This window comes from Bufo gargarizans, chromosome 1, assembly GCF_014858855.1.
Source record: "Bufo gargarizans isolate SCDJY-AF-19 chromosome 1, ASM1485885v1, whole genome shotgun sequence".
Lineage (NCBI taxonomy): Eukaryota > Metazoa > Chordata > Amphibia > Anura > Bufonidae > Bufo > Bufo gargarizans.
In genome coordinates this window covers 569,285,943-569,430,121 of record NC_058080.1, presented here as the reverse complement: position 1 = coordinate 569,430,121, position 144,179 = coordinate 569,285,943, and the positions used below count along the sequence as shown (strand labels likewise).

The window sequence follows — 144,179 nt, the reverse complement described above, 5'->3', positions numbered from 1 at the left end:
TTTGCTGGGACTCATTCTTGACCGTACGTCAGGTCCCGGCTGTATGCTGCTTCGGTTAATTCTAAAAGCTGCTGCTGTAGCACTCAGGATGGCTCAGGATGGAAACGGGAGCCGGAGCTCAGATCAAGTGCGACCGCTCATGTCGGCCGTTAGCCACGCCCCCTCTCGATGATCTCTTCCTGAAATTTGAGGAAGGATCCAGTTCTCCCAGCCTTACTGTAGAGAACAAAACTATTGTACAGAGCCAATTGAATTAAATATACAGACACCTTCTTATACCAGCGTCTGGTGCGTCGGGAAACTAAATACGGAGACAACATCTGGTCATTGAAGTCCACCCCTCCCATGTGGAGGTTATAGTCGTGGACTGAGAGGGGCTTTTCAATGACACGGGTTGCTCGCTCAATTTGTATTGTCGTGTCTGCGTGAATGGAGGAGAGCATGTAAACATCACGCTTGTCTCTCCATTTCACCGCGAGCAGTTCTTCGTTACACAGTGCGGCCCTCTGCCCCCTTGCAAGACGGGTGGTAACGAGCCGTTGGGGGAAGCCCGCGCGGTACCACAGGCGCCAATCCGTTCCTTGTCACTAAAGTGCAGGAACCGCAGGATGGCCTCAAAACGTGCCCTGGACATGGCAGCAGAGAACATGGGCATGTGATGAATCGGGTTCGTGGACCAATATGACCGCAATTCATGCTTTTTTGTCAGGCCCATGTTGAGGAGGAGGCCCAGTAAAGTTTTAAGTTCGGAAACTTGGACTGGTTTCCACCGGAAAGGCTGGGCATAAAAGCTTCCCGGGTTAGCGGTGATAAATTGTGTGGCATACCTGTTTGTTTCGGCCACAACTATGTCTAAAAGCTCCGCAGTCAAGAACAGCTCAAAAAATCCCAGGGCCGAACCGATCTGAGCTGTCTCAACCCGAACTCCAGACTGGGCAGTGAAAGGGAAAACTACAGGTGCGGCTGAAGTTGGGGACTGCCAATCAGGGTTTGCCAGCACCTCTGGGATTCTAGGGGCTCTACGGGCACGTCTTTGCGGTGGCTGCGACGGGGTCACTACTGCACGTGCCACCGTACCAGCTTCAACTGCCCTTCTGGTGCTCGCTACTTCACCAGGTTGTACGGCAGTGCTGGTACTAGGTCCAGGGAGGGCTGGGCTGCTGGTGTATGCCTCACCACGTAATCCGACAGCACCAGCCCCACTCTGCTGCTCTTGAAGCGGATCCTGCGCAACCTGCGGTCTAGCGACACGGGGCCGGGTACGCCTGGTGGTATCAGGGACCTCAGCCTCCTCGTCCGAACTTTGGGTCAGAGAGCCACTGCTTTCTACAGGTTCGTATTCTGACCCGCTGGATTCATCAGATGAGGGTTCCCACTCCTCATCCGACTGGGTCAGAAGCCTGTAGGCCTCTTCAGAAGAATACCCCCTGTTAGACATGTGGGCAACTAAATTTAGGGGTATTCCCTGAGACTACCCAAGAAAAAAAAAGCAAGCCTGTCTTACAAAGGGGAGGCTAGCGAAGTACCGGAGGCCGCTGCGGTTGATAAAAAATATCAAAACTAATTTTTTTATCGCCGCAGTGCGTGTAAAGTGAATGTGCAGTGATCAAAAAAAACATTTTTTTTGTCACTGCGGTGGGGCGGGTGTGGGTGAACGCACGTGTGGGCGACCGATCAGGCCTGATCGGGCAAACACTGCGTTTTGGGTGGAGGGCGAACTAAAGTGACACTAGTACTATTATAGATCTGACCGTGATCAGTTTTGATCACTTCCAGATACTATAAAAGTACAAATGCTGATTAGCGATACGCTAATCAGCGAATAACGGACTGCGGTGCGGTGGGCTGGGCGCTAACTGATCGCTAACTACCTAACCAAGGGACCTAAACTATACCTAAAACCTAACAGTCAATAACAGTGAAAAAAAAAGTGACAGTTTGCACTGATCACTTTTTTCTTTTCACTTGTGATTGACAGGGGTGATCAAAGGGTTAATTGGGGTTCAGGGGGGTGATCAGGGGCTAAAGTGTAGTGTTTGGTGTACTCACTGTGAAGCCTGCTCCTCTGCTGGATCCAACCGACGAAAAGAACCAGCAGAGGAGCAGGCAGCCATATATCAGATCATATTTACTAATATGATCTGATATCTGGCACTTTGATTGGCTTTTTTAAAAATCAGCAACCTGCCAGCCACGATCATTGGCTGGCAGGTTGCTGACGAAATACTCCTGTGCGAAATGCCGGCGCGAACTGCGCATGCGCGCGCGCATATTTGCGTCATCTCGCGTCTCGCGAGATGACGCGTATATGCGTGACTGTGCGCAGCGCTGCCACCTCCGGACCGCACATCTGCGTTAGGCGGTCCGGAGGTGGTTAAATAGATCCTTCTGCCCTTCAGCTCTCTGGTTCGGCTGGAATCACTTTTGCTCTGCACTGTACTCTGTAGGAACTTAGTTTCTCTCAGGAGGCAACTCTTCCCCTGGTGGCAAACTAGAAGCCTGGGATATCTAGCTGCATGGCAGTAGTTGGCCTTCAGCTCCACTCAGGCTAAAGTACACACCAGGGGCGTAGCTATAGGGGGTGCAGAGGTAGCAGTCGCTACCGGGCCCAGGAGCCTGAGGGGGCCCAAAGACCCTTGTGCCACATAAGACACTGGCATTATAGAAAGTGCATACTGGTCAATTTACACCTCTGGCTGGAGGGAAGGGGTTAAGAATTTGGCATGAGGGGGTGCCCTTTCAATGTTTGCCTCAGGCAGTAGGAAGGCTATGTGCTCCCCTGCCCCTTGCCAACAAGCACTGAGGGACGGGGGCCCAAGCTGAACTCTTGCACCAGGGCCCATGAGCTTTTAGCTACGCCCCTGGTACACACTCTGAACTCCGAACTCTGCTGACTCTTAAATCCTCTCCCTGAGCTGAACCTGACTATAAATACTAGGGGTTCCCTAGCTCCCTCTACTGTCTAGGAGGAGGAACTACACCCTAACAGGCCTGATACACAGATAACAGGAAGAACACACATAAAAACATTATATAAAATACAGTGACTCTGTTCCACATTTACCTAGTGGGACACTACACCTGCCTCTTTAAGAGACTCGACGAGCAGTGGCTGTGAGTGAGCGTGCAGTGTCTGTCTAACGTTGCCACAGCTCTGCCCCCAGAGCAGAGAAGAAGAACCAGCGGCAGCCAGCCACAGCCCACAGACTCTGCCAGGGAAAGCCCGCGGCCCGCCGCCCACACACAGAAGACTTAAGGCCTGTGACAGGAGGCAGCCAAGTTCCAACAGTTACTGGTAGGTAGGTTAGTTAGTTATAACAACTTAGTTACTGGATCCCATTCCCACCATCTCGCCCGAAACCAACAAAAGAAAAGAGACCAATAACCCCATAGAAAAATGATAAAACACTCATATAAAATATATGTAGTTTATTAGGGCACAAAATAATAAATATACCATGACACGAAGGCACAAGGTAAAAAGGGGGATGGGACGCCCCGTGTAGCAGGACCGTGAACCCCCACCCTCACATATACCAGACTAACAAGGAAAGGTGTCATAAAACACTAAGTGTAGACCCGCACATTAATGGGAGAACTGTAGATTCGTCCAGAATAACATATAAGCATATGTATTGCACACATATGAAAGATCAATAAGGTCACACATAACAGACTTGCCAAACACTAGTAACTATTGTAGCCGTCACGTGTAATACAGGCATATTATACTAGACCCCAGTGTATTTTGTACACCTTATTAGAGTTTGTCTTATAGGTTGGTCTTACTGTAACTAGCCCGCCATGGTTCTGTTTTTTGGACTGGACTGGAGAAATGTGCATTGGATTGGGGAGGGGGGAGTCATGAGAGAGATGTCTGTGCATGTGCAGGCAATGGCACTGCTGGAGAAATGCGCCATGCGGCCGCGGCCACCCTGGTTCTGTTTGGACTGGACAAATGTGCATGGGGGGAGTCAGTGTCGGACTGGGGTACCTAGGGCCCACCAGTAAAATTTATTTTGGGGCCCACCGTATGGATACATTCAAATATAATAAATAATATAACACGTTTTTTATATGAACATAGGCTGGTTTAGGTGCTGTACATTGAATATATGTATGTAGTGCAGTAAATCTAATGTGTTATGTGCCACTTGTGCAGGGGTTTGGAGACTAGGGGCCCATCTTGCTGAGGGGCCCACCAGGGGATTCCCCTGTACCCCTGTGGGCCAGTCCGAGCCTGGGGGGAGTCATGAGAGAGATGTCTGTGCATGTGCTGGCACTGCTGGAGAAATGTGCCATGGGGCCGCCCTGGTTCTGTTTGAACTGGAGAAATGTGCATGGGGGGGGGGGGGGGGAATGACTCAGAGTCATGAGAGAGATGTGACAGAACCAGGGCGGCCCCATGGCACATTTCTCTAGCAGTGCCAGTGCCAGCACATGCACAGACATCTCTCTCATGATTCTGAGTAATCCAAACCCCCCCTTCCCAATGCACATTTCTCCAGTCCAAAAAGAACCACAGCGGCCCCATGGCACATTTCTCCAGTAGTGCCAGCACATGCACAGACATCTCAGATTCATGAGAGAGATATACAGAGAGAGATATAGTAATTACTATGTATAAATATATCAGGGGTCAGTACAGAGATCTCTCCCATCATCTATTTATCCCCAGGACTGTGACTGTGACGATGGGACATCCTGTGCGTCTGGAGGAAAGAAGGTTTGTACACAAACATAGAAGAGGATTCTTTACGGTAAGAGCAGTGAGACTATGGAACTCTCTGCCTGAGGAGGTGGTGATGGTGAGTACAATAAAGGAATTCAAGATGGGCCTGGATGTATTTTCTGGAGCGTAATAATATTACAGGCTATAGCTACTAGAGAGGGGTCGTTTATCCAGGGAGTTATTCTGATTGCCTGATTGGAGTCGGGAAGGAATTTTTTATTCCCCTAAAGTGGGGAAAATTGGCTTCTACCTCACAGGTTTTTTTTTTTTTGCCTTCCTCTGGATAAACTTGCAGGATGACAGGGCGAACTGGATGGACAAACGCTATTGGAAAAAATAATTTCTACTGGTGTGATATACCAGTTGCCCCCAATTTTTTTTTTATTGAAGCAGGGGTGTGATATACCAATAAATAGTTAAGGCTGCATGCAGCCTGTAATTGTGGGAGGGGCCAGGTCCCCTTCTTAAACCCCCTGCTCCCTGACCTCGATGCCGCGTTCGCTCCTCCGTTGTGTTGGTGACTCACGTCACTTCCGGTAGGTATCGCCGGCTGGTAAGCGCGCCGGCCGCCTCACGCCACGTGTCCCCGGTCGTCCGGCTCCCCCTCCTCCTCAGGCTTGCTGTCTCAGGGGCGCCCAGCCTCGCTCACCGCCCCGTCCTCGCGGGCTCCGTCCATCGTGCTCCCGCGAGAGGTCGGGTCCCGATCACAGCGGCCGGCTGCTGTTCCTGCGCCGGCTGCTGGGAGGTGGAGGGGGGGGGACGGGCGGAGGAGGAGCCCCGACCGCTGCCATGATCACTCGCACTGCGGCTGGCACGCCAGCCGCCCACGCCTCCCCCACGTGCCTGTGCCTTCTTGCCGGACGTCAGGCATGCTCCAGGTCAGACCAGGGCACCACGAGCCAGGTTCCCTGCGGCATGTCAGTGTCATTGCATAATGTTGGGGGCTAATTCTGGTTCTCCCTTGTATGCCACCCTGTGGGTTGCCATCACCTCCTGCATACATGTGGAGACTCCTACATGGACACGTGTACCATTTGCACGTGTCCATCTGGTCCTCCGTGTCCGAGCATGCTCGAACCCTGGACTCCCGGCGTTGTGCATGCTCGGCACCGGCAGAGTCTTCAAACATGGCACTTGCTGGCACGTGCGGTGGACAGCTTAGCCAGCGGACCCCGGCGGTGCACTGCAACCAGCAATACTGCTGGTTGCGGACACCCAAGGGTACTTGATGGATGCAGGCTGGCACTTCTACGTGCCGCTGCTCCGCCTGTCCACCCTGCCGTGCCTCCTGCACCTGCCAGGCAAGCTGCACACACCCACCGCCACGCCTCCCGGGTCCAGCCATGGACCCCCAGGCCTCCACGCCCTAGCCGGCCTCGCTCCTTCCCTTACAGCCGGGCCTTACGGGACCCCTCGTCATCACCACCCCCATCCTCACATCTCCATTTCTTTTTCAGGTGCAAGTAGCGTGCGTGGTTCCCGCCGTGTCTTGTCGCAGAAAGCCGACATCCGGTTTAGGTATTGGGCGGGGGTATTACGGTCTATATAAAAAAAATAAAATAAAAAATAAAAAAAAAGGAAAAGGTATTTGTCTTTCCCACAGGTTGCAGAAGGTTGCTACCAACCACTCGCGGGATTTCGTTAGTGCAAGGGTTTTTCTGGTAAGTTAATGCGACGTTGCCTCCGTTCGGCATCTCCTACTCAACCTGGAACGTTCAGGTGTCTTCTCTGTCCACCTTAGCCTGAAGCGTTCAGGTGTCTTCTCTGTCCACCTTAGCCTGAAGCGTTCAGGTGTCTTCTCTGTCCACCTTAGACTGAAGCGTTCAGGTGTCTTCTCTGTCCACCTTAGCCTGAAGCGTTCAGGTGTCTTCTCTGTCCACCTTAGCCTGAAGCGTTCAGGTGTCTTCTCTGTCCACCTTAGCCTGAAGCGTTCAGGTGTCTTCTCTGTCCACCTTAGCCTGAAGCGTTCAGGCGTCTTCTCTGTCCACCTTAGCCTGAAACGTTCAGGTGTCTTCCCTGTCCACCTCAGCCTGAAGCGTTCAGGTGTCTTCTCTGTCCTGTAGCCTGAGGCGTTCAGGCGTCTTCTCTGTCCACCTTAGCCTGAAACGTTCAGGTGTCTTCCCCGTCCACCTCAGCCTGAAGCGTTCAGGTGTCTTCTCTGTCCTGTAGCCTGAGGCGTTCAGGTGTCTTCTCTCTCCAGGTTCCGGCAGCTGCAGGTGTCTTCTCTGTCCATCCACCCTGAAACGATCAGGGGTCGCCGTCGGCCAGATACCCCGGGGCCCAAGGGTCCCCTCCGTCCCCCGTTGCCGACAGCATCGGGGTCTCGTCTTGGTTGCTTCTGCCTACTGCTCACAACCCCTGCGACGGTCGCAACCAAGACGTCAGGTATCATCCAGGTCCACATTCCTGGCAGCTCCCAGGCAACCCGGCTTGCGCTCCCGTCCCGGAACATCCAGGTCACTCCTCGCCACCAACCCCGGTACCTTCAGGCCGCCTCCTTTCCGCCGTCCTCAACTCCATCTCCGGGCTCACCCGATATTCCTCCGTTTCCTTCAGTGTTCTTTCTCACCCCGCTGTGTCCATCCTTGAGTTAGCACGGTGGCGGGTCCGTCCGCATATGCATTATTTTCGTGTCCACGCCGCTATTGTCTCACGTCGCTCTTAACCTTTCCAGTCCTCAGGGCCAGCCGGGTCGTTCTCGTCGTTCCTTAGACGGTAAGACAAGGGTCTCGAATCCCAAGCTTTCAGGTACGTCATCCATACGTTCACCCACGTCCACAGCAACCACGGTACACGGTCCCCATATCCGTCCCAGCGGCCATATTGTTGTCTCTAATTCCAGGTCTCGCTCGAAGTCTCGTCCGGCGGCGAAACCATGTCTCAAGTCTCAGACGTGGACGACGCGTTGTCCCTCCCGGGTACTTCGGTCTCTGGTCAAGGTGGGCCCGAGTCCCTCCGAAGATGGACCGTACCGAGGCTGGTGGCAGAGTTAAGCAGAAGGGGCATCAGGCACCCAGCCTCAGCCAGAAAGGCGGAGCTGTACAGGTTGTTGATGACGGAATCCGGTCCTCCTGAGAGAGAAGATCCGAACCCGTCCATCCAGCAAGCCTTGGTGCAATTGCAGGCCTCAATGGATTCTCTGGTCTCGTCCGTGGCCGACATCAGGTCCAGGGTGGTGGACTTGGAGGCCAGGGCGCCGGCTCCATCTCAGGCGGTGGTCCCTCTCAGCGATCCCCCGCTGTATCAGCTACCAGCTCCAGGTACGACCCCTGCCGCTACCGTGGTGGCTCCGGCACACTTCGTGCCGGACAACATCAGGAAGGACATTCTGGCGGGCAAGGACGTGAACCTCGCGTCCATCCTGATCGCGTCCCACGATGCGGCGGACAACAAGACCGTCGGCTGCGGGGAGATCTCGGTGGTCCTTCGGGCTAAAGATGGCCGCCTCAATCGCAAACTCACGGTGCCTGAGTTTGTCTTGGCCTTCAGCCTGTATAGGGATGTGATCTGCTCCGCGTACCCAGCTCGCCGGGATGAGCTGGACACATACCTATACAGGGTCACCGATCTGGGGCACAAGTACGGCGGCACGGCTTTCTACGATTATCATCGCTCCTTCTCAGCCAAAGCCGCCGCCGCGCAGACCCAGTTTCAGTTTACTGTCAGCTGGGCCACCTTGGACATGGAATTGTTCTGCCGGCACTTCGCCGGTCTCCGGGCCCCCGCATGCTCAACATGCCAGTCAATATTCCATGCCACCGAGTGGTGTCCCCAAACGGTCACGACCCAGCCAGACAGGGCCATCCCAGGCCCCTCCGGGGCTTCCCGCAGCCCCTCCGCCACCGATAAACTGGGCAGACCCATCGTATATCTTGGCAACAGTCATACGGGTCATGTCTGTTCAGCGGGTGCAGGGCCCTGCACATCTGCTCCATTTGCTTCAGGGCTCACCCCAGGTCCACTTGTCCCAAGAAGGCATCAAAGCGCCTATGACTGGCCGACTGCAACATCGACCTCCTGGCCCTCCTGTTACGGGAGCATCCGGTGCCTGGTTTTGCGGATTTCCTGATCGCGGGCCTCTGCTTTGGCTTCGACACAGGGTTGGTGGCGCTCCCCCATTCCAACTGGGAGTGCGACAATCTGCAGTCGGCCAGAGCAGATCCTGCCTCGGTTCAGGATCTCCTGAACTCGGAGGTAGAGAAGGGGTTCCTCCTGGGCCCTTTCAGCCAAATTCCCTTCTCTCGCTGGCGGATCAGCCCCATAGGCATTTTGTCCAAAAAGGACTCAAATAAAAAACGTTTGATTTATGACCTCTCCGCCCCCCATGGTTCTGTCATCCCCAGCATCAACTCGCTGATTCCTTCTGAGGAGTTTTCAATGTCTTATGCCTCCATTGACGAGGCCATCGCCCTCATCCTCAGCGCTGGGAGGGGCGCCTGGCTGTCCAAAGCTGACATAGCGGACGCTTTTAAACTGCTGCCTATCGCCCCACACCTATGGCAGTTTTATGGTATCCAGTGGGAGGGCAGGTTCTACTTCGCCAACCGGTTGACCTTTGGCTCCAAAAGCAGCCCGTGGCTTTTTGACCGCGCAGGCCTTACATTGGATCCTGCTTCACCACGGCAGCACCCCGGCGGTCATCCACTACCTGGACGACTTCCTCCTCATAGAACCTCCGCTATGTCAGCCAGCCGGGCTGCGCTCCCTCCTGGACCTGTTTTCCGGCCTTTGCATTCCCATCTCGCAGGGGAAAACCGCGGGGCCTGTCACGTCCATCACCTTCCTGGGCATCGTCCTGGACTCCGACCGGATGGAGGCCAGGCTGCCAGAGGCAAAGCTGTCCCAGATCCGGGAAGTCGTGGCAGGGGCCATCACCTCGTCCCAGGTAACCAAGGTCGAGCTCCAGTCCATCCTGGGCCGGCTGAACTTTGCCTTAAGGGTGATGCCCCAGGGCAGGGCCTTCATCTCCCGCCTGCTCTCTCTTCTTCCGGCGGCCTCCGAACCCAGCAGCATTATCCACCTGGACAGAGCTGCCATGGCAGATTTGCGCATGTGGGACAGCTTTCTCTCCACCTGGAACGGGGTCAGCCTGTTTGTGTCCCCGTGGTCCCAGTCGTCCACCAGGGTGTTCTCTGATGCCGCGGCGTCTCGGGGTTTCGCGGCCATCTGCGAATCCCGATGGTTGGCTGGGCCATGGCCGCCTCAGGTCAGTGCTGATCCTCAGTCCCTCAGGTCATCCCCGTTCCTGGAATGTTACCCCATCGTGGCAGCCGCATCGGTTTGGGGTCAGCTCTGGGCTAATACCAGCGTAATGTTTATCACCGACAGTCAGGACTTGGTGGACATCGTTTCCAAAGGCCGAGCCAAATCCGCCAGGGTCATGTCCTTGCTGCAAAAACTAGTCTGGCTGGCCATGGTCAATAATTTCCATTTTACTTGTGCCCATATTCCAGGTGTCAGCAACACGGCGGCCGATGCTTTGTCCAGGTTCAACTTTCAAACCTTCTTTCAGGTATGTCCCGATGCAGACCAGACCGGGGCCCGGATTCCCGTTTTCTACGACCTGATGTTGGATTGAGGTCCCTGCTGGCTACCGCCAAGGAACTCATGCACCGATCCCTCTCGGTCAACACGGCCCGGAATTACAACACGGGTTGGAACCTGTACCAAAAATTTTCAAAAGATCATCCGCAGCAAGATACCACCTTCGTGTCATATATCATGGCTTTCATGGCCCATTGCCATGTCAATCTCAAGCTGGCACCCAGCACCATCCGTTTGTATCTGGCCGGGGCTCAACATTTCTTGGTTCTACGGAATCCTGAAGTTCGCACAGCTTTCACTTCCCAAGCCGTCAAGGCCACTCTCAGGGGTATCGAAAAAAGCAGCAAGGAATCAGGTCCTTCCCGTCGACCGGTCTCAGGCGAAACTTTTCAGGCAACTATCCGCATCCCTAGATGGTAACCCTTTTGGCCCTTCCGTTAGCCTTGTCATCAAGGCCGCGATGTACCTGAGCTTCTACGGATTCCTGCGCCCAGGTGAATTCTCAGTCTCTTCCCAGAAGTCGAACCAGGACCATCTGGTGTTAAGTCTTCCATCCACCAAGACGTCGCAAACTGGTCCTCCCATACGGATCCGCTTCTTCAAATCCGGAAACGCCTGGTGCCCTGTGGTAGTACTCCAAGGTCTCATCGATTCCACGCCTTCTCCAAACCCCGAGGCTCCGTTGCTCCCGTGCCAAGGGAAACCCCTATCCACGCCACAGTTTGTGTCTTACATCCGGTCCCTGGTCGCTGGGTTAGGGGTGGACCCCAAAACCATATCAGGTCATTCCTTCCGCATTGGGGCGGCCTCCGCAGCCTCCAAGCACGGGACACCTCCGCACGTCATTCGCCACATGGGTAGGTGGAGATCTGCCTGTTTTTCCCGGTACATTCCGGATCCGCTGACTGAAACCCGCCAGGCATTCCGTTCCTTGGTTTTGTAATCTGTGTTGCACGCATTAAACAGCACCTTCCCTACCCTGTGTCTTTTGGCCCTCTTTTAGGCAGGCCCACGTCCCGTGGCTCCAGGCACACACCAGCCACCGTTAGGACCCCCTCCTGTCACACCTCTGACCGTGGCCGCGGCCACAAATAGTTAAGGCTGCATGCAGCCTGTAATTGTGGGAGTGGCCAGGTCCCCTTCTTAAACCCCCTGCTCCCTGACCTCAATGCCGCGTTCGCTCCTCCGTTGTTCCCCCCCTTGTTCCCACCCTTTTTCTTCTACTCTCCCTAGGGTTGGCCCTCTTTTAGGCAGGCCCACGTCCCGTGGCTCCAGGCACACACCAGCCACCGTTAGGACCCCCTCCTGTCACACCTCTGACCGTGGCCGCGGCCACAATATACTTTATATATAGTGCATTTGGGTAATGCAGCATTTGTTTGCTGTTTTGCTGCGTTACCACAGCTACACAGAGTGACAAACGCTATTGGAGCAAATAATTTCTACTGGTGTGATATACCAGTTGCCCCCCCCAAAAAACTAATTGAGGCAGGGGTGTGATATACCTTCTTCCATAAATACTGCTCTTCTATTGGGACTTTTGTCACAGGGTCATTTAGAAAATAACAAAATTATTTTCCCATCCATTCCAAGACCTTACCAATGTGCAGCCATTCCTGTCATCGGATCAGGAAGAGGAAGTATGAACCGTCGCCACCCAGCAGTCTGACGACAGTACCCAGATCAGCCCAAGGAGGGTGGTCCCCGCTGTTGCTGCCTACTGCGAGATCTCTAATGTCAGTGGTGGTGAAGAGGACGATGATGACGTCTCTATGGACGTCACGTGGGTGCCCACAAGAGAGGAAGAGGAGGGGAGTGCAGAGGGAGAGACAGAGCAGCAGATAGTGAGGAGAGGGAGGAGAAGCAGGCAGAACTTACAGTGCATAGGAGGCAAAAAGCAGACTGCTAATGTATCTGGAACAAGCCATCCACCATGCACGGTCACATCTGGCGCTCCCAGGACGCCGGCACATGGTACCTCAGTGTGGGATTTATTTAACGTGTCCGCTGCTGACAATGGTGTTGCCATCTACAGCCAGTGCAGTCAAGGCATACGTCGTGTTAAGCCCAACACACCGCCCGGCACACGGCGTGATCGGAAATACACAGGGCGTACAGGTACGCCCTGTGTCCTTAAGTACCGGGACATCAGGGCGTACCTGTACGCCCTATGTCCCCAAAAGGGTAAATGTATGAATCTTCAGCCTATTGTTATGGCTAGAGATGAGCGAATTTTTCTAAGATTTTAATCGCTGGTTCACCGAATTGTTTTGGAAACGTTTGGTTCGATCCGAATATTTTCATTTAAAAAACATCTATTTCCTGGCTGCAGAGAGCCTTTATAGTGGTGTAGGACACTGTGCCTTTCAGTAACACGCATAGGAAGTCTGCTTTGGTAGTGAAAGATTACTGTGAGTCCGTATGACATGCAGATGACAGGCGTTGCTCTTAGAATCACTTAGAAAACTGATCAAATAACTCAAGTATGAACTCAACCTTCCAGGTGGATGGAGAGGGCAAGCTGCCACCCTCTTCTCCCGATGATGGTAAAGCCCCTTCGTCACCCGGCTCCCAAGTGCGATCAGCTACATCATCGAGTACTGTCTGCACGTCACTGATGTCCTCCTTACAGGTCTGCACGCCACTGATGTCCTCCTTACAGGTGGATGGATGTTAGCGCCAAGAAGAAGCACACTCCTTTTACACCGTCATCATCTGATTCCAAATACAGGTCCTTCTAAAAAAATTAGCATATTGTGATAAAGTTCATTATTTTCTGTAATGTACTGATAAACATTAGACTTTCATATATTTTAGATTCATTACACACCAACTGAAGTAGTTCAAGCCTTTTATTGTTTTAATATTGATGATTTTGGCATACAGCTCATGAAAACCCCAAATTCCTATCTAAAAAAATTAGCATATCATGAAAAGGTTCTCTAAACGAGCTATTAACCTAATCATCTGAATCAACTAATTAACTCTAAACACCTGCAAAAGATTCCTGAGGCTTTTAAAAACTCCCAGCCTGGTTCATTACTCAAAACCGAAATCATGGGTAAGACTGCCGACCTGACTGCTGTCCAGAAGGCCATCATTGACACCCTCAAGCAAGAGGGTAAGACACAGAAAGAAATTTCTGAACGAATAGGCTGTTCCCAGAGTGCTGTATCAAGGCACCTCAGTGGGAAGTCTGTGGGAAGGAAAAGGTGTGGCAGAAAACGCTGCACAACGAGAAGAGGTGACCGGACCCTGAGGAAGATTGGGGGACCTGCGGAAGCAGTGGACTGAGTCTGGAGTAGAAACATCCAGAGCCACCGTGTGCAGGAAATGGGCTACAGGTGCCGCATTCCCCAGGTCAAGCCACTTTTGAACCAGAAACAGCGGCAGAAGCGCCTGACCTGGGCTACAGAGAAGCAGCACTGGACTGTTGCTCAGTGGTCCAAAGTACTTTTTTCGGATGAAAGCAAATTTTGCATGCCATTCGGAAATCAAGGTGCCAGAGTCTGGAGGAAGACTGGGGAGAGGGAAATGCCAAAATGCCTGAAGTCCAGTGTCAAGTCCCCACAGTCAGTGATGGTCTGGGGTGCCATGTCAGCTGCTGGTGTTGGTCCACTGTGTTTTATCAAGGGCAGGGTCAATGCAGCTAGCTATCAGGAGATTTTGGAGCACTTCATGCTTCCATCTGCTGAAAAGCTTTATGGAGATGAAGATTTCATTTTTCAGCACGACGTGGCACCTGCTCACAGTGCCAAAACCACTGGTAAATGGTTTACTGACCATGGTATTACTGTGCTCAATTGGCCTGCCAACTCTCCTGACCTGAACCCCATAGAGAATCTGTGGGATATTGGGAAGAGAAAGTTGAGAGACGCAAGACCCAACACTCTGGATGAGCTTAAGGCCGCTATCGAAGCATCCTGGGCCTCCATAACACCTCAGCAGTGCCACAGGCTGATTGCCTCCATGCCACGCCGCATTGAAGCAGTCATTTCTGCAAAAGGATTCCCGACCAAGTATTGAGTGCATAACTGAACATAATTATTTGAAGGTTGACTTTTTTTAATTAAAAACACTTTTCTTTTATTGGTCGGATGAAATATGCTAATTTTTTTAGATAGGAATTTGGGGTTTTCATGAGCTGTATGCCAAAATCATCAATATTAAAACAATAAAAGGCTTGAACTACTTCAGTTGGTGTGTAATGAATCTAAAATATATGAAAGTCTAATGTTTATCAGTACATTACAGAAAATAATGAACTTTATCACAATATGCTAATTTTCTGAGAAGGACCTGTATATGTCAACAGAATCTGTTGTATTAAACACTTAGACAAGTAGAGCCCCCCGACAGAGTGGAGAGGGTGTCAGCAGTAAGTTTGTGTTGACGTAACTGATTATTTTGCCCTTTCTCTGATCTGTCAGAACAATAACCCACAAAAAACGGATCCTGTCTGTGGAGCATCACTGGGTTAGCATTTGGTCAGTAATCCACAAGTATTGCTAATGCCCAAAAAACCAGTTTTCTGTGTTTTGTACCCACTCCTGTTTTTGGCTACCAAAACATAAGCCAATTCTAATGGGACCATACAGGTCTTACAGCTGCTACACAGAGAGGATCCGTTGTGCATCTAATTTTACCTTCCTTTTGACGGATCAGAAGAAGGGTCAAATAAATGATGATGTCAGCCAAGCCAAAAAGGCAAATAGTGGCCCAGTCATGAAGTGGGGAGGGTGGGAACAACATGAGAAGTCCAAAGAGAGGCCCTATGACACAGTGGTGAAGTGGAAGCAGCATGAGGAGACCACAGAGTGGCCCAATGACAGAGTCTGTAGGTGGCAGCAGCATCAGGAGGCCACAGAGTGGCACAATGACAGTGTGTGGAGGTGGCAGCAGCATCAGAGGACCACAGAGTGGCAAGGTGACATAGTGGTGAGGTGGAAGCAGTATGAGGAGACCACAGAGTGAGCCAGTGACAGAATCTGTAGGTGGCGGCAGAATCAGTAGGCCACAGAGTGACACAAGGACAGAGTGTGGTGGTAGCGGCAGCATCAAGAGGCCACAGAGTGGCACAATGACAGTGTGGAGGTGGCGGCAGCATCAGAAGACCACAGAATGGCAAGGTGACATAGTGTGGAGGTGGCAGCAGTATCAGGAAACCACAGAGTGGCAAGGTGACATAGTGTGGAGGTGGCAGCAGCATCAGGAGGCCACAGAGTGGCAAGGTGACATAGTGTGGAGGTGAGTGGCAATACCAGTACCCGCTGAAGATGGCGGGTTAAAATAGGAGCATCCCTCTGCCGAATGGTGACAATTCGGCTGTCACTACCCAAGCAAGTGAGCATGCAGCGGGCTATTTGTGCAAGTGACTCGAAGGATCTCCTTGCCTCCATCTCCACTGCATACTGCCATGGTGTATCTGGGTCCTCTTCCTCATCACCCTGTAGCTCCTCTGGCTGCTCCTGCTCCTCCTCTCCTGTCACCTGTGTAGAAAAACCACCCATTTCACTACACATTGCTTGTACTCCAATGTCCTCCTCTTCCAGTTCAGCCCCACTTTTTACCAGCATATTTACCAGCATCTGTTCCAGGACATGAAGCAGTGGAATGACGGTGTTCATCCCGTAGTGTGGCTGTGCAGGAACCATATTAACCCAATGGGCCATAAAGGATATGTATTGCCTCTAACCGTAGTTACCTCCACATGTCGGCGCTGCCGTGCACTTTGGCAAACACCGACAGGCTCAAGGACTGGCCCACCTTCTGTTCTACATGTGTGTGCATGGCGTTCAGGTTCTGCGCCGTTGGATGAGTGAACGCATACAGTTGTCTTTTGGCAATCGCTTCGGTGATCGATTGCTGATGGAATGAGTGACGAGGAGGAGCAGGAGCATCAGGACCAGCAGATGATGGGAAGAACAGACAGCTTCCTTCAGCTGAGGTGGTGGAGCCTTGACTGCCTAAAACCGGGTGATGCAGCGGTTGCTGCAGCAGGCTGGACCACCACATTGGAGCCAAGGTTCTGCCAGGCCACTCTATGGCGACGCTGCATATGTTAATGCAGCGCCGTAGTGCCAACATTGGCACACCCCCGAGTAGGTGTTTTTACCCCCAACACTACTCAGTGACTGACTGCTACCTCCGCTGCCTCCTTGAACCTCTGCACCGCTACTTCCTGGGCAGGTAGGCTCCCACGAAGCGGGTGGTCTACCCCGGGCACATTTGGCTACCTCTCACTGCTGACTCCCGCCCATACTAGCGACTTGCTGGCTCCACCTTTGGCTCACGGGCAAGCTGCCACCCTCTTCTCCCGATGATGGTGAAGCCCCTTCGTCACCCGGCTCCCAAGTGCGATCAGCTACATTATCATCATAGAGTACTGTCTGCACGTCACTGATGTGTCACGGAAGGTGTACAGGAAACAAGACAACACAAAATGAATATACGACTCACTGGATCCAAAACTAAGGAACAAAAAGGGAGACCCCTGCATCAGACCTGGCACTCTCCCTGACTGCTCAGCCTATGCGAAAATCCCAAGTCAGGGTCACCTGGGATCCATCAAACAGAAAATCACAAATTAATGCACAACACTTATCTTGTAGAAGACCAGGAAGTAGGATCAGCATGCACACACACTTCAGGAAGAACTATAAACCGTACACTAATGCACTATGGGGAGGAATTTAAAGGGATGCAATCAGTACAACTACATGACAGCTGAAAGAGGCTAACGAGATGAGGAACTGAAAGCAAAACAAAGGAAGCTCAAGGAGGAGGTTCTGAAAGGCATCTGTCAGAGCTTCTCAGATGTCTGGTGGTGACAGTACCCCTCCTTCTACGAGTGGACTCCGGACACTCAGAGCCCACCTTCTCAGGATGAGACCTATGGAAAGCCCTGATGAGACGAGTGGCCTTAATGTTCGTCACTGGGACCCACATCCTTTCCTCAGGACCATAACCCTCCCAGTGAACGAGGTACTGGAGAGAACCGCGGACAACACGAGAATCCACAATCCTAGAGACCTGAAATTCAAGATTACCATCAACCATAATCGGAGGAGGAGGCAAAGACGAGGGTACAATGGGTTGGACATAAGGTTTTAATAAGGACTTATGAAAAACATTATGGATCTTCCAAGTCTGAGGAAGATCAAGACGGTAGGCAACAGGATTGATGACAGACAAGATTTTGTAAGGCCCAATAAACCTAGGACCCAACTTCCAGGAGGGAACCTTCAATTTGATATTCTTAGTAGACAACCACACCAGATCACCAACATTCAGGTCCGAACCAGGCACACGTCTCTTATCCGCCACACGCTTATATCTCTCGCTCATGCTCTTTAGATTATCCTGAATCTTTTGCCAAATAGATGACAAAGACGAGGAGAATCTGTCCTCATCAGGTAAACCAGAAGACCCCTCTCCCGAGAATGTCCCAAACTGCGGATGAAACCCATATGCACCAAAAAATGGTGACTTATCAGAGGACTCCTGACGACGGTTATTTAAAGCAAACTCAGCAAGGGACAAAAAAGAACACCAATCCTCCTGATTCTCCGCCACAAAACAGCGCAGATATGTCTCCAAATTCTAATTGACGCGCTCTGTCTGGCCATTCGACTGCGGGTGGAAAGCAGAAGAGAATGACAACCGAACCCCCAAGCGAGAACAGAAAGCCTTCCAGAATCTGGAAATAAACTGCGTGCCCCTATCAGAGATTATGTCTGAAGGAATACCATGCAATTTGACAATGTGATCAATAAATGCCTGCGGCAGCATCTTAGCATTGGGCAAGCCAGGAAAAGGGATGAAATGCACCAGTTTGCTAAAACGGTCCACCACCACCAGAATCACAGTCTTCCCCGAGGAACGAGGCAGGTCCGTTATGAAGTCCATGGACAGATGTGTCCAAGGACGGGAAGGAATGGGTAAGGGAAGGAGAGGACCTGATGGCCGTGAATGAGGGACTTTGGCACGAGCGCAGGTCTCGCAGGTTGCCACAAAACCCTCAACCGACTTACGAAGCGCAGGCCACCAGAATCTCCGAGCGATGAGATCCACTGTGGCTCTTGCCCCCGGGTGCCCAGCAAGGACCGTATCGTGGTGTTCCTTAAAAATCTTGTGTCTTAAAGCGAGAGGCACAAACAACCTCCCAGGAGGACAAAGATCAGGAGCCTCTGACTGGGCTACCTGCACCTCTGCCTCTAATTCAGGAAAAAGAGCAGAGACCACCACACCTTCAGCCAAAATGGGACCCGGGTCTTCAAAATTCCCACCTCCCGGAAAACAACGCGACAGGGCATCTGCCTTCACATTCTTCACCCCAGGGCGTTGACAACGTGACAACAAAATTAAACCTTGAAAAGAACAAAGACCATCTGGCCTTTCTCGGGTTCAGACGCTTGGCTGACTCCAAGTAGGCCAGATTTGTATGGTCAGTAAACACGGTAATAGGGTGTCTGGCTCCCTCTAACCAATGGCGCCATTCCTCAAAAGCCAACTTGATGGCCAACAACTCCCTATCTCCCACATCGTAATTTCTCTCTGCGGAGGAGAGTTTCTTCGAGAAAAAGGCACACGGTCGCCATTTGGCAGGAGAGGAACCCTGAGACAATACCGCACCCACACCCACCTCAGAAGCATCAACCTCAACTATGAAGGGTAGAGAAATATCAGATTGTACAAAGATGGGAGCGGAAGCAAAACTCTCCTTGATATTAGAAAAGGCCTTACGCGCCTCTACCGACCAGGAAGAAAAATCTACCCCCTTTCTGGTCATATCAGTGAGTGGTTTAACAACAGAGGAATAATTCAAAATAAACTTCCTGTAATATTTGGCAAAGCCCAAAAAATGCATCAGCGCCTTCTGATTCTCAGGAAGCTCCCACTCAAGCACAGCGCGGACCTTCTCGGGGTCCATGCGAAAACCAGAAGCGGAGAGAAGAAACCCCAGAAATTGAATTTCTGGAACCGCAAACACACATTTTTCCAGTTTTGCGTACAATTTATTCTCCCGCAGGATGAGCAAGACCTGACGTAAGTGTTCCTTATGAGTTTTGAAATCAGGAGAAAAAATCAAAATGTCATCCAAATACACTAATACAAATTTCCCCATTAGATGATAAAAAATGCTGTTCACAAAATGCTGAAAAACGGCTGGAGCATTCATCAAACCAAAAGGCATAACCAAATTCTCAAAATGGCCCTCAGGGGTATTGAAGGCCGTGTTCCATTCGTCTCCTTCTCTGACAATGACCAGGTTGTATGCCCCTCTTAGATCTAATTTGGAAAAACTTTAGCCCCAACAATCTGGTTAAACAGGTCTGGGATCAGAGGAAGCGGATAAGGGTCACGAATTGTGATACTGTTCAGCTCCCTGAAATCCAGACAAGGTTTTAAAGAACCATCTTTTTTCTTAACAAAGAAAAAAACAGCGGCAACAGGTGACTTCGAGGGTCGTATGTGTCCTTTTCTCAGACTCTCAGAGATATAAGCACGCATAGCGACCCTTTCAGGTTGGGAGAGATTGTATAAACGAGATTTAGGCAGCTTGGCGCCTGAGATGAGATTAATAGGGCAATTGTACTCCCTGTGCGGGGGCAAATCCTGAACTCCACTCTCAGAGAAGACATCCAAAAATTCAGAGAGAAAAGATGGTACAGTCTTAGTATAAACCTCAGAAACAGATGTCGTGAGGCAATTCTCTCTGCAAAAGTCACTCCAACCATTTATTTGCCTCGCTTGCCAATCAATGGTGGGGTTATGTTTAGTGAGCCAGGGTAGCCCCAACACTAGAGGAGTAGGCAATCCGCTAAGGACGAAACATGACACATCCTCAACATGAGCATCACTCACAATTAAACGGATATTGTGAACTATGCCCTTTAATGATTTCTGAGAAAGTGGAGCGGAATCAATAGCAAAAACAGGAATATCCTTTCCCAAAGTGCATACCTGGAAACCATGAGTTATCGCAAATTGATTATCAATGAGATTGACAGCTGCTCAACTATCTACAAAAATCTCACAAAAAATGTTCTTGCTCTCTAGCGCCATCCTGGCAGGCAGGACAAAACGGGAACTACAGGCAAACGGAAAACCTTCAATTTCCGCCTCAACCCTGCCGATGGTAACAGATGGAACATTTTTAAAGGATTTTTTCCTTTTTGTTTCTTTATTACTCCCAAAAAACTGCCTGAATCTCCTAGAGGGACAAACATTTGCCAAATGATTTATACCTCCACAACAAAAACAAACCTTCCCATGCGGGCTGAATCTTCTATTGTCAGAGGCAATCAACCCCAGCTGCATGGGCTCCTTCTCAGAAGGGGTTGACAGCGACTGAGACCCCTGCGCACAGAAAGAGACCGCTGCACTGTCCTGGGATTGAGTATGACAGGAAGGAGTGATCTCTCCTCTCTCTCTAAGACGCCTGTCAATATGAACGGCCCGAGACATAGCAGAGTCCAAGAAAGTAGGCCTCTCATGAAAGACAAATGCATCTTTCAATCCCTCTGAAAGACCATGGCAAAATTGACTTCTGAGTGCAGCATCATTCCAACCAGTATCAGCTGCCCATCTCCGAAATTCTGAGCAGTATATCTCTGCGGACTGTTTACCCTGGCATAACAGACGCAGTCTAGACTCAGCCAAAGCAACACGATCCGGATCATCATATATCTGACCCAGGGCTAAAAAGAATTCATCCACTGAACGGAGGGGCCGTGCCCCCACCGGCAGCGAAAAGGCCCACGACTGAGCGTTACCCCTGAGCAGCGATATAATGATCCCCACCCTCCGTTCCTCATCACCAGAGGAATGGGGAAGAAGGCGAAAATGGAGTTTGCAAGCCTCTCTAAAACGCACAAAATTTTCACTACCCCCGGAGAACGTATCCAGGAGCGAGATCTTAGGCTCAGAACAAACTCCATGAACGCAAGCTGAACCGGTCACTTGAAACTGAGAAAGAGTCTTATGGAGATCAGCTACCTCCAATGAAAGACCCTGGAAGCGTTCAGTCAAAAGTGAAACCGGATCCATGCTTGAGACGGTTTTGGCGGTTTATAATGTCACGGAAGGTGTACAGGAAACAAGACAACACAAAATGAATATACGACTCACTGGATCCAAAACTAAGGAACAAAAAGGGAGACCCCTTCATCAGACCTGGCACTCTCCCTGACTGCTCAGCCTATGCGAAAATCCCAATGGTAGATGATCGCATATCCTCGTACCTCGACTGGATAACACCTGAACACCCTATAATAGTGAGGGGACACGACCACCGGCTCCCTACACTAGATACGGAGGGAGTCAGGGTCACCTGGGATCCAGCAAACAGAAAATCACAAATGAATGCACAACACTTATCTTGTAGAAGACCGGGAAGTAGGATCAGCATGCACACACACTCCAGGAAGAACTATAAACCGCACACTAATGCACTATGGGGAGGAATTTAAAGGGATGCAATCAGTACAACTACATGACAGCTGAAAGAGGCTAACGAGATGAGGAACTGAAAGCAAAACAAAGGAAGCTCAAGGAGGAGGTTCTGAAAGGCATCTGTCAGAGCTTCTCAGATGTCTGGTGGTGACATAATGTCCTCCTCAACGATCTCTGGGTCAGGAGCCTGACCGCTCTCAACACCAGCTCCTATGCCACTCTCCTTATCACTACTTGCCTGCCTAGCGGAGGAAGCGGCAGATGTCTCCTCCAGATCTTGGCTGGGCAGTAGCTGCTGACTGTCCTCTAGTAACTTTTCCTCGCTGAAAAGTGGAGCCGAGCCTACGGCATATAATACTTCTCGCGGTGAGGGAACTGAAAATGACAGAGGAGGGTTCAGAACAGGTGGTGGCACAGGGCCTGCTCCCGGGCCATGACAACTAAGCGTTGTGTCAGAGGAACCCACCGACTCTTGGCTGTCTCTTGGGTGTCACTTGGCACGAACTGGATGACCGAGTCAACCATTCAAGAACCTCTCGGTTGCTGGTCAAGACACGACCGCTAGATGACACCGGGAGCTCAGGCCTCTTGCTGCGACCCCTGCTGCCACTCCCACTTACTCTGTTGCGACCTCTGCCTGCGCCCAAAACATTTAAGCCTCTGCCACTCCCCTGTGAAGGGCCTGGCACTTCTCTGTCTGACATACTGTTAGATAAAATAATCAAATGTTAGATCAAATATTTTTTATTTTTCGCAACAAATACATGGCAACAGGGCTTTAGAATATATCATTGCACCGCACAAGGGCAATTAGGCCCTAATTCTTTTCTACTTTTACACAACACAACAGGCTTTTCAACAAATAAGTGCAACGCTGGATGGTGAATATATTTTATTTCACCACTAATACATGGCAAACAGGGCTGTAGAATATATCACTGCACCGATGAACGGCAATTAGGCCCTAATTTTTTTCTACTTTTACACAACACAACAGGCTTTTCAACAGATAAGTAACCAGTCATTGGCTGGCGAGAACTTAAGTTCTATCTATGGACAGTGTTACTGCCGGCCCTGTGAGAGATCTGAGGAGTTCAGATAGACTTGCTGCACGTGAGTCTATCTGACAGGTTCTAGGTGTTTCCTTTCAGTTTGTTGTTGTAGGCAGGATCCCACCTCTCCACAGGTTCGGCTTGTTTGCTGGTTAGAGGCTCTATTTTAGTCTGCCTCTGACTTCTCACCATGCGGTTGATATTTCCTTCTGGAGATCCTGCTGGTTGTTTGCGGATCCCTTGTTCCTCACTCTTCCCAAGCTAAGTTCCGCTTTTGCTCTGTGTTGTTTGTGTCAGTATAGGTCTCAGGGAGACGCTGACCCCTTCACTGTGGAAGGTACCGGCAGTCTCATTCCACGTTCCCTAATCTAGGGTTAGCTACAGTATTAGCAGGGTCTAGGTATGTGTGTATGTGTTCGTCCACCATCAGGGCTTGCACATACTGTCAGGAGTCAGGGAGAGACTAAGGGATTGCTAGGAGGTAACCATCTCTCCCTCACTAGCTTCTAGGCCTAGACTGTTATGCTATGCTATATAAATAAATTTGCAGAGAAGCTACACCAGCATGCAACTGGAGCTCAGCCTGTCAGATACCAGCTGACCAAAAAATTCAAATCAAATACTCAATTAGGCTGGCTCACAGTATCTTCACATACATATACATTTATTAAACAAATAAAACAATCAATTTAAAACCACTTTGGTGCATAACCATGTTTCCATTAACATACAAAAATGTGGAGCTCACGCATGTATCAAGGTAAAACTGGAGTACTCCAATTAAAATGACCTCTTTGCTCTCCAAAAACTAGCTTTTTATACCAATAGGGAAGCGAGGCAGGAACAAGCGCTATTTGAGCGCGTAACTTCGAACTTCAGCGATTGTACAAGGACATAATCCTCTGAACCAGGAGGGTTCCAACTACTGGTAGCGTTATTTCTAAGTTACATGACATTAATAGAGTCAGCTTGATTCAAGTAACTGGCTGTATGTTATAAATACCAGAGGTGTTTTATATACCAGAGGAATTATTGGTATACAAAACAAGTTTTTGGAGAGCAAAGAGGTCATTTGAATTGGAGTACTCCAGTTTTATCTTGATATATGCGTGAGCTCTGCATTTTTGCATGTTAATGGGAACATTGTTATACATCAAAGTGGTTCTTCTCACTCTGGATTTTGTGGTAAAAAAGGACATGGCTACCACAGCATCTTGCAGCGGCATGCTATTCCATCCGGTTTGCGTTTAGTTGGACAATCATTTATTTTTCAACAGGACAATGACCCCAAACACACCTCCAGGCTGTGTAAGGGATATTTGACCATGAAGGAGAGTGATGGGGTGCTGCGCCAGATGACCTGGCCTCCACAATCACCGGACCTGAACCCAATCGAGATGGTTTGGGGTGAGCTGGACCGCAGAGTGAAGGCAAAAGGGCCAACAAGTGCTAAGCATCTCTGGGAACTCCTTCAAGACTGTTGGAAGACCATTTCAGGTGACTACCTCTTGAAGCTCATCAAGAGAATGCCAAGAGTGTGCAAAGCAGTAATCAAAGCAAAAGGTGGCTACTTTGAAGAACCTATAATATGACATATTTTCAGTTATTTCACACTTTTTTGTTATGTATATAATTCCACATGTGTTAATTCATAGTTTTGATGCCTTCAGTGTGAATCTACAATTTTCATAGTCATGAAAATAAAGAAAACTCTTTGAATGAGAAGGTGTGTCCAAACTTTTGGTCTGTACTTGTGTATATTTATATCAAAACAATATTCCCATACCCATGTAATGCCCATATAAAACTATGTGAAACACCTGTAAAAGTTACATTGATGTGGGTCCCACCTCTGGGATCTGCATCTGTCTGGAGAACAGGGCCCCCTTTACCAGGCGCAGTGTCTGGAAAGGTGGCCATACATTCAATTGTATCACAAGGTAATAGAGACATTGTTAGGGTCCATTTACACATACACAACTTGGGTCTGGATCCGTTCTGCAATTTTGCAGAACGGGTCTGGACCCATTCATTTTCAATGAGGCAGGAACTGTGTGCTGTCCGCATCCGCATTTCCGGAGCCACACTTCCGGATCCGCAATTCCATTCCCGAAAAAATAAAACATGTCCTATTCTTGTCCGTAACTGCGGACAAGAAAATACATTTTCTATTATAGTGCCAGTGATGTGCAGTCCGCAAAATGCTGAACGCACATTGCCAGTGTCCGTGTTTTGCGGATCCGCAATTTGCGGACCGCAAAACACCTACGGACGTCTGAATGGACCCTTATACTGATATGTAATTCTTCTGACTACGCTGCAGTTCTGTATGACAGCCAAGTAAATTTTGTGTGCATTAGGTACTTGGGGCAACGCTACAGCATCTTTACTTCCAGGGGCTCCAGGCTTCATTTGATTTTAGATTGCTATATAGATGGTAATTAACTATTTTCTAAGTGTTACTGGTACAAAGTTAATGAAACTATACCTTCACACATTTTTTTTAATACATTTTTAATAATCGTTAGCATTTCCAAAAACTAAAGACATTTGTTGAGATTTATCAAATTGTCTAAAACAAAAACTCTTTTTTGCCCATGGCAAGAAATCATAGCATAGCGTTCATTTTGTATTCGGATTTTAAAATTAAAAGCTGAACTATAAATGGTGACTATGGGCAAAAACACAGTTTTTTTTGACAGTTATCATAAATCTGAAACACAAAAATATAGTGGCAAATATGGGGGAACTGCTCAAACCCCAAACACTGTAGCGTGTTTTTCATTGGGGGAGCAGTCCCACCGCATGTGGACCGCAGCAAACGACCATCCCCAGCAAAAAATGCATACAATGGAGGATTCTGGCGCGGTCCACATGCACCACAAGGGCATTCTACACAAAACGGAGCATTGTGCGGATGAAAATATAATATAAATTACAGGGAAAATGCACCAAATGGATATGCCACTGACTATACTGGCTAGTCATACAAGCAGATATTAAAAGCTGAGACTTTTGCCAATATATTCCTGTCAGGAACATATCGGAGCCCATCATGCACCACATCACGGTCACTCAGCATGGCAAGGGGTCCTACCACTGCGCTAACTATGGTGTGAACACGGTCTGAAGGTGATGAAATCCAGCTCACAGCCAAGCTTCCACACAACTGCATTGCAGGACAACTAATGCAATGTGAACAAAGCAAGACTGTAAGCCACACCCATACCAGACCATGTGATGGAGGTTTCCAGGTGCAAAAGAATGTTTAAATGCCAGGTAAAGGCACATTCAATACATATAAAACAAAATCACAAAAATATAGTGGCAAATATGGGGGAACTGCTCAAACCCCAAACACTGTAGAGTGTTTTTCATTGGGGGAGCAGTCCCACCGCATGTGGACTGCAGAAAACGACCATCCCCAGCAAAAAATGCGTACAATGGAGGATGCCGGCGAGGTCCACATGCACCACAAAGGCATCCTACACAAAACAGAGCATTGTGCGGATGTAAATATAATATAAATCACAGAGAAAATGCACCAAACGGATATGCCACTGAATATACTAGCTAGTCATACAAGCAGATATTAAAAGCTGTGATTTATATTATATTTTCATCCGCACAATGCTCCGTTTTGTGTAGGATGCCTTTGTGGTTCATGTGGACCCCGCCGGCATCCTCCATTGTACGCATTTTTTGCTGGGGATGGTCATTTGCTGCGGTCCACATGCGGTGGGACTGCTCCCCCAATGAAAAACACGCTACAGTGTTTGGGGTTTGAGCAGTTCCCCCATATTTGCCACTATATTTCTGTGATTTTGTTTTATATGTAGTATATGTGCCTTTACCTGGCATTTAAACATTCTTTTGCACCTGGTAACCTCCATCACACGGTCTGATATGGGTGTGGCTCACAGTCTTGCTTTGTTCACATTGCATTAGTTGTCCTGCTAGGCGGTTGTGTGGAAGCTTGGCTGTGAGCTGGATTTCATCACCTTCAGACCATGTTCACACCATAGTTAGCGTAGTGGTAGGACCCCTTGCCATGCTGAGAGACCGTGACGTGGTGCATGATGGGCTCCGATATGTTCCTGACAGGAATATATTGGCAAAAGTCTCAGCTTTTAATATCTGCTTGTATGGCTAGCTAGTATAATCAGTGGCATATCCTTTTGGTGCATTTTCTCTGTGATTTTTATCATAAATCTGCCTCAATATGTTGTTGATATGCCATGTACTTTACAGTACAGTGTTACCTGCCTGTACCGAAGGTCATTTTCACAGCTATTTTGTGCCTTTATAGGTGGCCTTTATGTGCCAGTTCTCATAGGCCTTATCACTCTTCAGGAACTTCTGTTCTGAAGAGGAGTGGGTTCTTTAGTTCATCAAAGGTGGATTTAGACGCAACAGGTGGCCTTCTAAATGTGCTGCCGATCACCAGCAAAACACTCGTTCATCGGGTGATCCTGCCGTTCATGCAGGCATTACCCATAAATGTACATCTAAAAAAAAGTTCCTATATAGCCCATACATATAAAATTATGCCAACCTCCCGAGAGACCATATCAATACTGGTTTATTCTCAGTACTTGCCTATCCTCACTCACTTGAGAAGTCCATTATTGTGTGATACATTGTATAGGCAGTCTACTGCAATGTGATACTGGCAGGCACGCTGATGTCATTTTGCACTGTAAATGTTAAGCATGCATCAGAGATGGGTACCAAGTTGGTCAGGACTATGTTGAAGTGATTCCCTCCTCTCTTACACATACTGCTCTCCTAGTCCTCTGTCATACAGACTGCTTCCCAGGGCTCTCTTCTGTGGATACCTCCTCTCTCTCACAGACTGGTCCCCATCAGGAGTGCACCTAGACTTTCTGCTGCCTGAGATCAAAATTTAAACAGCCCCCCCCCCCCATACCAAATTCTCAACCTAACCCCTTCCCTCCTAACATTACATATATTACTGCAAAACGTACAGAGTAATATAACACCCCATACCTCTTACATCCAGTGACATGTTCTCTTGCCTCATCTTCTCCATTCAGACCAGACCACCATGATGATTTTTCACTTATCTCTCGTCTCTGCAGTTTGACAAAAAAAAAATCTTAGTTTACTACTTTTCCATCATCCTCCCATCTTCTGGGCAAATGATACTACCACCCCAATACTGTGCCGCTGTGCTCCCCAATATTATACTGCAGAGACAGATAAACCCCCTGATAATACTAGTACCATGCAGATAGTGCCCTTTAATAATTATTGGCACACAGTGCCCTAAAATAACTGCGCCCAGCAAATAGTGTCCCTGATTCCAATAGTGTAAAGATAATGTCCTACCAATAGTAATAATTATCTGCTAGAGCGCACATGGTAGTAATAGTGCTACTACAGGGCTCCCAACATGTCCCCACTGTGCCCCAGAAGTAATAATGTGCCCATACTAGTAATCATGTTCCCCCAGAAGTAATAAAGCCCACCAAAATGCGCCCCAGTAGTAATAATTCTCTTTATAATGTGACAGTAGAAAAATGCCCCCTAATGTGTGCCAGTACAAAAATACCCACTTATATTGTGTGCCAGTACAAAAATGTCCCCCTTTTAATGCACCCAGTTGAGCTAATGTCCACATAGTGCCCCCATAATGTGTGCCAGTATAAAATACCCCTTCTTAGTGCCCCATAGATGCCCCCAATAATGTGCCAGTAAGAAGTGCCCCCATAGATGCCCCCATTGTGCCCCTCAATTATGTGCCAGTAAGAAGTGCCCCCATAGATGCCCTCATAGTATTCCCCAATAATGGGCCAGTAAGAAGATCCCCCATGGATGTCCCCCAATAATGTGCCAGTAAGAAGTGCCCCCATAGATTCCTCCATAGTGCCCCCCAATAATGTGCCAGTAAGAAGTGCCCCCAATAATGTGCCAGTAAGAAGTGCCCCCATAAATGCCCCCTGATAATGTGCTAGTAAGAAGTGCCCCCATAGATGCACCCATGGTGACCCCCAATAATGTGCCAGTAAGAAGTGCCCCCATAGAGTCCCTCAATAATGTGCCAGTAAGAAGTGCCCCCATAGATGCCCCCTAAAAGTGTGCAATTAAGAAGTGCCCCCATAGTGTCCCCCAATAATGTGCCAGTAAGAAGGGCCCGCATAGTGCCCCCAATAATGTGCCAGTAAGAAGTTCACCACAATAATGTGCCAGTAAGAAGTGCCCCATAGATGTCCCCCAATAATGTGCCAGTAAGAAGTGCCCCCATAGATTCCTCCATAGTGCCCCCCAATAATGTGCCAGTAAGAAGTGCCCCCAATAATGTGCCAGTAAGAAGTGCCCCCATAAATGCCCCCTGATAATGTGCTAGTAAGAAGTGCCCCCATAGATGCACCCATGGTGACCCCCAATAATGTGCCAGTAAGAAGTGCCCCCATAGAGTCCCTCAATAATGTGCCAGTAAGAAGTGCCCCCATAGATGCCCCCTAAAAGTGTGCCAGTAAGAAGGGCCCCCATAGTGTCCCCAATAATGTGCCAGTAAGAAGTCCCCCACAATAATGTGCCAGTAAGAAGTGCCCCATAGATTCTCCCTGATAATGTGCCAGTAAGAAGTGCTCCCAAGTCCCATAGATTCCCCCATAATGTGCCAGTAAGAAGTGCCCCCCAATAATGTGCAATAATAAATATCCCCATAGATGCCCCCATAGCGCTCCTCTTCTGCATTGTGCTATATAAAAAATAAAATAAACACTTATACTTACCTCCATGAGGCTGGCAGATGCCATGCAGGCCTCTTCCATCCTGTGTCCCACGCTGGACGGCATCATCTCGCCGCCTGCACCAGCCTCTGATAGGCTGCGGGCCTAGTGCCTGCAGCTTATCAGAGGAACAGGAAAGGGAGACACCTCTCCCTTCCCCGCACCATTCATCTGTATCGCTGTCCTAAGGACGGCGCTACAGATGAATATGGAGATGAGCGCTTCCACAATGGAGGCGCTCATCTCCACTCCTGCTGCCCTACCACCCCCACTTGTCACCAGGGCCACGTCGCCTGAGGCGATTGCCTCACCTCGCCTAATTGGCGGTGCGGCCTGCGGACAAGAATAGGCATTTCTATCATAGGGCCAGTCATGTGCGTTCCGCAAATTGTGGACTGTAAAACACAGACGTCTGAATGGACCAATTTAAGTATGAGATACTATGCAAGTCCAATTTAAGTATAAGATAGTCAAGAAGATTGTCTGTAAAAGGATGGTAGTCTCACGTTTGAAGCTGTAGTGGATGGTGAGATATGGAGCCTGAAAGTCAAAAGTTCAAAACATTGTTACCCTTCTGTTCGTCAGTGTACATCGCAGGCCACCAGCACTGGCCTGTGATATGTATTACAGTATGTAATACACATTGCAGGCTGCCAGCCCTCCTTTGTGGTCATTATCATAATGAAAGCGCTGCAGAGCCCTTCGACTGCGATTTGTAGTCATAAACTGCTGAATGGGCACACCGCAAGGTGCCATGTTGTATTTGAATAGACCCTGAGGTTCTTCTACAGTGGAAACCCTAATATGTGAACCCATTTTGCAAACACTGTTTTTTTTCCTAATAAAATGTTGCTTTAGCCCCAGATTTGTAATCTAAAACTGTTAGGCATTTTTCCTAATTATAGCAACACCCCATATGTGGCTATAAACCGCTGTGTGGGCACACAGCAGGGCTCAGAAGGAAAGGAGCACCATTTGGCTTTTAGAGGACAGATTTCGCTGGAATGGTTCTCTGGTGCCATGTCACATTTGCAGAGCCCCTGAGGTACCAGTTCAGCGGTAAACTCCAAAAAGTTGCCACATTTTGGAAACTAAGCCATTCAAGGAATTCATCTAGCTGTAAAGTTTTTGGCTTGACCCCACAGATGTTTCACAGATTTTTTTTTTAAAAGGGACATGAAATGAAAAATTACATTTTATTTTAAATGTAGTTTTGGCTCCAAATGTTTAATTTTATTACATAATTTTTCCCAAGTACAGTACAACAATTAGAGACCCAATGTGGTGGCATTTATGCAGAACTCTCGAGTAGTGACCCCATTTTGGAAAGTATGCCCCTGAAGGTATTTATTACAGGATGGAGTGAGCATTTTGATGCCAGAGATATTTAGCAGAAATTAATGCGCAGCAGATCATGCAAAATGAAAATTGCAATTTTCGACATGAATGGCATTTCAATGCCCAATATGTTATGCCTGGCTGGTTTCATCTGAGACTCACGCCACACTACTTGGTTCTTCTAGATACAGGAATGCCATATATGTAAACTGCTGTATGGGCACACAGCAGGGCTCAGAAGGGAAGGATCGCCATTTGCCAAAATGGCTTTTGGACCCTACATCAAAGTTGCACAGATCCTGAGGTACCGGTACTGTGGAAACCCCCAATGAGTGACACCATTTTAGAATCTACACCCCTCAAGTTATTTATCAACAGCTGGAGTGAGCATTTGACACCATAGTTATTTTGCTGAAAAATTAGAAAAGCAGAGAATCTTTTGCTTCTTGTTTTCAGGCATGAACAAAGCCTTCAGAGCCTCCAAACTTACCTGTCACGGACATACTGAGACATACGGACATCCCTGCGCCAGTGGGTGACAGAAGATCTGTGAGACTGGCAACACGTGCTTTGATCTGACAGGTTTCCTTGTGGATCAATAGACGTCTGTGTTGTTTCTGATACTTGCTACACCTCTAACCACCAGGTGTTGCTATTGTGGTCATTTAACTTTCCTTATTTATAGTTGCTTCTCCCACAATGCTGTGCGGTTTATAACTTCAGTGGTATCTGTGGTCTGCTGGTGTTTGGTTCTCGGCTGAGTTCATGTTGCTGCCATAGGTACTGGAAAGTGTTTCCTTTCCTTTTTGCATATTGTTTTGGTTTATCTGTGTGTTCTTTTTCCCCTGCCTTTAGTTGTAGGCCTGAGGGAGACTCCTGGTCATCCTTCCTTTCTGGAGGAACAGGTAGTCTCAGTCCTGTCACTATCGCCAGGGTCTTATAGGGTGAGTTAGGACTCTAGGTACTCCTGTGTATGAACTCACCTACCTTTGGGGTCTGTTCATACTGACAGCCAGTCAGGACTGTGACTAGGGATTTAACTAGGAGGTGTCCTTCTTTCTACCCTAGCTTTTAGGCCTTGTTCCTTGTTCCCTCTCCTTCTTCATCCGGTGTGGTGTCTCCCTCCCATACACGGGCGTGACATTACCTTTGTCTATCAGAGCTTAGATCCTCTTTATTAGAGCCCATTTCCTTTGTTTGGTCTCAATGCCTGATCTTATTGGACCATATCTGTAGTGCAGCCTCTTGGAGCTCACTCTTTACTTTGTCAACCATTATAAGTTGTCTGCCAGGATTTCATAAAAAACAAAACAACAACGGGTCTGTTGTATCCATTTGATTCAGTTTTCCTGCATTTTTATTATTATTATTATTACTTATTTGAAAGCCCCATTAATTCCATGACGATGTACCAGACTGGGCTACACAAATATAAAAATACAATAACAAACTATTAACAGACTGGTACAGAGGGGTAGAGGACCCTGCCCACAAGAGCTTGCAATCTACAAGGGAAGGGGAGAACACAGTAGGTCAGGCTGCTCATGTGGCTGTGTGGTGGTAGAATGTTATTGCAAGTGTAAGGCTTTCCTGAAAAGGTGGGTTTTCAGGTTTCTCATGAAGGTTTGGATGTTGGAGGAGAGTCTGATATGTTGGGGTAGTGAGTTCCAGATACAGGGGAACTTAAAGTGTCCCTGGAAAAAAAACTAAAAGTGGCCTCATTTTGTAGGCAGGTCCAAATTAACAGAAGGGGGGACAACGCAAGTAGACGGGGTCAAAAATACCATAGTGAAACATCTCAGCAGAACCAAATAACACAATATACTGCCCCAAAAGCTGGCTCTCTGTGGTGACAATAAATAGCTACCATCTTCTCTTCTCCTCCTCCAGTTGTCTATGTATCAGTGGGCTTAGAAGGTGTGGGCCACAGCAGTTGAATTCAGGAGGGCATGCGCTGTCGCTGGCTGGATGATTCTCACAGCGTTAATTACTGTTGAGAGGTCATTATGTACCTGGTCAGAGGCAGAGAGTAGGACTTGGGTGGCCCCCTGGGGCATTGGCCCACCGGAAAATTTCCCTGTAGTGTCTATGGCCAATTCACCCCTACATGTGAGAAATCTTGTAGTCAATTGTGTTAAAGGGTTTCTACCACCAGAAATACTGTTATGTAGCTGACTGACATTAGCGATGCGCCCATGTCAGCACTACATAACAGTATGTTTCTAATGTTAGTCCCTGCAGCCGTTTTAGTTAAAAATGCACTTTTATTATATGCTAATGAGCCTCTAGGTGCTATATGGGCGTAAAATCAGCACCTAGAGGCTCCGTCCACTCCTCCTGTATTCAGCCCAGGTCCTGTGTTGTGCCCGCCCAGCTCCTCTTGATTGATGCCACTGTTCCCTGCATCGTTGGCGAAATCCCGCGCCTGCGCCGTTCACTTCGGTCTTCGGCGCAGTGAGTGAATGATGCGATCCTGGTGCCGGCTTCCTCACTGCGCCTGCGTCGACTACGTCACAGTGAGGAAGGCCCTCACTGTGACGTAGTCGGCGCAGGCGCAGTGAGGAAGCCGGCACCAGGATCGCATCATTCACTCACTGCGCCGAAGACCGAAGTGAACGGCGCAGGCGCGGGATTTCGCCAACGATGCAGGGAACAGTGGCATCAATCAAGAGGAGATGGGCGGGTACAACACAGGACCTGGGCGGAATACAGAGTGAATGGACGGAGCCTCTAGGTGTTGATTTTATGCCCACATAGCACCTAGAGGCTCATTAGCATATAATAAAAGTGCATTTTTAACTAAAACGGCTGCAGGGAATAACATTAGAAACATACTGTTATGTAGTGCTGACATGGGCGCATCGCTAATGTCAGTCAGCTACATAACATTATTTCTTGTGGTAGAAACCCTTTAAGAACAGATGAGAGGAGAACAGAGGAGGAGGTCCTGTGAGGATCTGATATTACTTGTGGGGATGTATCGAGAAAGCAGGTCAGAGATGTAAGGAGGGGACAGGTTGTGGATGGCCTTATATGTATTTGTAAGTATTTTAAACTGAATTTTATGGGCGATGGGGAGCTGGTGAAGAGATTACTAGAGGGGGGGAGGCAGAGGAGAAACGAGGGGAGATGTTGAATAATCGGACAACAGAGTTGAAAATAGATTGGAGGGGAGCTGGAGTGCTGGATGGGAGGCCACACAGGAGGATGTTGCAGTAGTCCAGGCAGAAGATGTCGAGAGCATGCACTAGCATTTTAGTTGACTCAGGGTGAGAAAGGAACAAATACGAGAGATGTTCTTAAGTTGAAAATGGCAGGTGGAGGTAAGGTTTTGTATGTGTGGCTTGGGCAGAATCAAATGTTATCCCAGGCAATGGACCTGGAGAAAGCATTATGCTATTGTAACAATGGCAGCTGGCAGCCGCCAGCGTGCAGCGCATCCTCTTATGTACCTCAGTCGAACAGCACACAAGGCTCCTCTTCTCCGTGCAGGCTCGGGACCCGCTTTCCTGCACTGTTGCGGGCGGCGACAGCTTCAGTTGCACCTTGTAGGAGCCACATGCATCCTTTTTCTTTAAGGGTTCGTGCATGCCCCCGTTTACGCCTTCTCTCCAATCTCGGCCAGGCACCACCTTTATAAGGGTGCTTCCCCCTTCCTGAGCAATATTGTAGTTTACTACAGCGAGGGTTCCAGCTTGTTGTATCCTGCTTCCGACCTTAGCCTGTATCCTGACCTCGTCTCTGCCTGATCCTCCTGTACCTAACTGCTCTCAAGTGTATGATTCGGATTGTCGACCACGCCTCTGTCTGCTGTTCAGCTTGTTACACCTGCTGCACATGAGCTATCCAGCTCTGCTGTTCTAACAGCTCCAGCTCTGCTAAATCACTAACTCAGCTCTGCTTCATCTGACTGTGCTGCTGCGCTCCTTCCATCCAGTGACAGCTTTCTCCATGTTCCTGTATCCCCAGTGCTTGCACTGGGGCGTTCTGGCCTGCTCGGCCAGCTGCCACTTAACCGGGCCACTCTTGCGGTAGCAACCTGGTGTCTCCCCTGCAGCTAAGATAAGCTTCCGCATCTTGGAGCGGGATAAAGGGTCAAAACCAGGGGAACACTTAGATTCCGCTTCCAGGTTTGGCCCAAAGCCAAACCGGTAAGTGGTACAGCGGGTCCACACCCGTTGGAGCGTTACAGCTATTAACTGTAATGGATAGGTTTGGTAGGTGGGCTGAGTGACATGTGGGAAAGACAATGAATTCAGTTTTCTCCATGATGAGTTTTAGGAAGCAGGAGGAGAAGAGTGAAGATTTGTTGGGATTCTGGATAGCAGGGAAGTGACATCTGGGCCAAAGAGGTAGATTTGAGTGTCGTCAGCACAGAGGTGGTATTAGAAGCCATGGGATTGTTTGAGCTGTCCCAGGCCGAATGTGTAAATGGAGAAGCCTTGAGGGACACCAACAGAGAGGGGACTTGAAGAGGTGGTAGTGCATAAATGGGAAATGCTGAAGGTTCTTTTGGTGAGGTACAAAGAGATCGACTGCACAGCCTAGTATCAGAGAACATGGCACGTGCTGCTCTTAGCGCGCTCCATGTTCTCCTCAGCAGCACAGTGGAGAAGGAGTCCCTCACTCCCCCTGTCCCCACTGTGCTGCTGCCACCAATGAGAGGAGAGAGGGTCGGAGGAGGGGAGGGGCTGTGGCCACTGAGCCACCAATGAAGATAACTAACATTTAATACAAATGCAGGTGGCGGGTGCCGGCCGCAGAATCACATACCCAGCATCTATGACAGGGCACTGCGATCCTTGGCAATTAACCCCTCAGATGCCGCACCTGAGGGGTTAAGTGCCCCGGATCGCAGCGCCTTGTCATAGAGGTTGGGTGCCGGGTATGGGATTATGCCGCCGGCACCTGCCACCTGTATTTGTATTAAAAGGTTAGTTATCTTTATTGGTGGCAAAGTGCGCCCCCCCCAACCCCAGTATTAAAAACATTGGTGGCGCAGTGTGGCCACCCCAACCCCCCTAAAGTCATTGGTGGTGCATTTCCTAAGTGCCCAGCTCTGCAGCTTCAAGTGCCCAAAGCAAACCAGACTGAAGAGGGGATGGCTGCTTTACCTGCTCATATCTTGGTTTGGTACCAGCTAGAAACATGGGCCTGACCTTGCATTATATCCACTATATCAGAAGATATAGCCGTTAGAAATCGAGTCAGGAGTGAAAGCTGTTTTTACCTTCACTTTCAGCTGGACACTTGGGAGCTGTTATTCAGCAGAATAAGGGTGGGTTCACATCTGCGTTCTGGATTCCATTATGGCTTAACGTTATTACATGGTTATAATGGAAAATAACGGAATCCATAAGACGGAAGGACGGATCCGTTCTTCTTCCCATAGACTTGTATTATGACGGAATGCAAAAGGGAAGCCTTTTAAAGTCCTGTCGACAGGACTTTGTTTTCCGTCTTGCATAACGGAACCCAGACGGATCCGTTATGCTTTCCCATAGACTTCTATTAGGACAGAAAGCAAGCGGAATGCCTTTTAAAGGCTTCTGTTTTGCATTCTGCCTGGGCATTCTGTTATTTTCCGTTATACCATGTTATAACGGAAAACCATAATGGATTCCCTAACGCTAGTGTGAACCCACCCTAAAAGTGCTTTTCCTGGACATGGAATAAAGACACATAGTACACACAAATATATTTAGAGTGGGTTTGCAATCTTCTATGAGGCAGTGTTGTTAGTTGTAATGGTGAAAATTAGGTGACAGACTCCCTTTAAGTTTAAATCACCCCCTTTCCCAATTTTAAATATAAAATATATAAACAATAAATAAATAAACATATTACATATCGCCACATCCGAAAAGTCCAAACTATTAAAATATAAAAGAAATCTCCAATGCGTTAATCGCCGTAACAGAAAAAAACTAATAAAAACAGTGATACGCCATTTGTTATAGCCACCTTCCCCCCCCCCCCATAAAAAAAAAAAACAAACAAACAGGATAGTACTGTTCGATTGCCGGACATTCCATAAAATACAGAATGCACACGGGTTTTTTGGTGTTTTATTTTTTTAACGTGGTATCGAATGGTATGGAATATCGCAATACTTTTTATGGTATCGAAATCGAATCCATTTTGGTATTGTGACAACCCTAGCGGTCAAGAAAGAAGAGCACAGAGTAGTGACTTTAGCTTTGGCAGTTAGCAGATCATTGGCGACTTTGGTTAGGGCAGTTTCAGTGCAGTGATTGGGTCTGAAGCCAGATTGCAGCTGGTCAAAAGGTTAGTGGGATAAGAGGTAAGAGGACAATTCGAGATGGACATGTTGTTCAAGGAGTTTGGATGCAAATGGGAGCAGTGAAATGGGGCGATAACTGGATAAAGTGGTTGAGTCCAGGGAGGGTGAGTATGGGTGTGATGACTGCATGCTTAAAAGTGGCAGGGAAGACACCAGTGGTTGGCGATAGGTTGACGACGTGGGTAAAGGCAGGGATAACTATAGTGGTGAGGTTAGGGATGAGGTGGAATTTTTAAAGGGACCATGTTTTTTTTTTTTTACTAGATGGAATAATACAAGCCTTTTCCCATCTAGTTAAACAGTGGGCAGGAAAGGAAAGCAAAACAGAAAAAAATTGTGCACGTTTGGCATATGCCTATTAAACATATCAGTTTTCTAAGGTTTGTGATGTAAAGAAAACCTAAGAGTGTTATTACACTTGCAGCTTAGAGTGCTTTCACACTAGCGTTGTTAGAATCCGGCAGGCAGTTCCGGAAAAGCCATGTACATACGGAATGCCTTATTTTCCGGATCCGTTAGACGGATGTGTCTCATCCGGTATCATCCGGATTAACAGAAAAATGCCCCCTAATGAGCGCCAATACAAAAATGCCCCCTTATGATGTATGCCAATGCAAAAAATACATCCTAATAATGTTAACTAGTACAAAAATGCCCGTTCTGTGTGCCAGTACTAAAATTACCCCCTCTTGGTAACACCAGTTGAGCTAAGGTCACTATAGTGCCCCCACAATATGTCCCTATATAGTGGCCCCAGTAAATGCCCCTATAGTGCTACCCCCATCTCCGTAGTGTCCCCATAATGTGTGCCAGTATAAACTGCACATATATAGTGCTTTCACTCATCGATATACCGTAAATGTCCAGATGGAAATACTCCTTTAAAGGATATTCTGCTATCGTCTTTGTGCCAGGGATCACAGGACAAGGCTTTTAAGGACCATGCTTTGACCATTGCAGCTGTTTTGGCAGAACAGTGGAGACATACACAATACACTACACAGATATAACACAATGCACAACGGGGACAGACTGGGAACTTAAAGTGGCCCTGGAAAAAAACTAAAACTGGCCCCATGTTGTGAGTGAATCCAAATTGACAGAAGTAGTCGGAGCCAGCAATACTATATTGCAGAACAAAATACCGCCCCAGTAGAACCAAATACTACAGTGCAGCACAAAATACTGCTGCCCGCACCTGTATCATTGCCAGAAACTGGAGGATAGCAGTTGCATATATAGGCCCCATTCACATGACTGTATTTTTGTTCCACAACCGATTCGCATTTTTTGAGTAATGAATGCGGACCCATTCATTTCAATGGGTCTGCAAAAAAATGCAGACAGCACACCATGTGCTGTCCGAATCCGTATGTCCATTCCGTAGCTCCGCAAACAAAAATGTAACATGACCTATTCTTGTCCTATTCAATAGACATTGTTACAATTGGTAAAAAAAAAAAAAAAAACGGATGCAACATGGGACATGGGCGGCATGGATCCACGTTTTGCGGGCTGCAAAATACATGCGGTCGTGTGAAAGGACTCATATAGTTGAAATCAAGAGGGCACATGGCCAGGTACATCGGCCTAACGGGAAATTTGTTGAGGAAGCTACTGGCTTTATTTAGACTGGAATTCCTCCAACTGCTAGAAAGAACAATCTCTGCATTGAAAAGGGTCCAGAAAAAGGAAATTCTCACTAGAAATCCAGGTTTATCAAAGAGACTCTGAAATATGGCGCATGGCAAATCGCCAGCCCACCAAGCAAGATCTATTATAGGACTGGAATTGCGATTTGGGCTTTAACAAAACAACAATGTGCGATCCTAGACGAATTCCCCCCCTAATGGAACAGCAGAGTGAAAGAAATTAAAATGTTTGCCTCCCCGTCGGGGAATCGAACCCCGGTCTCCCGCGTGACAGGCGGGGATACTTACCACTATACTAACGAGGATTAGCTGTCGTCAGGCAGATCAGCATAGGTCTTGTTGCTGAATTCGGTCCTGTTCTTTTCAGTACATTCATAAATTAGATATGTGGTAAAATAATGATGCGAACAGATGCCGATGAATACAGTGACTCCTTTGCTACCAAAGGAACCAATTCTACAATATTTCTGTATAAAGGAGGCGGATAATAAATAAAAACTTAGCCTCCCCGTCGGGGAATCGAACCCCGGTCTCCCGCGTGACAGGCGGGGATACTTACCACTATACTAACGAGGATTGGCTGGTAATCCAGCCGAAATGAAACACTGTAATGTATCCTCAAGCAAATCATGTGACTGAACAGCTTCCCCTTATTACATGTTGTGTAATAATTACACAGCCCTAAGATCATGGGCTCCTATAGCACTTCTTGTAAGAAGACATGCAGTAAAGACACACACAAGCAGATTATCGATATTCCTCATAACGCCATTTCACAAGAGACGTGTAGTAGGAGAGGGGGGGAAAAAAAAAACAACTGCCGAAACCCGGGATCGAACCAGGGACCTTTAGATCTTCAGTCTAACGCTCTCCCAACTGAGCTATTTCGGCTGACTGATAAGTGGTTGCAAATCTTTCTGTAATGAAGGCTCAATTAGCAATATTTTAGGTAAGGATTTTGCGTCAAAAAGCTGGCCATAAGGTATGAGGAACTTCCCCATTTATTTCAATGGGGGACCTACATGTATGAACTATATGTCGTTTTTATTTTTTCTGTTTGCAGTTATAAAAACCTCATCCAGCAGAAAAAGAAGTGCCTCGTCTATTCTTGACACAGATTTTTCGTGGAATCCGTGTCCAGAGTTCCATTGGATTCTTGCCCAAAAACGCGTTAAAAACACGGCAGGAAAAAAATCATATGAAAAAAAAATAAATAAAAATGATGCTGATTATGATATAAAATCCTGACAGCAGCCTCCTCCTTTCTACCTGTCATTCATTTCAAAGGGAAACAGCTCTGAAGATGGCAGAACTGTGCCCTGCGGACATACAAAGGGGGTATTTAGTGGAAGAAATCTTCTGCAGTAACTGAATTCCGTCATGTGTGCTGCGGATATTCCACAAGGGATCTGCCACCTGTGGCTGGACCCGGTCTTTATGCAGTTTGTGTTGGACATTCAGCTCTGGATGACTGCAAAAAAAAAAAAAACTCAAGCCTCCCCGTCGGGGAATCGAACCCCGGTCTCCCGCGTGACAGGCGGGGATACTTACCACTATACTAACGAGGATTGGCTGTGGGAACCAACTCCTCATTTTCCTGTCCTAGTATGAAATGGTCTGTTCTGCTTTTACTGTCTACAATCACAAAGTTTCACTGCTGAGCACAAAGGGGATGTAGCTCAGTGGTAGAGCGCATGCTTTGCATGTATGAGGCCCCGGGTTCAATCCCCGGCATCTCCAGGGCAATTTTTTTTTTTTTTTCTGTGTACCTTTTCATCCAGCTTTTTTTTATTTATTCCCACTCCTCCCTGCGAGACCTGTGGAATAAAGCATAATAAGGTACATGCACACAACTGTTGTGCGTTTTGCAGTCTGCAAATTGCCAATCCTCAAAACACGGAACGGCGCAGACAGCCATTAATATAACTGCCTATCCTTGTCCGCAAAACGGACAAGAATAGGACAGGCTATTTTTTTTTTTTTTTTTGCGGACCACGGAACAGAGCAAGGGATGCGGACAGCATACGGAGTGCTGTCTGCATCTTTTGCGGTCCCATTGAAGTAAATAGGTCCGCATCCAAGCCGCAAAAACTGCGGCTCGGAAGCGGACCAAAACAACGGTCGTGTGCATGAGGCCTAAGGGTGAGTTCACACCATTATTCAACATTCACCATTTATCTATCCGTTCTGAACTGTCAGAAGAAGATGTGCACTTTTTTTTAACATATATTTTTTATTTTTCTTATTTACCACAAGGAAACGTCAATCTTTTAAAAAGTTTCTATTATGCACAATGCAATGTTATTCTGTCAGTGCTATACTCAAGTGAAGGCAGTGGCCCAGCCTAAGGGCTCCATGCCTTTAGTATGGACTGAAAACGATGGGCCTGAATGCACTGGCCGTGTGCATGCAGATCTTTTGTGGCGCAGAACCACTGATCGGAAGCCCACAAAAACACTATAAAGCACTTCTGTGGGCTTTCAGGCCAGTGCCTCTGCACCGCAAAAGATAAGTCATGTTTTTATCTTTTGCCATATTTTGCAGATTACAGACCCATTCAAGTCAATGGGTCCGCAGCTGTAGCAAAGTCTGCACACGGCCGGTATCCGTGCATTGCGGACCGCTATGGCACAGAGCCCTTGCGTTCGTGGGCATGAGCCCTTTAGTGACCACTGTAAAAAGGGTTGTTAACTAAGGGGTAAAGAAAATTCCATAAAAATGTTGAAATGGTCAATACATATTTATTTATTTTTTTACACTCCCTGTAAAATGATTGATGAGACCCGTAAGGCCTCTTTCACACGACCATTTTTTTTCTCCCATTTACTGGCCGTTTTTTGCATTCCGTATACGAAACCATTCATTTCAATTGTTCCTAAAAATAAATAAATTAATAAATAAAAAAACGGAAGTACTCCGTATGCATTCTGTTTCCGTATTTCCGTTCTGTTGAAAAGATAGAACATGTCCTATTATTGCCCGCAAATCATGTTCTGTGGTTCCATTGAAGTCAAAAGGTCCGGAAAAAAAAAAAAAAAAAGGGACACATACGGAAATGCATCCATATGTCTTCCGTATCTGTTTCGTTTTTGCCAAACCATGTATTAAAAATTTTATGTCCAGCCCAATTTTTTCTATGTAATTACTGTATACTGTGTATGACATATACAAAAACGGAACAGAAACAAAGAACGGAACAACAGAACGCAAAACTCTGAAAAAGCCATCCAGTCGTGTGAGAGGCCTTAACATAGTCTCAGACACTGAAAGGGAACCTGTCACCAGGATTTAGTGTATAGAGCTGAGGACATGGGCTGCTAGATGGCCGCTAGCACATCCGCAATACCCAGTCCCCATAGCTCTGTGTGCTTTGATTGTGTAAAAAAAAAACGATTTGATACATATGCAAATTAACCTGAGATGAGTCCTGTATGTAAGATGAGTCAGGGACAGGACTCCTCTCAGGTTAATTTGCATATGTATCAAATAGTTTTTTTTACACAATAAAAGCACACAGAGCTATGGGGACTGGGTATTGCGGATGTGCTAGCTGCCATCTAGCAACCCATGTCCTCAGCTCTATACACAAAATCCTGGTGACAGGTTCCCTTGAAGTGAAAAGGACTAAGGCCCACAACTACAACAATGCCAAGATGCTGGAAAAAGCACAGTATTGCTGATTTCCTAAGACATTCACCCTCAGCGGCTGAGGTGCACCTTGGACAAGACTCCATTCCATAATCTCCTCTGGAACTTCAGAAGTCCATGGCTTGATTAATTATATACCTACTATAAAATCACCATAATCTCATATATTGTAGAGGGTAATACACTATCAAATCACCATAACCTTCTCCTTTAAAAACATACCATAACTTTTAAACAATTTTATAAAAATACAAAAGATGATAATTACTCTTATCGGTAATTGGATTTTCCGTATAGCCTCCACAACGGCACTTCAGCAGGAGGATACCCCGCCCCCAGGGACAGGAAACGACGTAGAAAGCAGAAGTTTAAATGCCTCCTCCCCATTACCTTCTCCAGTAAATACCAAAGGAACCAGGATGATGCTGAAGAAGTAACCTTTTATTTGTAGGGAGATCTAAATCAAGTTATAATCGACAAAAAAAAAGTAAAGACATTAATGGGTGGAAAAAAACCCAGTGCCGTTGTGGAGGCTATATGGAAAATCCAATTACCGGTAAGAGTAATTATCCGTACTTTTCCGTACGCCTCCCACAACGGCACTTCAGCAGGAGGAATAACAAAGGAATCCATTAGGGGGGGACTGCCGCTGACAGGACTTTACGTCCGAACGACAAATCCGAATTGGACTGAACGTCCAACCTATAGTGGTTAAAAAAGGTGGAAGGATTTGCCCACGTAGCGGCCTGGCAGATCTGTGACAAGGAGGCGGAAGCAGATTCTGCCCAGGAGGTGGAGACTGCTCTGGTTGAATGGCTTTTAGACCCCCCGGAGGAGTAAGACCTTTAACTGTATAGGCCATTGCAATGGTCATTCTTATCCAGCGAGCTATAGTAATTTTTGAAGCTGCTTGCCCCCTATTTTGGCCTGCATACTGGACCAGAAGACGGTCGGACTTTCGCAGTCCCTTGGTGGCTTCCAGATAGCAAAGAATACATCTACGTACATCCCCCTCGGAGACTTCGCCCCTGCGCAGAAGGAAGGTAAGGAGATCTCCTGTTGGCAGTGGAATTTAGAAAAAAACCTTTGGTAAGAAGGTAAGGCTGCCTTTTTAGAAATACGTGCAACAGGAGCGTCAACCTTTGGTGTTTTATCCCAAAGAGCCGAATCTTCCTCGCTAAAGGGATATTTTCTTTTAAAGACTTTTGAAGTACCAGCCCTTTTCTCTGGGTCCTTCCATTCATCCCGTATAAGCTTTCGGATCCTGTCATGGATCGGGAACACTCTCCTCTTCCTATCACCCAGCCCTTTGAAGATCTGATCCTGGACCGACTGTGACTGTCTAGATTCTTCAATATTTAGAGTTAATCTTATTGCTTTCAAGAGGGCGTCAGTGTCCTCTACTGAGCATAACGGCCCACTGACCTCTTCATCAGAGGAGGGTCCTGAGTCAGACGAACCATTATCGTCGTCGTCCTCCATATCCCATTCTATCTGGGGCTCCGTGACCATTCTAGAAGTGGAAGGTTTTGGGGAAAGGAACGACATTTTTGCTTCCACCGCTGAGCTCACTTCTTCTCTTATAATGGAACGTAAATTCTCCACAAGAGAAGGGGAATCTTCAACCATTATTTTGTCTGTACATCTTTGGCAGATAGGTTTTTTACTATGTACTGCCAGATGCTTTTTGCAAATAGCACATTTTCTTTTCTGTGCAGATTCCCCACTCCTTCCGGATTCTCTTTATTCTGAAAGAACAAAGAAAAGAGCAGGGGCTCCTTTATTATAGAGGAAGGAGTGGGGCAACCGTCACCAGGAATAACCCACAGGTGATAGTGTAAAATAAAATCACTCCGGAGGAGGCTTACCGGACTGGGGGCCTTAGGGGCATCAGAAGGCTTCTCCTGCTGCAGACATGCCGAGGGATCCACTGCTGCTCTGCTGGAGACACTGAGCTGCGTTTTCCAGCTTCCCGACACCAATTTGAATCATTTCCTGGTCACCTGACCTGCCGGCGCGTCACATGGCCTAGCCGGGTTCACGTGACCGGATCTCGCGAGATCTCGGCCCATAGATCCCGCACGCCTTCTGGCCCTGCAAGCGGCTTCTTCCTGAGCCGATGCACCGTCCGGGGGCTTCCTAACGTGAGGACTTATGCCGGAAGCAAGCGGTGGGAGCCGTATCTCGCCCCCAGCGTCCGCCGCTCTGCCACAGCCCTCCTGCAAAGCAGGGAATACTCACCGCAGGCTGGGCGCATGGAACTTCGGCAGGAGGGAGCCTGCCCGCTTTCCACTCATCCCAAGGGACAGGAAACGACTGGAGAAGGTAATGGGGAGGAGGCATTTAAACTTCTGCTTTCTACGTCGTTTCCTGTCCCTGGGGGCGGGGTATCCTCCTGCTGAAGTGCTGTTGTGGGAGGTGTACGGAAAAAAAAAGTTAAAACTTTTAGTATTTTATAAAAAAGGACTTAGTAAAAGTTATGTTTTATAGGAGGATATACCTACTATACAGACGTGGACAAAATTGTTGGTACCCTTTGGTCAATGAAAGAAAAAGTCACAATGGTCACAGAAATAACTTTAATCTGACAAAAGTAATAATAAATTAAAATTCTATAAATGTTAACCAATGAAAGTCAGACATTGTTTTTCAACCATGCTTCAACAGAATTATGTAAAAAAATAAACTCATGAAACAGGCATGGACAAAAATGATGGTACCCCTAGAAAACACAGAACATAATGTGACCAAAGGGACATGTTAATTCAAGGTGTGTCCACTAATTAGCATCACAGGTGTCTACAACCTTGTAATCAGCCATTGGGCCTATATATATGGCTCCAGGTAATCACTGTGTTGTTTGGTGATATGGTGTGTACCACACTCGACATGGACCAGAGGAAGCAAAGGAAAGAGCTGTCTCAAGAGATCAGAAAGAAAATTATAGACAAGCATGTTAAAGGTAAAGGCTATAAGACCATCTCCAAGCAACTAGATGTTCCTGTGAGTACAGTTGCACATATTATTCATAAGTTTAAGATCCATGGGACTGTAGCCAACCTCCCTGGACGTGGCCGCAGGAGGAAAATTGATGACAAATCTAAGAGACGGATAATCCGAATGGTAACAAAAGAGCCTAGAAAGACTTCTAAAGAGATTCAAGGTGAACTTCATGCTCAAGGAACATCAGTGTCAGATCGCACCATCCGTCGTTGTTTGAGCCAAAGTGGACTACATGGGAGACGACCAAGGAGGACACCATTGTTGAAAACGAATCATAAAAAAGCAAGACTGGAATATGCCAAACTACATGTTGACAAGCCACAAAGCTTCTGGGAGAATGTCCTGTGGACAGATGAGACAAAAATCGAAGTTTTTGCCAAGGCACATCAGCTGTATGTTCACAGACGAAAAAATGAAGCATATCAAGAAAAGAACACTGTCCCTACTGTGAAACATGGAGGAGGCTCTGTTATGTTCTGGGGCTGCTTTGCTGCGTCTGGCACAGGGTGTCTTGAATCTGTGCAGGGTACAATGAAATCTCAAGACTATCAAGGAATTCTAGAGAGAAATGTACTAGCCAGTGTCAGAAAGCTTGGTCTCAGTCGCAGGTCATGGGTCTTGCAACAGGACAATGACCCAAAACACACCGCTAAAAACACCCAAGAATGGCTAAGAGGAAAAAATTGGACTATTCTAAAGTGGCCTTCTATGAGCCCTGACCTCAATCCTATTGAGCATCTTTGGAAGGAGCTGAAACATGCAGTCTGGAAAAGGCACCCTTCAAACCGGACACAACTGGAGCAGTTTGCTCATGAGGAGTGGGCCAAAATACCTGCTGAGAGGTGCAGATGTCTCATTGACAGTTACAGGAAGCGTTTGATTGCAGTGATTGCCTCAAAAGGTTGCGCAACAAAATATTAAGTTAGGGGTACCATCATTTTTGTCCATGCCTGTTTCATGAGTTTATTTTTTTACATAATTCTGTTGAAGCATGGTTGAAAAACAATGTCTGACTTTCATTGGTTAACATTTATAGAATTTTAATTTATTATTACTTTTGTCAGATTAAAGTTATTTCTGTGACCATTGTGACTTTTTCTTTCATTGACCAAAGGGTACCAACAATTTTGTCCACGTCTGTACATGAAAAATGGAAGTCCTTCGCACACATTTTTGATCAAATGTGTCTTGGGCCCATCTACCAACGTTAATGTAATCCAGAATAATCCCTAGTTCTGTTAGCTTTATAGATTTGCACCTGTGACTGGATGTGCTAGTCTAAATTGTCTTGATGTGTGCCACCATTCTAATCGCCGGGCTATGCCACCTTCCCCTCTATGCCACTACTCTGCCCGCTGTATGAACATTGTGCAAAAAGGAGATTTTTGTATAACTTACCAGTAAAATCTCTTTCTCGCTCTTCATTGGGGGACACAGAGACCTTGGGTATAGCTATGTCCTCTAGGAGGCGTTGACACTAGATAAAGCTGTTAGCTCCTCCCCTGGTAGCTATACCCCCTCCAGCCTGGAGAGAGAGCTTCAGTTTGTGAGAAGCAGTAGGAGAAGCAAGCTAAGAAAAAACACAGAACACCAACCATGGCAAGGACCCAACAGGCTCAAACCATCAACTGCCACAACTGTGACCAAACAACAATACTGGGTGGGTGCTGTGTCCCCCAATGAAGAGCGAGAAAGAGATTTTACTGGTAAGTTATACAAAAATCTCCTTTTCTCGCCCATATTCATTGGGGGACACAGAGACCTTGGGACGTCCAAGAGCAGTCCACAAGGGGGGGGGAAAGAAACACAGACCCATGGAGCCATCGCCCCTGCAGGCAACAGAAACTGCTGCCTGCAAGACCAAGCTTCCAGAAGCGGTGCCCGCCGATGCATAAGTATGCACTTGGCAAATATTTGTGAATGAGCGGAGGAGGGCAGTAGCCGCCCCGCACAACTGCGGCTGAACCTTGAACCATGCGAGCCCAAGAGCGCTAACCCCTCTGGTGAAAGGAGCCGCAACACTGAAGGGTGGAACCCTGCCCCGGGGACAGAAGTTCAACAAATGCAGACGTGCAATTGACACCCTGGAGGCCGCCAATGTTATGCGAGGACCCTCCGGAAAGACAAAACCAAGGCGAGCACGTACGCCGGAAGGAACTGGAGGCTGACAAATAAACAGTCAGAGCCCTGACAACGGCCAAACGACCCAACACCTGTTCCTTAGGGTGTGAAGGGAAGGTACGCAGAGATAGAAAGCCAGATTCTTCATTGAGATGAAAATCAGAGATCACCGTCGGGAGAAAGGAAGAACGGCCCCAGGGAAGCTCCTACCCCTGGCAAAACCAGGACAGGTTCAAGGGGAGAATTCCGGAGTGCTAAAAAGACCAAGGTCTGATCCCAAGGCGGTAAAAGGAGGACGGCATGGAGGAACCGTACGGCTATTCCCAGTAGGAAGGAATTGAGGACCCTGGGTGGGTCAGAGGACGCTGGAAGGCCACACAGTGCCGAACCTACCCAGCTAAGAACCAAAGCCCAAGCAAAAAACCCCGGATCCACCCCTGCTAAGGGGAAGCGCTCCACGGAAACGGAAGGGGTCCACCAATGTCCCCCCGAGCCGACCAGGTGTGACGGGAGACTGAGAAGCTGCCTGAATGAGGCATGCCCAACCGCAAGCCAGGAATCAACACATTGGATAGTCAAAGGTAGTGATGATATGAGAATCATTGACGGAAGAACTCCGTTAGCGACCGTGTATCGACGGTGTAGCAAAACCGCTTGACGGAAGCAAACAACCAAACCAAGATTAGAGAAAAACTTCTGCCTTAAGGAGGAAGAAGAGAAGGGGTGTCCCGTTCCAGGAACAAAACTCCATCAACAGACGCGACAGCACCCCCGCACATCCTGGCGTGGGGAGTCTCATAGTCTAGTCACGGAATGCGTAGCGAAAAGGCATGACTACATCGGACAGACATGCCGACACCAGTCAAGTATCGAGAGATAGTGGTACACACCGGTAGCGCGCCAGGACCAACGGTAGGAGTCACCTGTAGAAGGAGGAATACAGGAACGCCACAGGCCAACAGTCGGTCCAGAACGAGACCGAAAGAAAAAGAAAAAAAAAAAAAACACAGAACCAAAAACCCTGCATCACATAGATGAGGGGGAGTAGCAACAGAGGAACCACCAAGGTTTGCGGAATGGCCGTGAACCCCGAGCCAGAGAAGGAAGAACGGAAAGAGAAGGGGGAAGGACGAAGTCCGTTCCCCATCCGAGACTAGCAGTATACAGACGTAGCCACCGGATGAAAGCAGGGATGCCATACCCCGCCAAAGGAGGAGCCTATGCAGCGTACGCCACCGAATACGGAGACAGAAGAATCCGTCAACTGACGAAGGAGCCGTACAGGAGGAGCCAGATTACGCAATGGCTACTACAGGACCCCCATACCGTAGAGGAATCCGGTAGAAGTCACGGTACCATACCGCCCCAGGGAAGGAGAGCTAACTTTAAGCGCTCCACCCGGGAAGGGCGCTGAACAGGAACAACCGCCCAGCAAGCGTCAGAGTAGAACCCCTACCTGATAGAATGCCCCACTGTAGCGACTGCGAACGCTAGTACCCGCACAGGCTGAATAGGCTGCAAAGCTAAACCAGAGTGCCAACCCAAACACTTCCCACATCAGGAATGGTGGAAGAGAGTAAGGAGTCAGTGTAACACTTGGCCCTTTGGCACACAAACCAGATATGTGCAATGGTGTACGCACCACTACTGATGCGGACAACACCGTTCCCGATTGGGACAATGGAAACCCATAGAGATGGGAGCCCCTAGGACACAAGTGGGTTTGGGCAGGAGTTATAATCCTGCCCAAAACCAGCTCCAAGAACACAATGAGGAACAGCCACCGTATGCACTGGCGGAACTCATATAGTACTAGAGTAAGTGTACCGAGCACCGTCAAGTACCGACTGTCGCCACGCCCCCAATGAAATAAGCGCAGGCACCTAGAGCCGTGGCGCCGTTGAATTGCAGAATCTGAAGAAGTACAGATACTCCCCCGCTAGTGATCACTAGCGAAAGAGGGTAAGGCAAGTAGTAAGAACAATGACGCGCAACACTCCGCCTAAGGAAGGATAGTGCGACAGTCGGACGTATCCAAACTGGTGCCACAGGCAGACACCCCACCAGAAGGGGGGTTAATATCCACGGTGAAAACTAGTGCATATGGCAATCCTGTACCCTATGGGAGAGCAATTAGCACCCGAGACAGGAGGCAATGGATACAGTACCCCTTGTGACCGGTGAGAATGGAATCGCTCCACCAATGGAAGGAGCTAATGAACACGGCAGGTACAGAACCCAGTGGAGGTACAATTCCGCCACCTACAGAAGGGGGAATGCACTGAAAATAGTGTTATTGTACCTAGTCCACCCATGGCAGGGGACAAAGTATAAAGGTGAACACCGTATCGTAGTGGTGCAACTATACCACCTAAGGAAGGGGGTAATGCCCACGACAAGTGCTACTGGCCACCGTAGACGCAACCTAAGGAGATTGATTCGGATTCACGTCAAGGCCCGAATCAGTGATTCTCCTCACCCCCCCTTCGGGCGGACCCACTCCCGTGAGAGAGGGTGCACCCGAGCGTGACCCTGGGAGGAAGGGAGGGGGAGTGGAGATATCGAGGAGAAGACGACCTGCTGTGGTCCGCTTGCGCGCAGGTATATGCATTAGAAAATCGCCCCTAGCAGTCGCGGACTGCGCAGTTGGGGCTTATCAACCAAACTACCTGGGGGTGGATTGGGAACAGAGGTCCTGTATACAAAGGAACCCGCGGAAAATTATCAACCCAACAACCCTAGAGGGTGGATTGGGAATTTCCAGTCTTTTCCCCCCACTGGAATCGCGCAGGTGGGGAATTATCAACCAAACGACCCCATGGGGCGGATTGGGAATTCCAGAGGTTCTCCACAGTATGGCTCAGGTAGAGAATATCGACCAAACGGCACCGGAGGACGGATTGGGATTCCGCAGAGATCCTTAACTGAATTGCGCAGGTGGAGAATTACGGGAATACTTCAGCTGTCCTCCTGTGAGTTGCGAAGGTGGAGAGTTATCAACCAAACGACCCCAGAGGGTGGAATGGGAATTCCAGAGGTTCTCCGCTGTATTGAGCAGGCGGAGAATTATCAACCAAACAACCCCGGAGGGTGGATTAGGAATTGTGGAGGTTCTCCGCTGTATCGAACAGGTGGAGAACTACCAACCAAACGACCCCGGAGGGTGGAATGGGAATTCCAGAGGTTCTCCGCTGTATTGAGCCGGTGGAGAATTATCAACCAAACTACCCCGGAGGGTGAATTGGGAATTGCGGAGGCTCTCCACTGTATTGAACAGGTGGAGAATTATCAACCAAACGACCCCGGAGGGTGGAATGGGAGTTCCAGAGGCTCTCCGCTGTATTGAGCAGGTGGAGAATCATGACCAATGACCCCGGAGGGTGGATTGGTAATTGCAGCGGTCCTCAACTGCATTGCACCGGTGGAAAGAATCAACCAAGCTTCCCCTGAGGGTGGGTTGGGAACTGTCAGAGGTCCTCCACTGGACTACGCAGGTGGAGGATTATCAACCAAACGGCCCAGAGGGCGGAGTGGGAAACTACGGTAAGAGAGGTCGTCACATGTCCGGGGCAGGACACGGGCCCATTTTTGTGCCGCACAGTCAGAGTGTAGACATTTATTTCCAGCTTCATTTAACTTTTTTTTTTTTTTTTTTTTTTCAAAACTGGTCTGCCTAGCCTCAAGTGGATAAGAGGCAGGAAGGGGTTAACAGTGCAATAAGCAATTTTATTTTTCCCAGGCCATCCAACCCCTGATAATCCGGAGCAGGCCCAACAGAAGTGGCTGGCCGGAAAGGGTTAACCAATAACGACATTAGGTCCAGGGGCGGTGCTGATGGGGGCGGGGCAGCGGCAGCTAGGCGGGAAGAACTCGCGCCAGCCCGCCACCCTCCCCCTCTGAGTCGCGGCCTAGCAGGTCGCGAAACCAGGGCCTAAAGTACCGATGCACAGCCACCCCGGACCCTCCCCCTCTGTACTGAAGTCAGCCGGAGAGTGGAGGGACCCGGAGCGGAGCGCGACACACATCCCGCCTGAGAAGCCGCACCGCGGCCGGGATGACAACAGGGGAAGGAAGCCTATAGGCCCCAAGAGAAGCCGGGGCCTAAATTTGCAGCGGCGCCCGGAGGACCGGGATGTTCACCCCGCGGCCGGAATCGTGACAGCCGGAGGTCCATGTTAAGTAAGTGCCCCTCGGCGCGAGACTACCGCAAGGGGTCAGATGTCCGCGAACAGCCAGGGGCGTTAACCCTTTCGGAGCTGCGTGCGTGACGCCTGCTCCCGAAAGAGTAAATTAAAGGATACTGCAGCCAGTGGAGACGGACTGCGCCCAGTCTGTCGCCGGAGGTGCCCGGAGAGAAGATACATTAACCCTCTAAGAGCCGGAAACAGTCGGCCTAGAGGGCAAGTGAAAGGGGGACCGCGTGTCGCATGGCGCCCGCCGGATTAACCCCTTCTCTCTTTTAGGGGTCTTGTCATAGTTGATTAAAGCCCCCTGGCCGTTAACCATAGGGCGACCCAGACTGTCAAAGATGGAGGGAGGGGGAAGAGGTCTTCATACTCACCTAGTCCCATGTACTCACCTATCTCATCCTCTTCTCTTCACCCTCCCGAAGTGGACCCTCAAGGTCACCTTATCCAGCAGGGTCACCTCCTCAGCAGCTGGCACCGGAGTGGCAGGCGTCTGGTATGGCGGGAGGGTCTTCTCTTTGGCGGACCTAGGTGACCCCTTGGCTGGCGGGATGCAGGGGAGCGAGGCTGCCCTGGTCCACTTTGTCTTCTGTGGGGGAGGCAGCAGTGCGGAATCGGCACTGGCGCAACTCGACCCCGGGAGAACAGGGAGGCGAGGCGACCACTGTTGTCCCATCTGAAAAGGAAGGAAAAAAATAAAATCTTCAGGAGATCCCTGCAGAGCAGGGAGGTCTTGCCTCCTATTGACACTAGAGAAAACTGAAGCTCTCTCTCCAGGCTGGAGGGGGTATAGCTACCAGGGGAGGAGCTAACAGCTTTATCTAGTGTCAACGCTTCCTAGAGGACATAGCTATACCCAAGGTCTCTGTGTCCCCCAATGAATATGGGCGAGAAAAATAACCATGGCCTTTAGAAAACTCAGTCATTTCTTTTATTTTTTGACAATACATTCTTACACAACATGCAGAATAATTTGCTCAATAAAAATCTTCCCAGGGCAGGAGACGTGGACCTCCTCCCACATTATGTTGCTTAATTTTATATTTTGTGCTCCCATCATATTATACTGACTGTATCCACACACACTGGGCTCCAGATACTGAGAACCGACCCACTTCTTAGGTATTGAGTAGTAGACTCCTGTCTAATATATATATATATATATATATATATATATATATAATATCTTAAAAATTGTTGCTCATAGCAACCAATCAGCGCTCGGCTTTTATTACTTAAACTGAAAGCTGTACTGTGATTGGTTGCTATGGACAGACCCTTTTGATAAATTTGCTCCACTAAATACAAACTCAGCCGTGCACATTAAGTGGTCATTCTGGGACAATGGAGCAGATCTATCATAGCCCGGTGGCGTATGCTGCTCCTGATTTATGACGAGGTGTTCACATCATAATATATTAGATGCATCAGGAGGCAGTCCCATGTCTGGCGTAGATTTTAGTGTTCTTCCACACCAAAAAAAACTTGTCAGGAAAGTGACGAGACCAAAGGAGAAGCGGCACTTGTGCAAAAAGTTTTGCATAAATGCGGTTGAAAAAGTCGCAAACGTGCAATTTTGGCATATCTTAATGATAAATCGGCTGCATCACTTTAAACCAGCATTAGTAAACTGAGTCATAAATGTAAAAATGTATTAGATGTGGAACTAAAACCTTCGTAGGAACTAGTAAAACAAAGTCAACTACTAATAAATCTTGTCATACATTCATCATACACCTCAAATTTGATATAAAATTTTATTTTTTTATTTCACTTTGTTATATACATATTATACAATATGTAGCACATGATCTCATGGAAGACGTGACTTCAGTTACATTGTAACAATGTATGAAATGCCAAGGAGAGGGCAAGCCACACGACATGAAGAGAGAACAGCAGCCATCGCTGTATAATTCAAGGCACTTGAGACGTTCCTTTAGATTCTTGAGACATGAACAATCTGTTTCTCAGGAAACAAACAATATCTGATAATATTTTCTGATGGCTTCAAGAAGACACAGGCGGCCAGGCTTTGGTGACGTCTGCGTGTGCAGCTTCTGGAATCCACTGACAAAACGCATGTAAGAGGTCTGGGGAAGAAAAGAGTTCATTTCAGTGTGTGAATGTGTGAACAATAGAGTAAAAGGGAACCATCAACCAATGCTAACATCACCCACTATAACTTTCAAATTAGTGATCAAGGTTTCATATACCCATAAAAATGGCGGCAATGCTTTCCCACCACATGGGTCTGAAAACAATGCCAAGCCTTCAAACCATACACATAAGGCATAAATGCCGAGGAACACCCCGACATTTATGTTTAATATGCACAGTTCTATTGGCCAGATGCATACCAAAATATCGTTATCCATTTGGCTGGCCACTGAAAGCCCGAAAAAATCTAAACCACAAAGTGTAAATTAGCTTTTATTACAATGGAAGTAAATGGCAGATGTTTGCAATGGTGTAGACATAGCGGCTGGGGAATAGTTCCAGTTGCACTGGAAAGTGCTGCCTGAACTAAGAGCAAACATAGCATAACCTACAGGGCTGCACAAAGATAACGTGTTCCTATATATTTCTATAAAAAAATCCAAAAGGATGCAGCACTCTGCAGCCACAATGAGGGTACATGCCTGTGGACCCCAACACACCGTCCAACTTCACAATACGCACTACAACAGCAGTGAAAATCTCTGCTTGTAAATAAAAGCTTAAAGGCCTCTATCACATGGTCATTATTTGTAAGCCAAAACCAGGAGTGGGTCCAAAACACAGAAGAGGAATACAAACGTCTATTATACCTTTTCTCTATTGGTTCCACTACTGGTTTTCGCTTTCAAATACTGACCACGTGAAAGAAGCCAAAAGTTATTTACATCTTCGGGGGCAATTTATTTTTAGGATTGCATTTGACTAAATTTGGGCTAAAAACCATGTCCTCGATTGATCTTTATTAAAAATATTGACCCGTTCTGTCACAAAGGGTTAACTGTCTAGCTGTGCGAATCGTACTTATTACTTTGTGCCGGTCATCTAATAAACCTGATCTTTAATTTATTAAAATGGTCATAAACACTTATTTAAGCCTCATTCTTTGCTGCCTGACGGAAAGGGTAAAACTACAGATCCTGCTGCTAGAGAATCTAAAGACTGCACAAAGAAATGGGCTCAAAATGTTTAATAAAGACCAATTGAAAAAATGCACAATACAATAATAAAACAAATGCCAACAAAGCTGTACCTAGCCTTTGAAGGGGTTGTGCCATCTGGGACTTTGATGGCATATTGCTAGGATATTCCAATAAAGTGTGATGGGTGCGGGTCCCACCTCTGAGCCCCGCATCCATCTCTAAAAAATAAAGGAGAGTGCACCATCCATCCGTGCTGGCCCTGCATTAATTACTATGGGAGCTCTGAAAAAACAGGTTGGGTTATTTTCATAAGTCCCATAGAAATGAATGGAGAGCGCACTGCGCAAGCACAGCCAACGCTACACTGACTTTGGAACTGAGGGAAATGACCAAGCTGATTGCCTATTTTCAGAACTCCCATAGAAAAAGAGAACGGCTATTTTCTGCTCACTTTGGTGGGTCCCGTTCTGGATACAGGTGCAGGTCCCAGAGATAGGTGGCATATCACTATCAGGGGTAAGCAACCTCCGGCTCCCAGCTGTTGTGAAACTACAATTCCCAGCATGCTCCATTCATTTCTATGAGAGTTCTTAGAGCAGAGCAATTATGCATACTGGGAGTGTAGTTTCACAACAGCTGGGAGCCGGAGGTTGCCTACCCCGACACTGGAGCCTATGTCTCATTTGAGACACCCAGTGACAAGGTGAATGGGGGCCTACAGAGACAAGTAATGTATAGCTTGGGAGCTTTTCAGGCACATAAGGCAAACAGACAATGCAAAAGCACCCTTCTTAACAGAGCCACAGACTGAAGACCACTATTTAAATACAAGAATCCTAGCTTATAAAGGCTTCTTGTGATCCATGCAATTACTATAATGGGGAATTTAGCTTAGTAGATTAAGGCGATGTCCTCATGTACGGAAACTTCTCTAAATCTCATCCACACGCGGAGGAAAAACAGCTGCATAAGCACCGAGACATAAGATGTGCTTTAAACCCATAGAATGTCTATTCTTTCGGCAGATTTTCACTTGGTGAAATTAGCGTTAAAGCTGTGATAAAAAACTGACAAAATCCACGTGTAAAACATAGGGTTGTTGCGGGTATCGAAATTTCGATTTCCAATCGATACTTTTGTCCCGGTATCGATACGATACCAGGATTACCATTTTTTCGATACTAGCCTGCTCTACTGCGCAGTCTAGTATCACAGAACATAAGCGCACTGCTGTGAGCGCGCTCATGTTCCCTCAGCAGCACAAGGGAGAAGGAAGCAGTCTCTCCCTCCCCCTGTGCCGCTGCCACCAATGGGGGGAGAGAGGGGCGGGTGCACTGTGCACGCAATGATAGGAGGACCTTTAATGGGTCGGACTTTAAGTTAGCAGGACATGTAGAGCGGGCCAAGGGCTCTCCCTGCACCTATCATTATTCCTGGGCGCCACTCCGTTCGCCCGCTGTGCCCCCGTTAAAGTCTCCTGCTCCGTATGCTAATTACTACTATCAGAGCGATGGGGAGGAGACATCAGCTTCTCTAGTGGGCGTTACTTCTCCCTGGCTGTAGCGCTGTCCAATCGCAGCTCAGGGAGAAGGAACGCCCAGGAGAGAAGCTGATGTCTCCTCCCCATCGCTCCGATAGTACTAATCAGTGCGCCCGCCCCCAGTATTAGAAGCATTGGTGGCGCAGCACCCCCCCCCCCCCTCAGTATTAAAATCATTGGTGGTAATGGCCACAGGATCCCCTCTCCCCTCCTCATTGGTGGTGCAGTGGCAGCTTCTGATCGGAGCCCCAGCAGTGTAAGCCTGGGGCTCCGATCGCTTACCATGGCAGCCAGGACACTACTGAAGCCCTGGCTGCCATGGTAACATCCCTGATGCTGTGTGCACAAAGCACAGAGCAGCAGGGACAGTGTGAAGTCCTATTCACCCTGATAGAGCTCTATCAGGGTGATAGAGCTCTATCAGGGTGATAGAGCTCTATCAGGGTGATAGAGCTCTATCAGGGTGATAGAGCTCTATCAGGGTGATAGAGCTCTATCAGGGTGATAGAGCTCTATCAGGGTGATAGAGCTCTATCAGGGTGATAGAGCTCTATCAGGGTGATAGAGCTCTATCAGGGTGATAGAGCTCTATCAGGGTGATAGAGCTCTATCAGGGTGATAGAGCTCTATCAGGGTGAATAGGACAAGGGATGAAAAATAAATCCCAGGTTCTAGTCCCTAAATGGTTATAAAAAAAAAAAAAAAAAAAAAAAAAAAAAGTTAAACAAAAAACCCCACCATTTTAAGTGTAAATTACATATAAATCACCACGTACGAAAAGTCCAAACTATTAAAATAGAAAAAATCTATGCGGTGAACGCCGGAACAGAAAAAAATACATAAAAACTGTGATTCGCCATTTTTTTAAAAGGCGGAATGCACGTGGCTTTTTTGGTTTATTTTTTTTCCGCGTGGTATCGAATATCGCAATACTTTTTTATGGTATCGAAATCGAATCAAAAATTCGCAACAACTCTAGTAAAACATGCAGACTTTGACACAGATTTGTCACTGAATTTTAAACGTATATTTTCCCGTCCCATGTGGAAGGCACCTTTATAATGTCGATACAAACACATCCTGGAACAGAAAACAGTTGTAAAAGAAGAATCAACGACAATACAATAACAAAACTTACACTTGGGGTCATTTTTCCAGGCTGCAAGTAACGAGGACAGATTGTCTGCCTTTTCAGAAACCAAGGCTTTCAATAAAATTTCTGTTCTAGGCTGAAGCCTGTGAAGAATATAAGATTTCACGTTAAAATGACCAACACAGAACAACGGCATAACAAATATACGATTGCCTGCACTTCCTAATAAGAGGACCCCTATGTGGCAACCTCAGCCACTGCTTCTACACGTGGTAACAGAATGATTGCCACAAATAAAGTTGTGGCTGCACCGTTGACTTGGGACTGGGGTGAGGCGGAAAGCTGCAGCACATTTTGGAGACAACGTAGTGGTGCTGCAGAGAAACTGAATACGTTCCCCTCACAGGTTACAGCGATGGGTTACAGCTAAATCACTGAGAATTCTAGCATGTAATCAGCTAATCATCAGGGGGTCAAATTAATTAGCATGATGACATATTAAAAGGGTTCTGTCATCAGATCTGTCTAAATAAAACCATCTCAGCGGAGACATGTGCGCTTGACATCATTGTCTTGGACGCTTGGTTCCATATTCCTAGGTGCACGCATTCTTAAGAAAACTGATGTAAAAATAATCCCCTAGGAGCAACAAGGGAGGTGCTGTTGCACCTCGTTGCTCCCAGAGGCTCCGCTCATTGGCCCTCACCTTTCATTGCTCCGAGGTGCTCAATTGCATATTATAAAACATCAATTTTCTCAAGCAAGTGGGCACCTAGGAAGATGGGACCCTGATGTTCAACTGTCAAGTGCAACGTTTCTAATGACAGAACCCATTCTAAAGCCAAAACGCACTAACACCATAGCAATGATTGCAGTTCAGTGACTCACTTGGCCCACGTTTTAAGCATTGTCACAGGGCTTGATAGTAAAATACGGTTGTAGGAGCCCAGTTTTTTGATCACCTGAAATAAAAACAAAAGTGGATTATTTGGAGCACGGGTGCACAACAATTTCTGGTTTAGGGGTCGCATTGTCACATTGCTCTATTTCAAGGGGTCAAGGGGTTGTGTCACTTCAGCAAGTGGCATTTATCATGTGGAGAAAGGCAATACAAGGAACTTACTAATGTATTCTGTTTATCCATATTGACTCCTTTGCTGGCTTGATTAATTTTTCCAGCACATTATACACTGCTCGTTTCCATGGTTACGACCACCCCCTGTAATCCATCAGCGGTGGCCGTGTTTGCACACTATAGGAAAAAGTGCCGATCTCTCTGGTGGCCGGGACCTTTAGAGCTCACATAGGCTGGAGCTTTTTTCTACAGTGTGCAAGCACGACCACCACTGATGTATTGCAGGGTGGTCATAACCCTGGAAACGAGCAGTGTATAACAGAATAAAAAAATGAATCCAGCCAGCAAAGGAAGCAATATGGACAATCACAATACATTAGTAAGTACCTTGTATTAACTTTCTCTACATGATAAATGCTATTTGCTGAAGTGACAAAACTACTTTAAGAGGCAACATTTCCTTCCATTATGCCTCCTATTCATAAATCAGCGCTCACCTGATTTAAAAAAAAAGGCCTTAATGACTAGAAACTATTTTGTGTGCGTATGAGACCACTATAAGGACTGGCTGCTTAGTAGCTAAAGTGGAGGCAGTTCAAAAGTTGATTTTGATGGGAGGTAGCAGGAGAGGTTTGATATCCCAAAGCAGGAGAGGTTTGATATCCCAAGTGTATGCTTTGTTGTTGGAAAAATTCCTCGCTGCTTTTCCATTGTCGAGGATGAGTAAATAGGAAAGAGATGTAGGAGAGATTCCGAAAGATCAATGGGCTGATATACTGGAAGCAGTGCCAAAGGAGTCCCTGAGTGAGCAGGGCAAGTTGTCGCAACTCTTTATCCTACACAGAGTGTATAAAACACCGGTGTTTTTGCATAGGGTTGGATGTAGGGCGGATGCAAAGTGTCCTAGGTGTTCGGAAGAGCCTGTGGACTTACTGCATATGCTTTGGTCTTGCCCAGTTATTGCACGCTACTGGGAAGAGATATTAGACTTGATACACCAGCATATGGAGTTAAGGGTGCAAAGTGACCCGAAAGTATGTATATTGGGATATGTCTCTGGGAATATTGGGAATTTGCTAAAATTGCTATAGGTAGACTGTTGTATGTTGCCAGGAAATTAGTGGCGCTACACTGGATTCAGAGTAACCCACCAGCACTAGGCGAATTTGTAAGGAAGGTTCATGATATGTTGATGGCAGAGAAAAGAGTTTTCACTAAGAGAGGATGCCCTCAAAAGTTCGATAAAATTTGGGGCGATTGGCAGGCGCATAGCCCTATAGTTGTATGATTTTTTTAAGAAACCTGAATGAGCGACAACCAGGCATTCCAGTTAATTATATGTTTGGGTGGGTTGGGATGGGGGGGGGGGGGGGGGAGGTTACAGGAGTATTCTTGCTTGCCTTTTGAAATAATATGTACACATGTAATAGAGATATTTTTATGTCTTTATGCTACCATGTACTTATACGCTGTAGTGTAATGGTGTGATCTGGAAACAGACAAAGTCACGTGAATATTGTTTCATAATTTTACCTTATATGTAACAATAAAAAAGATTTGATTAAAAAAAAGAAACTATTTTGTGATTAGTGCACATGCTGGCTTTAAAGAGGACCTTTCACTAGTTTACAAACTAAAAACTAACTATATCTGTGGGCAGAGGGTCCCCCTGCATTTACTAGTATGTCTGGGCTATGAGCTGTGAGCTGCGATTGGCCAGCGCTGCAGCAAGGGACACGCCTTATACAAAAAATCAGTCCAGTACAACAGACGGAGCTGCAGACACCGGAGCCTATACCGGGCGAACCGAGCGGCGCCCAGGCATACTAGTAAGTGCAGGGGGACCCCTGGGCGCTGCTCTGCCCACAGATATAGTTAGTTTTTGGTTAGTAAACTAGTGAAAGGTCCTCTTTAAACAGTTGTAACTTTTTTTTTTTTTTGCAACATTTTTTAGATGACACATACGGCTTATTAATATATATTTTATCTTTTTTTTTAAATTGGATTTGAGGAAAACTGTGCAAAAAATGTTGTCATTTGTTTTTTGAAAATGTAGTTCTTTATTCTTTAAATATGCAAACTGACACCAAAATGAGTTCACTGTTTATGACAACAGGTTGGCATGGGTTCTCTTTTTTTTTTTTATATATATCATTTTTTTTTTTTATATATCATTTTTATTTTACACCCAAGGGGTCATTAAAATACCTCTGGTCTGGAGGACACCACCATTTTATAATTTTTTTTGCCTTTTTATTATTAATTATCTTTTATTTGTGTTTTATTATATTCTATTTTTTTACCATTAATTTCTTATTTTTTTATATATTTTTGCCACATAATATGTCCCCCAAGAGGTCATTGAAACTGGGTCCAATACAGGAAGTGCCTTAGCCGCTTTCTCTATTCACTACACAGCGCTCACTCTGAGAAGGCAGAAGTGATAACAAATCGCTTCTTTCTTCTACGCTGGTTACTAAGCTCTGAAAGTGGGGGGGAGTCGACCAGCTCATGCGTGAATGCTGGAGCTTAAGGATGGTTTCACACTATGTTCTATTTTCCGTTTCAGCAATCCGTTTAAATGTCATTAAAACGAAAAATAATGGAATCGGTAAAATAGAATGCAAAAAATAAATAAATCCTGTCGACAGGACTTTTGTTTCCATCCTAAATAACGGAACCGTGACAGAATGCAGTTTTCCATTTTTTTCTTCTATTATTATTTCTTCATAGACTTCTATTATGGCAAATCAAAACAGAATGCTTTTCGTTTGGCCAATTCCGTTATTTTCCGTTTTAATCATATTTAAACAGATTGCTGAAACAGAAAATAGAACGATAGTGTGAAACCACCCTAAATCCAGCGGCATGCGGTGTTCCAGTTAGATACACAGCTGATCGGCCCCCTGATTTAGAGTATGTAATTAAGCACAGGGTGGACAAATAAAGAACTACATTTTAATACCTTTCCTTCTAGTAAAAACTTTGCAAAATACTTGTAGCGCTCTAAACCTTCTGGGTAATCAACCTCCACAGCAGCCAGCTGCCATCCAACACGATCTGAGGTAGAAAAAATTACAAATTCAAGAGTCACTAAGAAGCACATATAAATGATATACGAGAATCTACTAAAGCCTGGTTCACATGACTGTAACTCAAGGAAAGGTGAACAACAATTATACTCTGAAATAACAATGCCCACACTGTCTTTCTCAAAGTGGCAAATGATAATGGGAATAAGCTGCTGCCAGACACCTCTGATGGTGCCTTATCAAAGGATTGGGATGTTTAATTCAACATGCCTGATACTTTCTCCCCCCATCCAAAATCTGCCGCATGAACATAAGTTGAACATCTAATACACATTATATGATCCGGGGGTTCAGCTGACATTAGTCTAAGGCCACTTCTACATGACCGTATGGCTTTTTCAGTATTTTGCGGTCTCCAAAAAACGGCTCTGCAAAAAATACGGATGATGTCCGTGTGCATTCAGTTTTTGTGGAACGGAACAGCTGGCCCCTGATAGAACAGTACTATCCTTGTCAGGTATGCGGACAATAATAGGACATGTTCTATCTTTGAACGGAACAACGGACATATATATGGAAACGGAAGGCATATGGAGTACCTTCCGTTTTTTTGGGGGGGCGGATCCATTGAAATGAATGGTTCTGTATACGGAACGCAAAAAAACGGAACGTAAACAGGGGGAAAAAAAAAACGTTTGTGTGCAAGAGGCCTAATAGGTATGTCCACTTTCAGTCTGGTAAACAAAAAAAATAAAAATAACCCTCACAAAAAAAAAAACCTGCACACTTGGAGAGTTGTTGCTGCTGCGGCAGAAGTAGTAAAAAGGAGATTTTTTGTATAACTTACCAGTTAAATCTCTTTCTCGCTCTTCCTTGGGGGACACAGACCTTGGGTATAGCTCAGCTCCCTAGGAGGCGTGACACTAAGTAAAACTGTTAAGCCCCTCCTCCATCAGCTATACCCTCAGCCTGGAGATAGAGGCTACCAGTTGCGTGTCCAAGTAGTGAAAGGATAACAACCAATAACGGAAACAACCAGCCAGCAACCCAACGGGGCGCCAGACCATAACCCTGTAACCAAACACAGAAGGGTGGGTGCTGTGTCCCCCAAGGAAGAGCGAGAAAGAGATTTAACTGGTAAGTTATACAAAAAATCTCCTTTTCTCGCCCATTTTCCTTGGGGGACACAGACCTTGGGACGTTCAAGAGCAGTCCAAGAAGGGAGGGACCACAAACCCAAGGCGGAACACCACCAGAGCATCAGGAAACCGCTGCCTGCAAAACCAGGCGGCCCAAAGCAGCATCCGCTGATGGATGCGTATGCACCCTATAGAACTTTGTGAAAGTGTGCAGAGAGGACCAAGTGGCTGCTTTGCACAACTGTTCAGCCGAGGCCCGATGCCTCTGCGCCCAGGAAGCTCCGACTGCTCTGGTGGAATGAGCAGTGACGCCGAAAGGCGGAGGTCTGCCCTTGGCTCGATAAGCCTCAGACACCGCCAGTTTAATGAAACGGGCAATAGCCACCTTGGAGACCGCCAACCCTCTGCGCGAACCCTCCGGAACCACAAACAGGGAGTCCGTGCGCCGAAAGGACCCGGTGACCTCCAAGTAAATCCTCAACGCCCTGACCACATCCAGACGGTGCAGTTCCCGTTCTCTGGGGTGGGAAGGAGAGGGACAGAGCGACGGAAGGACGATGTCCTCATTGATGTGAAAGGCGGAGACCACCTTTGGCAGGAAAGTCGGGGGACAGGCCGAAGCACAACTTTATCCTGGTGGAAGATCAGGAAAGGTTCGGAGCAAGAAAGAGCCGCTAACTCCGACACCCGTCGGAGAGACGTGACGGCCACAAGAAAGATGACCTTGCAGGACAGAAGGCGAAGGGAGACCTCCCGTAAAGGCTCGAAGGGGGCTGATTGGAGCGCCGAGAGCACCACATTCAGGTCCCAGGAAGGAACTGGAGGGCGGTACGGCGGAACAGAGTGAGCCACCCCTTGTAAGAAGGTCTTAATTGGCCCTAGAGGGGCCAGGGGACGCTGGAGAAGAATAGACAGCTCCGAAATCTGACCCTTCAGAGAACTGAGGCACAGCCCCAGGTCCAGACCCGACTGGAGGAAGGACAGGATTGTGGGAAGAGAAAACCGGAGAGGTGGGATGCTCCGGGACTCACAGAACCCCAGATAGGACCTCCAAACCCGATAGTAGATCCTAGAGGATACGGGCTTACGAGCCCGGATCATGGTGCGGACTACGTCCGCGGAGAAACCCCGTCGCGTTAAGACGGCGGTCTCAATCGCCACGCCGTCAAACGTAGCGAGCCTAAATGCTCGTGGAAGATCGGTCCCTGAGAGAGAAGGTCTTCCCTGGAGGGCAGTGGCCACGGTGCGTCTGCCAACAGCAACATTAGGTCGGCGTACCAAGACCGGCGGGGCCAATCCGGGGCGATTAGAATCGCGGGGACGCCCTCTGCCGCGATCCTCCGAAGAACCCGTGGCAGGAGGGGAAAAGGAGGAAAGACGTACAGAAGGGAGAATTCGCGCCACGGAAGGACGAGCGCGTCGGCGCCGTATGCCTTCGGGTCCCGTGCCCTGGCCAGGTATAGGGGGACCTTGTGGTTGAATTTGGAGGCCATGAGGTCCACGTCGGGGCGACCCCAGCGAAGACAAAGGGCTTCGAACACCTCTGGGTGCAGGGACCATTCTCCCGGGTCGATGGTGGACCGGCTGAGGAAATCCGCCGCCCAGTTGTCCACCCCCGGGATGTAAATCGCAGATAAGGCCGGCACGTGCGTCTCCGCCCAGAGGAGAATGAGGGTCACCTCTTGCATCGCTGCAGCGCTGCCTCCCTGATGGTTTATGTATGCCACAGCCGTGGCATTGTCCGATTGGATCCGAACAGGGTGGCCCCTCAGCAGATGGGTCCAGTGTCTGAGGGACAGAAGAATCGCCCTCAGTTCCAGAATATTGATTGGAAGTCTGGACTCCGATAGAGACCAAACGCCCTGGACGGACCGGGGAGGGAAACCCACCCCCCACCCCCACCCCCGTAAGCTGGCATCTGTGGTAATCACCAGCCAGTTCAGTGGAAGGAAGGACTTCCCCCTTAGAGGGATATGCAACCACCAGCCGAGGGAAGTCCGAGCCAGGGGAGGCAGAAGAAAGGTCCTGTCCAGACTCCTCGGTGATTTGTCCCAGGCCGACAGAATTGCCCTCTGAAAGGTGCGGGATCGGAATTGTGCGAACGGCACCGCTTCGAAACAGGCAACCATCTTTCCCAACAACCGCATGCTGGATCTGAGGGAAGGGCGGTGATGACGGAGGAGACTGCGAACCGACCCGCGAAGGGCCAGACGCTTGTCCGACGGAAGGCGGACCTCCGCCAACTCTGTATCCAGGAGCATCCCCAGGAAGATCAGCCGTCTGGAGGGGGTAAGGGAAGATTTGGGGTGGTTGATAATCCAACCGAACCGCGTCAGGGTCTCCAGAGTGAGTTCCACACTGCGGGATGTCTGAGAGAAGGAGGGTGCCTTGACCAGGATGTCGTCCAAGTATGGGAGAAGAAAAACACTTCTTGAACGTAGAAGGGCCAAGACAGGGGCCAGGACCTTGGTGAACACTCGAGGAGCCGTCGCCAGACCAAAGGGAAGGGCGACGAATTGGAAATGATCGTCCCCCACCGCGAAGCGCAGGAAGCGGTGATGACATGGAGCAACCGGAACGTGGAGGTATGCATCCTGAATGTCGATTGAGGCCATGAAATCCCCTCTTTCCAGGGAGGCCACTGCGGACCTGAGAGACTCCATCCGGAATCTCTGCAGTCGGAGAAAACGGTTCAGGCGTTTTAGGTCCAAGATCGGACGCACTGAGCCTTCCTTCTTGGGAACCACAAAGAGGTTCGAGTAGAACCCCCTGAACCTTTCCGTCGGAGGCACGGGGGCGACGACACCCTTGTCCATTAGAGAGTGAATGGCCGCGAAGAAGGCGGCCACTCGTACGGGATCTCGCGGAGGACGGGATCGGAAGAAACGGTCTGGCGGAATGGACGCAAATTCGATTTTGTATCCGCAAGATACAATCTCGAGCGCCCATGCGTCTGAGATGTGGGCCCGCCATACGTTCCTGAATAGGAGAAGGCGGCCCCCCACCCGGGTGGGTGGGGCCGCACCTTCAGGCAGAGGGCTGCTGGCCTGTGGGAGCCCGTGCAGGCTGGGACTTGCGCCAGGTAGGTTGCGTCCGAAAAAACGGCTTCTTGCGTCTATCCTGGGCTGGGCCAGAGGAAGAAGAACTGGCCGCGGGTCTAGACCCGGTGGGCTTGCGAAAGGACCGAAAACGGGACGAACCAGCGCGACCACGGGGGGCGCCCATTGGCCTGGACTGGGGGAGGTGAGTACTCTTCCCACCCGTGGCCTCTGATATAAGTTCGTCCAGACGGGTTCCGAACAGGCGGGAACCCGTGAATGGTAGGCCGGCCAAAGAGCGTTTGGAAGCGGCGTCCGCCGCCCAAACCTTCAGCCAGAGTTCCCTCCTGACAGAAACTGCCAGGGCAGAGGAACGGGCAATGAGGGCACCCGCATCAAGGGAGGCCTCACAGACGAATTTTCCGGCCTGAACAATTAGTTGGGCTAAGGAACGGAGGTCCTGAACAGGGACGACCGACCCTAACTCCCGTTCCAGTTGCAAACCCCATTCAGAGACCGCTTTGCCAACCCAGGCGGAGGCAAAGACCGGTCTAAGGGCCGAACCAGAGGCAGTAAATATGGCCTTGGAGAGGGATTCCGTACGACGGTCCTCAACAGACTGGAGGGAAGATCCGTCCTGTACAGGAATAGTAGTGCTTTTGGACAGGCGAGCCACGGGAGGATCAACCTTAGGCGGGGATGTCCACGTGGTCACAGAATCCGCTGGAAAGGGATAACAAATGTCCAGCTTTTTGGGTGTAATAAAGCGGACGTTAGGCCGAGTCCAAGCCTTGGATACCACAGAAGAAAAATCAGCGTGTATGGGAAAAACCTTGGAGGCCTGTTTGGGGCGGAGAAAGGACACGCCGGCCTGTTCAGAGCTGGGGGGGTCATCGTGTAGCTGAAAGGTATCACGGATGCTAGTGACAAGATGCCCCACCGCGGACGCCAATTTGGACGGAAGCTCTGAGTCCATGTCCACCTCCGAATCCGCCAGTTCTCCCTCAGAAAGCGTATCCCTTTGAGAGGATAGACTTGACTGAGCTCGCACGCATGGCGGAGAGAGCGAAGCATCTGGAGAAGATGTGCGCTCAACCCTTGAACGTTTCTGAGTATGCCGGGCCCTGGAAGATTCGCTGGGAGGCAGGGAACCAGTGGGGGCGGCAGAAACGGTAGTCCCAGCGGGTGCGACAGGGATTGTGGCAGCCTGCGGGAGAGGCGGTCTATCCACGAGATGGCCCACTACGTGTGTAAGGCTTTCCACCGCCTGAGACAGAGACCTAGCCCAGTCAGGGGGTTCAGAGGCACCGGGGGGCGCAGCGGGAAGCGGGCCCTGCACCGGGGCCTGACATGCAAGGCAATGCGGCTCAGATTGCCCACGCGGAAAAAGTTCCTTACAGGCGGTACAGGCATGGTACCAGGGTTTGGGGGCACCTGTGGGATCTGACATGCTGAAGTGTGGTTGTACTCTAATATAGAGACCACAAAGGGTTATAGCAGCTATGACCAGGAGGGTTAGGAGAGGGTTAACTGTCCTACCAGTGCCTCAGAAGAACGTCAGGAGATGGCCCAGATCAGCAGCAGCAGAGAAGCAATGAACAGCAGTGAGCAGCAGAGAGCGCCCACAGAAGCCGAGCGATGTACACAGGAGGTTAGAGTCCCCCACCGTGTCCCAGCTTCCTGTCAGGAGTGAGGAAGCGCGGGAAACCTCAGCAGAAAGCGCGGGGAACAAGCTCCGCCCCCTCCAGCGCTTGAAATGTCTCCTGTGAAGGAGAACGTAGCTCCGCCCCCAAAATGACGCGCGCGTAAGCCCCGCCCCCTGCCGGGACCGCTAAGCCCCGCCCCCCGGTCTCGGCGGGAAGGGGGAGAGAGAGAAGAGAAAAAATGGAGTCAGCCCCGAATGAGGGGGGGGGGGGGGGGGGGGGGAGAGAAAGATAGCAGCGTGGGGGGGAACGGCGTGGGGGTGCTGAGGATGCTGCTGTGCTGCATTGTCCTGCAGATGAGCGCTCAGAATGAGCGACCACGGGTGCCCCCCTTACCCAGAGGGGTAGATGCTGCAGATAGGGACGGGGTATGGGCTGGAATAGCCATCTCACCGTCCGACGTCTTCACCCTCAGTCCTTTCCAGCAGGGTCGCCCCTTCAGCCACTGGCACCGCAGTGGCAGGAAGCTGGAAGAGGGGCTTGGCGTGCGGGCGACCCCCTAGCTGGCGGGATGTAGGGGAGCCATTGCTGCCCAGATCCTCCTATTGCTTCTGTGGGGGAGGCAGCAGTGCAGATAAGTTGGCACTGGCGCAGCTCAACCCCGGGAGAGCAGAGAGGTCTAATGCGTCTCTGGTATCCCTAGGAAAAAATAAAATAACAAAATTAGAAGAAAAAGTAAAAATAACAAGGAGAAAACAGCCCTGCAGTAGCAGGGAGTGTCTTGCCCCCTTGGACACTAAGCTAAAAACTGGTAGCCTCTATCTCCAGGCTGAGGGTATAGCTGATGGAGGAGGGGCTTAACAGTTTTACTTAGTGTCACGCCTCCTAGGGAGCTGAGCTATACCCAAGGTCTGTGTCCCCCAAGGAAAATGGGCGAGAAATAGAGGTTTAGATCGACATCATCAGTCATCAAAAGTACAGTATGTAGATATTAAAGGCTCACTGAGTTTTCAAAAATGTTTGATGTGTCTCAGAGATATCAAAAGTTTTAATTGGTGTAGATCTTAGCGCTGAGACTCTGACCAATACCTAGAACGAGGAGAGAGACTTGTTCACGCATTGCGCTCTGTCTCCTCGCTGAAGGAGAGGGGCTCAATAGAAGTCCATAGACCTGCCTCCATTCTAGAGCTATTCTCTATCCTCGTTCTAGGGATCGGTCAGGGTTTCAGAACTCTGACCCTCCATCGATCAAAACTTTTGATATGTCTCTATGAAAACTCAATGACCCTTTAAGCATTATCTTTGAACTAAGAACAGATCTCAAGTTATGTCCTAATACACATACAGAAGGTGCTTTGTCTGTGACACTTCACTCTTCCTGTTGCTTCACAGTAAAAAGGAGGAGGGTCTTCCAGCGGGTCTCCGTAATGACAATACTGGGGAAGCAAGGCAGGAATCCACTCTGACTCAATCGAGGAAACACCTACAAGCAAAAGACATTCAAAATGACTCCTACATTTTCAAAATAGCCAATACTAAAAGAAAAAAAAAAGGTCCACAAGAATGAGCAGGCAGAACAACAGTGCAGCTGCTTTCACACTTACAATTCTGACCTTTTGAAAATGAAGCCAAAATAATACAAAGTCACTGTGATCAGGTTTTCGACAGTAAGTTTACAAACCTGATTTGAAGCATCTGACAACTTATATTTCCAGCAGCAAATATTAAAGGCAGAATGCACCCTTGATGATAACTACACAAGATAGAAACATAGAAACATACCATTAACCAGGTAAACCTGCTTATTACCTTTCATGTACATTTTGGTGGTTTCCAAAATTTCCTGGAAAACTACAAAATCAGGAAGTTGTTTGAAGAGAGAAGAATTTGGATGGATAAAAACTGGATCTTCAAGAAGAGGAGTCTGGGAACAAGAAAAAAAATCCTGTTATTGACGCGCTCAAGCACATGAATCCTGGGAGAGACTTCCATAAACTTGTTTTTTTTGTTATCTTTCTTCTCTCTCTCATTTAGCCCATAATAAAAGGCTATGCTGTAATAAATAACATATAATAACAATAAAAGGCCTTATTATATTAGAATAGTGTTTTTTTTTTTTTTTTTTAGAAACCTGACAACTATTACTGGTTTATTCACAGGCACAATATAGGATTATAAAGAAACCAGCAATATTTATTAGCGTAAAAACATTACTCTCAATATGATAAGAATATAGAGTCTGATTATGGGTTAAATCTAGAAGGTAAAAAAAAAAAATCTGAAAAAAAAAAAAAAAAAACTGGCTGTGTCTCCCAGGATTCAAACCTGGGATCTCTACATGCAAAATGATGCACTTACCTCAAGCTATAGCATTTCCACATATAGATGCAAGTTTTTTTTCTATGCTTATAAGCCAACACATATTACTGGTGTCTTTATAATGATATATTGTGCTTATGTATAAAGCAGTAATGTGTATATTAGCCATCAGTGTGGTGAAGCTATAGTACATAGTGTATATGATAGATGCTAGGACACAGCTCCGCCCTCAGCATGTCTACCCCTGTCAAAGGATTCAGCCCACCTCCTGGTGCTCCAACTTCTCATTTGCATATGAATAAAACACACGTTTCTCTGCGGCTGTTTAGCATATACACAAAAGAAAGGCATCGTTTTAATCAGTATGACTACCAGGCAGTATGTCTGGTTTAATAGGGCTGATCCTGGTGACAGAGCCACTTTAACAGAAATTGGCCCAAAATACGGTGGACACTGAACAAAGGCGATCAATCATCATTGGATGATGATAATAAAATTTAAGGGGATATTAAGGTTAAAGAAAGTTATCCCCTATCCAAAGGATAACCAAGGTATAACTATTAGATCGGTGGGGGTTCTACCGCTGGGGCCCTCACAGTTCATGAAAATGGGGGCCTCGTACCCCTGTGGAGCCCCCTGAAATACACAGAGCGGCTTGTCGGAAACGCACGCAGCCGCTTCATTCATTTCTATAGGAGTGCCATAGATAGCCTCGGGTGTACCTTCCGTGGATAGGGGATAACTTTCTCTAACTGCAATACTCCTTTAAGTATAGAAAGAAAGCCACAGCTGTCTCTTTCTTACAAGAATTTTGCTTTGTTTGAATAGAAACCTAGTACTAAATTATCACATCTTAAGCATCCAATGAATAATGGGCCCACAGGGTAGTCAAGGTAGCTTCGGGTTATTGGGGAAGGGGTTCGGGTTATTGGTTTAAACGTGACCGATCATATAATCCTAATTTTGAACCCAGCACGATAGCTATACCGGGTGATATTGTGTTTATGTTGCTAAAAAGTTTACAAAACCACTGGATAAGATTTTCAATGCAATGGAAACGTTTGCACACCTTATATGCATTCCTCCATGCGTCATCAAGAAGTTCTTCAGGACGAATCCGTCTAGCTATGTGATCACCCAAACCAGACATCACTATCTGCCTCAGGTAATTCACTTGGCTCTCTGAAGGGGGTTGCATCTTGGAGTCAAGGAAAATGGAGACGTCGGGGCACAAGGAATTGACTGTGGATGGGAGAGAACACTTAGTTGACTATAAAAATGACACATGACTAAGGAGTCTGAACTGCCCCCTACCTGCTGTGGTTAACTGTCCTCTTAAACGTCTTATCTCCATCATGGCTTTAAATCTGAGGCCATTACGTTCACAAAATGTTGGCGTTAGTCCGGAGTATTCACATGCACCCACAGCTCCTGCAAAAGGAAAACAATCAAAACACGTATTATGTACTGCAACTGAACTATGTCTATGAACTATTACTACTAATAATCCAGAATACAGTTTCACACATAGCAAATCCAACTATTTCTTTGTCACAATCAAAATATATATTCTTCTGATACATTTCTTACTTTCTTAATTTGAAACTCACTGGGGCAGATTCATAAAGTGTCTAAGCAAACAGCAACCACAGCACACCTTTCATTTTACCAGAGTACAGAAATAAAAACTAGGTTGCCATAGACAGTTTTTCATTTAGACATCTTTGATAAATCAGGCCCAATGTGGTTCACACGGAAGTCACTTTTCAGACAAGGCCTGTGGGTGCCAGCACTGGATCTATACTCTTTTGTGCCGATCCAGCCTCATACAGGGAGATCAGTATGTGAGCCTAGCACCATATCCGTATCAAAAATGACTCTGTAAGTATACTTTTTTCATATAATGCTCTATCACAGGTAGCAGTGGATGTTTTAGCCATAGCCTACAAAAGGCAATGTCGCCATCAGGTCAGTGTGCTTACATCCTCACATTCATGTGGTGACCACAGTATTCACTAACTGTTCTACAGAATAATTTTTTGTAGTTTGGGGGGAAATATGGTCACACAACACATAATGGAAACAAACATCCTGCTAGACACCAAACTCTCCTCTAAGTGCATACCTAGCATAACCATAAGATCCCCAAGTTTCTGGGCAGGGCCCTGTCCTGCCCATATCTTCTGCATCTGCAACACTCGGGCCTTCTTGCCTTTTAATACTACATTTTCTTCATCATTAAGGGCTGGCCTAAATTCAAAAAAGGACAAATGATATAACATTCCACTAAATGTGTTACATAATTAGTTCATACTTGTTGGCAGGCTTCACTGGATTACAAGCAGCATCCTGCTAATGGCTGTACTAGCAATAAAGGCTCTTCATAACCCAAAGTGCCCGACAACATACATACAAAAGGTATAAAGAGCATAGTCTTCTAAACATGCACAGTGCAAAGAGCAATACCTACAATGTACCACAACCCTAAAGACAACTCATTACATTTAGGCCTCATGCACACGACCGTTGTTTTGGTCCGCATTCAAGCCGCAGTTTTTGCAGCTCGGATGCGGACCCATTCACTTCAATGGGGCCGCAAAAGATGCGGACAGCACTCCGTGTGCTGCCCGCACCCGTTGCTCCGTTCCGTAGCCCCGCAAAAAAGAAAATATATAACATGTCCTATTCTTGTTCGTTTTGCGGACAAGAATAGTCATTTTTACGATGTGCCACCTGTTCTGCAAATTGCGAAAGGCGCACGGGCGGCTTCAGTTATTTTGCGGATGCGCGGTTTGCAGACCGCAAAAAACGAAATGGTCGTGTGCATGAGGCCTTAGCTGGTGACTCATTTTGCCCACACAATAGTATACTGAAGTGGATACAGAATGACGACTAAATCTCAATAACAAAAATAATACCTACTGAAATAATTTAATCACTGAACTTGGCATAATGTAATTACATCAAGAGAGACAATATATGTGCTAAATATGGATTCAACAGTGAAGGAGAATGTCAAGGTATCTGTCACCTACCTGTTAAGCTCTTCAAACAGCTCTCTAACAGTCATGGCTGCCACAATAGTAATAACATATGGTAAGCAATCGTGCTGTTTCCCCAGAGCAAGCATTTTAGCGTATCGCGGTGCAACTGGAAAGGATGCCATGGTCCTTCCTAGGGGTGTGATTGGACAACTAAGCTTCGCTTTCTGCATCACTGTTAGTCTGTAAGAATATGAATATTTAATATTATTTGCAGTGATTCATTTAATATTTAGATGATCATAGACATTGACAGGGGTTGATACTGATGACCCATCATCAGGGTAGGTCATCAATATGAGATAGGTGGGGGTCCGAGACCTGGCACCTCTACTGATCAGCTGTTTTGCAGCTACCAATGCTGGAAACAAAACAAGGGATGGAGCCAGAAGTAGAAGGTTCGGTCCACCGTGTAGCCGCAATAGTACTTTGAATAAGGTCGTCTGGGATCAGTATAAATGGGTCTAGTATTGTCCACAGACTACCATGATTACTGCAGCGCAACCAGATTCAAATGAATGGGACTGTGCTGCAATATTAAACATGGCCAACTGAAATGGTGGTGTTCCTGGAGAAAAGGGTAGACCACTATAAATTGGTGTATCTCATCAGTATCATCATTGCAATTTGAGAATCAGTAATATTAGGGTCATACCTGCCAGTTTTGAGGGGCTCCACCAATGCTCCAAGAGCAATTAATAACTCCTCTGCTGCTATCAAAGAATCCGTAGAAGGTGGCGTGGGAAAAGGGAAATTTACCACCTGAAATCAAATCAATAGGTAATTTACATCTAATGTCATTTCCATCAACAAGGAGGACATTTATTGTAAGTGTAGGCATACAGCTCAGATAGCTGTTGGCCAAATGCTCGTTTGGCCGACAGCTAACCTTTAGTGTTCTCTGCTACACAAGTTAATATGTAGCATTATCTGTGTTCAGCCATTTACCTGGAAAAAAATCTAATTACCTTCATAATACAGTACAACTATTTGTCTCTCACCTTTTCAATGTTCAAATCTTTCATCTGAAGAACTAAATCTTCTACAGGGCGTCTTGTTATTTCAGGTTGGGAAAAATGTTCAAAGTCACTGAAGACGGCTGAAGAGTACAACCTACATGTGTGAGTTAAGTGGAAATTGGGAGTTATATGAACAGTAGGATTATTGGCCTTTGATTCTCCAAAATATTAGGCTAAGTTCACGTCTCTGGTAACCTGATAGGGAAGTGAACAGCCTGCTGGAGTTCACTGGATCGGCACTACCAGACACTGCTGTTCACCCCTGGACCCCATAGACCAGTGGTCACCAATCTTCGGCACTCCAGATGTAGTGAAACTACAACTCCCAGCATACTCCATTCTCTTTCTATGGGAGTTGTTAACACAGCTAATTAAGTGTGCATGCTGGGAGTTATACTTTCACCACAGCTGCAGTGCCGAAGGTTGCTGATCCCTGCCATAGACTATAATGGGATCAGGCAGCGCTCCGACATGAGTGCTGGGTTTCGACCAGACAAAAACTGTTGCATGCAGGCTGTTTTTGTCTGGCCGAAACCAGCCACTTATGACAGAAATCAGACGTATTCCAATATGTCATCCAATGGTGAATGTCAGTATCCAGCAACGAACTCCAGCAGGCTCTGCTGGATCAGGTTACTGGAGATGTGAAATTAGCATTACTACAAAAAATTAAAACGGCAGCAAATTTAGGTGCTGGTTAGGATATGACTGAATATACTGGGAGCATGCTAGTGGTATAATATGAAAAAAGACCTAGTTAAAGGGGTTATCCGGGTTTCGCTGCTGTCTATGGCAAAGCAGCAGCAAACAGGAAGACAGACGGCACGTGCACAAAGTGTGCACCGTCTCCTTATACAGCTGATTGGCATGGGTGCCTGGTGTCAGACCCCCAATCTGATATTGATGATCTATCCTGAGGATGGGTCATCCTTATTAAAAGCTCAGAAAACCCATTTAAGGCAGACATGCAGGGAAAAAAATATATAGGATTTTTGTGCTTGCCTGTAAAATCCTTTTCTCGCTGAGTTCATTGGGGAACACAGAAGACCAAGGGTATAGCTGTTGCCACTAGGAGGCGATACTAGGCAAAAAAAAAGGTGGTAGCTCCTCCTCTCAGCTATACCCCTCCTGCAGACACTGAGCTAATAAGTTTGTGCAAAAGCAGTAGGAGCAATCAGGAGAAGCCAACAGAACACAATAAAGGAAGAAAAAAAATAAAAACGGAGATGGGTCATCATCAAGAACCAGAGGGACCCATCTAGGAGAACCAGCAATGTACAAAAACAGGGTGGGAGCTGTTCCCCCCCCCCCCCCCCCCCCAATGAACTCAGCGAGAAAAGGATTTTACAGGTAAGCACAAAAATTTTTATTTTCTTGCTCGTATCATTGGGGGACACAGAAGACCATGAGAGCAGTATCATGGGGAGGGAACAAGAACAGAACAAATCCAAGGCCGGTCATAAAGCCCCGCACAGAAATGCTGGGGAAAGACACACCAGGAACCCTGAAAAGGGACAGGAAGACCCATTCCCCAGAAGGCCAGCCAGAGAGTGGGTGAATACACAGAGGCTCGGGCTGGGCAGAAGAAATAACAGCTATGGGAATATAAATCACGATTTAGAAGAAGAAGTGGAGAGCACACAGAATATCCACAAGGTGGAAAAGAATGAAGACAAGACAGTCCCTAAAAGCAATGGAGCGATTGCGGAAAATACAGGAGAGAACAAAAGTGACAAACCTTGCCCCACCATTGTGGAAGAAGTAGGGATGCCCGAAGGCAAAGACCCCACACACCATACCGGACTGCCAGGAGAGAAGAACACTCCAGCGGGACCATGACGAACAAGTCATGAGAATAGCCCACAAGAAAAAATTCCAGAACAAGAGAGGAGAGAAGCAGTCTGATACTTCACAGAAGACTGCCTGAACTGGCAGACCTAATCGGAAGCTGCAGACAGGAACCAGAGATAGGAAAAATATTGCACCACACAGCAGAAAGGGGGCATACGAGAACCCAATGGCTATGAACACTGGCCAAGCAGGCAGTAACAGTATGTGGGGGAGCGCAACTACTCGCCCTGCTGAAGGGGAGAAGTAGAAGCAGCCGATGTGGCTCAGTAGAAAACCAGCACTTAGGGGTGATAACAAGGGCAGTACGACCGTTCTACCCAGTGAGGGGAGCCATGTAGACAACTCACATATGCAAACTGAATAAGTGCATACCCAAACTCCACACAGAGGGAACGCTAAATGCTGTCACCGTAGTAGATTGTAGAGGCAATGCAGTACATATAAAGGGAACAAGGCGCTAATCCAGCACTATACAAATCGGTAGGTTATACCAGGTAAAGAAAACGTACTAACGTACAGTAGAAGTGAGCAAACCCCTCAGCCGCAGCGTGTCATGACAGAACATAAGCAAAGTACCCCACGTGTAAGAAGGAAATGTGGACACGATTAGAACTAGCGAGAAGGCACCATGCTCCTCCTAGAAGGAGGAATGCTGTGTAGATACAGCCGGAATGTCAGGGCCGATACTCCACATGGAAGAAGGGGATGAGGAGAAAACCATAAATGTAGTGTCTCCCGCCCATGCGTCATGTAAGCCTCAGTTGAAGGATGAATGCAAAAATTCCCCCTGGGAAGGATTCACGCAGTAGTAGCCTGATTAGCTCAGAGTCTGCAGGAGGGGTATAGCTGAGAGGAGGAGCTAACACTTTTTTTTTTGCTTAGTGTTGCCTCCTAGTGGCAGCAGCTATACCCATGGTCTTCCGTGTCCCCCAATGATACGAGCGAGAAATCTCATGTTGACACACACGGATGTTATGAACTTAAAGGGTACGTTATTTCAGGAAACATCTGATATGTCAGAGGTTTTGACTGGTGGGGTCTGAGTGCTCAGGCCCCCACCAAGTGCTAATATGAAAGAGCAAAAGAATCCAGTTAAGAGCTTTCCCGCTTTGGCTTCGATTGGATCTGCCAGGCTCCAGTTGGAGAAGGTAGTAAGCAGTCTATGGGCCACAAAAATCTGTACAACACTTCCTTGGCTCTCCATGTAGACCTGAACTGAAGGGGCACAGGTTTGAAACAAAGTGGATAAGGATGGGGAAAAAAATTAGGTGGATAACAGTCAATTTCATTGCATTTCTACAATAAGATCTACAGTGATATTCACAAACAGAACCCCCCAAGAGAAGATCTGCAGGAAAGGAGTGTGACCTGTAGCAATGGCCAGGCTCAGTACGCCCTGCTCTTCCTGCTCTCTGATCAGCTGAAGCTTGGGAAGTCCAATCCACACGGAAGGAGGAGACACCAGTGACTTTATCATAGAATCTTTTCTTTACTTTTCCACAGTCAACAACGTATTTTATACCGGGAATGGTAAGAGATGTTTCTGCTACATTGGTGGCCACAATACACAGCCTAGTTCCACTTGGTGGAGGGCGAAAGACCTGCATGAAAACACATGTAAAAAAAATAAGTCATCACATAGGAAAAATTGGATTTTTTGTACTCACCGTAAAATCCTTTTCTCGTAGTAGGCATTGGGGGACACAGCACCATGGGTATATGTCCAACTACCACTAGGAGGCACTAGACACAAAAAGTGTTGGCTCCTCCCAGGTGGGCTATACCCTCTCCACAGGCACGAGGCTATTCAGTTTGTACCAAAAGCAGTAGGAGAGAGAAGAAAAGCAAGGAACCAACAACTCCCGTACCGGGAAAGATCAAGAGACCAGCCCGGAGAAGCGGAAGAAAAAACATAGGGAGGGATCTGTGTCCCCCAATGCCTACTACGAGAAAAGGATTTTACGGTGAGTACAAAAAATCCAATTTTCTCGTGCATGGCATTGGGGGACACAGCACCATGGGACGTCCCAAAGCAGTCCCTGAGGGAGGGAAAAGAAGAGACGCGCCACCGGTTGGGCATACAGGTGCAGGAGAACCATGTGACCCAACGGGAAAAAACACGAGATGGGCAAGAGGTTCCATAACAAGGAAGAAACCTCAGAAGAAGCAGGGAAGACTGCCAGCACCCCAGGACAAATGACTGGAAGAAAATCCCAAATGCAAGAAGGTGGCAAAAGGAAACAGAGCGCAGCCAAGGGCTGGAGAAAAAATTAGGACAGCACCGCGTGGTGAAACTACCCAACGCTCTACATTGTTCCAGACCCAAAAAAAACCTGTGGCCATCCCCTGAAAGGCCAGGGGAGAAAAGAAACAGGGAAGCACTGAAAACCAAACGAGTGGGGGAGCCATAGCAAGGCTCACATGTGAAGGGAGGGGACTCCCCTCACCGCAAGGCCAGGAAAGAAGCTAAGCGCCCCATGTAAAGGTGAAAACCCAAGGCTGCTAGAGGAAACCGCCAACCCTGGAGAAGGAGGGGGTTGTAGGTAAAAAACCAGGAAAAGAACGATAGCTCCTGCGTCCCCAAAAACAGGAGACGAGGCGCAAGCCTCCGAAAACAAGATATCACCGTGAAGCGTAAGACCAGAGGAAACACTGGGCATGTGAAGTAGCATGGAAAAAAGAAGCCAGATACAGGCCAGGCAACCTCGGCAGGACACACTGGACTGAGAGACATGGGAGTAGAAGGAGAGCACTCCAAAAAACCTAAAGAGGAAAGGTCCTACAACAGGAGGAGGTCCCTCCCGAAGGAGACCATACGGTGGAACTGCAAACCGCAGCACTAAACCACTCAATACCAGGTACTTGACGTGGGAGGCTGGAAAAAGAGACACAAATCCCAAGAGGACCTCAAATGAACAGGGACAGGGACTCCAGAAAGGAGTACCCAGTATGGGCTCACAAGGAACCAGAAGCTGAACCACCAGAAGACAACGCAAGCCAGAATATCCAGGAAAGGCGAAAAGAAACCACCATAGGGGAAGGGGCATAGGCCATGGACAACTAGCCGTACCAAGAATATTGACCAGCAAACCTTAAACATTGTCCCAGAGAGGGCAAGTACAGCAGCTCGGGATGTACCACAAAACGACAGACATCCATATGCATAAGGAATGCAGAAGTCGCCATGAAAAAACCGGGGTAGCCTACATAGAAATGTAGAAACCAGCTGCGACCGGCATACAGAAAACTTCCAGGGGGGAGAAAGCACCAGACAGGTGCAGACGACGGCAAGGTCCAAGAGGACTGCCCCTCCGCCATGTAGCACAACTAAGCAGAAAATACAAGGGAATACCGAAAACACCTGGACCCAAAAGGAACTACGGGGCCCTGTCCGATACCAGAGCAAGCAGCTGAAAATTCAGACAGGTGTGTGTGGCGCTCAGAGGTCCTGTCCTTGACCCATCAGGGAGGACGTCCAGCAATGATAAAAGCCGTGGACCCAGAAGGATTCCGTGTGGCGGACATCCAGCGATGACAGAAAACCGCAGCCGCGGCCGATGCCACCAGCTACGTGTCCAAACAAGGTAGAAGATCCAGTGGAGATCCTTGTACTTCACCAGGAATGGGCCGCTCAGCAATTAGGAAACAACGCGAGTACTCCCCTATAACATGGGGTAACGCGGAGCACAGCATACCGTAGTACCGTAAAGAGAAGGCAAGAGCAACTACAGCACGAAGGCCAACAACCACCTGGCCACGGAGTAGGGAGCGTGGTTGAATGAGGACCACCCGCCGGATCAGACAGATCAGTCATATACTGGAGCTACCAGAAGTAGCAGTAGACCGACAAGGTGGGGGTTGGGCTGGCCCACACCTGCCAGACATGGAAACCATGCACACGCTGAACGAAGGGGGCCTGGTGCAGACAGTGCCTTGAGAGGTAGAAGGAGACCAATGAGCGCGACAGTAAAGGAGTGGCAGATGTATGGAAGAACCAAATGGATGGAACCAACATCCGCAGCACAGATTAGAACCCGTGGGCAGAAAACACCCAGTGATACAGAAACTGTCTGAGCTACAGACCGCACCACAGGGCCCAGCGCTTGGGGTACTACAAACACACGCCTAAAATATGGGCAAAGTGGCTGCATGTTGCCAACTAAGGAGAGTGGAAACATAGCCACAGCATCTGGGAATGAGACAGCATACGGAGGGTACAGGTACACAACCTGTAAGGTAGAAATATGGCTGTGTTAGAGGAACTACATTTAAGATCGAAGCAATGTGGCCGCATGGTGCACCCTAGACCCAGAGAGGTGCAACAGCAACCGCGTTAACAATGGAACCCAGTAGGGCCGCACGGTACCACAAAGAACAAGACAGGTGCACACCACAATCAGGTAGGTGCAATGGCAACAGAAACAGGGCCGCATAGCACACCCTAGAAGCCAGACAGGTTGAACGGCTGCAGCATCGGAGACGGTTCAGGGACTCTACCCATGAAGGGAGTAAGATGGCCGTTTGGTGCACACTATGATGAGGTAGGTGCAATGGCCACGGCAATAGGAGGAGGCCTCAATATCTCGTCCTGTAAGGAGAGAAAATGCCACATGGAACACCATAAAGCCGGACAGGAGGAACGGCTACCGCATCCGGAGATGGCTCAGGTACTCCACCTGTTAAGGGATCAAGGCGGCAGGGAACAGACAGGTAACTGAACCGGACAGGGGCAATTCTACGGCAATTGAAAGTGGCCTCTATATTCCGCCCGTAGGGAGAAATGTTGCCGCATGGAACACAACAGAGCCCGCCAGAGGTATCGGCTACAACACCGGTGATGGCGTAGGTACTCTACCTGTGAAGGAAGCAAATTGGCTGGGAACAGACAGGCGCAATTGCAGCGGCAATTAAAGGCAGCCTGTATATCTCGCCAGGAAGGGAGAAATAGTGTCGCATGGAACACCATAGCGCCAAGCCAGGGGAATCGGCTACAGCATCAGGAGATGGTGTAGGTACTCCACCTATGACAGGAGCAAAGTGGCTGGGAACAGACAGGTGCAATTGCAACGGCAATTGAAGCGACCTGTATATCTCACCCGGAAGGGAGAAATAGTGCTGTATGGAACACCATAGAGCCAGCCAGGAGTAATGGCTCCTGTAGGTACACTACCTAAGAAAAGGGGCAAGGCGGCTGTACAATTGCTCTGAACTCACCAACCTACAGGAGGCGATAGCCGAGCTAACCGCTTGCCCAGAACAGGAACTCCCTGTAATGAGGTAGAGTGGCGAACACCAACACCAGGATGGGAACCCCACGGAAACACTCTCAAATGTGTAGAGGATAACCCCTGGTATAGGGGAACCAGGAAGGCTTGTCAGGGACAGCCTATGGCAGTGGTGCAGGAACCCCCCTGTTAAGGAGAAGGCGTACGTATCAGACACCGGGTAGGTGACTCAGTATGCTAAACACGGGGACGGCTGCCTTACCTGTGCGGTTGAATACCTGTGCGGTCAGGGGAGCACCATCCGAAAATCCACTAGAGGGGATACCAACCCTGTTTAGGTAGGAGAGGTTCCTCCGTGCACGTAGTCTTGACCTCCCAGAGGGCTTCTATATGGAGGAAGACCGCCTGATGCTCTGTTCCGAGGGAATCGGTGCAGAGGTGTCCCCAGAGGCAACGGATGGGGTGACAGGAAGGATTCGTCACCAGCCTCAGGCCTGTCCTGGGGGGGATCCGAGGATGCCGAGGAGGGGTGGGACCCCGTTGAGACCACCCGAGGGTGTACTGTGAGCTACCCCTCGCCGAACCCGGGTGCAGGTACCCCTAACTGAGCATGCCCCATCTGCAGGGAGGACCCTGGGAGGGCAGAGGTGGCCGCAATTTGGGTTGGTAGCGTTCCAGCGACACTGCCAGGGAGAGTCGGCCAAGGTTCCCATGGCATTGACACGGAGGGACCCATTCATGGGGAACCTACACAAAAAGATTGTTCAGGGAAAACAATGGGATCTGGGAAGAGGTACTGCACACCAGCAGGGACAGGATGACCACATGGCAGCCATTGTAGACAGCGGACGCACGTGAAAACACGTGGCGACCGAGGAGCTGTTGGGAGAAGAGATGCTCAAAAAGCAGCCAGCAGAGGCTGTCTATCCTGACCCGGACGCAGTGTTCCCCCAAAGAGGTGCAGCAGCAGCTGTTCCCCAAAAAAGAGGTGGTCAGTAGGGCTGCAGGGGACATGAAGCAATCGAGGGGTTAACCACCCCCTCCAACAGAAAAAACATGTTAGCCCAGGAAAGGGTGAGGAGATAGCTCCTCCCGAGGGCCGGGCGGGGCTCAGAAAAGCCCGGGAAGCAAGGGGGAGGGGCCGGGAAGATTGCGGCCTAGCAGGCCCAAAAGCCGGGGCCTCGATTTATGAGGTGGCCGGGAATGGAGCAAGGGGGGCGGGGCGAACCGCGGCCGACAGAGGGCCCACCGAACCATAAAAATAGGTGAGTAGGGTAGGGGGGGAGAAGCGACACCTGGGGATAGGCAGATCAGGGCAAACAGAGCACCTGGGAGCCGGGGACAGGCCATAGAAGATGAGGCCTAGTCCCGGCAGAAGCCGGGGACTAAAGTAGCGGGGAAGCCAGGGAGAGACTGTGGCCAGGGAGGAGAGAAAAGACCAACCGAGGGGGAAAAGAAGGGAGGAAAAAAATGAATATAACCCCCCCAGGAGGGGGAGGGGGTTGGCTAGGAGGAACGAAGAGGCTCCCCAGGACCCCCAGCTAAGGTGGATCCCATCCCCCTGGCCACAGAAGGGAACCTAACCCTGGGGCAGGGACACAGGGACAGGGGAGTATACTCACCATCCGATATACTCACCATCCGATGTCTTCGGGCGCAGCACGGTCACCCCTTCGGCAGACTCAACACGGGAACCGTGGGAATGCCGGCAAGCCACTGCGGATGCAGTCCGTGGGGACTGGGTGACCGGCGATGGTACCGAAGTACGCGCCCGCAGGGGGGGCAACTAAAGTGGAACACGATGGAGCCCCAGCCTGCAGCAGGTATAACGGTGGAAAAAAAAAAAAAAAAACGACCTGCGGAAGAGAGAAAAAAAGAATAAAAATAAACAGCAGAACCTGCAAAAAAGCAGGACAGGTCTGCCTCCTACGGACACTAGACTAAAACTGAATAGCCTCGTGCCTGTGGAGAGGGTATAGCCCACCTGGGAGGAGCCAACACTTTTTGTGTCTAGTGCCTCCTAGTGGTAGTTGGACATATACCCATGGTGCTGTGTCCCCCAATGCCATGCACGAGAAATAAGACTGCTATGTAGAAGGAATCTGAAATCTGTTACCTTGGCCTGCTTTTCAGGAGCTAGTAAGGAATACAATGGCAACACAAAAAGTGGAAGGGAGGAGTCTGATTCTTCATCTAGAAAAGAAAAAAAAGGCTATTTTATTGCCTATTGGGAACAATAGCATTATAATAAATGACTGTTTTGTGAAAATGAAAAATATAGAAAAAGTCTTAGCAATAAAATAATTCTCGCCCCATCTGTGACAGAAGTCGGGAATTCATACTAAAACCATTTAGGGCTCATCAAAACAGTATGCAAGGTTTTAGGACCTTTATCGGATCCAGCATCTCCCAAATCCAGGTCAAAGTCTGACCCCTCTCCCTCTTCATCATCAACACCTGCCTCCCGGTCTTCATCTCCTTCATCCACGGGCAAAGCTGAATAATTGTTTAAGTTGATTTTAGGCAGGTTCTAAATAAAAGTACAACAAATGTTACCACTTAGAGGCAAAGCTACATAAATAAAACGGTTTGGTTTTGTCTAACCACCATGAAATAAAGTGACACAAAACCAATGCAAATAAATACCATATTCTTCTTCGGTTTGGACTTCTTAAATGCTTTCAGTGCTTCTGTTTCCTGAACATTTTCATCTTTTACCTCTGTAACAGAAAAATGCATGACAACTCATTTATAAAAAAATATATTAACTTTTTTTGGAGGGGGGGGGGGGGGGTCAATTCCGAATCAAACTTGATATCATTAATGTAAAGGACTTCTCTTAATTTCTGTTTAAATGCAAATTAGCTAATTTATGAATACGTAAATATTCATCACTCAACACTAAGGTAAAAAGTCTGACTTCAGAACATACTTGTTTTACAGCTACGAGGATAGAGGGAATATATGCAAGTTCAAACTGTTGGGGGGTTAGGAAGGTCGCTGGTGACAGATGCCCTTAAAGGTCTAGTTCTGTACTACTAGAACATTTTTAATTACAGTGGTCTGTCTACAGAAGGAAGGTGCGGTCTTAGGCTACGTTATGCCTCATTCACACATCAGTGTTCGGTCAGTGATTTTTAGCCAAAACCAGGTGCGGCTCTAAACACAGAACAGGTGCAGCTCTTTCCCTCATATCTTATGTCTGCGGAAGCTCCAATCCAGATTTTGGCTCACAATCACTGACTGTGTAAATGAGGCATTAATCAGGGAGAGGAAGAGAACACCAGAATTACCACATCCGGCATAGATGGATACTGCCACACATCACCAGAACCCCCAGTATAATAGGATCCAACAGCTTTCTGAAATATTTGCCATGGTTCATGAATGCATGCTTTTCCCCACTGGATACCATTATTGTCATTGTCTCGGCAATACATGGCTATGCTGGATACGCTAACTCCGGTAGTCTCGACTCGACTGAAACAGACGGATTACTTTTCTGTTATGTTGGACGCACCGTTATTTACACAGGTACACAATGCTATGTAAGATCTGTTGTTCATTCTCTGAATGTCAAAGGGTTATTCCCATCTCAACATCTCGGGCATATTGCTTGGATATGTCAGATTGGTGGGGATCCCACTTCTGGAACCCACCCCAATCTCTAGAAATTAAGTGACAGTTCACACATGCGCAAACACCGTCCATTCACCAATAAGAGAATTCCAAAAACAGCCAAGAGCTGGCTCTGCTATACCCGGCAGTGAGAACGTGGCGTGCACAGGGAAGGTATCCATACATTGTGGAACTGTGGTTTGTGAACCAAAATACGAATAAAAAAAGAATGGTTCAATTCAATGCAGCAACCAAACTCACCTTTAGGTTCCCGTTTACCTCGGTAAGGGAACATTTTTCTCAATCGTCTGCAAAGTGAATGTACTTCTGCCTGACCTGTGAGGAACACCAAGATTCCCCCTAGTAATAAATGAGATATATATTATGAGACAAGCTGCAGAAATTACAAGGCCATAGACGTCAGACAATAGTTATTCTTCCTCCCTGTAAGACTATAGTTCTCCCTCCTGACCCTCCCATATTTGTTCTCAATGGAGAGGGTGGGGGGGAAGGCTGTTGCCAAAACACTGGCAGTGCCATATCTCCCTTAAAAGTGCTGGCCACTCTTTATATTGATGGTCTATCCTCAGGATAGGTCAATAATATCTGTTTGGCGTGAAGTCCCACACAGCTCCATTGCCTGAGAATAGGCCATCAAAATAAAAGGAGTGGACAATGTCCCACAAAGTCATTGGAGGAGAGTCAGAACACCACTCATCTAATGTGTATGGGCACCTTTAGTTATTTTGATAAAACAGAAATCAGTAATAGGACATAAATTAATCCAGTAGTAAGGTCATTTTGAAGATACTAAGGCCTCTTTCACACTTGCGTTGTCCGGATCCGGCGTGTACTCCACTTGCCGGAATTACACGCCGGATCCGGAAAAAACGCAAGTGTACTGAAAGCATTTGAAGACGGATCCGTCTTCAAAATGCTTTCAGTGTTACTATGGCACCCAGGACGCTATTAAAGTCCTGGTTGCCATAGTAGGAGCGGTATACTTACCATCCGTGCGGCTCCCGGGGCGCTCCAGAGTGACGTCAGAGCGCCCCATGCGCATAGATGACATGCCATGCGATCACGTCATCCTGACGTCACTCTGGAGCGCCCCGGGAGCCGCACGGACGGTAAGTATGCTGCTCCTCCGCTCCCCGCTACACTTTACCATGGCTGCCAGGACTTTAGCGTCCCAGCAGCCATGGTAACCACTCTAAAAAAAGCTAAACGTCGTATCCGGCAATGCGCCGAAACGACGTTTAGCTTAAGGCCGGATCCGGATCAATGCCTTTCAATGGGCATTCATTCCGGATACGGCCTTGCGGTAAGTCTTCAGTTTTTTTGGCCGGAGCAAAAAGCGCAGCATGCTGCGGTATTTTCTCCGGCCAAAAAACGTTCCGTTACGGAACTGAAGACATCCTGAAAGGATTTCACTCCATTCAGAATGCATTAGGATATTCCTGATCATGGTTTCTTCCAGCATAGAGCCCCGACGACGGAACTCTATGCCGGAAGACAATAACGCAGGTGTGAAAGAGCCCTAAGAAATCATCAAAAGACTCCCCCCACCATGCAATTGTCTCTTACGTAAGAAAAATCACTACCTGATGGGAGCATTCTGTGAATCTTGCAGACCTTTCTGAAACTTTCCCCCACATAGTCATCTAGTGGAGTACGCTTATTAAAGTGTACTGTGACTGGAAACTGCCTGGCATCCACCTGAGAAAGATCAGATCACAGTAACAAGAATATTAACATGCATTGGGGCAGACAAGCAAAGATAGTGGAAAATATGAAGAAAGAAAATTTTGCTTTCTTTTACAAAACAGTTTATGACTTGCGCAGAGAAGGAAATAAGCCAAGGTGCTGTTTCCATGGATAAACATGGATAATGGTTGTGTGAATATAAGCCAGCCACCAATATATTAAGTGATTAGAAGGCTAGTTTCAAGACTAACGCTGAAATCATCTGGCAGGTTGCTCCAGCAGAGGAACAGCCTGCCGGAGTTCACTGCATTCGGCATAGCCGGAAATTGCCCCAGCACCGCCAGGTCCCATTGACTATAATGGAAACCGTTAGGGATCCAGCCTGTTTCTGGCATTAGTGCCAGAGTCTGCTGGACAAATATCACTGCAAGCAGTGTTTTTTGTCCAGCTGTATCCTGACACTATTGGTGGAAACAGGCCAGATCCTCGCTGGGTCCCAGTATAGTCAATAGGTTCCAGCGGGGAAAGTTAGAATCCGGCTATGCTTCCAAAGAAAACATCAGAAGCACTGCCTTTACAAGTCAGTTTCTGACTACATAGGAATACAACATTCATGGGAATATATCACGACCTGTGTATATCATAATAGTTAAAAGTCCACGTTCTGTTCCAAAGAGATTTCCCTCACCTTAATCACTGGAGGAGTAATGGGGAAGAGCTTTTTGTTTTCAGTGAAGTCTTCAATACGCAAAGTAGCCGACATGATAATCAACTTTAATGGAAGTCCTTTCTGTTAAATGTACACACATTACAATACGGATTATATTATACATATTACTTTATCTTTATTCTACTAAATAAGTATACAATAAGGGTACGGCTACACGGCAACACTGGTCGCGGCCATGTTCGCCGAGTAGTGGTGATCCCATAGAAATTAATGGTATCGCTGAGCCCATCACAAGAAATACAGAAGTGTTTGATTTCTTGTGACGGGTGCAGCCACCCAGTGTCGCCGTGTAACAGCACCTTAAAGGGGTTCTCCAGGAATTAAAAAAATGAAAATACTTAAATATTATTTTATAATAAATATATTCACAAATACCTTTTTCATTACTTAGAATGGTTAGTTTTGTCTAGGGAGCAATCATTAGGATAAATAAAATGGCTGCCGATCAGTACACACAAAACCTGTCCTAATCATACAGGACAAGTTACTTCACCACAATGAGCCAGAGCGCTGCCTCATCCTCCTCTCAGGAATCATGATCCTGAATACAGGTTAGTCTCTGTGGGAATGGAGATGAGGAGGAGACATGAGAGGAGGGTGAGATGTGCCTGATGAGCAGCAGCACTTGTTTACAGTCTCCATTACCACAGTCTGTCCTGTCCGTCCTCTCTGTACTTCATGCCGCCTCATTCCCAAGAGATTCAGTTCTTATCATCTGTAGTCAGGATCATAATCCCTGACAAGTAGTGAGGAGGATGAGGCAGCTCTTTACCTTAGTGTTGTAAAGTATCTTGTCCTCGTGTGTGATCAGGACGGGTTTGGTGTGAACCAATGGCACAGCGGCCATTTTGTTTCCCCTGATGATTGCTCCCCAGACAAAACGAGCCATTATAAATAATGAAATGTATTTGGGAATATATTTATTATAAAGTAATATTTAAGTATTTTCATTTTCTTAATTCCCGGAGAACATCTTTAATATACATAGATTAACTTTAAACATTATAAGGTCAAGTAGAGAGTATAATGAAAACTGGCATACTTAAATTACCTTTGTACGAAGAGGGACAATACGAGATAAGAGTCCAATTAAAATATCGGTGTAGACACTGCGCTCGTGAGCTTCATCAATAATTATGACTCTGTATCTTTTAAGCAAGAAATCCTAAAAAGAAGCAAAAAAACTGTTTGGGGAATTTAAAACAAAATGGTATTCCGATTCCTTGAAATAGATGATCTTTCCTTGGGAGAGGTCATCAGTTTTAGGCTACATGCATACCACTATGTGTTTTGCAGTCTGCAATTTGCGTATCCCCCCCAAAAAAACACATCCGTTTTTTTAGTTTTTTTTTTTTTAACAATGCCTAGAACGGACAAGAATAGGTCATGTTCTATTTTTTTTTGCGGGTCTACAGAATTGACATACTGATGCGGACAGCACACGGTGTGCTGTCCGCATTTTTTGCGGACTCATTGAAATGAACGGGTCCGCATGCTGTCCGCAAAAAATACGGAACGGACACGGAAACAAACAACGTTCATGTGAATGTAGCCTTAGATTGTTGATTTAGCTGTTTGAAGAGACTGCGGCACTTGTGAGAGTGCTGCTTCCTCTTCACCGTTTGCCTGCACGCCGTCTACATTGTGGCTGTGGTGCAGGGTAATTACAGCTGTTTGTCCCATTCAAGTGAATGCAAGAGGAACTCTAAATACACTGCATCACTACTACAATGTAGACGGTATGCAGGTAAACATTGCAGAAGAAGCAGCAAAGGCAGGTGTGTTGTGGCCCATTCAAACAGCTGATCAGCAGAGGTGCTGAGAGTTGGACCCCCACCACTCTGATACTAATGATAGGTCATCAATATCACAAAAGCGGAATACCCCTTTAAAGCCAAGCATTAAACAATTAGTAACACAAAATAATTAATTTTGAAGAGGTAATCCTGTTGTATACATTTATGGCATAACTACAGGATATAACCATAAAATGTCTGATATAGATGGGTCCACAACTATCTCCAAATAGGGGTCCTGTGGACACAGCATATAATGGAAATAACCCTATTACATGTGATAGTGATACACCCTAAATGTATAAGCTGTTAAAGGGGTTGTCCGGGTTCAGAGCTGAACCCGGACATACCCCCATTTTCACCCAGGCAGCCACCCTGGCTTAAGCATCAGAGCAGTTCATGATCCGATGCTCTCCTTTGCCCAGGGCAAAGGCATTTTTAGGAGTTCCGGTGACTAACCGGGCTATCCATGGGGCTGCCAGGAACCCCGGTGACGTCACTGACACTGATGGGTGGGCTTTAGCGCTGCCCTAGCCAGTAAAAAAGCTAGGGCAGTGCTAAAACAAGCCCATCTGAGCCAGTGACGTCCCCAAACACACTGCTGGGCGGAAGCTTCTGCCCGGCAGTGTGTTATTGTACACAAAAGAGCCCGTGCCCTGTGCGATCTAGCGCAGGGGAAGGGAGCACATTGGAGCATGAGATGCTCCGATGCTAAAATCAGGGGGGTTTCCTGGGTGAAAATAAGGGCTCTGAACTGGGACAACCCCTTTAACGAAAATGGATTGGATCCATTTCTCTGAATATTCCTTTAAGGCCTCATGCACACGACCGTTCTGTTTTTTTGCGGTCCGCAAACCGCGGATCCGCAAAATAACGGAAGCCGCCCGTGTGCCTTCTGCAATTTGAGGAACGGAACGGGCGAACCATTGTAGAAATGCCTATTCTTGTCCGCAAAACGGACAAGAATAGGACATGCTATATTTTTTTTGCGGGGCCACGGAACGGAGCAACAGATGCACATGGAGTGCTGTCCGCATCTTTTGCGGCCCCATTGAAGTGACTGGGTTCGCACCCCACCCGCGAAAAATTCGACTCAGATGCGGACCACAACAACGGTTGTGTGCATGAGGTGTAAGAGGGTTTTCCTACCAATTCCATTTTTTTTCAAAAAAAAAAAAAAGGGTATACTCATTACAAAGTTATGTGTTGGCTGACACCAAAGCTGGCAGTATGGATATTTGTGAGGGTATACTTCAGATGATTTACCAAAGGAAAAGTTAATTTTTCCATCACAACCAATCATGCTCATTCTCCAAAAGCATCAAAAAGAAGAGCTGAAAAGTGATTGGTTGCCATTTAAAATGCCCTATTATATTTGCACTAGTTTTAATAACCCTCTGCATACAATTATTTATTGAAAATTATATTTCTTAACAGAAAGATTGTCAGATTTATGGCATATAAAAACAGATATGTAATTGGTTGCTATGGGTAAATCCTCCACTGTCATGGACATTCTGCCCTATCCTTATTATACCAAAGTGCAGAACTGCCAGTGTGCCAACAGAGGCATCCTCCTGACTCTGGAGTGGAGACTGAACGGAGGCAAACTGATGCATTCTGAGCGGATCCTTTTTCCATTCAGAATGCATCAGGGCAAAACTGATTCGTTCTGGACCGCTTGTGAGAGCCCTGAACAGATCTCCCAAACGGAAAGCCAAAAAACCAGTGTGAAAGTAGCCTTTAGGCCCCTTTTACACGGGCGAGTATTCTGCGCGGATGCGATGCGCGAGTTGAACGCATTGCACCCGCACTGAATACCGACCCATTCATTTCTATGGGGCTGTTCACATGAGCGGTGATTTTCACGCATCACTCTATATTGCTACATCATGCTCTATATTGTGCGTCTTTCACGCAACGCAGGCCCCATAGAAGTGAATGGGGTTGCAAGTGAGGATGCGGTGCGATTTTCACGCACGGTTGCTAGGAGACAATCGGGATGGAGACCCGATCATTGTTATTTCCCCTTATAACATGGTTATAAGGGAAAATAATAGCATTCTGAATACAGAATGCATAGTACAATAGCACTGGAGGGGTTAAAAAAAAAATATATATATTTAACTCACCTTAGTCCTCTTGTTCGCGCAGCGCAGCATCTCTTCTGTCTTTAACTTTGAGCAATAGGACCTTTGATGATGTCACTGCGTTCATCACATGGTTCCTCACCATGGTGATGGATCATGTGATGAATGCAGTGATGTCATCAAAGGTCCTATTGCACACAGTTAAAGACAGAAGAGATGCCGAGCTGCGCGAACAAGTGGACTAAGGTGAGTTAAATATATTTTTTTTTTTAACCCCTCCAGTGCTATTGTACTATGCATTCTGTATTCAGAATGCTATTATTTTCCCTTATAACCATGTTATAAGGGAAAATAATACAATCTACAGAACACCGATCCCAAGCCTGAACTTCTGTAAAGAAGTTCGGGTTTGGGTACCAAACATGCGCGATTTTTCTCACGCGAGTGCAAAACGCATTACATTTTCCCGCAACACCCGTGTGAAAGGGGCCTTAGTGTGATATTTGCTAAAACTACCTTACTTGCAACATCTACATCAATCAGTCTCATAATCCTCTGGATTAAATTCTTAAGAAGTGTTGTCTAGGTGCATTTCACTTTCAATCATGGATAATGAAGATGCTCACCTTCTGAATTTCTTTTAGCAGAACACCATCGGTCATGAATTTTATTTTTGTTTCAGGAGAAACATTTCCTTCATATCGAATTTGATAAGAAACAACACTGAAAAATAAAATATATTTTCACATGGATGTCTAAAGTAAAACAATTAGGGGGTTGTCCAACATAATATATAGCATTACTTATCAGTTATATCTGCGGCTGATCCATAAGATGCTCTTATGGTCTCCTGTTGGTCTTTGCGCACATTCTGCATAGGCACGTGACTGCTGAAGTCAATCCCTTGCTTCAGCGGTCATGTGCCTACTGTCATCTAGTCTGTGGCGTGCACATAGCTGCAGTGGTTGTGTACAAGGACAGCCATCATCACTTCAGTAATGGCTAGCGAGGGACTACAGCGCAGGAGCAGTGGGAAGTGAATTATGTGAATTACATTTCTTTATTAAATCTACCCCTTAATGGCTAGTTATAAACTAATGGTTAGTGCCCACCTAATATGCAAACTGTGTCTAACAGAGGGTCTGTCTGTATAGCCTCCTATACACCCAAAAGATAGCAGGATGCAAATCCTCTCAAGACAATCCAGAAAAAAAATATATATAATAAAGTCAGCACTCCATAATCAGTGAAGAAAATTGTGAACAGCCTGTTCACCCAGGCAATGTTTCAGTCCTGTTCAGCGAGGCCTTTAGAACTGCTGGGTGAATAACGTTCTCTGCGCGGCCTCATCTCTGAGCTGTTCTCCTATACATACACATAGCTCATCTTCTGAAGAAACCTTAGGCACATGTAGCAGCAAGAAAGAAAACGCTGTAATGCTGGGTTCATGATCACAATGAATGACTGATACCATTTTTAATCAAAGTAAGAAAACCTCAGATCTGATTCAAAGGGTAAGAGGGACAACGTGCACATTTTACTCGTCTTACATACTGCTCCAATCTGGCTTTTAATCAGAAAGGGTGGCTGACACCCATGATGCATCTGTCTGACCTTACCAGCCACAGGACAGATTGCCCCATTCCACATAGTAGTCAGAGTAAAGATCCCTTTACATCAAAACAATTTGGTAGTCACATAAGTTATGCCCCCCGCCCTCTATACCCCTCTGGTGTCACAGCAAGGTTGTCCCAACTTTCTCTCCACAGTATAATAGCTCCTTTAATTAACAGCAACAGGCCTCAGCTTTCCATCAGCAGTGTAAGCAAGATCTCCTGCAGTACACCAGTAGTCACAGCACCTCCCCTTTTCCCCTGTGGTCACGGCAGGACCTTTTCCCCTTCACCCAATAGTATAGGGCTCTTACAGTGGTCACAGAATAGCCTCCCAGCAGGGTCAAAACAGGACCTTCTGGAGATGGACCAGCCGCCAAAAGCATGCAGAGCAGGAAGCAAGAACTGGTGGCAAATCTCGATTCTCCAGTTATCCATAGGTGACACAAATATTTCGCGTCTAAACGTTACTTTGTTTTATGACCTGGGAGTTCTGATAGCAGACCATTAGACGGGGTGGGTTGTATAAAATATACAGTCATTACATAGATGAACGGGAGCTGCAACTTACTTCTGAGGCAAGTTCATTTCGAGAGCCACTCTCTGTGACATGGTCACTGCTGCTACACGACGTGGTTCTGTGATGCCAATGATGTCATTTTTACTACAGAACAAAAAAAAAAAAAAAAAGACAATTACAATCTCTACTCTGCTACATAAGACGGTAATACGGTGCAGGCATGTATATAAAAAGAGCAATGCAACCATACAAACCACAATAATAATAATAAAACAGAAATTATTTTTATTAGCCATACTGATTGGTTACATTATCTGATTTGGTTTGACATAAAATATCATTATGTTATAAAAAGGGTTTTCTAAGGGTTTTTAAACATGTACAGAAGAACTGGGTCCCCGAGGCAGACACACTGGATTTCTAAATGACTAGAATAAATAGAGCTGCACATATGCCACCATCTGTCCATTTATTCTCCGTCTGGATGCAAAAAGCTGTCTTGCCTAATGGAAAAAAAGTCAGGTGACATTCACTCTCCGAGACCCCCACTCATCAGACATTTATGGCACTACCTGTGGATAAGATAGGGAAACCCAGGATGTTAGTGTTCACCCACGCAATGGATTGTGGGCACGGGTTTCAGCTCTGAATCTGCACTGGAACCGACTCCCAGTGCAGCGCAGTCCACGCGGTGGCAGATTTTTTTTTACATGCGTTTATCTATTCTTACCACTGTTACCATGCGGACACCTTTGAAGACCATGAAAGCTGCAGCAGGAGCCTGCTAATTGTTTAGCTCCATGTCACCGAGAGCTGGATAACGGCATTCAAAGTGAAAATCTACTGCAGAAATCATGGCAGATTTTATTGTGAAATGTGAACATAACCTTATGGCGCCCTGTTTCACCAAAACGAATGCATCAAAGTGGAAATTACATGCAGAGGTGGCCAAGCATGCGTATGGCTCCATATTATTCCAGCATTAATCACCAATGGTTACTCGGACCCGCACCTATATCGGGAACGGAGCCCCGCAAGGTGGTGGCTGGAGGACTCCTATCTGGCCACCACCAAGCCGGCTTTCCATAATGAATGGGAGCGCACCGCTCCCATTCACTTCTATGGGCTTGACAGAAATAGCCATCGCTCTGCTTTTTTCGCCGACCCCAAAGAAAATAAACGGACGGTGGCTGAGCATGCACAGTGCGCCCTCCTTCACTTTCAGGGCTCCATTCTCTATATAGGTGTGGGTACCAGCGGTGGGACCCACACCTATAAGACAATGGGGTCATATGCTAGCCATATGCCCCCATTCTCTATGATGAGACAACCCCTTTAAGTCTTGATCCGAGGTTGGCAAACATATTTCCTTTCATAATCTTTTAGTAATTCTGACAAGTATTTACAGCAGCCCATGCAGGAACAATTCATGCTTTGTGTTGTATAAGCTGTCCAACTAGGTTTCTAAGAGGCTACTGCCACATGATTCCTACATAGCTCAGGAAACAACACAAAGACGCATCGAACAGAGCAGCACTTTATTGAAATTTAGGGCTCGTGCACACAAACGTATTTTCTTTCCGTTTCCATTCTTTTTGCGGACCGTATGCAGAACCATTCCTTTCAATGGGTCCGCAAAAAAACTGAAGTTACTCCGTGTGCATTCCATTTCCGAATTTCTGTTCCGCAAAAAAAATAGAGCATGGCCTATTATTCTTCGTATTACAGACAAGGATAGGACTGTTCTATTAGGGGCCGGCTGTTCCACAAAATACGGAATGCACAAGGACGTCATCCGTATTTTTTGCAGACTTTTGTACTTGCTGCACAGTATTAAAACACTGCACAGCTTCCACAAATATGGTGTGAATCAATATAACCATTTCCTGTTGAACATTGTGTCACTTTACTGGTGCATTTCACTAGATAACATCTTAAAGGGAGTCTGTCACCACAACGTCACCTCATACACTGCTTACATAGCGCTGTAGCACAAGTCTACACAAGTCAAATGGTACCTTTGTTCTGATATTGACCAGCAGCAAAATCGTAGTTTTATTCATATGCAAATGAGGGCCGCTCTGCCTTCTTCTCAGACAACTCCTCCCCAGCCTCTTGCTTGGCCTGCCCTGTAAGCCCCTTGAGTCATCCAGTGTCCTTGCTGAGATCCCGTGAGTGCGCAGTTCACCACCGGGCCTGGGCATGCGCACTGTGAAGACCCTTGTGGGCACCGGGCATTGCTCTATGCACTGCGCATGCGCCAGTGGGGCTTACAGGTCGGGCCAAGCAAGAGGCTGGGGAGTTGTCGTAAAAATTATTGGCCCTAAATGAATTAAACATGAATTGCTATGTTTAATAGTATGGCATCTGCCATCTTGTGATAAGTCCACCATGTTGTGTGAGTTTATGGAAAGGCCACACGTTCCTAAGTGTATTCTCACATTTTTCTCTATAATTGTGCCAGTTTGAGAGAGTCCTCTTTGTCTTTTAAAAGATTTATATTTAAAGATAAAGCATGAGGAAGTTGGTATGTTCTCTAAACATCTGGTAGAAATAACCCCTACAGCTTGCTGTCTGGTAATGAAGCAGGGGGTGAGTAAATAGAGGAATGAGACAAGAAACGAATCTGTGAATATCTATATATAATTAACCTTAATTCTTTAAGTATAAGATAATCAATAGGATATATGTTATTGTTATGTATGTTGGTAAATGTAATAAAAGATATATAATACATCCATTATCTTATATAATTCCCACTAAGAATGCTTCCACCCCTAAAATGTAGGAAGAATCTTTAAGTATTAGACTGTGTTAATGAGTCTCTGTCCGAAGAGAGCTATGTTATTCTAACTAGCAATTAACTACTCTTTGAAGACACACGTGCAAGTGTCCGATTGTATTCTTATCTGTATCATAGATTTATGGTATGTCAACCATCAAAATGATTCCTTGGAGTCTAGAATATAATTGCTAGAAGTGTCAGAATTAATCCCTCTAGCTTTGATTTAAAATTTCCAGATGTCAGGTGTGTGTAGTGAAGATGAAGTCATACATGCATATTTAAAGGGATTCTGTCACCTCCCCTAACCCAAAATCCGATTTTAAAGCAACCATGCAGCACAGCTTACCTTGATTAGGCTGTGCTCTTCTATCTTGTAATCCGTCCAGTAGTTTCTGTAAAAAACGACTTTTATGGTTATGCAAATGAGCCCTGAATGTGCCCAGAGGGACGTTTTGTTCCTCTTAGAGAGCCCAGTACCGCCCCTCTTACAGTGCCCAGCCCGCCTTCCTTGCACTGTCTAAGCGCCCCCAGCCTGCCACAGCCTCTCCTCCCTCTCCCCCCCTCCCTCACGGCCGAACGAACTCTCGCACAGGCGCAGTACCCACTGAGGGCTGCGCCTGTTCGATCTGCAGGAGACTGAGGGCAGGAGCTTCATCCTCGTCACTGGGCATGCGCCGAGCCCAGTGACGTCCGATGCTCGCTCTTCCCTGCTGACTGAGGGAAGAGCGAGCATCGGACGTCACTGGGCTCGGCGCATGCCCAGTGACGAGGATGAAGCTCCTGCCCTCAGTCTCCTGCAGATCGCACAGGCGCAGCCCTCAGTGGGTACTTCGCCTGTGCGAGAGTTCGTTCGGCCGTGAGGGAGGGGGAGAGGCTGTGGCAGGCTGGGGGCGGTTAGACAGTCGCAAGGAAGGCGGGCTGGGCACTGTAAGAGGGGCGGTACTGGGCTCACTAAGGGGAACAAAACGCCCCTCTGGGCACATTCAGGGCTCATTTGCATAACCATAAAAGTAGTTTTTTACAGAAACTACTGGACGGATTACAAGATAGAAGAGCACAGCCTAATCAAGGTAAGCTGTGCTGCATGGCTGCTTTAAAATCGGATTTTGGGTTAGGGGAGGTGACAGAATCCCTTTAACTCTTTAGAGCATGATTCTTATGACGTATACAACAGTGCCACCTAGGTATGAGTAGGTAACACTACATCAGTAGCAAAAGTGCATTCTGGGCAGTGTTATGACATCACATTCCTTATTAATGTACGCGCCTATCCGACAATGATTGGAACGTTCCAAACTAGGAAGGTGTGTTCATCTGATAAGTTTTTTGTTAGGAAACCACATAGGGGTGGTAAAAGAAAAACGAGATTTTTGTATAACTTACTAGTAAAATCTCTTTCTCGCTCTTTCCTTGGGGGACACAGAAGACCTTGGGTATAGCTCATCTCCATAGGAGGCGTGACACTAAGTGAAGACTGTTAAGCCCCTCCTCCACAGCTATACCCTCAGCCTGGAGAGAGAGACTGCCAGTTGCGTGTCCAAGCAGTGAGAAAAGGCAAAGTCCAACAAGGAACCAACAAGCCAACTACCCAACGGGTAACAAAAACTCGGAAACCGTACAGAGAAAAAACAATGAATGGGTGGATGCTGTGTCCCCCAAGGAAAGAGCGAGAAAGAGATTTTACTGGTAAGTTATACAAAAATCTCGTTTTCTCGCCCAGTTTCCTTGGGGGACACAGAAGACCTTGGGACGTTCAAAAGCAGTCCAAAAGAGGGAGGGACCACAGCACCAAGGTGAAGCACCTGAAAGGCATCAATGAACCGCCGCCTGCAAACCCAGGCGGGGCAAGGCAGCATCTGCCAAAGTCAGAGTATGCACCCTGTAGAACTCGGTAAGGCGTGCAAGGTAGACCTGTGGCCGCCTTACCCAAATGCATGGCCGAAGCCCAATGCCTCCGGCCCAGGAGGCACCGACCGCACTGGTGAAATGAACGGTGACACCAAAGACAGAATCCTGCCCTTGGTGCGGTAACCTCAGCAATAGCCAATCTGATCAAGCGGAGGAAAACCACCCTGGAGTCCGTCAACCCTACGCACAGACCTCCTGGAAACCCAAGAGGCCGAACGTCTACAAGAGTCGGAGAACTCCAAGTAAAAACGGCAAGGCCCAAACAACGTCCAAATAGGTGAGGCGTTGAAGCGAAAGGCAAACACCACCTTCAGAAGGAAGGAAGAAGAAACGGGATGTAGAACAGCCCTGTCCTGGAAAAGACAGAAGGCTCGTAACAAAAATAGGGCCATTCCGGCACCCGTCAGAGACACGACTGATACGGAACACAACCGTACAGGACAGAAGGGGTAGAGAGAACTTCTGTAACGGCTCCAAGGACAAGATTGGAGCGCCGAGAGCTCAGTATATAGTCCCCAGGGCGGTACCGAAGGACAGTACAGAGGAACCAAAGAGCCACTCCGAGGAAGAAGGACTTGGCAGGCCCAGAGGGCCGGAAACGCTGGAAGAGGAAGAACAGCGCTGACACTTGACACCTCAAGGAAAAGACAGAACCATGGGGAGAGAAATTCAGAGTGGGGAATGCACAGCTCCCCACAGAACCCCAGACAAAAAACCCTAAGTCTTACGACAGATCCTGGACGAAACACAGCCAGGAGTGGACAGTAGCGAACCCGCTGGAGTCGCCTGGCAAGCGGGCGAAAACCCAATGTGATCAGGCGCAGACCAGTAACACGGGCAGAAGGGTCGACAAAACTAGTCCCGTCGGCCCTCGAACAACGTTGTCCCGTATCCACCCGAGTGGGGGAGCAGAAGGACAGATGGAAAGAACCCAAAGGATCCGCCAGATGCCAGGAGAAGACAGGCTAAAGTCCATGCTGATGTAACCACGTTGTACAGTCCCGGTGTGGGAGATCAAAGGACAATCCGGACCGAAAAGGTAGTCCCCCCCCCCCCCCCAAGTAATCGAGAAGGTAAGTCTACAGCAGGACCATCGTCTTAGAATGGGCCACGCAATCTGCACTCAGCGGGAGGACAGAACGCGGTAGACTCGGTAAATAGGCACACAGCTAATACAGCCAGTGTGAACAAGGGAGACAGTACGAGGCCAAAAGGAACACCGGAACTGTGAGGAATATGGATTAATATTTACTGTCAGCCATGTCCTCACACCCCCCATTTGCTGACAGGATTTCCCTGCTTCAAAGCCCCCAGCCCTGATTGTAATTTTATGCACCTCTTGGCATGACTCAGTTGGCCAGGAAGACACCCCTCAGGGGGTCCAAGCTTCAAGGAGAAGTTCACACCTCTGTGCAGCAGTTGGGAGCCACCTGAATCTGCAGGAAAAACCCCCAGCAGGGGGTATCTGCTTTGGCCTGGATCAATGAGATTTCCTAGACATATTGGCACCTACCTCTCATAAGGAATTATGAATCACCTGGCCACCGCAGACGCAAACCGGATACATATTTGTGTCCCGGTGGCCACGAGGTACGGTCCCATGGTCTTTGTTTACTCGTACCCAGTCGGGGTAGGGAGATACCCATATCTCCCCATAGAAGCCACCTACCGGTACCAGGTTTGGGCTCTAATTGTAGCCTGAACCCAGGCAGGTCCATTAGTCCCAGAACCATCTCCCTGTGACCCTCTGGTCTGGAGCTATGACCCCTAAAGTGTTTTGTGGGTCATTCACTGTCAGCCCAGAAGAGGGGGAGTTGACCCCTCCCTGAGGCAGGGAGGGGACGGACCAGCTGCAGGTTAAAAGCCTGGTGCCAGCAAGTAGGGGGCGTCTTTTTCTGAAGAGGGGTCGCATGCTACACATGTGTTTAGAGGGACCCAGGAAATAGCAGGAGAACACAGCCCCTCGGGTGGCCTCCTGCTCAGGACATCGCCAAGGAACTCTCATCATACTTGGTAACTTACTTTCACACTGCTTAATCCTATTGTAACCATATACCCTGTAATCTGTAACCTCAGACCACTGTATATATATTGTCTGTGTATAGTGTGTTATATCTAGTGCGCTCTTATAGCGATTAAATCTATAATTTAATCTTGTGCTATCTTGTATCTCGATCACGAATCCCCACGTCCGTGTTTTGGCCTAGTTATAAGCTACCGCGGGTTGGTTTCTGACCCTATATAATCCCGTTAGCGGACCGGGCTTATATCAAACGAGAAACTGGTGGCAGTTACCCGGGCTGAGTGTGGGCTGTTTTCACTGCGGCAGTGAAAAGGCCCTTCCAGCTTGTTGCCTCTCTGTGCCCGCGTGGACAGGAGGTGTGTGTGTAAACTATACCAGCCTGACCTTACGTGCTCCTCTGGAGGGCGTAACTTCACGTTTTTGGTAAACCCCGTGATCATACCAGGTCTCGTGAGCTCGACGTGGTTGACGTCAGCGGACACGAGGGGTGGTATTCATCACATATTGGTGGCAGCAAAGTGGGATCGAGATACTAGTGTGTGTGAGTGTGAGACCCATACTCCCAGACACTAAAGACGACCAGCAGTAGCTCTTGCTGCTGGAGTCTTAAGATCAGTTCGACACTAGACTGTCTGAGGGCAGATACAATAAGGTGTGTGTGCATCAGGTTGCAGTGGTGTCAGTGACCACCCGTTGCAATGACGGCCAGTATCACAAGGAGCAAATCGAAGGAGATGGCCGATGCTTTAAATGGGGGCGGAGAGGAGGTGGAAGGCGAGGGGGAGCACAACCAAAGCTCCCCAAGGAGCCAGTCGCCAGAGGTGAGGTCCGCGGCGGGCCTCGCTCCACCTGCCCCTCCCCCCAGCCAAGCTGGCTCAGCTGCTCTCCTACAAGCTGCCATGGACCGTCTCCAGGCTGGAGACCAGGCAGCCTCTGAGCTCCTACTGGCGGCTGCAGAGCGTCGCGAGCAAGCAGAGGCTGCAGAGCGTCGCGAGCGAGCAGAGGCTGCAGAGCGTCGCGAGCGGGCCGAGCGTGAGCACCAGCTACAGATGCTCCAGCTAAAGCTCCAATTCCAGCAGCCATCCCCAGCCCAATGTGAGTCTCCAGAGGTCCGGATTCCCAAACTGCGGGCGGAGGACCTTCCCCTACTGGACAAAGATGGGGACCTGGACACCTTTTTGTTGGCATTTGAGACAGCCTGCCATCAATACCAGCTGCCAGAGGACCAGTGGGTCAGATTCCTCACGCCACGGCTCAGGGGAAAAGCCCTTGAAATCTTCGGGTACCTGCCCAGCGAGACCATCCTGAGCTATGAGGACATCAAACAGGCTCTGGTCAGGCAGTATAACTTAACCCCTGAGTCGTACCGGAAAAGGCTCAGGAATTTGCACCGGGGTTCTACCCAGAGCTGGGCCGATCACATGCGGGCCTTGCTGAGAGCGGTCGACCAATGGACCACAGGATTGGAGCTCTCCACCGTCCAGCAGCTGAAGGAGCTCATCGCCACAGAACAGTTCTTGTGGAACTGCCCAGAGGATCTCCAGCAGTACCTCCGTGACCGGAAGCCAAAGGGGGCCTCCGCAACCGCAGCCCTGGCCGATGAATACACCAACAACAGGACTTCAGAGGCCCGGAAACCTGTCGGCTGGAGAGGGGGTAAGACGCACGCTGCACCTGCTACCCCTGCCCCTAGGCCCAAGTGGGCACCGGCCCCTGCTGCACTTTCCACGTCGGTGGGGGAACCCCGACTTTGTCACCTGTGTAAGCAGCCAGGACACTTCAAAGCCATGTGTCCCCAGCGCCCGAGGGATCCGTCCCAGTCATCAACCCGGAAACCGTCCACGGTGTTGTGTGTGGGTGGGGGTGGTGGGAGGTCCCTTGACAATGTTCAACCGGTCACCGTGGGCCAGGCCGTGGCCATGGGACTTAGAGACACCGGCGCTGAAATGACACTGGTACGGCCTGAACTGGTGACACCCTATGATTTACTGCCCGGGAGATCCCTCACTGTCTCCGGGATTGGAGGAGTGGAACCGGCGCTGCCCGTCGCCAAGGTCTATCTGGACTGGGGCGCCGGTCGAGGGGTAAGGGAGGTGGGGGTATCCGCAAATATCCCCGCCAGTGTTTTGCTGGGGACGGACCTGGGGCGGCTTGTGTCTAAGTACGTGGCCGCTGACACCCCAAGGTCCGATTCCCCAGAATGTGATGTGATGTCCCCCCCTGATAATACTGTGAATGTACCTATTATGCATGTTGATGGGGATGTGGGGGATGTAATGTGTGCCTCTCCCCTCAGTGGGGAGGGGGTCATTCCTGTCAGCTGGGCGGAAGCCCCAGGGTGTAGCCAGCAAGCCTGCTGGACCCTGTTGTCCTCCAGTGTGGTGACTGGGGGGACAAGCAGGGGGCAGACAGCTGCAGGGGGGGAGGATGCAAATGAGGTCAGGGCTGTCCCAGGAGAAGTAGGACTGCCAGGTGAACTCTCAGTGCAGTGTTCCTCCCCCACTGGGATGTCAGAGGGCCAGGTTAGTCCGTCTGGACTGGCGACTTGGTCAGGAGCCGAGGGAAAGCAGGCACTACCAGCAGTGGCAGCGGCCATAGCTGCTGTCACGCGCAGTGTGAGTGCTGGGGCCCTAGGGGCCCCTCAGGGGTCTGATGGCTTTCCCCCTTCCGACCAAGTGGCTGCCGAGTCAGAGGGAGGCCAGGAGACAGGTCCCAGGGACCTGACAGGGGACGTGGCAGTCTCGTCTATTCTGGCCATGTCCAGTCAGGAGTTTCAGGCAGCGTTAGCGGCTGACGCCAGCCTGAACGCTCTCAAGGAGCAAGCGGAACAGCCCCCCTCGGACTCAGACCTCGAGCGGATGGTCTGGGACCAAGGACGGCTGTACCGGGTCACGGTCCAGCCGGGCTCACAGGAGGCGTGGCCTAGGGACCAACAGCTAGTGGTACCCTATCAGTTCAGGAAGGAGTTGTTGCAGGTGGCGCATGAGATTCCGATGGCTGGACACCTAGGGATCGCTAAGACAAGGGCCAGATTAGCCCAGCATTTTTACTGGCCAAAGATGGGGGCTGATGTGGTTGCCTACTGCCGTTCATGTGACACCTGCCAGCGGGTGGGGAAGGCGGGGAGACGCCCCAAAGCCCCACTGGTAACGCTGCCCATAATTGAAGAGCCTTTCAGGAGGGTGGCTGTGGATCTAATTGGACCGCTGTCCATTCCCAGCAGCTCCGGGAAACGCTTCATATTGACGGTAGTAGACTATGCCACCCGGTACCCGGAGGCGGTAGCCTTGTCATCCATTCGGGCCGACAAGGTGGCTACTGCTTTGCTGGAGATTTTCTCCAGAGTGGGCTTTCCCCAGGAAATGCTCACCGACCGGGGGACCCAGTTCATGTCGCAATTGATGGAGTCCCTCTGTAAGCAAACACAGGTGCAACATCTGGTGACCAGCCCGTACCACCCACAGACAAACGGCCTGTGTGAACGATTTAATGGCACCTTAAAGCAGATGCTTAGGATGTTGGTCGACTCCCACGGGCGTGACTGGGAGCGGTACCTCCCACATCTGCTGTTTGCTTACCGAGAGGTCCCACAGGCCTCCACGGGGTTCTCCCCCTTCGAGCTCCTGTACGGGCGACGTGTGCGGGGGCCCCTGGCTCTGGTGAAAGAGGCCTGGGAGGGAGAGGTAGTCACCCCTGGAGTGTCGGTCGTCGAGTATGTCATGCGCTTCCGGAACAAGATGCAGGCCTTGTCGCAGCTGGTGCACGATAATATGGAGCGGGCCCAGGCCGACCAGAAGCGATGGTATGACCAGAACGCTTGTGAGAGGACCTACCAGGTGGGTCAGAAGGTATGGGTACTGGTCCCCGTACCTCAGGACAAGCTTCAGGCGGCCTGGGAAGGCCCGTACCTCGTGCATCAGCGCCTCAATGCCGTGACGTACCTGGTCACCCTGGACCACGCCCGAGGAAGGCGGAAGGCCTTCCACGTGAACATGATGAAGGCCCATCATGAGAGGGGGGAATGTGCCCTCCCTGTCTGCAACCTCCCCGAGGAGGGGGAGGAGGAAACCCTCCTGGACATGCTCACCCAGGTGAAGGCGGGTGGGTCCATCGAGGATGTGGAGGTGGGCCAACAGCTCTTGACGGACCAACGGTCCCAGCTGTGGGCCACCCTTCACCCCTTCCGGGAATTGTTCAGCAACAAGCCCGGAAGGACAGAGTTGGCTGTCCATCACGTGGACACTAGGGATCACCCCCCAATCCGGCGTTCAGCATATCGGGTTTCCTTGGAGGTGCAGCAGCACATGCGCCAGGAGATTGACGAGATGCTGAAGCTGGGGGTCATCCAGGCATCCAACAGCGCTTGGGCCTCGCCTGTGGTCCTCGTCCCAAAGAAGGACCGGACCACCCGGTTCTGCGTGGACTACAGGGGACTCAACGCTGTCTCGGTCACCGATGCGTACCCTATGCCACGCATCGATGACCTGCTCGATCAGTTGGCCGGGGCCCAGTACCTGACCATCATGGATCTGAGCCGGGGGTACTGGCAGATTCCCCTGACCCCGGAGGCGCGGGAACGCTCTGCCTTCATCACCCCCTTTGGATTGTACGAATCCACAGTGATGCCGTTCGGCATGAAGAATGCCCCTGCCACTTTTCAGCGGATGGTCAACACGCTGCTTAAGGGACTCGAAAGGTACGCGGCCGCGTACCTGGATGACATTGCCGTCTTCAGTCCCACCTGGGAGGATCACCTGCAGCACCTGACGCAGGTGCTGGGGCGGATCCACCAGGCAGGCTTGACCATCAAGCCAGAAAAGTGCCAGCTGGGCATGAGCGAGGTCCACTACCTGGGGCACCGGGTAGGCGGGGGGACCCTTAAGCCAGAGCCCGGGAAAGTGGATGCTATCGCATCCTGGCCCACCCCCAGGACCAAGAAACAGGTGATGTCCTTCCTGGGCACCGCAGGGTACTATAGGAGGTTCGTTCCCCACTATAGTAGCCTGGCGAAGCCCTTGACGGATCTCACCAAGAAGAAGCTGCCCTCCGCAGTCGATTGGACGAACGACTGCGAGACGGCCTTCCGAGCGCTGAAGGCCGCCCTATCGAGCTTCCCTGTACTCCAGGCGGCCGACTTTACGCTGCCGTTTATAGTGCAGACTGACGCCAGTGATTTCGGCCTCGGTGCCGTACTCAGCCAGGTTGACACTACGGGCCAGGAACACCCTGTTCTGTACCTGAGTCGGAAGCTCCTGCCGAGGGAGGTGGCGTACTCCACAATGGAGAAGGAGTGCCTGGCAATTGTCTGGGCACTGCAACGGTTGCAGCCGTATTTATACGGGCGCCGCTTCACGGTGGAGACCGACCACAACCCCCTCAGTTGGTTAAACACCGTATCCGGGACGAATGGGAGGCTGCTACGCTGGAGCCTAGCTCTCCAGCAGTATCACTTGACCATTCGCCACAAAAGGGGCCGTGACCACGGGAACGCCGATGGGCTATCCCGACAAGGAGAGGGGGCGGATGGGCGCACGGGGGAGCACAGGAATGTGCTGCCCCCTGGCGCCCTCTAAAAGGGGGAGGTGTGAGGAATATGGATTAATATTTACTGTCAGCCATGTCCTCACACCCCCCATTTGCTGACAGGATTTCCCTGCTTCAAAGCCCCCAGCCCTGATTGTAATTTTATGCACCTCTTGGCATGACTCAGTTGGCCAGGAAGACACCCCTCAGGGGGTCCAAGCTTCAAGGAGAAGTTCACACCTCTGTGCAGCAGTTGGGAGCCACCTGAATCTGCAGGAAAAACCCCCAGCAGGGGGTATCTGCTTTGGCCTGGATCAATGAGATTTCCTAGACATATTGGCACCTACCTCTCATAAGGAATTATGAATCACCTGGCCACCGCAGACGCAAACCGGATACATATTTGTGTCCCGGTGGCCACGAGGTACGGTCCCATGGTCTTTGTTTACTCGTACCCAGTCGGGGTAGGGAGATACCCATATCTCCCCATAGAAGCCACCTACCGGTACCAGGTTTGGGCTCTAATTGTAGCCTGAACCCAGGCAGGTCCATTAGTCCCAGAACCATCTCCCTGTGACCCTCTGGTCTGGAGCTATGACCCCTAAAGTGTTTTGTGGGTCATTCACTGTCAGCCCAGAAGAGGGGGAGTTGACCCCTCCCTGAGGCAGGGAGGGGACGGACCAGCTGCAGGTTAAAAGCCTGGTGCCAGCAAGTAGGGGGCGTCTTTTTCTGAAGAGGGGTCGCATGCTACACATGTGTTTAGAGGGACCCAGGAAATAGCAGGAGAACACAGCCCCTCGGGTGGCCTCCTGCTCAGGACATCGCCAAGGAACTCTCATCATACTTGGTAACTTACTTTCACACTGCTTAATCCTATTGTAACCATATACCCTGTAATCTGTAACCTCAGACCACTGTATATATATTGTCTGTGTATAGTGTGTTATATCTAGTGCGCTCTTATAGCGATTAAATCTATAATTTAATCTTGTGCTATCTTGTATCTCGATCACGAATCCCCACGTCCGTGTTTTGGCCTAGTTATAAGCTACCGCGGGTTGGTTTCTGACCCTATATAATCCCGTTAGCGGACCGGGCTTATATCAAACGAGAAACTGGTGGCAGTTACCCGGGCTGAGTGTGGGCTGTTTTCACTGCGGCAGTGAAAAGGCCCTTCCAGCTTGTTGCCTCTCTGTGCCCGCGTGGACAGGAGGTGTGTGTGTAAACTATACCAGCCTGACCTTACGTGCTCCTCTGGAGGGCGTAACTTCACGTTTTTGGTAAACCCCGTGATCATACCAGGTCTCGTGAGCTCGACGTGGTTGACGTCAGCGGACACGAGGGGTGGTATTCATCACAGGAACCATCCACAGGAACAACCATGCTCTCCCCAGAGGGGAGGACAGTGAAAGAACAGCCACTGAAGTCTGGCGGGAAGCCACATCGGAGTGATCTGTACCGAGCGGGAGCCAAACAAAGCCGGCGAGATAAGGCAGTTGAGACAGAGGCCGGCATAACACCCTCCAACCGAAAGAAGGAGGAGTGGGCAACAGGGAAGCCATAGGACAGCTCAAAAGCAGAACCCGCTACACTGTGAGACGCCCGGTCCACCGCCTCGCAGAAGGCGAATACCTTGAAGAACCCAAGGCGGAGGTCCTCCGGACCTGGGTAATCGAGCACCCAAGAGAAGTTGGGTGACCTTCCCGAGAAGAGCAGCCCGAACCTGGTAGCAGATCAGACAGAAGCGTAGAGGCGCCAAGAGGAAGGACTCATACCACACTGCATCCGAAGAGGAGGAAATTGCAGCAGGCAAGGGAACCGCAGTCCTGCCAGAGCCAACGAAGAATTCGAGAGGCGCTGTAGACAACAGCACTCTTGACCATGTGACCACTAGCGCAGGGAAGCAATGCCGCAGAAGGACGAATGGGCATGCATCTAGGACCCACGAACACTCCCTGGAATGAAAGGCCAACTAAATGAATGAGCACCACCCAGCTCGGTGCAGCAGAGAGCAATAGAGCCTGTCCGGTCAGGAGGACAGAATGAACTCCTTAGGGACGAGTGCAAGGCTGGCGGCAAGCATCGTATCCCAAGAAACAAAGGTATGCCGCAGGAAGCAGGTGAGGCATACGTACGAGCAGCCCCGTAAGCAGCGAGAAGGCCAACCCACCTAGAAAAAGGGGGGCTCGCCCCAGAGTGCCACAGCATGTACGGAATTGCAAAGTGCAACCTGAAAGGGAGTTATGCACAAACCTAGTATAGCATGCGATGGAAGCAACCAGTCCACCCCGAAAGGGGGGAAATTGTACCCAGCCAACTGCAGTCGGCAAGAGTGCAAAGGCCCGTCCCAAAAGGGAGTGATGCCTAAGGCCGTACCTACTTCAGAGAAGCAGGACATACCCTATAAACCAGCAGGAACGCAGGAGGTCCACCTAGTGAAAGGGGAACATGCACAGGGGTATCCTAGCATTAAGTGAGTGTGCAATAATACACCCAACACTGAACTCAGCGGGAGTGCAACTACTCTGCCAATGAAGGGGGACATGTACAAGTCCAGCACAGCCATATAAGGACAGCCGTGAATCTCATGAGCGTGCCAATTCTGCCCTTGAAATGAGAGGTGGTCACGCACAAGGCCAGCACCGTATCCAATGGAAGTGCAAGCGTTCCACCCATGTTAGAGGGCCATTCTCATGGCCAGCAATGTATCCGGTGAGAGTGTGGCATGCCGCCCAGAAAAAAGGGGAGTAAAGCACATGGCCAGCATCTCATCCAGGGAGAGTGAGAGCACACCGCCATGCATGGGAGTCATACACATGGCCAGCAACGTACTGGCGAGAGACAAACACAGTCACTAAGAATGCGTGCATGTCGCCTGAGGAAGGAAGGCATGCCCCTGGCTGGCAGCGAATCCAGCAAGAGTGCGTACACCGCCCACGGAAGAGGGGTCATGCATATGGCCGACAGCGGATCCAGCGAGAGTGAAAGCACCCTGCCATGTATGGGGTACATGCACATGGCCAGCAACGTACCTGCGAGGAAACAACCACAGACCGAGGGACGTATGTATGCTGCCTGAGGGAAGGAGGCATACCCAAGGCCGGCAGGGAATCCAATGAGAGTGCAGCATACCGCCTAAGAAATGGCCGGCAGCGAAACCAGTGAGAGTGCAGCATAATAACATAGTACATAAGTATATCATAGCACATCAGTGAGAGTGCAGCATTCCGCCCAAGGAAGGGGGTCGTGCACATAGCCAGTACCGTATCCGGTGAGAGTGCAGTATTCCGCCTAAAAAAGGGGGTCATGCACATGATCGGCAACAGATCCAGTGAGAGTGCTGCGTTCCGCCCAGGAAGGGGGTCACGCACATGGCCGGCTCACGCACATGGCCGGCAGCGAATCCAGTGAGTGCTGCGTTCCGCCCACGGAAGGGGGTCACGCACATGGCCGGCAGCAAATCCAGAGAGTGCAGCGTTCCGCTTATGGAAGGGGGTCGTGCACATGGCCAGCACCGTATCCGGTGAAGGTGCAGTATTCCGCCTAAGAAGGGGGTCATGCACATGGCCAGCCAGGGAGAGTGCAGTAGCCCGCCTAGGAGGGGGGGGGGGGGATGCACATGGCAGGCACCATAATTAATGCTGCCTACAGAAGGGCCGAATGCACTTGGCCAGCGCCGTATCCTGGAAGAGCAAGAAAACCGCCTAAAAGGGGAAATGCCCTAGCAGCGACGCAGGCTGGGAGCGCAACACCATGCCGCCTGTGGAAAGAGGTCATGCAGACATGCAGCATTACTGATGAGGCTGCAGCGTCCTGCGCAGTCCAATAGAAATCATGATCTATTATTATTTATTTTATTATTATAAATTTATTTATTTTTTTATTTAAACACAGCCTCTGAGGTTAAAGGGGAGCCACCATATAGGGGCACCTGAGAGACAGGAGAAAAAGGGGGCCAACTATACAGACCCATTTTTGGGAGCCGGCCTGTACCCAAAGGGTTAACAGGGATCCGGCCTGGAGGGCGGCGTGCGATCCCCTGGGGGCGGAGGAACCTCCAGGCGGGAAAAATTCGCGCCTGGAGAAGTTCCCGCCCCCTCCACCAGAGACCGGAATATTGCGGCCTAGTAGGCCGCGAAGCCGGGGGCTAAATTACGGCGCCCGACCCGTCATACCGCCGGGACCTGAGGCGGAATGGCGCTTCAAACCGGCCGCGGGAGCCCACCCCGCGGGCCGGTCGGAACCGCGGCCCAGCAGGCTGCGAAGCCCGGGACCAAACCCGCGGAGCCCACAGTCAAGCCCAATGCCGGCCGCGGGAGCCCACCCCGCCGGCCGGAAGAGACAGGGACCCGGAATGGCGGTCCGCCGGCCGCGGGAGCCCACCCCGCCGCCAGAAGAGACAGGGGGCCGGAACTGCGGCCCGCCGGCCGGAAGAGCAAGGGGGCCCGGAACGGCGGCCCGCCGCGGAGCCCAAAAATCTCTGCGGCGCCCGGCCGCACCGGAACACCAGTGCCGGCCGGAGGCGAGGCCCCACTCCACCGCAGCGTCCCGCACACTCCGGCAAGGCCCAACGCGACCAGGCGAGATGGGGGGGCGGGACCCAGAGACGGGATGCCCGCGAGGAGAAGGCAGGCAACGGCCGACAGCCACCAGCTGCACGTCCCACGAAGGCCAGGAAAAAAAGGGGGGCGGGAGGCAGAGCAGACCGCCGCACCGCGGCACCCCAGGGGCCAGCCCAGGACCAGCAGGGGAAGGGTCCAGAGGCCCAGTATGGGGGGTCAGGCACGCAGGAGACCATTGGGTGGGGGGTGGGGGACGTAGGGCTGGAGAAGCCACTCTCTTACCACAGCCGTCTTCACCCTCGGTCCATTCCAGCAGGGTCACCCCTTCAGCTACTGGCACCGTAGTGGCAGGACGCTGGAAGAGGGACTTGGCGTGCGGGCGACCCTTGCGCTGGCGGGATGTAGGGGAGCTAGGCTGCCCTGATCCACCTTGCCTTCTGTGGGGGAGGCAGCAGTGCGGTGACCGGCACTGGCGCAGCTCAACCCCGGGAGAAACAGAGAGGTCTAGTGCGTCTCTGTTGTCCCTGATGATCTGGAACAAAAAGAAAGAAAAAGTAAAAATCTAAAATCTAAACAAGGAGAAAACAGCCCTGCAGAGCAGGGAGTGTCTTGCCTCCTTGGACACTAAGCAAAAACTGGCAGTCTCTCTCTCCAGGCTGAGGGTATAGCTGTGGAGGAGGGGCTTAACAGTGTTCACTTAGTGTCACGCCTCCTATGGAGATGAGCTATACCCAAGGTCTTCTGTGTCCCCCAAGGAAACTGGGCGAGAAAAGAGATCCCAGAGGAACCAAGCAACCAGGAGATCAGAAAACCAAAGAGCTAGACACCTAAAGAGGTTAAAAGACAGGCTTAGACACACAAGGACAAGTTGAGCTCTCTAGAGGGGTCTATCAAGATGAAAGTCACGGTGAGCTACGCGATGATGGACCACCCAGCTTTCCTAGGAGCAGAAGTCAGACTCCTACTAGGACTTGATAAGAAACACAAAGAATGATATTTCATTTTATTAAGACTAATTGGAGAATGTGGGTGAAATTCTACCATCTAGATTGGCGAATAAATAAATTACTTAATTCATTGATTATCTTAAATTAAAGTGCCATTAAAGTGCGCTCCTTTTTATTCCATGTGTACTTTACCATTTACATCAGACAATAATGACTTACCTTCCATAGCCGGCTTCGTAGAGGAACTGTGGCACTTGTGTGGTTTTCCCACTGCCAGTCTCACCACACAAAACAACTACAGGGTTTTCTTGAATGGCCTCCATAATGACCTGTTCTTCAGCCAGGATTGGGAGTTTTAACCTAGCCTCCTAGAAGACACAAGAAGGAAACGGTTGGGCGTCTCTCTTTTGGCTTTCCTGCCAACGTACGTGGCTTTTTACCATACTAGCAGTATCAGTGAGTTAAAATACAAACCTGAATTTCAGGAGACCTGTCGACAGGAATAAATATTGCTGGCTGTGATGGCAGAGGTGCAGGTTTGTCTTTAGATGGCTCTCCAGTAGGTGCTGGCTTAGATTCTGCTGGGATGCTCTGAGATACATCTGTGTCTATAGGCTTCACAGGAGAGCTGACATTATCCCCAACCATTTCTTCCGTCTTCTCAGATGCATCACTCTCGTCTTCCTCGACAGAACTATCAGAAGACATGTCCTTGTCTGTCTGTTCTTCGTCATCTTCTGCTGGAGCTTTTCGTCTACGCTTCTTGTTTGCTCCACTGATGCTATTTATGCATCCCAATACTGGACTATTCACGTCATCAACCGTCCTAGAGAAAAGTGGTGTAAAAGTGCCTGTCAGAGAAGCTGAAGATTGACCCCTATTTCAATTAGTTCTAGCTCACACTTCAGTGATTTGGTCAATATTTCGTAGATGATTTCTAACACTGATTGTGAGCCAAAACCAGGTTCAGATCTTTCTCTTATACCTCATCTCTGTGTAGTCTCCATTCTTGATTTTGGTTCACAATCACTGATGGAAATAACTGAGCAAACCACTGAAGTGTGAACGAGGCCTTAGACTTTGTTCAGAGGTGTGTCCCCAAACAATAAGATACACAATAACTTGTGGGTGTAGCATAAAGATGTGAAAATTCCTTTAAGTTCAAAAATACACTTTCCTGATTAGATACTAAAATTGCCATAACAAGTCTACCTATGGCTAGTATTCATTTATAGTTTTTTATTAAAGTAATTAAAACCAACTACTGAAATACCCTTTTCCTAATTTGTAAAGATTTTTATTCATTTTTTTGTACCTGGTTATGGGACTGTCATCTTACCTGAGCTATTACTCAGCTCTGTTTGCAGCAGTAAAAAGATATGCTAAATGGCATCTACATGGACCATAGGAAACTGTAGCCTGGCGATGACTGGCTGAGCTATATGGTAGAGTGTGGCAAACATGCTCTGTAACCTGTACAGGAAGGTCTGAGGAGTGGACCAGTCCTCATCACCATTTGTGAATGGTGGATCCTGTGGACATTGGGTAACTGTATGCTAGAATCCACTATATATAGGTGTTACCTGTCGCTGTATGGTGGATTATATATATGCGTTACCTGTCACTGTAATCCTGCCTGTGATAAGGAGATGACTGCTGTGAAGTGATCTCTACACATCAGTAAGTGTCTGTTTTATGAAGCTAAATGGCAAGGTTGAAACCTGCAAAACTTCTGGTTATTACTTTTTTTACCTATATACAGTGAATAGGAAAACTAGACAAAAAAAACATCAAATCATGAAAATTGTAAGAACATTAAAAAAAGCAAGATACAAAAAAAAGGAAAAGAAAAAAAAAAAAGTTATAAAAGTTAAGATATACTGCTTCTGAAGTAAATCTTACCGTTTAGCACAGTACAATCGATCGCCCGTGCCCAGTTTGGAAGTTGTATACAACAGGCTCAGTTCTTTATCAGAGGCTTGCACCTCACTCAGCTTACTCAGGAGGCCCGATCTCTGTTAGATGGAAAACAAATCATACATCACTAATGTCTAGCTGTGATGACAGGAGTTGTAGGAAGTCTAGTTCTTCCTTGCTTGCAAACAGCATTCATTTAAAGCCTAAAACCAGCCATATACAGATTTCGGCTGGACATTTTCTGAACGACTTGTCATTCTTGGTTGGTCTGTGAAGGTTATCATCATATTCATTTCATAAACTAAGGCATGGAAACATGGCCAACTAGAATATGTAAATATCTCACTTTTTGGATTGGGGACAGGTCTTCTGTGCTTTTTGGGTGACCAAAAACTGGAGTGTATGGCCAGCTTAGCGTAGTTTTCTCATCTCCGGTGTGAATTCCATCTGGCTGTTTCGGCAGACAATGCAATCATCAGAACACAAATCACAGCATGCAGCGGTCTGTGTCGGGCCGATCATCTGCATTGTCTGCTGGAAAGTGGACAGATTTCCGCCCGACCCTATCATACTTAATGGGGCTGGTGGGCATTCTGTCCGCATCCGACAGTGACGGATCCTGTGAATTCCGGCAGACTATTCTCTCCCGTAACAGCATGCCAGAATTCACACCGCAGGAGTGAAACTAGCCTTAAAGGGCTCTTGCGGGCAAACTCACACAACTAAAGCACTCTAGATCATTTTACACATGCACAGGCAATTATTGGGAACAGACTCACTGAGCAGAAGGGAGAGCTCCATTTACAAGTAGCAATCATCTCCTCTGTAATGGTAAGATTTATTGACTTAGGCTATATAGACAGGATATTGCTCTTGCTGGATGATGAATTTGGTGCAGAGATACACTTTTCTCTAACTGCATACCAACTATTGGTTGGCTTAGTGGTTATGCCAGAATTATGGCACATTTTAGGCCACCATCCTTTTCTATTATACCATGTCCCCTTGTCGGGCTAGAGCTAATTTTGATGCAATTTATGACAACGTCTGGGTACGCTCACATTGGTGAATGTGCAGCACTTCTCGCTGGCAGCATATCCATGTTTATACAGGATGATGTGCTCCCACCAAACAATTCTTTTATATTCTGAATACCATTTACATGGGGCAATTATAGGGAATGTAACACTCTTTCCAGATAACTGTTCCTGGGCTGGGCTTATTGTACGGCCACATGGAGTGACTATGACGCACTGAGAAGTGAGCGGACCTGCGTGCTGCTCTGGTATTCAAGTGCCTCATTACTAATGGGACCCAGAGAGAAATGCAATGTCTCATCTTGTACACTGCACAGGATGCTCAGAAGAGTTTTGCACAATCACTATTATGTAATCTATGCTGCTGCTGTCACATCCCTCTTCTGTGTGTTTGGACATTTTCTACTCCCCCCAGTGACCCTATTATTTTCTAAGGTCACTAAAAAAACGACAACAATTCATCACACGCAATAATCACACACGTGCATGCACATTTTGATATTACAATATATCATGCCATGTATTCCTATGTGTACAAGCAACATCATTCGTCTGTGAAATCACAATCTCAAAAAGTCCAATGGTGCATAAATCCGACTTAACACCCTTCCCCTACTATCACCGGTAGCACATACCAGCGGATATCCTGTGATGGCAGACACACATACATATCCGTAAGAATAGTAAAAATGTATAAGATCCAAACTCAGACCTAAAACACTGTTGGGCACTCTTAGGCCCGTTGCAGACAAGTGTGTCCAGATTAGGTCTGTATGCGTTGCGTTTGCGATCAGGGAAAAACGTGAGAGTAGGTACGCAATTGCAGTCAGTTTTGACTGTGATTGTGTTCCGATGTTCAGTTTTTATCGCGCGGGGTAAAAAACTGACTGTGGTACCCAGACCCGAACTTCTTCACTAAAGTTCGAGTTTGGGTTAGGTGTTGTGTAGATTTTATTATTATTTTCACTTTATAACATGGTTAGCATTCTTAATACAGAATACTTACAAAAATGTGGCTTTAGGAGTAAAAAAAAGAAAAGAAAATGTAAACACGTGGTGAGCGCTGGTGACGTCAGCGCAGGTCCTGCTGAATGAAGATAGAAGATTTCTATCTTCATTCAGGAGGACCTGCGCTGACGTCACCGCGCTCACCACGTGTTGAGCGCTATTACGCCATCAAAGGTCCTTTGGCAGGTGCTGAAAGAAGAAGAAAAGACGATGCCGGCTGCGCGAACAACAGGATGAGGTGAGTTAAATTTATTTTTATTTTTTTTAACCCCTAAAGCCACATTTTAGTAAGTATTATGTATTAAGAATGCTATTATTTTCCCTTATAACCATGTTAAAAGGGAAAATAATACAGTAAATTGACTTTTATCAATTTACTTACATCATCTCCTAGCAACCATGCGTGAAAATCGCACCACATCTGCACTTGCTTGCGATTTTCACGCAGACCCATTCATTTCTATGGGCCCTGCTTTGCGTGAAAAACAGCAGAATATATAACATGCTGCGATTTTCACGCAACAGCACAAGTAATGCGTGAAAATCACCGCTGATCTGAACAGCCCCATTGAAGTGAATGGGCCCGGATACAGTGTGGGTGCAATGCGTTCAACTCACGCATTGCACCCGCGTGGAAAACTTGCTTGTGTGAAAGGGGCCTATCAGTTAAACAATGGAACAGACAAGCAGATTAATAGGGTTGTAAAACTTCACAGTATGGACGGGTCACTGGTGCAGAAATCCTATATGTGCAACTTTTCCTCTAAATCCATTTAGACAGACCGACCTGGATCTTTTTTTCCTTCTGTTCTAGGATCTTCTGCAGAGCTTTCTTCTGTTTTCGACTTAGTGTTTTTTTAGTGGCAGCAGTCCCAGTAAGTTTTTTCTGCTTGGATTTTTTGGAGGGTAGCACCAGAGCGTTGCTCTCGTCCACACCTTTCAGTTGTTGAGCTCCTAGAATATATCATTGGATAAGTAATTAGCTAGCTGCCATATACAGTATTTCCATGATACCACCTGGTATCAGTATCTCACCTTCTACCTCAACCTGCACGTTTTGCTCGGGTTCGGACTTGTCTTCCGTGCACTGCACTTGTTGTCTTGCTTTCCAGTTATGCCTCTTTCTCAGTTTACCCATCCTTGTATTTCTGCAATCATAATAAGACATTCAAATTTTCCATGTGCCCCCGATATCACTGTGACTGATAGGGTACCATGTTCTCTTGCATAGAGCTGGCAATATTACTGCCAGCACATTTGCTCTGTGAAGGCCATGATGCTGAAGCTAGATATCATGTACAAGATCAGCTATGGTCAAAGCTTCTTCCGCAGGAACCATACCCTTATCCTAGAATTGCACAGCAGGATTTGCTCTCACAGAGAGGTCCCCACTCCTCTCCACTTCCTCTTCTCGGCCTCGTCTACCCGCTCAGCTAATTAAAGGGCATCTGTCAGCAGATTTGTAGCTATGAAACTGGCTGACGTGTTACATGTGCACTTGGCAGCTGAAGGCATCTGTGTTGGTTCCATGTTCATATGTGCCCAGATTGCTGAGAAAATGATGTTTCAGTATATGCAAATGAGCCTCTAGGAGCAACGGGGGCGTTGCCGTTACACCTAGAGACTCTGCTCTCTCTGCAATTTGACAGGCAGTAAAACAATTTGACACCTGGCCCTGTTGAAGTGCAGAGGGCTCAGAAGTTAAAGAGAGAGCAGAGTCTCCAGAACTAAGGGCAACTTCTCCTAGAGGCTTATTTGCATATATTAAAACATCATTTTTCTCAGCAATGCGGGTACATATGTACATGGGACCAACACAGGTGCCTTCAGCTACCATGTGCACATGTAACAGGTCAGCCAGCTTCATGGGTACAAATCTGCTGACAGATGCCCTTTAATGGCTGAGGTGTGTCACCACTGGGCAGTCCAAACTGTCTCCAGTGTGTCAAGCCCGAGAAGCAAACAGTAAAGAGGAACTGCCCGGCAGACGAACAGAGGTGGGTGGGGATCAGAGGGGAGTATTCACCATTATTTATGTCCTCCCCAGACCCAATTTTATTTCAAATCATTGCACTGGAATCCCCATTTGAAGGAGCATACTTCCCAGCTCTCTGGTTCAGGCTGAACCGATGTCCTCGTTATGCTTCAGCCCCCACTTGTAAACTTCCGATATGGACGGCTTCTGTGCACCGCTGCAACCAATGACTGGCCACAGAGGTAAGCCGGATGTGACAGCGGTGATATGCCGCTTGGGAACACATCACCAATCATTGGCTGCAGAGGAACACAGGACTACATCCATGGCAGAAGTTTACATGTGGAGACTGAAGCATGGTGAAGACAGCAGTGACCAGGGGAGCAGGTAACTTCACAGGTGCAGTACAGCAGGTGGGAATTTAGAAAAACAGGTAATCCTGGAATACCCCTCTATGGGTACAATACCAGCCACCCTCCCCCAGTAATGCTGTGTGGCAGCATCCTGGCACTAGTCATAGGGCTGCAGTCACACAGCACAGCGGACACACTGCGACTGCCTCGTCCCTGCACACAAGATACAAGGGAAAGTCACACTCACTCACGAGCCTGAAGACGACAGAATCTCTATGGGCATGCAGCACACATGGAGCATGCTGCACCCGGAAGAGGAAGTGACGTCAGCGGTCCCTAGCAGCCGCTGCACTCCGGTAACTGGGGACGCGCTCATTGTGTTCCTGACTGTGAGCATCTGTATCAGTAGCACGCCGTGAAGCGTAGTCTACGGGTCGCCATAAGGGCCGTTCTGTTTCACAGCTGCTCTGCTCTGATGTGTATGGCTGAGACCATGTGCCTAACCTCTAACTCAAACCCCAACGCCTAATAATAAACCCTAATACTATATATCTGTACACATTGCATGTATTATATGGTGTAATAGATGCAGTGTGTACAGGTATATATAGGGTCATTTATCAAACTGGTGTAAAGTAGAACTGGCATAGGTGCCCATAGCAACCAATCAGATTCCACCTTTCAGATTCCAAAGGAGCTGTCGAAAATAAAAGGTGGAATCTGATTGGTTGCTATGGGTTTGATAAATGACCCCATATATATCTGTACACACTGCATCTTGTATACCTCACATATCAGTACACTGCTGTATATACTATATACCTCCGGGGGGCCGCATTTAATTTCAGTCCGGCTCGCGCACAGGCACAGGTAAGGACTTACCTGTGCCTCGCTGGACTTGTCAGTTAAGATGGCAGATCGCATGTGTTCGCAGGTGAACACTGCTGAACTGGCCATCACTGTTTGCACTATGCAGGAATAAATAATATTGTTGTTTAATCCCTTTCAAGAGAGGCCACCATACTATAATATAAGGGCTCATTATTGGGATTTCCTCTACTGATATATGACATATATTGTGAGTTTCTTTTCTTTGTATGTGCCGCTGCTGCTGACTTTTTTTTTTTTTATTGTACATGTTTGGTAAGGAATTAATAAAGAATTTGATTATTAATATGCTGTGTATTTATAATTTCAGTGTGTAGATTCGAATTGGTCATACACAGTGGTTACCTATAGGAGCCAGTGTAGGTTGGTGTTAGAGTGCAACTTGTGTACTGAAAAACTCCTCCACTGTACTACTCAGAAAGGTATTGGAGAAGGTCTGACCTGTGCTATGGGGCCTATGACCTGTCTTTGGTCGTCCTCTTCCTCTCCAATAATTCAGATTATCTTGGCGTTTTCCTGCCACGCCTGAAATACCATAGAGTAGCTTTAGTCACTGTTGTGTTACATGGAAAGAGACCCAGTAAGGCCTTATTCACACATTCATGTTAATGTGTGTATTCCCACATCCGTGTTTTAGCATGGTCCGTGTTTACGGATCAATCACGGCCATTATAGTCTACGGTGTCATGTGGAGGCTGGCATAGACTCCTGGTAGACACTAACCAGGGTGTATCAGGATGAGGCTGGCATGGAGTTCAAGGAGACTAGTCAGGAAGTGGCAGAGGAAGGCTGGCCCTCTGCTTGAGGTATAGAGAGTACTAGGGGTGGCAGGTGGAGGCTGGCATAGACTCCTGGTAGACACTAACCAGGGTGTATCAGGATGAGGCTGCCATGGAGTTCAAAGAGACTGGTCAGGAAGTGGCAGAGGAATGCTGGCCCTCTGCTTGAAGTATAGAGAGTACTAGGGGTGGCAGGTGGAGGCTGGCATAGACTCCTGGTAGACACTAACCAGGGTGTATCAGGATGAGGCTGGCATGGAGTTCAAAGAGACTGGTCAGGAAGTGGCAGAGGAATGCTGGCCCTCTGCTTGAAGTATAGAGAGTACTAGGGGTGGCAGGTGGAGGCTGGCATAGAAGTAAAGATAGACATGGTCAGGGTGGCAGGTGGAGGCTGGCATGGACTTCTGATAGACTCTAACCAGGGGGTATCAGGCAGAGGTTGGCATGGTGCTTTGGTGGGATAGACAGTACCAGCTTGTAGTTGCTTCCCCAGTGCCCCTTTTCTGGCTTGGTGGTAGTTTGTGTTCCTCTTTATCAGTTTTCCAAGATTTTAATACTTCTGACCTATCCTTAGTTTAGGCCATCAATAATGGATTGGCAAAGCTCCGACTCCCGACACCCCCGCCAACCAATTGGCAGATTTTTCTGCTACCTGTGGATGACTGCAATCTCGAATCCCTTTCATATGGTCAGGCAGGGTTCACAGGTTAGGAAAAAATAGACTCCATGGAGGCCACTGATTGGCCATCAGTGGTGGCAAGTGTAGGGGTGGAATGTCACACTTCTGTCTGCCCAGCGAACCAGAGCTTGGCACTGGAATCTGGAGCCAGTGACAGGGGAGTCTATTTTTTAAACCCTGCTGGCCAAATGAAAACGGGTTCCTGGTCCATGAAAACACGAGCATGGGGTAGATGGTCATAAAAGCTGCAGATTTTCACTGCGGATTTCAATATTTTTTAATACGTAGGGTTAATACATAGGGTTAAATCTGTCATGGAAAATATCTGCCACAACTGGACTTGCTTCTGACTGTAGATACTGTGGGGGGCATGATCATAACGTGGAGATAAAGGCCATTACTTCATCTGATGGGAGTACCCCTTCTATGCAGGACCTTTGAAGCCATGTAAATCTATGGTGCCAGAGTTGTGGCCATAAGACCTCTTCAGGGTGAAGGACCTGGCACAGAAGTGGACTGGTCTCCTAGGGGACATAGCTGAGGGCTTCAGCCGCTCCTCTCTGATGACCGAGCTTAGGAAGGGGCCGCTCTTCCGGTGCTGGGAGGAGACAGAAGGTAGGACCAAGCATTGTGAAGACGGCTGCTGCCATCTGCTTCTCTCCGCCGGACATGGGTCTCCTGCGCTCCAAGCTCCCCTGGCTCCTCACCCTGCTGCTGGTGCTGCTGGGCGCCCAGGCCACCAGGAACCGGGGCCATGACAAGCAGAACAACTCCTTCCGCAAGGCGGCCACCGGCTTCTACCAGACCATGAGCGGCACGTTCGGCGAGGAGAACGTGAGAGCCGTGCAGAAGGTGGGACGTGGTGGGGGGCATGTTTCTACCGAGCACACTCTGCCTATGGCACCTTCACAGGGCTGGCCACCGCACATACACTGTCATGGGGGGAGGGGACGTGCGGTAGTGGCAGCTAGAAACTGCTAGTCTGCACATGCACCAGTGTGAGTGCCACCCTCTACTGCTTGGCTGTGAGCTTCAGTGCCGGATTAAAGGGACACTAAACCCAGAATCCAAACCAAAAAGGCCCAAAAGTGAGGATGGGATTTATTTAAAGGGGTTTTCCCATGTCTGACATCTCTAGGGTATGTCTGATAGGTGCGAGTCCCACCTCTGGGGCCTGCACCTATACTTAAAATGGAGCCTGCAAAGTGCTGGGGTACACACTGCGCATGCGTGGCCACCCGCCATTCATTCCTATGTCTGAAAATAGCCAAGTGTTTTTGTCAGTCCCATTGACATAAATGGGAAGTGCACGGCCACCGCTCCATTTACTTCAATGGGGCTGACGGAAAGAGCCGGCTATTTTTGGCGCTTCTATAAGAATGAATGGAGGGTGGTCAAGCATGCGCGGTGCCATGCCCCCTCCTGGCACTTTCTGGGCTCTAAGATGGGAATACCCCTGCATCATGCACACAGCCGTGTCTGTACTTCTGACAAAATACAGATAACTTGCATGTACATTCCATATTTTTCTTAGTTCCGCCAATGCGGACCAGAATAAGACATCTTCTAGAATTTGCAGAACAGCCACACAGATGTGCAAACAATAGAGATGTGGCAAGGACCCACAGAGGTGAATGGGTCAGTGCGCTGTCTGCTAGAAATGTAGATATCACGCCGATGAAAGTTAGTGGTGTGCATGAGGCCTTAAAGGGGTAGTGTGGCATAATGTTGATGACATCATCAGTAGCAAATCGTCAGGCGTCCGACTCCCGACGCCGCAGTCGATCAGCTGTTTAAAGGAGTGACGGGGCTCATGCAGGTACTGCTTCCCCCTCAGAGTTTACCTGGATGTGGCGGCCGCACTGTGGAATTACAACGGATTCCCCCCCCATTCAGGTGAAGTACAGGTCAGCACAGGAGTAGTGGGGGCTTTATATTTAAACTTTTACACAACTTTATTTAAAAGTGTTCTAAATGCTGTAAAAATAATTTTTAAACATGCTTCATTAAAGGTGTTTTCCGAGACTTTACAACTGATATCCTCTGGATAGGTCGCCATTATCTGATGGGTGGGACGGACCTGCGCCAAACTAATTGAGAAGGCATTGGCGCTTCTGTATGTGCCGCGGCCTTCTCACAACTTTCCCTAGGACATGTGATGTCACTTTCATAGATCAACAGTTAGGGCTGTTTCACACAAGCGGATGCCGTGCGTGGCATCCGCTCCGTGAAAGAGTGCCAAGACCCGATGCAGACTGCAGAGGCACGGAGCAGTAACATGACTGATAATGCTCCGTGCCTCTCTGTGACCTCTTTACTACAAAATCGCATAGGTTTTCTTTTCTGGGATTTTAATATTGATGATCTATCCTCGGCACCCCGCCGATCAGCTGGTTGAAAAGAAGGCTTCACTCCATGTGAGCGCAGCCTTCCCTTCATTGCTTACTTGCTGACATCGCAGCGGTGAGCCGGTGTAATTATACCTAAGCCGTCCCAGTCACTTCTTTCTATGGGATGGCTCCTTCCTTTTGAAGTGTATAGGAACGAGCCGTACATTGAAGTGAATGGGACAGCTTGTAATTACACCCGCTCACCGCTGCGATGTTGATGGCGAGCAAGTAAACAATGAAGGAAAGGCTGCGCTCACATGGAGCGTGACCTTCTTTTCAACTAGCTGATCATCAGGGATGTCTGATATTGATGACCTATTCTGAGGATAGGTAATCAATAATAAAATCCCGGAAAACCGCTTTAAAAAGTCTCGGAAAACCCCTTCAATATATTTCACTGTTGTACTAAAGAAATAGGCACCCAAAGACCTGGGTGTCTGTGGAGCTTTAGGTTCAGTATACTCGTACACCACTGACGTGTCAGCGCGGTACTGGTGTACGGATTCCTCTGTGGGGCTGCTGCAAACACTGTACAGGCAGGGGCACGCATCGCTGCTCCTGCCTGTGCCCCCCCCCCCCTCTGCTTGGCTAAATCCTGGCACTGAGGGGGCAAAGGCAGGAGCAGGGATGCATGCCCCTGGCTGTACAGCGCTTGCAGCAGCCTCTCGTGGTCAGTACACAGCTGACATGCCAGCGGTGTAAGACTATACTCTAGTCCAGGCATCCTCAACCTGCGGCCCTCCAGCTGTTGCAAAACTAGAACTCCCAGCATTCCCGAACAGCCTACATCAGGGCATTGTGGGAGTGGTACTTTTACAACAGCTGGAGGGCCGCAGATTGAGCATGCCTGCTCTATACTATTTCTATGGGTACCCAGGGGACGTCTATTTATTTAGTAACATTGTAAATCTAGTATTTAAAGCTGAGTGTATGTATGTATGTCCGCTAAAGTAATCCGCACCGTCGCATTTACAATCACGAAATTTGCCACACAGGTACATCAGGTGTCCCGGAAGGTTTTAGACCAGGTCTCAGCTCTCTAGTGCGTACCGGTCCTGAGATATTCCCAAAAAATGCAAATATGGCACATCACATGACCTACATTAGCCAATAGAAGCCTGCAGGCCTTTCTCTTCATATCCCAACTGCCTTACACATGGTCACATGTCCCTTATCAGCCAATAGAAGCTCGCAGGTCCTTAGTCTCCACATACACACAGTTTTACACCAGGTTTCCATAACAACCCAGCCATTTTTCTTCACTGCTGCAGGTCAGCTTTAGGCCTCATGCACACAACCGTATGTATTTTGCGGTCTGCAAAAAATATGGATGACGTCCGTGTGCATTCCGTATTTTGCGGAACGGAAAATCTGTCCCCTAATAGAACAGTACTATCCTTGTCCGTAATGTGTACAATAATAGGACATGTTCTATTTTTTTGCGGAATGGAAATACGGAAACGGAATGCAAACGGAGTAGCGTTTTTTTTTTGTTTTGTTTTTTTTTTGGCATTTTGCAGACCCATTGAAATGAAAAAAAATGGAATGGACACAGAAAGAAAATATGTTCGTATGCATGAGGCATTAAAGGGGCAGGGCGCTGTTAATGACACTGTTAAGGGAGCGGTGTGCTGTGGAGGTCACAGTTCCGGGGGCAGGTAGGGTGACCATTCAGGCCACCCTCAAAAGAAGGAGTTAAAAACTCCGCCCCCAGGTCCCGATAAGCCACGCCCCCGATTCAGTTAGGCCAGGCCTCTCCCACTCAACAGCCAACAGGGATTGAAAAAATAAAGGTAAAAATCAACTTCTGTCAGCTGCAGGGGTGAGAGTGACTTTCTCCCTGCAGCTCACGCTCAGATAGCACAGTGCAGTGCTGCTGTCTGAGAGTGAGCTGTTCAAAAAGACATCCTTGCGTGAGATATTCCCCCAAAAAATGCATTAGGCAACAGAAACCTGGTCACATGACCCTTATCAGCCAATAGAAGCTTGCAGGCCCTTAGTCTCCACATAAACACAGTTTTACACCAGTTTTCCATAACAACCCAGCCATATTTCTTCACTGCTGTAGGTCAGCTTTAAAGGGGCAGGGCCCTGTGGATGACACTGTTAAGGGGGTGGGGTGGTGTGGAGGTCACTAATAAGGGAGTGGGGTGGTGTGGAGGTCACTAATAAGGGGGTGGGGTGGTGTGGAGGTCACTAATAAGGGGGTGGGGTGGTGTGGAGGTCACTAATAAGGGAAGGGGGTGGGGTGGTGTGGAGGTCACTAATAAGGGAAGGGGGTGGGGTGGTGTGGAGGTCACTAATAAGGGAAGGGGGTGGGGTGGTGTGGAGGTCACTAATAAGGGAAGGGGGTGGGGTGGTGTGGAGGTCACTAATAAGGGAAGGGGGTGGGGTGGTGTGGAGGTCACTAATAAGGGAAGGGGGTGGGGTGGTGTGGAGGTCACTAATAAGGGAAGGGGGTGGGGTGGTGTGGAGGTCACTAATAAGGGAAGGGGGTGGGGTGGTGTGGAGGTCACTAATAAGGGAAGGGGGTGGGGTGGTGTGGAGGTCACTAATAAGGGAAGGGGGTGGGGTGGTGTGGAGGTCACTAATAAGGGAAGGGGGTGGGGTGGTGTGGAGGTCACTGTTATAGTGGATACTGTCGATATCTTTTAACAACACACGCACACAAACATTAAATGAAATATACCCATGCAAAGCCGGGTCCTTCTGTTAGTACATTAATAAAGTACATTATAAAAGTTATTCTTAAAACATTTTGGATATTTTTAAATTTGCCTAAAATTTTAGTTAGGCCCCTTTCAGACGAGCGAGTGTCTTGGTGCAGACTCGCAGCGAGCCGCACGGCCCGTCCTCCCAGCACTGCTGGGGTCACATAGCATTATATTGATTTATGATGGTATGTAACCCTTACAGTTCTGGAATGTATTGGATAACACTGGCATAATGCTGCCAGTGTTGTCCAGTACATTCCAGACCTCTAAGGGTTACATACCATCATAAATCAATATAATGCTATGTGACAGACAGTGCTGGGAGGACAGGACCGGAGCTGCGTCAGCATCGTGACACTCGCTTGTCTGAAAGGGGCCTAAGGCTACATGCACTTTTTTTAACTGCCATCAAACGTCTGTTTTAAGACCAATGGTAGTCTGTGGGGTTATTAACACAGCAGTTTTTTTGACTGTCAGTGAAAAACGGACGTAAAAAAATAGTACATGTTCTACCTTGCCCGTTTTTCACTGACAGACTGCCCCATACAATTGAATGGGTCCATTTTTAATGTCCGTTTCTCAGAAAGGCATCAGTGAAAAAAATGTCTGTTAAAAATGTCAGTTTTTTTTTCACTGTCGTGTGCATGCAGCCTTACTCTTTAAACAGTGCACTCATCACATTAGAACAGGGGTGCACAACCTTTTTTTTGTTGGGGGGGGGGGGCAACATTGTCAGGCTGAACTAATCCTGAAAATAAAACATAAACGGGTATTACCAACTGAAATACTGTATTTACGGCATAGAACGTGCAGTATATTCCATAAATGTTTGGTTACACTGCGAGGACTCCCATATAGCGGGAGAATACATGAAAATGACATGTGAGCAGCCACAAGATGTAGACATACATGTCTGTTACTAGATCGTTGGGGGCCGCACAAAATAGTATTGCAGTTCATGTGTGGCCTCCGGACCGCAGGTTGTGCACCCCTGCATTATAAAAAAAAATTCATAATGGAATGCCCCTTTAAGAAGGACCCTCTTCCTGTTAGCTCCAAGGAGCAAAAACTACCCGGATGACCAGTTTCATAAGGCTCTATGGCGCTGTAAGTTCTGCTCACTAGCCCGTGGTCTGGACACAATTGGTGCCTGTAGTAAACAAGGCTGTATTATGGCTGTGTGAATGCAGCCTAATAGTTCTCTATGGAGACAGCATGCATGGTTTATTTTTTGGGCAATGACTGTGACCAAAGTGGTGTGAACTTTTTCCCATTTTGTGGGTCTCAATATGTATAAACGGATGTCTCCCCCTCCCCGAGCAACAGCATCCCAAGATCAGACCTAATTTTAGCAGGATGTGTTAAAATTTAAAAACTAGTTACTGTTTAACCCCTTTAACGAGAACTTGTCCCCTCCCCTGTTTTTGTAACTACTTTGATTCCCCGTGTAATAATTCTGGAGCATCTATTCTTATGAGTCTGTTCTGCCATTCCTTTATTATTCCTGCTAGAAGTGCATGAATGAATTGCCAAAAGTCTGCAATAAAGGTGCAGCTGGGTGTTACTGGTTGGGTGGGTGTCCCAGCATAGTCTGAAACTATCCAATCAGTGCTGCTGGTGTCAGACTGTACAGGGAACCCCCCTCCCCCAACTGTTAACACTCTCCTGGACCCTCACTGCAAGCTGCTACCAATTCATTCATATCGTCTAGCAGGAATAATAAAGGATTGGCACAACACAGTCATAAGAATAGATGCTTCATTATTACACAGGGAATGCAAGTGGTTAATAAAACAGACATGTCAAGAGAGTGTACAGGTCTTCTTTAAAAATGATACTGGTTAGTAGGAAACTGGACTAATTGTGGTTTCTTCAGACCTGATTTATTTGGAGTTCCCAGTTTTTGAAGGAGGGTGGTTTACCATAATGAAGCAGAAGTCTATTTTTCTGCATCTATAAACCAGCTTACTATATGCTCATTTCCTGTGAATTGTGGGTTATTTGTAAGAGTCTTGTGTCATGTTCTCACCCAACTGAAACGGCTTGAAGAAGACTTACCACGTCCTTCCACAATTTAAGTGGTCACCATATCTGTACAGCCGGCATGTTTTCCCACCTGTTCACCCTCATCCAGTCCATTAGTCTCAGGGCCCCATGTTAGGGAATTGTCCGTGTCTACGGTGACGTTTCATTGACTCTGGACGTTGGAGGCCGCCTATCTGACAACTCATTGGTGCAATTAAAAAAAAAAAAGTGCCAGAATCAGAGACTGCTGTAAAGGTGTGCAGTGCAGCCATTGTGTAAGGATGTGATAAGTCTTCTTTAAAGGGGTTGTCTCATCATGGACAATGGGGGCATATCGCTAGGATATGCCCCCATTGTCTTATAGGCGCGGGTCCCAGCCACCACCTTGCCGAGCTCCGTTCTCGGCTATTTTAGAAAATGAACGGACGGCAGCTGCGCATGCGCAGTGCGTCCTCCATTTTCGGGGATCCAATCTCTATACAGGTGCAGCTCCTTTTAACCCCTTCCTGCACCACAACATATGGGCTCATTCACACAACCATATGATTGCCATGCCCGTGCTGCAGACAGCTATTTGCAGTCTGCAATGCATCGGCCATGTGAACTCCGTGCTGCGGTGCGGACCCATTGACTTAAATGGGTCCGCGATACGCAAAATATGACAAAAGATAGGACATGTCCTATATTTTGCAGTGCGGAGGCACGGGCCTGAAAGCCCACAGAAGGGCTTCTGCGTATTTTCGTGGGCTTCCAACGTGTCCTATCTTTTGCGGATCGTGGACCCATTCAAGTCAATGGGTCCCCATTCACAGCACAGAGTTCATATGGCCGGTGCCTGTGTATTGTAGCACCACTGCCATACAGTCTTGTGTATGGACCCTAACTGTGCTTCCTGCTGAGGTCTAACTTCCTTTTTTTTTTTATCTGTCTACAGTACTGCAAACTTTTTACCCCATATACCATGTCGGCACTTTTCTTCCCTTTTTCTCAGCATCACTCCACCCTGGCAGAATGTTTGCATGCAGAACTTCCTCCTGGGTTTTTTCCATCTAAACCCAGCCTGCTTTGCTCTGTAATGTTTCTCAGGGCTTGCTCCTCCTAGTTAGGCCTCTTTCACACTACAGTATGTTCCATTCAGTGTTTTGCGTTCCGTTTTTCACGGATCCGTTGTTCCGTTTTTTGCTTCCGTTGTGGTTCCGTTTCCGTTCCGTTGTTCCGTTCCGTTTTTCCGTATGGCAAATGCAGTATACAGTAATTTCATATTAAAAATTGGGCTGGGCATAACATTTTCAATTGATGGTTCCGCAAAAAACGGAACGGATACGGAAGACATACGGATGCATTTCCGTATGTGTTCCGTTTTTTTTGCGGCCCCATTGACTTGAATGGAGCCACGGACTGTGATTCTCGGCCAAATATAGGACATGTTCTATCTTTTCAACGGAACGGAAAAACGGAAATACGGAAACGGAATGCATACGGAACACATTCCGTTTTTTTGCGGAACCATTGAAATGAATGGTTCCGTATACGGACCGTATACGGAACGCAAAAAACGGACCGTATACGGAACGCAAAAAACTGTAGTGTGAAAGAGGCCTTAATATGGAGACGGGAGATGTAGGGTGGCTTGACTACTGCAGAGGAAAGTGTGGCAGGTTGGGCATGCGCTCAGAAACATGCTGGGTTTGGCTAAAAAAAACTGCAGGAAGCTGATGAAAACCGGAAGTTCTGCATGTAAACATACTGTCAGAAAGTGTTTGTACTCTAGGCCTGTGATGGCTAACCTCCGGCACTCCAGCTGTGGTAAAACTGCGACTCTCAAGATGTATGTGAATATATATCTATAGATGGAAAAATACTTTTTTATTATTTGCAGGTGACCGGTGGGATCCTCGGAGTAGTTTGGATATAGGCCTGATTTTAGAGTTCTTAAAATCTGTATTTGATAAGGGTCTTAGAACCATTACCTTTTAAAAGTTCAGGTTTCGGCTCTTAGCGCCTTTCTAGGTATCAAAGTGCCTGAGATGCCCCTAGTTAGTAGATTCTTAAAGGGTACAAGCAGGTTACGTCTTTCTTTTTTTGTTAATGTTCTCCCTTGGGATCTAAACTTGGTCCTGTCGACTCTCATGTCCTTTCCCTTTAAACCTCTTTCAGATATATCCCTAAAAATGTTGACTCTAAAAACCACCTTTCTTATTTCTATAACCACGGCCAGGAGGGTGTGGGAGATCCAGGCCTTCTCCTGTAAACAGCCATACCTCACTGTTCTGGATGATTGGGTGATTGTTAGGCACTCCATTGCTTTTCTGCCAAAAGTTTTTTCAAAGTTTCACTGCCAGCAGGAAATGATATTACCTTCCTTTTGTGCGTCAATGAGTGTCTTCTAGCATACCTTAGGGCCACAGATTCTTTTAAGAAGTCTGACCATCTCTTCGTCCAATTTCAGGGAATAATTAAGGGACTTGGAGCTTCTATAGCCCATTGGATAAAAATGACAATCGTCCTTTGTTATGAAGAAAAGAGTCTCTCCTCCCTTAGGCCCCTTTCACACGGGCGAGTATTCCGCGCAGATGCGATGCGTGAGTTGAACGCATTGCACCCGCACTGAATAGCGACCCATTCATTTCTATGGGGCTGTGCGTTGCGTGAAAATCGCAGCATGCTCTATTTTGTGCGTTTTTCACGTAACGCAGGCCCCATAGAAATGAATGGGGTTGCGTGAAAATCGCAAGCAAGTGTGGATGCGGTCATTATTATTTTCCCTTATAACATGGTTATAAGGGAAAATAATAGCATTCTGAATACAGAATGCATAGTAAAATAGCGCTGGAGGGGTTAAACTAAAAATTATTTAACTCACCTTAATCCACTTGCTCGCATAGCCGGCATCTCCTTCTGTCTTGATCTTGGCTGTCTGCAGCAACAGGACCTTTGGTGACGTCACTCCGGTCATCACATGATCCAACACATGATCCATCACCATGGTAAAAGATCATGTGATGACCGGAGTGATGTCACCAAAGGTCCTGTTGCTGCAGACAGCCAAGAGCAAGACAGAAGAAGATGCCGGCTACGCGAGCAAGTGGATTAAGGGGAGTTAAATAATTTTAAAAAAAATTTTTTAACCCCTCCATCGCTATTTTACTATGCATTCTGTATTCAGGAAAATAGGATGCAATTTCAGAATTTCATTTTTTGGGGCAGATTTTCCATTTTAATATTTTTTTTTTTCTTCCCCACTAACAAAGCAAGGGTTAACAGTCAAACAAAACTCAATATTCATTGCCCTGATTCTTTAGTTTACAGAAATACCCCATATGTGGTCGTAAACTGCTGTACAGGCACGCGGCAGGGCGCAGAAGGAAAGGAACGCCATATGGTTTTTGGAAGGCAGATTTCACTGGTATAATTTTAAGCTGCCATGTCGCATTTAAAGACCCCTGATGCACCCCTAGAGTTGAAACTCCAAAAAAAGATCCCATTTTTGAAACTACGGGATATGGTGGCAGTTTTGTTGGTACTATTTTAGGTACATATGTTTTTTGGTTGCTCTATGTTACACTTTTTGTGAGGCAAGGTAACAAAATAGCTGTTTTGGCACAGTTTTTTTTTATTTTTTGTTATTTACAATGTTCATCTGACAGGTTAAATCGTGTGCTATTTTTATAGAGCAGGTTGTTACGGACGCGACAATACCAAATATGACTATAAAAATTATTTTTTTCAGTGTCTCCATATTCTAAAAGCCATATTTTATTTTTTTTTTTTTGCGACTGTCTTATTTAAGGTCTAATTTTTTTCGGTATGAGATGATGGTTTGATTGGTACTATTTTAGGGTGCGTATGACTTTTTGATCGCTTGGTATTACACTTTTTGTAATGTAAGGTGACAAAAAATTGCTATTTTATCTTTTTATGGTGTTCATCTGAGGGGTTAGGTCATGTGATATTTTTATAGAGCAGGTTGTTACGGACGCGGTGATGCCTAATATGTGTACTTTTTTTATTTAAAGGGAACCTGTCACCTGGATTTGGGGTATAGAGCTGAGGACATGGGCTGCTAGATGGCCCCTAGCACATCCGCAATACCCAGTCCCCATAGCTCTGTGTGCTTTTATTGTGTAAAAAAAACGATTTAATACATATGCAAATTAACCTGAGATGAGTCCTGTCCCTGACTCATCTCATGTACAGGACTCATCTCAGGTTAATTTGCATATGTATCAAATCGGTTTGTTTACACAATAAAGCACACAGAGCTATGGGGACTGGGTATTGCGGATGTGCTAGATGCCATCTAGCAACCCATGTCCTCAGCTCTATACACAAAATCCCGGTGACAGGTTCCCTTTAAGTTTTACACTATAACAGAATTTTTTAATAAAAAAAATTTATGTTTTTGTGTCTCAATTTTTTTTTTTTTTTTAGGAGATTTGTCTTAGGTAGGGTATCATTTTTGCAGGATGAGATGACAGTTTGGCACTATTTTGGGGTGCATATGACTCTTTGATTGCTTGCTATTACACTTTTTATGATGTACTGTGTCAAAAATTGCTTTTTTGACACAGTTTTTATTTTGTTTTCATTTTTTACGGTGTTCACCTGAGGGCTTAGGTCATGTGGTATTTTTATAGAGCAGGTTGTTACGGACAAGGCAATACCTAATATGTCTACTTTTATTTTTATTTTTACATTTAACAGAATAAAAGCATTTTTGAAACAAAAATCATGTTTTAGTCTGAGCCATAGATTTATTTTTTGGGGCGATTCTTAGGTAGGGGCTCAATTTTTGTGGGATGTGGTGACGGTTAGATTAGTACTATTTTGGTGGGCATACGCCTTTTTGATCGCTTGCTGTTGCACTTTTAGTAATGTAAGGTAACAAAAAAGTTTTTTTTAGCACAGTTTTTATTTTAGTTTTTTCATGACCGTGTTCATCTGAGGGGTTATGTCATGTGATATTTATATAGAGCCGGTCGATACAGACGCGGCGATACTTAATGTCTACTTTTTTCTTTTTCTTTTTTTTTTTACTTTATTTTGGACGCTTTTTTTTTTTTTTTTTTTCTTAAAGCGAACCTTTCACCTGCATTTCACTTAATAAACTATCAAAAGTACCTTATAACTGAATTACAGGATCGCGCTTGAGTCCGCGCGATAGACGGGATCGCGCTGCTACTGAGGCTGACGGCGCATGCGCCGCCTGTACAAGCGCGGTCCCGGCGACTGACCCAGGGTGTCAATTAGACTGCATAGAGGCGGGGTTAGGGCAGGGGAGTTACAGCCTGGAGTGAGGGAAGGGCTACCCCCTTGACTTCTATCGTGACTTGTGGAGCTGGAGAAGAGTACTTTATAAGGCGATTTTTTTTTTCATGCACATACATGGCAGAAAAGCGGGACAAGACTGTATGATAACACAATGAGGATGATCTGTAAGGTACTTTTGATAGTTTATTAAGTGAAATGCAGGTGAAAGGTTCGCTTTAAAACATAAAAAAAAAAAAAAAATATATATATATATATATATATATATGTTTCACTTTTTTTTTACTTTTCATATTTGTCCCACTGTGGAACTTCACCTTTTTAGGGTTTGATCTCTGTTTCAATTCAGTACAATACATTCTGTATTGTACTGAATTGAACTGTTAAAGGGGTTCTGCAGTTTGTTTAAAGTGATGATCTATTCTCTGGATAGATCATCAGCATCTGATCGGCAGGGGTCCGACACCCGGGACCCCCGCTGATCAGCTGTTTGAGAAGGCAGCGGCGCTCCAGCAGAGCAGCATCCTTCTCACTGTTTACCGCTGGCCCAGTGACGTCACGACTAGTATCAACTTGTATGGGTGTGGCTAAGCTCCGTTCACTTGAATGGAGCTTAGCCGTGCCCAGGCAAGTTGATACTAGTCGTGACTTCACTGGGCCAGCGGTAAACAGTGAGAAGGATGCTGCTCTGCTGGAGCGCCGCTGCCTTCTCAAACAGCTGATCAGCGGGGGTTCCAGGTGTCGGACCCCCGCCGATCAGATGCTGATGATCTATCCAGAGAATAGATCATCACTTTAAACAAACTGCAGAACCCCTTTAATGTCCCCACGTAATAATTATTCCCCCTTTGTGTCCACATTGTGCCCCCCTTCACAGTAGTATGCCCACGTTGTGCCCTCCTTCACAGTAGTTATGCCTCTTCACAGTTGCTGTGCCCACATGTGCCCCCTTTACAGTTGCTATGCCCTGATATGTGCCACCACTGTGCAGATCCAGCCACTGTTTCTGTATTCACTGCTCCCTGGTCTTCTTCCAACACCACGCTGCACTGTGACCTGACATCGCGCAGGGTCAGGTCACAGTGCACATAGGCGTGCCTTATGTCCTGATGCTATGCACAGTAAGTACATAGTGCAGCGCGCTGCCTGGAAGAAGACCAGGGAGCGGTGAGTGGCTCTACATTCACTGCTCCCCGTGCCTCCTGCATACTACTGACCACTTCCATAATGAAATCGATCATTAGTATTCACTTCATAATTCGCCTCTCTGCACAAACCCTAATCATGCAGAAGATCATTGTAATTTTTGTAGTCACACTGTCGCTTCATATTTAAGTTCTGTTGCTTCTTGACAGTTTGTCATCTAAATTCTTTGTTTTTTTGTTAGTTCTTTTCACGGCTGACTGAGAGGTTTGTGTATGGAGTAGACGTGTTGGTGGACACTCTGTGGAGAATATGGACAGACCTCCTGGATGTACTTGGGATTGATGGTGAGTAGGTTATTTACAGCCTGCCTTCTTACAAGCACCGATAACATATTCTAGATAAGGCTGCTTAGTGAGGTAACACATATTTCAATGTGACGTTTGGCAGAGATTTATCAAAACCGGTGAAAAGGAAAATCAGGTTCCACCTTTCATTTTCCAGAGGAGCTGAATAATTAAAAGTGGAATCTGATTGGTTGCTATGGGCAACTAAGCGAGTTTTCCTTTCCACCAGATTTTAAAAATCTCTGAATTTAAAAAACACTTGCTCTAATGCTCAGAGGACAAGATCTCCCATTGTATACCACCAACGAATGTGCACTGAGGCTAACAACTGCAAATGAGAACTGTTCCATATATTATACACTTCCTGACGGCCCCTTTGTTACCAATACTCATGGAAATAGTGGTGCTGGAGAGACTTTACACTGACTTTACACTGGCCAGCTGCTTGGACAGCAAATTGGATTAGCGAAACTTGTTTAATAGGGTTCTTTTTACATGGGCAGATAAATTGCCAGTGAACAGTGCTGGTCGATGGTATATTAAGTTGATTGTCACTTGTTTAAAGGGGTACGCCGGGAATTAAGAAAGAGAAAATACTTAAATATTACTTTATTATAAATACATTCCCAAATGGCTTTTATTCGTTTTATTAGGTGAAATGAAATGGCCGCTGTCCTGTTAGTACACACAAAACCTGTCTTAATCACACAGGAGGACAAGTTACTTCACAACACTGAGCCAAAGAGCAGCCTCATCCTCCTCTCTGCTCTACTTGTCAGAGATTATGATCCCGAATACAGATAAGATCTTTAGCTTAATCCTGTTGAAGTTCATGAGGAGGAAAAAGACAATGCAGCAGCACCCTGCAAATCAGATAAAGTACAATAATGCCAAAAATTATAGTGCTAATGCTACACTTATTTATAAAGTGAGATGCTTGGCCAATGCATTTTGTACAAAACCATCTGAGCCAGTCTGCCGTACGTCAGGGCGATCTCTGTTAGACAGGTCCTAACACTAAATGCTACCTGTTATGCGCCATAATGGCCGCCATAAAATTCAGGGAGTGTTGGATCCACATGCATACTGGATCCACTCTGCTTTTTACCATTTTTGGTGCCATAATGGCTTCCATTACAAGGGATGCAGGTACCAACATGCATGCCGAGCCCACTCTATACAGCTTTATACTGAGACTAATTAAAATCAACCTATGGGGCAGACAGGCTAATGAGGAGTGCACGACTCGCTGGAGTTCCACATCTCCAGCATTGTAAATCTGCATCCCTTGTAATGGAGGCCATTATGACACCAAAAATGGTAAAAAGCAGAGTGGATCCAGCATGCATGTGGATCCAACACTCCCTGAACTTTATGGCAGCAATTATGGCGCATAACAGGTAGTATTTAGTGTTAGGATCCGTCTAACAGATCGCCTTGACGTTCAGCAGACGGGCTCAGATGGTTTTGTACAAAATGCATTGGCCAAGCATCTCGCTTTATAAATAAGTGTAGCATTAGCACTTGTCATGGTCTTACCTTCTCACTGTTCTCCTTCGTTTGACATGTGCTGGCGGCCATCTTGGTTTCTGGGTTTCTTGTAGCCTCCCACCCTGCGGCTCCTCCTTCCCACTGGGAGGAGCTGGATGCCTAGCTTATATATATAGAAGGTCTGTGGCTTCAGTTCCTTGCTTGGTCCTCCTGTGTGCACATGCTTCAAAGACTGCTGCTGCTTCTGGTTCCTGATCCTGGCCTCGTCTGACTACCCCGTTGGTTCCCGATCCTGGTTTCGTCTGACTACCCCGTTGGTTCCTGATCCTGGCTACGTCTGACTACCCTCCTGGTTCCTGACCTCCGTCTACGCAAGACCCTGCTTCAGTTTAGCCATCCGTTTGGACTTTAGCTACGGCTTGATTTTCAATAAAGCCTTCTTATTCCACCTATCTCTGTTGTACGTCTGGTTCATGGTTCCATGACATTAGGACCAAGCCATGAATTCTGACGGTACAGGGCCATCCTCGCTACCTACGCTGGTTGCCAGACTTGATCAGCAGGATCACCTGTTGGGTCGGTTCGCTTTGGCGTTACAAACCCTGCTTGAACGCACGGCTCATTTAGCTTCCGTTGCCGATGGGTCGGTTGTCGCTCCTGGGCCCGCTCCTACTGCCGCTCCGGTTGTTGCGCCAGAGTCTACCCCGACACCTGTTGCTGCACCTGCGGTGTTTCGGGGTATGACCGGTTCTGCCCCCCTTCCACAGCGCTTTGGGGGAGAGCCAACTCAGTGCCGAGGTTTCCTTAACCAGGTGGCCATTTATTTCGAGTTGCTGCCACATGCCTTTCCTACTGAGAGATCAAAGGTGGGCTTCTTGATCTCGCTGCTCTCGGACAAGGCCTTGGCCTGGGCCAGCCCTTTATGGGAGAACAACAATCCGGTGGTTGCCGAGTTTTCCGGTTTTGTTGCTTCTCTTCGGAAGGTATTCGATGTGCCGGCTCGTGCTGCCTCTGCTGCGAAGCTCCTTATGTCCATCAGACAGGGTTCACGATCCGTAGCTGAATACGCCATTGAGTTTCGTACCCTGGCAGCAGAGGTGGGCTGGAATAATGAGGCTCTGGTCGCTGCTTTCTCTCATGGTCTCTCGGATGCCTTGAAGGATGAGATTGCAGCCAAGGACCTACCAGTGGAGCTCGAGTCCCTTATTTCTTTCCTGATTTTGATTGACACCAGACTCAGGGAGAGACCTTCCTTTAAGGAGAGCCTGCGGAGGCCTTCTAACAGATTGGCGCCTACGTTTGCTGTCCCACCCGTGCCTCCCTCTCCTCCCACGCCTCCCTCTCCTCCCACGCCTCCTGGGGATGACTGGTCTGGGGGTCAACCCATGCAGCTGGGGGTTGCTCGCCTGTCCGAGGGGGAGAGGGTACTCCGGAGACACGAGGGCCGATGCATGTACTGTGGTCTCGGTGGGCATTTTCGGTTGGCATGCCCGAACCGTCCGGGAAACGCTCGCACCTGAGATCCTGTCGGGGGCAGATCTTGGGTGGAGTCTCCTCGTCCCCGGTTTCCCGTGTTGACAAACCACTGATTACTGTTGTCCTCTCCTGGGTCGGGGGCTCGGTGACGACCCAGGCGTTGGTGGACTCTGGTGCTGGTGGCTTGTTCATTGATAGTGTGTTCGCCGCCGCCAATTCCATTCCTCTGCAGCCTCGAGGTTCCCCACTGGCTCTTGAGGCGATAGACGGCAGACCCCTTCTGCCGGCACACGTGACTCAGGAGACCCTTCCAGTGGGGATGGCCATTGGTGCCGTTCACAGAGAGTCGGTCTGTCTCCAGGTTATTTCGTCTCCACACTACTCGGTGGTCTTGGGGTACCCCTGGCTCCAGAAGCATAATCCGACTTTCGATTGGAGATCGGCCGAGATCCTCTCGTGGTCACCGCAGTGTGGGGCTAGTTGCATCCATGGGCCTGTCAAGTTGCTGTGTACTTCCTCGGACTCTCTGTTGCCTCCTGAATACGAGGAGTACCGGGATGTATTCGATAAGGTGCGTGCGGTTGCCCTACCTCCGCACCGCCCATACGATTGTGCCATAGAGTTACAATCTGGTGCCGTTCCTCCTCGTGGCAAAGTCTATCCACTGTCGGTAGCGGAGAATGAGGCCATGGAGGAGTACGTGAGGGAGGCGCTTTCACGCGGACACATTCGCAAATCCTCGTCCCCGGCAGGGGCTGGATTTTTCTTTGTGAAAAAGAAGGGCGGTGAGTTGAGGCCTTGCATCGACTACAGGGGTCTCAATCGCATCACGATCAAGAACGCTTACCCGATACCCTTGATTTCCGAGCTGTTCGATCGCCTCAAAGGGGCCACGGTCTTTACCAAACTCGACCTGAGGGCGGCATATAACCTGGTAAGGATCAAGGCGGGCGATGAGTGGAAGACCGCGTTTAACACCAGGACCGGTCATTATGAATCCTTGGTTATGCCCTTTGGGTTGTGCAATGCGCCCGCAGTCTTCCAGGAATTCATCAACGATGTTTTCCGTGACCTGTTGCAGCAGTGTGTGGTGGTCTATTTGGATGACATCTTGGTATATTCTGCATCCATGGAGGCCCACATTCTGGATGTCAGACGAGTGTTGCAACGCTTACGAGAGAACAAGCTGTTCGGTAAGCTTGAGAAATGCGAATTTCACCGATCCCAGGTAACCTTCTTAGGTTACATCATTTCCGCTGAGGGGTTCTCCATGGATCCTGAGAAGGTTTCGGCTGTCTTACAGTGGCCCCAGCCCAGTGGGCTTCGTGCCCTGCAGCGCTTTTTGGGCTTCGCCAATTATTATCGGAAGTTCATCAGGGACTTTTCCATGCTAGCCAAGCCTCTCACGGATCTGACCAGGAAGGGCAGTAATCCTCAGGTCTGGCCGCTCGAGGCCATCCGAGCTTTTGAGGCTCTAAAGTCCGCCTTTGTGTCGGCTCCGATTCTGTCGCATCCCAACCCTGGGTTGCCTTTTGTCCTCGAGGTGGACGCGTCTGAGACGGGAGTAGGCGCCCTCCTGTCTCAGCGTAGAACACCAGAGGGTCCTCTGCTTCCTTGTGGGTTTTACTCCCGGAAACTGTCTTCCGCGGAGTGCAACTATCAGATTGGTGACAGGGAGTTATTGGCCATCGTGCAGGCCCTTAAAGAATGGAGGCACTTGCTCGAGGGCTCGGTGGTTCCGGTTCTCATCCTGACGGACCACAAGAATCTGACCTACCTCTCTGAGGCCAAGAGATTGACACCACGTCAGGCCAGATGGGCTCTGTTCTTGTCACGTTTTAATTACGTGGTCTCCTACCTACCCGGCTCCAAGAACATCAGAGCGGATGCCTTATCACGGCAGTACTCCGAGCTGTCCGGGGAGGAGTCGATTCCGACTACGGTCATACCCCCGAATCAGATCCTGGCTGCTATTCGCACCAGCCTGACCTCTCCTCTGGGTGAGCAGATTTTGGCGGCTCAATCTGGTGCTCCCTCTGGGAGACCCAACGGCAGATGTTTTGTGCCTGAGGAGTTGCGCACTCGGTTGTTGCGAACCTACCATAACTCCAAGGCCGCGGGGCACCCTGGAAAGAATCAGCTGTCCTGGGCGGTTTCACGTCTGTTCTGGTGGCCTTCTCTACGTTCCGACATCGCCGCATATGTAGCGGCATGCTCCGTTTGTGCCCAGAGTAAGTCCCCTCGGCACCTTCCGTTGGGCCTTTTGCAACCCATAGCCACCGGGGAGCGTCCATGGTCACACCTGGGGATGGATTTCATTGTGGACCTTCCTGCATCCCGAGGCCATACGGTCATTCTCATGATTGTGGATCGGTTTTCCAAAATGTGCCACTGTGTTCCTCTCAAGAAGTTACCCTCTGCACAAGAGTTGGCCTCGATTTTTGCCAGGGAGGTCTTCCGGTTGCACGGTTTGCCCAAGGAGATTGTGTCGGATCGGGGGAGTCAGTTTGTGTCCAGGTTCTGGCGCGCCTTTTGCTCCCAGTTGGGGATTCATCTCTCTTTCTCCTCGGCCTACCACCCTCAGTCCAATGGGGCCGCAGAACGATCCAATCAGGCCTTGGAGCAATTCCTTCGTTGCTATGTCTCCGATCACCAAGACAATTGGGTTGACCTCCTGCCTTGGGCTGAGTTTGCCAGGAACACGGCGGTGAACTCTTCCTCTGGGACGTCTCCCTTCATGGCCAATTATGGGTTCCAACCTGCCGTGTTACCGGAGGTATTCTCTCCCCAGGATACTCCGGCTGTGGAGGATCACCTTTCCGTCCTACGTACTTCTTGGGTACAGATCCAGAGGTCCCTTGAGGTCTCTGCGCAACGCCAGAGACTCCAGGCTAATCGCAGACGAGCGCCCGCTCCTTCCTACCAGGTCGGAGACCGTGTATGGTTGTCCACCCGCAACCTCAACCTTCGAGTGCCCACTCCCAAGCTGGCGCCTCGCTTTGTTGGTCCCTTCCGAGTGCTTCACAGGGTAAACCCGGTAGCCTATGCCCTTGCGCTTCCTCCTGGCATGCGGATCTCCAACGTGTTTCATGTCTCCCTGTTGAAGCCATTGGTGTGTAATCGTTTCACTTCCTCGGTTCCTCGGCCCCGTCCGGTCCAAGTGGGCAATCGTGAGGAATATGAGGTGAGCAATATCCTGGACTCACGCCTGGTCCGCGGTCGGTTGCAGTTTTTGGTCCATTGGCGTGGTTATGGTCCAGAGGAGCGTTCCTGGGTTCCCTCCACAGATGTCCATGCTCCTGCGTTGCTCCGAGCCTTCCACGCACGCTTCCCTCTGAAACCGTTCCTTACTCCGCGGAGGAGGGGCCCTTGAGGGGGAGGTACTGTCATGGTCTTACCTTCTCACTGTTCTCCTTCGTTTGACATGTGCTGGCGGCCATCTTGGTTTCTGGGTTTCTTGTAGCCTCCCACCCTGCGGCTCCTCCTTCCCACTGGGAGGAGCTGGATGCCTAGCTTATATATATAGAAGGTCTGTGGCTTCAGTTCCTTGCTTGGTCCTCCTGTGTGCACATGCTTCAAAGACTGCTGCTGCTTCTGGTTCCTGATCCTGGCCTCGTCTGACTACCCCGTTGGTTCCCGATCCTGGTTTCGTCTGACTACCCCGTTGGTTCCTGATCCTGGCTACGTCTGACTACCCTCCTGGTTCCTGACCTCCGTCTACGCAAGACCCTGCTTCAGTTTAGCCATCCGTTTGGACTTTAGCTACGGCTTGATTTTCAATAAAGCCTTCTTATTCCACCTATCTCTGTTGTACGTCTGGTTCATGGTTCCATGACAGCACTATCATTTTTGGTATTATTGTATTTTATCTGATTTTCAGGGTTCTGCTGCATTCTCTCTTTTTTTCCTCTAGGTCTTTGCCATGGCGGCGTGCACCTGCGCACTGGGAGGTGCTGACTAACCTCCTTTTTTTTTTTTTGCAGAAATTCATGAGGAGACATGAAGTACGGAGAGGACGGACAGGGCAAACTGTGGTAATGGAGACTGCATACAAGTGCTGCTGCTCATCAGCCACATCCACACCTCCTCTCTGTACTTCGTCTCCTTATGAACGCCATTCCTACAGAGATTCAGCTGAAGATAATATTGAACAGTGCTCAGGACTAGTGTTGAGCAAAGCGATCTTCGGATGATAGATCCAAAGTCGTTTCAGTCAAAACTTTGTTTGAGTTCTGTACAGAGATTCATCTCCCTACAGCATTCAAACGGCTGGGCTCCGGTGACAGAAATTCATTATCACCCAAGTCTCACAAGACTTTGGTGAATAACTTCGGAATTAAATAACAGTTTAAAACTTGGATCCTAAGTCGGCTTCTGTGCTGTTACGGAAGCAGACTTCGGATCCAAGTTTAAAAATTGTTTTGAAGTTTAAAAATCAATGGCAAAAGTTATTCACCAAAGTCCTGCAAGACTTGGGTGATTAACTAATTTCATCTCACCAGCGCCCATTCATTTGAAAACAAAGTTTTGAACTATTCAACTTCTGATCTTGGATTTGAAGCTCGATTCGCTCAACACTTTTCAGGATCATAATCTATGACAAGTAGATCAGAGCGGAGGCTGAGGCAGCTCTTTAGCTTAGCTCCATGTCCTGAAGTAACTTGTTCTCCTGTGAGATTAGGACAGGTATTGTGTGTACTAGTAGGACAGTGGCCATTTTATTGTTCCCCAGACTAAACGAGCCATTATAACTAATGAGAGGTATTTGGGAATATATTTATAATATAGTAATATTTAAGTATTTTCATTCTCTTGATCGAGGAGGTACAAATGATGTTTGTTTGTTTGTTTCTTGTTTTATGTGGAGAGGGGAGTGATTTTGAAATTTTTATTTTTAAAAACAAACTTTTTTTCACTTTTTTTTTTTTTATGTTCACATGAGATCATTAGATCATTTCTGCTATAAACTGCATTTATTTAAGAATGCAGCCCATGGGAGATTCAATATATTCTTATGGAGCACTGCCACCTGCAGGCCTTGATAAGAATATAACTAAGGCATGGTAGCCTCGAGCAGCCTGAAGGCTACCACTACCAATGAACTGCTTTCTGATCTCAGTACAGGGAAGCAGTTTGGGCCTCAGGAGTGCAGCGCTCCTGGGGAAAGCCTGCTCAGCTGCCGTGGTCATTAAATGCTAGGGCCCTATTCCAGGTTTCTGTGAGAGCAGAATCTAGCCTAAGTTGAAGAACTTCTGCAATAGACTGTGGGACAAAGTATAGTTTTTCCAACCATTTTTACTAAATGTTGTGCTGTAACTTAATCATCTCGTCATTTGAGATTATTATTATATTAGTCATCAATTTTGTTCAATTCATTTAAAAAATCTGTTTATTGACTTTTGTTTCTCGTGCTTTAAACTAATTTTATATATATATATTTTATATATTTTTTATATTTTTTTTTTCGTTCCAGCATCCAACCTCACTCACTACTTTAGTCCGACTTCAGTGGCCAGTAACCCCACTCGGGTCCTGATGCTGGTGTTGGCTGTTCTCCTGGCCTATTGGTTTGCCTCTCTTTTCCTGGGATTTTTCTTCTATGTTTTACATTTTATCTTTGGACGTTTTTTCTGGCTGGTCAGAGTGTGCCTCTTTGCACTCTCCTGCGTCTATATCCTCCAGAAGTATGAAGGAGAACCGGAACACGCCATGCTTCCTCTTTGTTTTGTTGTAGCCATCTACTTTATGACCGGGCCGGTTGGAGTTTACTGGAGGAGGAATAACAACAACCACCTGGAAGACAAGATCGATCACTTGGACAATCAGATCAGGCTATTAAATATCCGCCTTACGAGGGTCATAGAAAGTCTGGATAGAGCCAATGACCAGTAGTCCTCTTGTTGGGTAGATCACGCCAGCTCCCTCTAGCACATAAAGCACTCTTTATAGTATTTGATGTGTATCTCTAATGTCATTGGCTTGAGAAATTCTTTGTAGTAGAAAAACAGTAATGTAATGTTAATGCAATAGGCAAAAAAAAAGATTGCCAACGTAATGTTCAGGTTTTACAAAACATATATATATATTTTTTTTTGCCGTCTCCATACCCCGATTATCAGAGGTTTCAAATAGTTTTAAAACTGAAGATGATGTAGACTTTGCTAAAATTGTATTGGCGACCTCTCGGTGTCCTTTACATTTCTGTAGATACTTTTAGTAAAATACGGGTGATTTGCAATTCCTTAGCCAAATCGCTTCCCTTTAAACATTAGAGGATTCTGAATTCTGAGTGGCTTTTCAGTTTACATGCGTAGTAACTAATTTGGCTAATGCCAATATATTAGAAAAAATATATAAAAAAATAAATGGCCAGTTGTTCTGGCTGCTGGTGTCAGTTGATCATTGGAAAAGCAGGCAGGTAGCCTGCACAAGTAGAAACTGGCGCACAGTGGAGCAGATTTACTTCTCCTGTTCAAATACTATATATTGTGCCACGCTCCTTTCCCGCTAAAACTTGCTCCCTTGTCGCACAAGGTTAAAAAGTGTCAAAAATGCTTAAAAGGGGTATTTTGGCTACATCAAGGACTATCCCTTATCCACTGATGGGGAATAACTATTTGATCAATGCGGGGCTGATCAGTGGGATCCCTACCAAGAACAGGGGCCCTGTAACTCTGCAGAGACCACTGAAATGAATGGAGAGGCAGATTGAGCAAGTGCATTGTATGGGACTGCCAGAGATGGCAGAGTACAGGTGCCATAGAGACCAATGGAGCAGTAGTGTGCATGCTCCACCTGTCGCTCCATTCATTTTGGAGGGCCCCCTTTCTTGTCATCAGTGATATAAAGGATACCCTGATGTACATGGAACACCCCTTTTTTCACACAAATTGTGCCAGAATACTGGCACCTTTGACTAGTAAATCTCCTCCAATGACTTTTTAGTGTCCGTTTTCCCTTTCCTCATCCCCTAGCCCAGAGGAAAAAAGAGAAAAAAAAGTTACAGATCCAGATAGGCCCCCATCAATCAGATATTGATGACCTATCCTGAGGATAGGCCATCAATATCAAAATCTCAGAGAATACCTTTAATGCTGTGATGCACCAGGCCAGACACATTTGATTGGTTTCTTAAAGGGGTTTTCCGAGCCTGGAAATGCCCCTCACACTGATTCTAATTACCTGGCTCCCTGCCGCTGCCAATGGCAGGTGGTGACGTAGACGAGCCTCCCTAGCGTCACCCGCAATGCTAGAGAGGCTCATCTCCACCTGCCATTGGCATGCCCTCCTGACACCGGATGTTTTCATCCACGCAAGGGGAGAAGCAGTGGCGGGGAGCCAGGTAAGTAGAATTGGTGTGAGGGGCCCGGGCATATGGGTGGGGGGTATTTCCAGGCTCTGATAGCCCCCTTTAAGTGAAAGCCAAATTATTAAATGACCCCGAGATCATTTTTTTTTTTTTTTTTCTTCCTTGCAAAGATATAAGAAGAAAGTAGATGGAAAAATATCAGTTGGAAAAAGTGTTTACTTTATGTGTAACCTCCAGAGCAGCTCACTGCCTAAGGGCCAGTCACAGTTTTTTTTTTTTTGTTTTTTTTTGTGTGCTGATTTTAGAGCGTTTCTGCCTCAAAATTAACTTCAAATCAATCTCCCATTGATTTCAATGGTAACCAGCACTTGCTTCCTTTTTTACACTTGGAAAAAAGAAGCAGCATGCCCTATTTTAGGGCAGGATCAGCGCTGAATCATTGAAATAAATAGGAAGCAGGAAAAAAACAGCTCCATGAAAGTCCATGTGTTTTGTGTGCTTTTTTTTTGCAGATATGCTTCAGATCTGCTTCAAAAACCTCAAGCTGAAAATTCAGCTTTGGATTCTAGTGAACACTTTTTTTGCGCTGAAAAAGACACGTGTATTC

General features: G+C 48.0%; 2 protein-coding genes and 5 non-coding genes across 8 annotated transcripts; 2 read left to right on the top strand and 5 right to left on the bottom strand.

The window, feature by feature from the left end:
• Positions 1-39,070: 39,070 nt before the first annotated feature.
• On the bottom strand, positions 39,071-39,142 carry TRNAD-GUC. The gene has a single exon. It is a non-coding gene; the product is annotated as a tRNA-Asp (tRNA).
• A 199-nt stretch (positions 39,143-39,341) lies between these two features.
• Positions 39,342-39,413, bottom strand: TRNAD-GUC. The gene has a single exon. It is a non-coding gene; the product is annotated as a tRNA-Asp (tRNA).
• A 242-nt stretch (positions 39,414-39,655) lies between these two features.
• Positions 39,656-39,728, bottom strand: TRNAF-GAA. Its single transcript has one exon. It is a non-coding gene; the product is annotated as a tRNA-Phe (tRNA).
• Positions 39,729-40,333: 605 nt separating this feature from the next.
• TRNAD-GUC lies at positions 40,334-40,405 on the bottom strand. Its single transcript has one exon. It is a non-coding gene; the product is annotated as a tRNA-Asp (tRNA).
• Positions 40,406-40,505: 100 nt separating this feature from the next.
• TRNAA-UGC lies at positions 40,506-40,577 on the top strand. Its single transcript has one exon. It is a non-coding gene; the product is annotated as a tRNA-Ala (tRNA).
• A 12,962-nt stretch (positions 40,578-53,539) lies between these two features.
• On the bottom strand, positions 53,540-117,427 carry DHX37 (DEAH-box helicase 37). 2 transcript variants are annotated; one of them, XM_044275650.1, is made up of 28 exons: positions 117,315-117,427; positions 115,771-115,883; positions 115,523-115,689; positions 112,676-112,788; positions 111,248-111,599; positions 110,993-111,141; positions 93,077-93,169; positions 91,519-91,615; positions 88,058-88,171; positions 86,965-87,066; positions 86,174-86,288; positions 84,831-84,929; positions 83,598-83,671; positions 83,340-83,481; positions 83,068-83,144; positions 77,095-77,327; positions 73,858-73,969; positions 73,512-73,618; positions 72,851-73,039; positions 71,941-72,065; positions 71,130-71,246; positions 70,885-71,057; positions 69,306-69,420; positions 68,842-68,979; positions 61,610-61,704; positions 58,458-58,531; positions 57,615-57,712; positions 53,540-53,889 (listed from the first exon to the last, which is right to left on the bottom strand). In XM_044275650.1, the coding sequence occupies exons 1-28, from the start codon at positions 117,362-117,364 to the stop codon at positions 53,807-53,809; spliced, it is 3,516 nt and encodes a 1,171-aa protein (XP_044131585.1). In that variant the 5' UTR covers positions 117,365-117,427; the 3' UTR covers positions 53,540-53,806. The 2 variants fall into 2 exon arrangements, with proteins under 2 accessions (XP_044131585.1, XP_044131586.1); XM_044275651.1 differs by having other exon boundaries at positions 117,311-117,384.
• A 2,360-nt stretch (positions 117,428-119,787) lies between these two features.
• On the top strand, positions 119,788-143,448 carry LOC122934576 (BRI3 binding protein). The gene is made up of 3 exons (XM_044290153.1): positions 119,788-120,261; positions 133,194-133,296; positions 141,737-143,448. Exons 1-3 carry the CDS (start codon positions 120,079-120,081, stop codon positions 142,153-142,155), a joined length of 705 nt encoding a protein of 234 aa, XP_044146088.1. The 5' UTR covers positions 119,788-120,078; the 3' UTR covers positions 142,156-143,448.
• Positions 143,449-144,179: the final 731 nt, after the last annotated feature.

What these genes read in the sequence shown, in the direction of transcription:
- DHX37 (XM_044275650.1), bottom strand. Translation starts at nt 117,364, where the DNA reads ATGCTCCATGTGTGCTGCATGCCCATAGAGATTCTGTCGTCTTCAGGC. An exon ending in TTGTCCCTCTTCGTACAAAG is followed by an intron (nt 87,067 to 88,057) that starts GTAATTTAAGTA and finishes TACATTTAACAG; the next exon opens with AAAGGACTTCCATTAAAGTT. An exon ending in CTGGAAAAATGACCCCAAGT is followed by an intron (nt 53,890 to 57,614) that starts GTAAGTTTTGTT and finishes TTTCTTCCCCAG; the next exon opens with ACCTCTTACATGCGTTTTGT.
- LOC122934576 (XM_044290153.1), top strand. Translation starts at nt 120,079, where the DNA reads ATGGGTCTCCTGCGCTCCAAGCTCCCCTGGCTCCTCACCCTGCTGCTG. An exon ending in ACGTGAGAGCCGTGCAGAAG is followed by an intron (nt 120,262 to 133,193) that starts GTGGGACGTGGT and finishes TTTTTTTGTTAG; the next exon opens with TTCTTTTCACGGCTGACTGA. An exon ending in GGATGTACTTGGGATTGATG is followed by an intron (nt 133,297 to 141,736) that starts GTGAGTAGGTTA and finishes TTTTCGTTCCAG; the next exon opens with CATCCAACCTCACTCACTAC.